Source organism: Fundulus heteroclitus, chromosome 7 (genome assembly GCF_011125445.2).
Source record: "Fundulus heteroclitus isolate FHET01 chromosome 7, MU-UCD_Fhet_4.1, whole genome shotgun sequence".
NCBI lineage: Eukaryota > Metazoa > Chordata > Actinopteri > Cyprinodontiformes > Fundulidae > Fundulus > Fundulus heteroclitus.
Genome location: NC_046367.1, coordinates 12,580,781 through 12,705,895, shown reverse-complemented (window position 1 = coordinate 12,705,895; position 125,115 = coordinate 12,580,781). Strand labels below are relative to the sequence as shown.

At 40.3% G+C, this 125,115-nt stretch overlaps 7 protein-coding genes across 11 annotated transcripts; 2 read left to right on the top strand and 5 right to left on the bottom strand.

Annotated features, from left to right (window-relative positions):
- Positions 1–3,612: 3,612 nt before the first annotated feature.
- hcn5 (hyperpolarization activated cyclic nucleotide-gated potassium channel 5) lies at positions 3,613–14,850 on the bottom strand. The gene is made up of 10 exons (XM_021307321.2): positions 14,505–14,850; positions 12,217–12,403; positions 11,288–11,392; positions 11,060–11,197; positions 8,453–8,614; positions 8,025–8,118; positions 7,783–7,910; positions 7,158–7,304; positions 5,677–5,914; positions 3,613–4,052 (listed from the first exon to the last, which is right to left on the bottom strand). Exons 1-10 carry the CDS (start codon positions 14,687–14,689, stop codon positions 3,880–3,882), a joined length of 1,557 nt encoding a protein of 518 aa, XP_021162996.2. The 5' UTR covers positions 14,690–14,850; the 3' UTR covers positions 3,613–3,879.
- A 6,439-nt stretch (positions 14,851–21,289) lies between these two features.
- On the top strand, positions 21,290–26,322 carry LOC105938342 (cytochrome c oxidase copper chaperone). 2 transcript variants are annotated; one of them, XM_036138940.1, is made up of 5 exons: positions 21,349–21,430; positions 23,243–23,285; positions 23,413–23,538; positions 23,621–23,735; positions 26,121–26,322. In XM_036138940.1, exons 3-4 carry the CDS (start codon positions 23,420–23,422, stop codon positions 23,703–23,705), a joined length of 204 nt encoding a protein of 67 aa, XP_035994833.1. In that variant the 5' UTR covers positions 21,349–21,430; positions 23,243–23,285; positions 23,413–23,419; the 3' UTR covers positions 23,706–23,735; positions 26,121–26,322. The 2 variants fall into 2 exon arrangements, with proteins under 2 accessions (XP_035994832.1, XP_035994833.1); XM_036138939.1 differs by lacking the exon at positions 23,243–23,285 and having other exon boundaries at positions 21,290–21,430.
- A 3,184-nt stretch (positions 26,323–29,506) lies between these two features.
- On the top strand, positions 29,507–40,937 carry popdc2 (popeye domain containing 2). The gene is made up of 4 exons (XM_012880061.3): positions 29,507–30,384; positions 34,454–34,562; positions 34,793–35,369; positions 38,858–40,937. The coding sequence occupies exons 1-3, from the start codon at positions 29,891–29,893 to the stop codon at positions 35,318–35,320; spliced, it is 1,131 nt and encodes a 376-aa protein (XP_012735515.2). The 5' UTR covers positions 29,507–29,890; the 3' UTR covers positions 35,321–35,369; positions 38,858–40,937.
- A 2,444-nt stretch (positions 40,938–43,381) lies between these two features.
- On the bottom strand, positions 43,382–67,337 carry pla1a (phospholipase A1 member A). Its single transcript, XM_036138938.1, has 11 exons — positions 66,979–67,337; positions 61,959–62,175; positions 61,117–61,294; positions 59,344–59,452; positions 51,119–51,220; positions 50,613–50,705; positions 50,271–50,435; positions 48,179–48,268; positions 47,912–48,017; positions 44,317–44,472; positions 43,382–43,739 (listed from the first exon to the last, which is right to left on the bottom strand). The coding sequence occupies exons 1-11, from the start codon at positions 67,043–67,045 to the stop codon at positions 43,649–43,651; spliced, it is 1,374 nt and encodes a 457-aa protein (XP_035994831.1). The 5' UTR covers positions 67,046–67,337; the 3' UTR covers positions 43,382–43,648.
- Positions 67,338–69,421: 2,084 nt separating this feature from the next.
- On the bottom strand, positions 69,422–77,870 carry hsd3b1 (hydroxy-delta-5-steroid dehydrogenase, 3 beta- and steroid delta-isomerase 1). Its single transcript, XM_036138937.1, has 3 exons — positions 77,537–77,870; positions 73,169–73,333; positions 69,422–70,359 (listed from the first exon to the last, which is right to left on the bottom strand). Exons 1-3 carry the CDS (start codon positions 77,685–77,687, stop codon positions 69,551–69,553), a joined length of 1,125 nt encoding a protein of 374 aa, XP_035994830.1. The 5' UTR covers positions 77,688–77,870; the 3' UTR covers positions 69,422–69,550.
- A 5,141-nt stretch (positions 77,871–83,011) lies between these two features.
- On the bottom strand, positions 83,012–99,620 carry si:rp71-68n21.9 (kelch-like protein 9). The gene is made up of 11 exons (XM_036138936.1): positions 99,096–99,620; positions 98,116–98,169; positions 95,588–95,721; positions 95,243–95,424; positions 94,880–95,012; positions 93,451–93,647; positions 93,189–93,264; positions 92,509–93,066; positions 91,137–91,316; positions 90,928–91,041; positions 83,012–83,767 (listed from the first exon to the last, which is right to left on the bottom strand). Exons 1-11 carry the CDS (start codon positions 99,149–99,151, stop codon positions 83,268–83,270), a joined length of 2,184 nt encoding a protein of 727 aa, XP_035994829.1. The 5' UTR covers positions 99,152–99,620; the 3' UTR covers positions 83,012–83,267.
- A 1,952-nt stretch (positions 99,621–101,572) lies between these two features.
- Positions 101,573–117,957, bottom strand: hao2 (hydroxyacid oxidase 2 (long chain)). 4 transcript variants are annotated; one of them, XM_012880085.3, is made up of 8 exons: positions 117,869–117,957; positions 108,297–108,449; positions 106,897–107,048; positions 104,654–104,937; positions 104,003–104,224; positions 102,486–102,644; positions 102,160–102,229; positions 101,573–102,051 (listed from the first exon to the last, which is right to left on the bottom strand). In XM_012880085.3, exons 1-8 carry the CDS (start codon positions 117,919–117,921, stop codon positions 101,996–101,998), a joined length of 1,149 nt encoding a protein of 382 aa, XP_012735539.2. In that variant the 5' UTR covers positions 117,922–117,957; the 3' UTR covers positions 101,573–101,995. The 4 variants fall into 4 exon arrangements, with proteins under 4 accessions (XP_012735539.2, XP_035994828.1, XP_012735536.2 ...); XM_036138935.1 differs by lacking the exon at positions 117,869–117,957 and adding an exon at positions 109,176–109,421 and having other exon boundaries at positions 104,003–104,221; positions 108,297–108,452; XM_012880082.3 differs by lacking the exon at positions 117,869–117,957 and adding an exon at positions 109,176–109,417 and having other exon boundaries at positions 108,297–108,452.
- Between the last annotated feature and the right edge of the window lie 7,158 nt (positions 117,958–125,115).

The window sequence follows — 125,115 nt, the reverse complement described above, 5'->3', positions numbered from 1 at the left end:
TCATTCAGCACTGCAAAAACAGAACTATAATAAGTTAAAATCTTCTTGAAATTAGTGTATTTGTCCTTTATTTGAGCAGGTAAATAAGATAATCTGCCAATGGAATAAGATTTTTGCACTTAAAAAAGGAAGAAGTCATCTCCATCAACTTATTTCAAGTGCATTATATCTAATTATATTATTTTTGGGGTAAAATTACTCTTTCCATTGGCAGATAATCTTATTTACCTGCTCAAATCAAGACGAGGGTGGAGGTTCTTCTTCCAGCAAGACGACCAGCCTAGACGTACAGCCATGAGAACAATGGAAGGGTTTTGATTTCAATGTTTTCATGTGTTACAAAAGCCTAGCCAAAGTCCAGACCCAAATCAAATTTATAATCTGTGGAAAGCCTTTAAAATTGCTGTCCAAGGACACACTCGGTCCAGTTTGAATGAGTTTAAGGCACTGAGAAAGGAGAATGGGCCAACATCTCAGTCTCTACATGTGCAGGGCTGGTAGAGACTGTCCAAAAAGTTAGCCATTGTGACTGCAGTGGAAGATGCAATATATGGATTCGAGGGGACCGAATACAAAAAAAATTAGAAAATAAAATACATCACTGTTTCTGGCAAAATGTGGAAAAGAGCTGGATGAATACTTGTGCAAAGCACTGTGTGGTGGATAAACACGAGAAGACATGGAGGGTTCTGTTTTGACTCTGGCTCTAAATGGAGCACAGGTAAGATTGTTTTATTGCTTTTACTTTGAGTCAGAAAAAAAATCAGCATAAATCCAAGGAGTAATTACAAATTCAAAAAAGAAAAAAAAAAGCACTACAACCATTCTTTTGTACTCCAAACGAACTCGTCAAACATTGCTGATAGGCCTCCAGACTAATATATCATGTGCACTTATGGTAATTAACCTTAGATCTCCGTCGCTGCCACAAATGTGAGGTAAATAGAGATTATATCTTGAGTAAAGAGAGTAGTCAACAGATCTACAACTATAAGAATGAGCCGAAAAAATATACTTAATCAACCCCAGCTCTATTGCAATATTAAAATTTGTCCATATTGTTAAGGCCACTTTAGTAAAAAACAAACAAACAATACAGATTAAATAGTCTATGGCTAAAGAGAGTAAATGGACATAAAAAGTCAGATTAATATATGTGCTCGATGTGGCTTAAATATGATCCACATCTGCTTTCTCACCAGAGATGGTGTCCATTTAATGTTCATGGAAACAATGGATGTGCTGTTTTTGTACTATTCACCTAAAATGTTAAATAAATAACATGCTATGGTGCATACAGAGGGATTCATAAACAAGGAAAACAGTGTTTTGACAGCAGATGAAACCCTACTGCGCCCAATTTGCTCGGCCAAAGCCACGTCAACCATCTCATGATTGATTTTGTTTTTTTTGTTTTTTTTGTTGCTACAAACAGAGCTTCAGGTTCCTTCTGGGATTTAAAAAGTCCTAAAAAAAAGATGGGAAAATGTTATTCCTGTGCATGTGGGTTTTCTCTCACAGTAAAAAAAAAAACAAAAGGAAAAGATGCTTGTCAGGGTGGTTGGGAACAACACATTGACCTTCAATTTGAAGGTCTCCACAGCGGTTTTCTGCAGTGGGGGGTGTGGTGGTGGTGGTGGTGGTGGTGGTGGGGTGGGGGGGGGTATAGGAAGCAGTGATCGTTTGCTCACTTTGCTTCACCTTGAACAGGACAGTTCCAGTCTCATGTGGGAGAACATTGATTTCCCTATATTTTTATTCTCACTTACTGTTTGGTGTCTATAATGAGCTGTGAAATTGACTTTACTGGGTTTAGGTAAAACAACAGCTTGGATGCAAAAACAACAACAACAACGTGGCACCAGACCAAACCCCACAGGGCCCTGAGCAGTCCTCCCACGTCACCACTTTCTGACTTCTGCAAAGCAACAGGGTCAGGCGGTTTTCATACACCCACCATCAGCAGGAGTGCCATGTTAGATTTGGCCATTGAATGATGCTGTTTGCTCAGGAATGATCGTGCAACATATATCGTCAATGGATACCAAAAAACAAGAATTATTGCACAAGTTTGAATTAATGCAGGGTTTCTACTAATCCACACAGATTTGACATTATACACATGCTCCCTTTAATATTCACAGAAATGTGCTTTGGCAAGTTGCTGAGAAAGCACGCTCTTTTTGAATGAGCCAGGGCCGTGGGAAGATTCTGGCTCCATATGACGAAATCATTTGTTTAAATCGTCCGGAGACCTGACTTTTAAACACAATTTCCAGAAGAGTTTAGCTCCGAACTATTTCCCATAAATCTGCTGCTGCCTCTATTATCCACACCAAAAGCAATTCTAATGCGTGTTTGGGATCATTGTCCTGTTAAAAACCCCCATTGGTGCCTAGATTTGAACCATCTACCTGCTGATCTGAAATAAAGTAGAATAATATAGATGTAGTCCTCCACCCCAACTTTTCCAACCCCTATGTCATGCACAAGCACCACCGTTCATCTTCTAATTACGAAACCTGGGCTGCATACTGCAATGATTGTATTGATTATGACTGAAACTCGTTTCAGACTCTTTTCTTTTTCTTTTTTTGGTAACAATCCCAGTATCGATCTTTGTGAGCTATAGCCTCCCAGCAAAATACACACCAAGTGTGGCCACTGAAGGCTGCAAAGGTCTGTCCTGTTGGCCGGTTATTAATTGGAAGACATGCAGAACACAAGAAACTTAAAATACTATCAACTCTGTCAGTTAGTTGGTATTGCCATATTGTCCACGCAGATTCTGGAACCATGACTGCAGTTTGTCGTTTTGTGCAGCTCTAGTTCTTATGTTTGAAAGACTTACCAGAACTCCCCCAAACACCCGTAGCAACTTTTTTATTTAGCGCTTCGTCCTTGGTCGGCACCTTCAACCGCCCATGTCAGGAAGGCCTATATCAGGGTTCAGTGGCTCACCTACGGCTTCAATTTCAAACCTTGTGGTTTTAGTTTTTTTTTAATTTTTCTTTTTTTGGAACGTGCCTAAAAGACAGGCTGATGCCAGACGAACAAGTAGTTAAAATTAGCTGCTCCAATTCTGCCAAAAGGGAACTCACAAGTATCAAGGCAGAATTATGCCGGAGCCTCGCTCATGTCTACAAAAAGCGTGTGTTTTCTCTGCAACTTGATAGAAGACATCCAATTCCGATGTTGGTGAGGGTGTATCTATATATTTAAACCAGCGTGTGAAAATTTTTAATCTTTGTAGATTAGATAAAATCTTCCTAACGTTCAAACTTTCAATTAGAATTCAATGAAGTGTAATGGTGCAAAATGATCCTGAGATTATGAAAGCATCGTTAAAAACCCAACAATGACAGGAAATCCATGCTGATGATTGGTGTTTGCAAACCTCTGACATGCTGTACCGGTCGTTAAGCACCCCACGCCACATCCATGGTTCCTAGAAGCAGGAAATGAAAAGGTTTTTCTTAGCTACCTAAATGGTATACATACATACTACATTTCCCAGAAGCAGTTTCAGCTCCAATCAGTCTTTGATTGGAGTGAAGAAGTTCCTATGAAGTTTTCTTTTGTTTTTCTTTGCATTACGTTTTTATTTTTTTATTTTTTTGCAATAGTTCAGTAAATAACAGGCAGAACAAGCCCTAAAATGTTGAGGTCTTTTTTTTTTTTTTTGCTGCAGATAAATGGGGGATCAGAAGGGCAAGAAATCTCTACATAGTCCATCTCACATTTAAAAGGTGCTCAACTTTTTTATCAAAGTGCAAATCTCTTGACTGGCCATGCCGCAGCCGTCCAAAATGTCCTGGAAGTGCATAGGATTAGATTCAGTCCTTTACAGGAAACAGTTCAAGTACTGCTCTTTTGATCTTACACAACTCCACCATCAGCGTTGACGAGGATCATTTTTTCTAAGTCCTTCTTGATGTCTGGAAAGCCCCGGAGCGCCTGCTGAAAGTCGTCCCAGGACAAAGAGAAGCACTGGCAGTCGGTCAGCGCCTTCACTGTGGCCAGATGCTTGCCTTTGGTCAGCACGCACGTCTCTGCAGACACAGAGGGAAGCGTAAGGCCGCGGTTAATGAGCGAGCAGACCTTAATGACGGGGGATGAGCTCTGACAGTTAATCTGAAATGAAATGAACAGACGTTGCTGCGTCGTTAGCGCCAAAGGTCCCGGTGCCAAACGGACTGGGGCATATTCCAGCTAAAGGCCGCCGAATTAAGCAAATGATTTAAAGCGCAGGGGCAAAAAAATAAATAAATAAATAAATAAAATGACGTGATCAATCTGCCAAATGGAAAAGGAGGATGTTTCACAGCAAAGCGTCGAACTGCCAAAGCGAAACAGAAAAACCAAGAGACTTTACAATTTGTAGCAAAATGCTCAAAATGTGCCCTGTGATGGAGACGCTGATCGGAATCATAGTTAGGGCCAAAAGTGCTAAAAAAAAAGATTTTTGTGTAACTTCTAAATGTTTCCATTAAAGTTAAATTGGAAATGAAAGGATTTTATGTTGCTTCAAAAAGTATTCATACCCTGTGACACAGGGTTGGAGAGAGATTTAAAGCAGAGTTAACTTATAAAATCCACATTGCAATATTTGAACCTTTTTAGCAGCGCACTCTTCAGTCCATCCTCCAAAAACGGAAACGGTGGCTACAAACCCACCAGGACGTGGCCGTCCACCTGAACTCACACTTTAGACTAGGAGCTGCAGAGATCCACAGCTCCACGAGGGAATCTATCCACAGGAAAACTATAAGTCAGGCTCTCTGTGAAGCTGGCATTGATGAAAGAGTGGCAAAAAGAAAGCCATGTTTTAAAGTCAGCCATGAAAAAAACAATTTAAAGAAGTTCCAAAGCTTATGGTTGCATTCTAAAAAAAAAAAAAGGTGAAAAGGTTCAAGGGATTTGAATACTTTTGCAAGGTACTGTATAAATAAATAATTGAATGAATTCATGCCGATAATAAATAAAAGGTTAACAAAAAATGCAAAGTGTATTATTTAACGTTAGGCAAAATGAAACGCTGAGATGATATTGAGTTCTTTTTTATGGGTTAGGGTTAATTAACTTCCAAACAACATTTCACTGGTTGTTTGGAAGTTAATTAGAGTGAATCATACTTAATCAAGAAAAGGGGGAAATCCTGCACTTCTCATCTTTTATGTGTGTATTATCCTTGGTTTACCAGTAAATTTGGAAATTGTGGTTAAAATATTTGTTAACAGTTGGTCAACATCAGCCAAGCCAGCCAACATTCATTAATGTCCTTTTCCAACTATTGTTTCTAGACAGACACTAAAACAGGATGAAAAAGGAGATTGGCAGTATAAAAAAATTAGATTTGGTAAAACTCTGGAGGAATAAAGTTGTGATTGAAATAAATAATAAAAAAACAGTGACAGTGCAGTTGATTCCACTGAATTCGCAAAATTTTACCACTTATCAAATAAAAATAACAACAACAATGAGAAGCTAATCACAGAAACAGAACAGCTTTCTTTGGGAAAAGACTAAACAAATAAATGCTGTGACTGAATGAATAAATAGTAACGACAGTGAAAGAAACCCTCTAATCTTGCTTACAAAGGTAAACATGTCCAATCTGAGGACTTTAACATTTCTCACAATTTAACCTGGGATGTAGAGGAAAATCAAGCCTACCTCCAAAAAAGTCTCCATCGCAGAGCTCCCTGTCGTAGGACTCAGTCTCCATCAGAACCTCTCCGTGGTCAATGAAGAACATGCGATCCCCGGGGACGTTCTGACGAACGATGACGTCACCCTCCTGGAAGACCTCGTAATGCAGCTTTTGGAGGATGTCGTTGATGAAGTTTTCGTCTCTGTTCTGAAACATTGGCACCTTCTTCAGCAGCTGGCTGCACATCACCATCAGGATTTGCTGGAAAATAAAAACACAACCCATGTCAAGGTTCAATTTTAAATGCATCTGTATTACAATTAAAAAAAAAAAAATTAAATAAAAAAAAATTAAAAAATTTATATATACACACACACACACACATATATATATATATATATATATATATATATATATATATATATATATATATATATATATATATATATATATATATATATATATATATGTATGTATGTATGTATATCCTTCCTATGGTGTTAGGGTCCCGACGGACCCGTTTTGAGTTTTAACATGCATAAAAGCACTTCATACATTTGTTTTTTGAGTTGAAACTTTTTGACTTTGTCAGGGACAAAGTAAAATCTTTTTTTTTTTTTTTACTAAATTATAAAGTGCTCTGGTGAAAAAAATGACTTTTGTGGTGTTCGGGTCATTTGTGACCCGGTTAAAATTTTCTATTATAAAACAATAAAAAATGCCCAAAATTAAATCATGAACACACAGTCAACCAACAGCCTCTTCCTCCAACCACTTGAGCTTCATTTAGGGGCTTTTCTCTTTGCCTTTTTGCAAGAACAAACAAAGGGAGACATGTCCAGGCTTGTCAAGCCATTTGAGTGTAGAGGTGGTGACTTGCAGAGTACACATCTCCAATTCACAGGATGCAACAATGAGGAGAAGATATGCTGTTAAAACAAAGGGGGCCACAAAAAAATATTAATACCAATCTTTTCATGGATAAGGGAGCCCAACCAGCTAAACAAGAGTTAAGAAAACATTGGATGATAAAAGATTGTTTTTAGGGTATTTTATGGCTGATTTAATACACGGGTCCAAAATGACCCGCTAACACTACAGATGGCAACAGAAAGCTAACACCAGAGAAAGGTTAAATATATATATATATATATATATATATGCCAACACATGTCAACATTGAATCAAGTTTAACTAATTCTCTTTGTTTAGAGATGCCACAGTTGGGAAATCCGATGATGACCATCAAATAATTCATACCTTCATTTAAAAATGTGTCCTGTGTCTAACCTATTTATTTCTCAGTAGATGTAAACATTTTTACAGCAAAAGACAAACTTATGTAGCTCGAGCATGATTTTGATCTATAACTGAAATATAAAGTAGTGAATTAAAGCAATAATTTCATTTACAACAAGCTAGCAAAAGTGTCGGTACAAAATGTACTTGTTAGACATGTTAGACGTAAGCGGCGCAGAGATAGGTATAGATCTCCGAGGTTTACCTCCTTGAGTGATGAGGATATTGTGTCCATGATGTACTTCTCATCAAACCACTTCCCTCCGTATCGGGCCTGGTAGTAGTTGCTGATGCGAAGCTGCAGCTCAGGTGGCAGCTTCATGAAGGCCATATAGTGCTCCAAGCGGCTCATCTTTGGAAAGTCACAGCATTACAGCATATGTAAATCTATGACATGATGCTTGAAGGGCAACTAGCTTCATATTTTAGAACCAGAACACCTAAACAACTTGAAAGTATAAACTATTTAGAAATCACAATTGCCCTTTCCATTGTTTTCCATTAGTTTTGAAAACGGACTTTGAAACAGAAATCCGTCTCTAATTTATACCCACTGCGACAGCTGTCTCGTTAGTTTTGCCCTAATAAAGGAAGTCAAAGTTAAGTTTGCCATATTGCAAGTACTCAGAGTTTTTTTTTTGCTCTTAGAAATAACGCTGTTGCTTCAAAAAAATCTTGCAGCAATATCGAAAACAGTATTGATTATTTATCTTAGTACCGTGACAACCCTAAGACATGTACAAACTGTCTACTAATCACAAAAAAACCCTGACAGTCATGGCAAGGACAGTATAGGAGAGGATGTACTTGCTAAAGACTAGTATGAGGACCTTGCTCTTGTATTCCTTGGCTGCTGGGTCGAGGTTCGCGATCATCGTTGTAGCGTTGGCGACAAGGATGGTGTACATCATGCAGCCGGACACCATGCTGACCATCACAATCCACATCTCTATGTAATCTACAGGGCAAAAAACAAACAAACAAACAAACAAACAAACAACAAGTGAGACATTTTAGGTACCTATCTGGATTTTTTATAAAAGCGAGAGATGAGGAAAAGGTTAACCCTCACTTGTTGGAGCGTCCATGGATCCATAGGAGAGAGCGATCATCTGGGAAAGAGCTCGGAAAACTCCCCAAGAGTACTTAACGATGACCGTGGCGTTCTGATAGAAAGAAGGTTACGTTGTTTTATCCACACTGACATGAATATTGACTAATTACCAGCCATGAATTACTTTCTCAAGACTTTCATCTAATGATTCGGTTCCACAATTAGTTGTAACTGGAAAATATTTATTATAGCCTATTACTGAAACCACCAAGTCAGCAAGTAGAATATAAAGGTGGGAGAAAAAAAAATAAAAAAGAAGAAAAACAAAAAGATTAAAAAAACCCAGAGGGGTAGGGTTAAGGGTTCTATCAAGATAGGCCTCTTAATTAATAGATCCATCTTCCTTCACAGTGTCTACATTTGGAGAAAGGCTTTGTAATGTTTACCATCAGGTTTTCCTTCCGAACCCAGCAGTCTGTGGGAAACTCCTCCAGCATGGGCACGAAGTACTGGATGCAGCCGTTCCAGTGACACAGCAGAAATATCATCATGAAGAGGGACAGGATGCGGAAGAAGAGCCGAACAACCTCCAGGTTTGCGTTTGACACCTGCCGAGGAGACAGGACACGAAGTGTGCAAACGTCACGGACCTGACAAACCTGGGCTAAAAGGCCACGTTGGACGTGTTCAGGTCATTGTCCTAAATTAGAACAGTGTATGTGGATGACGCAAAAGACTTGAAAAATTGTTGTAAAAACTTGATATCAGTTTTGAAGAATCAAACAAACAACCCTCCTGCTCAAGTGAAAACAGGCAAATTAAAGCTCGCCTAATTTCAAATGTAATTTAAAAGGTTAACCCTTGTGCTGTTTTCCTCATCAATGGCTACCTGGACGAGGAAATTGTTGGCATAGCTACAGAGCTACATTGTCTTATAGAGTCGTAATGGGAAAACCACAGAAGTCAGCAGCCAATCCAATTTCAAAGCAGACTCAGCTTGAATGCCACAACATTACCGCCAGCTCACCAGGGAAGACCTACTGCCTGGATGTCAGACTTGCCCCGGTAGAAGTTCTGCACAAGGAGTTCCAGGCCCTACAGGAATCACATATTCACCTCTCTCCAACCATACCTTTGCAGACTGGAAACATCAGGTACCTGGGCATCAACTCTCCCAACAGGCTATCACAAATAAATTACATCTCATCGCTCAAATTAATAGAAGACGGCTTCTTGAGGTGAATAACTCGCCCTTTCTCACTCATGGTTAGAGTTTCTGCAATTAAAACGATGATCCTCCCTAAAATAAGCTGCATCGTCCCAGTGATATCCTAGTTAAACCGTCTCAGATTTGGATCAAAAGCTTAGATTATATGAAATCCTTCATGGACATCTAAATCTCCACGCATACGTTTAAAAGCTGAACAAGAGGCTAAACATTTTTATGGATCAGAACTTCCAAACTTTTGTAAATAGTTCCTTGCGCATAGATTAAAAATATATATTAAAATGGATTTAGAAAAATCCATTAGGAAGTCGATGGATAAAAACGAGACAAACACCATAACAGGAAGTTTGCTTCTCAGATAGCATCAATATCAGAAGAAATAAACCCCTCAGTCAGATCACTCCCACCTCAATCTTACACCTCAGTATAAAAGCTTCTCGTTCTGTGGCTTCATTGTTTCTTCTAAAACAATAATAGCGTCAATGCAGCGCGGCGTGGAGATGATCAGCCTCTGGCACTGCTGAGGCTTTAAGGAAGAATAGGTTGCTTTATTGAGGGTCTGTTGTCTTAAGCTCGGATGCTGCACTCTGTGAACAGCCATCCTCTTTGCCAATTATCTTTAGTGGCTTAGCCTCCTCAGGGCTGCACTGGGGCTGCCTTGCAGCAAGAAGGTCTTGGGTTCCAATCTTAGTCTGCATGGACTTCATATCCTCCTCGTGCATGTGTGGTTTCTACTTTGACTTCCTCCCACAGTTCAAGGGCAGGACTGTTAGGTTAATTATTCTCTCTAAATTGCCCTCAGGTATCAGTGTGTGAGTGCATGTTTGTTTGTCCTGTATCTTCCTGAGTCACCTTGTGATGGACCTGCCCAGGGTCTACCCTGCCTCTCGCCCAATGACCGCTGCAGATAGGTACCATTGTTTTTTAATTTTTATACGCAGACACATATTTGCCATTCTAACTTCATGTAATCCACAAACAGACAAAGAAATCGCATGCTCTGAAAAATTAAAAAAATTAACAGAAATGCATCAAGCATGCAGGAGATACAGGCGCCCTGAGAGAATTCTTCAATGACAACAAAAGGAATGAGTCCGATGTATAAATGTTACCAAAACAAAAGCCAGAATCTGATGAGATTTAGCTCTAGATGAAAGGAACGGTTCAGTGAAAAACAGTGGCCGTTGTTGATGTTGTCAAATGAGGGCCCATACCCAGGGTGCCATCTCACAAGGGGCAGCATGAGCATTGAGTGGGGGGAAAAAACAAAAATTGACACTTGCTCTTTGAACTAGTTTTTAGTTCCTTATTTGCATGTCGGTTACCAGTAACTAGGCACCCACTCACGAGAGCAGTGTAAACATTGAAAAAAACAAGTGACTAAGTTAGTATCTAAATCTGAGATTGTGACTTTGAAATTTGGACTTAAAGTGTTGCCTGACCATGGTTCAAGAAATCTGCTAGTTCTAGTTCAGAATCTTAAATAGCTGTTCTAGTAAAACCTGAACTGGGTTCTTCGTCAATGAAAACTGCTATTTGAAAGAAAATTTTGAGATTTCGGGAAATTTTTTTACTGTTTGTGAAAGCAACAAAACGTTCTCCCAATGCTTTTTGGGCATGAGGGCCACATTGAGACAAATGGAAACTTCATTGTGAAATTCTGGGTTTTTAAGACACAGTTCAAATCTGTAATTGGTTGTTTCATTTACATAGAGGCTGGTGACATTCATTCAATAACTGCTACTGGGGATGAAATTGTGATAATCATCTCTGGAAAAGGAAACTGAGCTGAGCTGAGTAGTGACAGTGTGGTTCTTGAACTTACCTTCTCCACTTCGTTGAAGAACCTGACCAGTCTGGACACTCGGGCCAGCCGGATCAAGCTGAGGATCCGCACAAACATCAGTATCCTCATCATTTTGTTGGCCTTGGATGGATTGTCATCATTATGGTAATGCAAGTCCTAGCAATACAAACACGGTGAGTGGGACTTTAGTTCTTATGTTGATCTTGCAAAAACTCCAGCAGTATGTGAAATTTTCCTCCTTATTACCGCAAACAGCAGAATGTATCCGATTGGGAACGCTGCTATGACATCGGGTATGAACCATGTCCTCAGGTAACTGACTCTGATTTTTTTAATATCCAGGATAGCTTCCTGAAAGAGAGAATGGAGAGTGGATTGAGCATGCAGACTTCATGCAGCCTTGGCCATGAACAGATTTACAGGCTTTGAAACTCCATCTGATCTGACATTTAGGGAGTACTTTCAAAATAAAGCGTAATGCTGGATCAGACTTGTAGAGAGCAATATCTATCTATCTATCTATCTATCTATCTATCTATCTATCTATCTATCTATCTATCTATCTATCTATCTATCTATCTATCTATCTATCTATCTATCTATCTATCTATCTATCTATCTATCTATCTATCTATCTATCTATCTATCTATCTATCTATCTATCTATCTATCTATCTATCTATCTATCTATGTATGCATGCATGTATGTATATCTATATATGTATATAGATATATATATATATATAGATCTCTATATATCTCTATCTATAGCTATAGATAGAGATATATAAACCAGCCAAACACAGATTTGTAGAGATGAACTAAAAATAAATCTAGCACAACCAGATGTTTGTGTTGAAAACACAACAGACGGCTCGTTTGTGATTAGCAAGAACTCCGTGATTCGGTGAAAACAAATGGGATACTGACTGAAAGATACTTAATTGGAAACGTTATATACTCATTTACGGGGAAAACCGTAATCCCTGTTATAAAACCACACAGCAGGTGCCAATGTTGCCCGTATCTTGGATGGAGCTCAGTGGGAGGTTAATCTAGCCTTTCGTGTATTGAGTGGATTAGAGATAGGACAGGGATGGATTGTATGAGCTTGTCAGTGAGGGGATTATCGTCTTCCAGATTGTGTCTGAAAAATAGAGCGCGGCCACTCTCACCTCGGCGTCCTCCGTTATGATGCCCATCCGAAAGTTCAGCACCACATCCATCAGAAACAACGTGTCGGAGAACACATTGAAGCTCTCCCAGGCCAGTCCGCTGTCACCGTCCAGGAAGGCTATCTCCATGGGAATCCCAATCAGGTTCAGAAAGGTGATGGCCATCATGACCATGATGTAGTAACTCCTACGTGAGGACGAATAAAAAAAAAAAAAAAAAAAAGACTTATTTGAGTTTTTCTTGAAATCTTGTTTTGTAACTCTGAAAACTTTTAGAGGGCTGAAATTAGATGTTCCTGCTGCAGTGGGTGAGACAAGCCACATTATGCACGCTAAACACTCTGATAATGTAGCTACCCATCCCGTCAGCCAGGCTTAAATTGCCCAGCTCCAATTACTCTGCTCCCTGATCCCCATGGTTTTGTTGTTCTCTCTCTGTTTTCGCTCTATTTACAGACTAATAACTTCTATGTCTAAAAAACAAAAAGAAAAAAAAAAAAAACGTTTTCTCATCTTTCTGTGTCAACTCAAGAAAAAAGTATTGGTTTTATTGTCGTGTCTTTCCATTTATGCCAGAAATATAGTCTCTTTTATGTTTCTGTTTCTGCAGGGGTCGTGCTCTGATTTCAGAAATGCAATGCAAAGACACGTAACTGCAAAGCACCATCCAAAAGCGATGGCTCCCAAAAGAGGTGTAAAAAAAAAAAAACACTCAAAATAAACAAATCTGTTATTGCAGTGACTGAAATTTTTACTGCAATTCTCTTACAGTGAACCTGGGAGATCTTTTTGCCTGCCTTGCCAGTTTTTCTCACTCTTTGTGGTTGCAAGATAAACTTCTCCAGCCCCAGTTGCTATAAACCTTTTTTTATTATTGTAAATATGGGCTAGATCAGTCGCTATTTTTCTGTTGCAATGTCCTGACAAGTAATTCAGGTTACTATTTGAATGTCCATCAACAACACATGAATATATACAATATATACATTTATGTATATATATATGTATATATATATATATATATATATATAGATAGATAGATAGATAGATAGATAGATAGATACATACATAGATAGATACATAGATACATAGATAGATAGATACATAGATATAGATATATGTATATATGTTAGATGTCATTATATGAGTAGATTAACTTGGATGAAATGTTTTTTTTTCTAGATATGTAATAAAATATTTCCTATAGTCCTTTTTTAAGTGCTGCCAATTCATTTGCTGGTTGCATTGTTGCAGTAAGGTTTCAACAGCAAAGATTTTGGGCTAAGAAAAAAAGAGAAGAGAGACACTTTCCTCACACTAAATAGAATATTTAACCGGAAGTCTTTTGAAAAATTGTTTTTTCCTGTGATGTACTGTATGCTTTGGACATGCAGACAGTTGTGTGGTGTTCGTCACAATGATCATCGTTGTAAAGGTAGCATCATAGAGTAGAAATATATGGAAAAAAACTAATCTTTTAAATTGTTAATGGGCAAAAGATGACAAACAGATTCCTGATCCGTTTATCAAATGATATGCTGTAGCACCGTCAGCTTCTTTTTGTTTTTTCTTTAAATGAACCATAGTTTCTGTGGCGAAACATAAAAAGCCAATGTTGTATTGTTGTGAAACCAAAGCAACAGAACCCATAATGTTTAGATTTGGTCATGTTTGCTCTCGATACACACCCATATGTGTCTCACCGTAAAATCACCTTTAAAAAAAACTACAATTTTACAGTAGTGCAGTATTGCAGAATGCACCTAATGATGGGTGGCACTGGTTCAGTTTTCGTGCCATGACTGTTTCTGTTTATCGTTACAGCAAACATTTCCAAAAAGCTGTAGTTGTCTCACTTCTAAGTGAGGAAAAAGTGCTGTGGCACTTTTTCAGCCAGCTGTGCTCAGCAACAGGTAGGGGAGGGGCTGCTCTTCTATACATTCTATGGTGACCCTAGCTGTTTCTCCAGCATCTCATTAAAGTAACTTTAAACTGTGGATTTTAGCGCATTTAAAATGAAAACTTTATATAGCCGTCTTACATTCCTGATACTCATAACAGGCCCGATCCTTAATTTGCACATGAAATAACTATTATTTTTCACCTCACTGACCAAATGCTAAAATGCCACAATGAAAAATAGTTTCAATTCAATGCTTAGGCCGTTTTCCCTTTAATAATTCTTCCCTGCTGTTTATTTTTGTAATCAAATTACATCGACTGTTACAGAATTATAAGTACAAAGTGCGACAGGGATGAAAAGTATAGGGGACTGATGTGTGAAATACCTCATGGGGCTGAAGGGGTGAATGACAAAAACTCCGCTCTCCAGCTGACGCTTGCACTCCTTCTCCACAGCCACCTCGCTGCCATACACGTACAGGGACTGTCTGTTCAGCTGCGGCAGAAGAAGGGCTCTCCATCCACAGGTGGCTTTGGTAAATCCTGTGGTGGGACCTTTGAGTTTCTCCATGGACAAGCCTCGGTTCCCTCCGATCAGCTAAAAGCACAGGCCATCCCGCTCCCAGAGCTGCTCCGGCTGCTCCTTCGTCTTCTTCTCAGGATGAGCGCGTCTGACTCCAGCAGCTCCAACCTCCCCTCTTGGTCGCAAGGTATTTTTACATCCAGCCTCCCAACCTCAGGACTAACTGAAGCTGCGTGGAGTGAGGCGAGTGGATCCCCGCCTCCCCTGCTCAGTCCCTCCCTCCCTCTCTCCTTTCCTCCCTCTCTTCATTTTTGCCCTCACCCCACCCCTGTACTTCTATTCCTCCCAGCTCATCAACTATTCAGTATCTGTGCCTCATCCTCCAATGAATCAAGCCGTGTCATGGGGACATGTCCAGCTCACATTAATACTAAGGACAATGGTGGGTGAGAACGTCGCACATACTGTCATGGGAGCCAGACATCTGGCAGCATGCGCAGGGAGAAGTTCAGTCTGGGCCACAGTGCAGGTAATTAAACCCCGCGCTGGGTTACCTGATGCTGTACATACACTACACCTGGCTCCTTGATCCAACTCCTTGGGGTATTATTTGCACACAGATCATCCGTTAGAAAAAGGAAAAACATAGATTGGTATACGATAGAGTAAGACTGTTGTTTGAAAAAAGGTGTCTTTTTTTTCTATTCTAAGAAAAGTGTTTTGAGCCAGCCAAGTTAGATCAAATCAAAAATACGTTACATAAGAGGACAGTAAAATTAATCCAGAGGTCTTGACAGTGGGCATGATGAATAACCAGCATCCTATAGGGCAGCAGTTTTTACCCTTTGTGTTGCTTTTCTTCTTGCATAATTATACAGAAACACCGAAAACTCTTTCATACAGGAAAGAGAACACAAATAGGATGTTATCAACATGCCATTTCGTGAGGCTGTTTCTCATATAAAACCAAACACATCCATCAGCGCGCTTTTTAAAGATCTTAGCTTTGCTGTCAATACTGCAAATCCCTTGAAGTACTGCTGAAACCTATTTTTATGTTGCACTTTCCGTGTTTGTTCATGGGTCAGGGGATATCTCACCAACAGCATTTCAGGACAGTAAAGCTAACATCAGCCCACAGAATCCTGAAAACATGAGTACAGCAGGGTTGTGTGCTAAGCCCAGACACGTTTGACCCCTTCTCCCATCACAATACCTGGAACCACCCCTACTAATACCTAAAGTTCCTGCTGACACTGCTAGAGTGGTAATCACAAGATCTACTACATGCAGAAGGTACAACGTCTGGCCGAATGGTTATTAGACAAATGCCTGGTCCTAAATACCACAGAAACAAGTATGGTTGTGGATGTACCATGCAGTTCCCACGTTGGGGGAGGTCGTGGCATAGTGGTTAGGGCAGCGCGCTTGCACCCAGAAGAGGATGCGAGTACCAGGTTCGATCCCCAGTGCCGGCACTCTGGGTCCCTGAGCAAGACCCTTAACCCCAGAACGCTTCCCGGGCGCCGCACGGGTGATTTTAACCCATCACCCTTGCTCCCCAAGGGTGATGGGTTAAAAGCAGAGAACAAATTTCGTTGTAATGTATGTTTCAATGACAATAAAGATGATATTACTATATTACTATATTACTATTATTACTACTATGCCTTATCAGTGGGGTATAGGTGAAAAGGCTTGCTTCCCCAAATTTGGAGGAACCTAAATAACAGATATCACCAAATATCACCCCCACCTTGGTGATCCCAGCAGAGACGGCTCTTCCTGAGGAAACTGAAACGGGCTGTGCTAACCTTACATCTGTTAAAAACGTCTACAGACGTGAAAGAGAGGACATCCTCTGCCACAGAGCTGTACTGTAGACAGCAAAAGACATCTGTCCTGGGTGGTTAAACCAGCTCAGAACATTGTAGGAACTCCACTGCCTCCCTTTGACACCATACCATGTCCACAGTCTGCAAGGAAGGCAAAAATCAATCAGTTTGGACCACAGTCACCCAGGGCCGTCTTTCCTCAGGGAAAACACGCAGGACCCCCAAATCACAAACTAACCGGATTTGCAGTAGTTTGTTTCTGGTGACTGAGGCCTTCAAGTAAATATTACTTCTATCTACTAGAATCTAGAATAACAACCAAAATAGTTTTTGTTACTTTCTTATTGACAGTCACATTAATTTCCTTAGGATTTGGTAGGATTGCCTTTTCAACTGAACGACTTCGGAGAGACATTTTGACTGAAGCAATTCAGGTCAGTCAGTGAGAAAAAACATGTTGAAAATATGTTTTTTAATGTAATGTATGTAAAAAAAATCTGGTTTTAGATGTAGGTTATCTTCTGCAGCTGCCAAGTTTTCACCAATTGCTCTGTTTATTTTAACTTAATTATTTAGTTATTTACATTTTATACCACATGGATCCCAAAATAAATTTCATTCTGAACAGTAATTTTCAATAAATTACAATATGAGTTCTGAGGCTTGGTTGTCAGATTAAAAGTACTTTTTGAAACCAAAACCATTTAGTGTATCTTTCATTAAGCCCATCAAGCCCACATTTCTGTAGTGAAAATGTTTTTTTAATGCTGTGATGTAGCATTCTAAATCCTAAATGCCATGTTTTCATTTACTGCTGGAAAATCATCACAAATACCACAAATAAAGGATTGAAAACAGCCGCCTGTATGTAATCAATCAATATAATGTGTCTAATTTTGTGAATTTGGGTTATTGAAATAAAATTGATTTAAAAAATATTTGTATTTTATGAATGGATCTGTATATTGCAGCAAGACCAGACCTCCTTCAATCCTTGAATTTTTCCCGGTATAAATCTAATAGATCTTAAGTTTTTAGAAAACACAGTATAAAATGAAAAACCAAATAGAATAGAAAATAGTTTATTTTTTACCTAACCTATCCGAAATAGCCATCTTTCTGGCTGACTGAAGTATTTTCTGACCTTATTTGGTATAGGGAGACAAAAATATCCATTCATAATCAAAGAAAAAGAGTATAACCAGAAAAACTGCAAAACTGGAATGCCAACCACTCCCTTGATAAGGTCCAGAAACGTACATTGTGTGTTAAACCATGTCTCCCAGGCAGCTTAAAAGTATTTCTGGACGGTGAATATTAAAATCTGTCTTGATTTTATCCGTACAAGAGGCTTTGAGACTGAATTCCAATGAGACTCACAAGATCACCCCGATCAACATAAACATTGGTATTGGCTTCACACATAAGGCAGTACTAAATCTTTTTAGCTAATCAGCATCATATGGATATCAAGACATTGAAACGATGCTGATATTACAGTTTTCTCATAATATTACAGTTGTATTCTCACAATGTTCTTTGTTCTTGTACAGCCATTATGACTTTATTCTTGTAACCCCCCCCCCCAAAAAAAACATAAAAACAAGTCAGATGAGGGCCATTGGTTTTATTACGCAGAGAAGCAAAAAAATAAATAATTTCGTGTCATACAAACTTCAAAATGTCAAAGTTTAACCACATTTTCAATACATTTCAGAGTGCATTTTCTTGCAAATTTCTGACTTTACAACGTTAGGAATATACTTGTTTTATGATAGCAAATTACTGATTTTAATCATAGACATTTATAATGTTTTTTCTCAAAAGTATCAAGACTTTTTAACATTAGAGAACATCAAAGTTTTTTTCTTTAAAATATGTGAAATCAGTCTCAAAAATGCAGTTTCTTTTGTGGAAATGTACTCCTCTGTGGCTAATAATCTATTTTCTTTTATCAATGGCCCTAATACTCTGTCATACCTGTGTACTATCCATAGGTGACTAAAACATAACCAAAACGTCCTCAAAGAATGCATTACTAAATAAAATCCAAACACAGTGATAACCACAGCATCAGAAAACAGAACATATAATATTAATTTACATATAACCATTTTGAAAAACATGGAAATAACACTCTAAAAAATCTCAATGTAATTTACGAGGGCACATGTTACAATAAATGTATTAAGACACAACGCTTTAATTTCCATATTAAGCATAATAGTATCTTACCTAACCAAAGCAACGGCAAATATACTCTGTTACACAGAAACAACACGTGAACACTGTTGTGGTGGTAAATTTAAACACCACCACAACATGTAAACTCCCTGCAGAAAGGCCCTGATTTGGATTTGCATCCAGAACTTTATTTCTGCATGGCAACAATTAATTAAGATCCACAGCTATATAGAGAGTCTTTGATATGATTAGAACACAGCTGTTCCCAGATGCTGTCAAAGCAATCTGACCGAGCACGAAACATTTATTCACAGGTATGCAAATATAAACAAAGATATTCAATGCAAAATAAATAAATAAAAATAAAGACAGAACGATTTAAAGAAATCAAGAAAGGAAACGATATCACATCTAATCTCTTAAAATCAGAAGTGGCCAACATGGGCATTAGCTGTTGATCATAGACCGTGGGAAACTAAGGGTGCAAGAAGTTAAAGAATTTTTATTTTTTACAAAGCCAGATGTAATAAATAAATAATTTAAAATATAGTTGATTATTATCAATGCCCCTGACAGTCTTTAATCTTTTGTTATTGGCCATTGCTAGAATGACCCACACTCTGAAAAGTCTCGGTGTAATTGTACCTTGCAGATTAAGCCTATTTCTATGTATCTGTTCTATACAGTAGTTTTTTTTCCCCTCCTTCATCTCAACTAGTGACCTTAGACAAAAAAATGCTTATGCTTCTGTCTTTCCAGAAGATGCTGGAAGCTTTTTGCAGATGGTAAAAGAAGGTGGCAGATGGTCAGGACTTGTAATGTGGACCATTGCTCCTTCCTGAAGGCAGAATTCTGTTAAGAAGACCAAAATAAAAAGGCATGTTTTAATTGGGCTTGAATTAAAATGTACTAAATAGGCTCTCAGATTGACACAGATTTTGAAAAGATTCTGAAAAGATGCACTGAAAAAGAGCAAAGTGTGCAGAGGTACATGTTTTAACTAAAGGTGCACATCTATCACGCAGAAACGAGCAAACGAACAAAGTGCTTACTTGCCTGTTTATCTAGCACACAGCTGGCCCTCAGACTAGAGTAAGCGACGCGGTTCTTCTGCTTACGCACTGCTTTACTGATGCATTATACACGGGGCAGACATGTGAAAACCCATGGAAACCTAACTGAAAGACAGAAAAAATATTTACATTTTTTAAAAGTCCCACAACACCGCCGTATACTCTATGCTGCACTAGCAGCGGCAGCAATACATTTCTTACAGAACAGCCAAGAAGCCAAAGAAGTAATCTAGAAAAAGGCATTTCTGCGGCTGGTGAAGGTCATTTTCAGATCATGCACGTTTGAAATGACCAAAACAAGCTGCATGTGCATGAGCTGCATGAGTAATATCACAGGTGATGCTAATACAAAGTGGCACAAATGAAAGTGTTTTATTTCACAAAAAATACAAAGACGACAAAAACAAGATTTTTTTTTTTTACAGTCATGGTGGATTGTATAAATTATTGTAAATTACAGCTGTTTCTATAATTTATAGTTAGTCTAAAATACAGTCAATGGTAATAATTAATATTCATTACATTTTAATTTAAGCCGTATTTTGTGTTTTTTCTTTTTTTTTATGTAGTCTTTTTGGCTCTACATCTTGACTTAGTGTTAATAAGTTAAAAAGAAGATCTATTCTCGTTCTCATGTAATTCACATATTTGCTGCACCTGATTGATTTGTTCCACAGCAAAGCACTACACCAGCAACAAAGAGATTAGGCTATCTTCAAAATTACATAGTATGAGGAAAAAGGCCAATTTAACTTAAAGAAAAGCATCATTTATGATAGAAATATCCAGAACACCAACGATGACTCTGCAAATTAAAAGTGGCTGTAAGCATGATCAAAAGTAAATAGAAGATAAATCCAAAGAACATGACGCATGAAAAGTTGTTAGGTTTTACTAACTAAAGTATAAAATGTGCTATTTCGTGTTTATCTCATGCATGCAGCGTTGTGCACTGGCTGATCTGCGTGAAGGGGGAGAGACAGTCCTTTACAGTCAGCCGGCGCATGACCCGGGTGGCCGGGAAAATCACGCAAGGCTTAGGGGCCGAGGTGGGGAGCGATCGTAATCGATGACGTCACTATCATTGACAACAGAAACGTATGACACATAAACTAGTGGTGGTGCACAGTACAGACATATATATATATATATATATATATATATATATATATATATATATATATATATATATATATATATATATATATATATATATATATATATATATATATTATATTATATTATATTATATTATATTATATTATATTATATTATGTATATGGTGCGCAGTGCACCCCGGGCCGCCGCCGGAATCAGACGAGCGCAAACCACGGCCACCCTGGGCTTTACCGGCTGAGCAATGGTGCGCATCCGTCCCCATTCAAATCACCGTCGCTTGCAATAAAGACCAGTAATACAGGATTAAATCGACCTTTTTTTGCTGGCTCGTTTGCTTTTAGCAGTAAGGAAACTGCTACGTTAGGCTGCCATGCTCATTTGAAACGTCTTAAATCGTTGTTCCGGCTTAAATTCCAACCCCTTGCTTTACTGTACTGCATTTCCCAGAATCCCCTGTTGCGGCTTTGAGTCACGTGACAGCGGGAAGCCGAACACGTGACCTCTCTCCCCGCATGGTAGTGGCAGTTTGAAGGTGAAGCGAGTGTGTCTGCTAGCGCGAGTGCTACTCTCTGTTACAAGTAAGTTTGCGTTACTCGGTCCGGCTTAGGCTGGTTTCTAAGCAGCGGCTCTCTTAAATACCGAAGACCGACTTATTGGAGTTCCTCCGCGGCGTTTGTTTATCCCGACGCGCCGCCATGCTGATGTTTATCAGCGTGTTAGCTAATGTTAGCTAACTTTATGTAATCGTTTTGTAACCCACCTGAAAAGTTACCCATCGGCGGTGCGTGGAAGCAGCAAAGAAAGGCACGTTTACTAAATTTGTCAAACCTGGCTAAGCACTGTTTTAATGCTCTAAATGTTTGATTCGTTACATAAAATAAATAAATAATAATAATAACTTTAGTACATTATGCTGCTTTTTTGGCTCAGCACATCTGTCACTGTGCGTGAGGGGAACAAGGGGAGGTAACGATTGAAAAGTACTGTACTGTGTTTGAAATAAGCTTTGGCAATTTGGTAAACGGATGATATTTCAAGGTTCATTTTGGTAAGTACGTTAGCAGGAAAATAGCTGAAATAGCATTAAATGAATTCTTAAATCATACACAGCTTAAATTGTTTGCAGCTACCACACTTAAACGTCTGAGTTCATTTATGTCTTCAAATATCCTTTGCAAGCGATCCAAAACCACAAAAGGCTTAATTTTTAAAGTTTTTTTATTTATTTATTTATTTATTTATTTTTAAGATATTGTCAACTTGGAATATTTAATTGTTTTGTTTTTACCCGTCCCGAGTATGTCATATTATCAGTGCGATACTCCGGTATTTATTTTTCCTTTTATTTAGGCCTTTCTGATATAGCTCATTCTTTAGCACTAACTTTAGATTAGCTTGTTTTTATTCATCACTAAATTGGGTGTAACTGTGTCTTTGCTATGCCACACCCGAATTTCTCGGTTGTGGGCCAATGAAGGAATTTCTTATCTTTAGCAAACGATCTTTTAATGTTCCTGTTTAGTGCTCGGTTAACAGGCTTCTTATAGTCATTTTATCCCACCAAGAGATCGCGTTGATCGCTGGACAATATTTTTTAAGCTTTTAAAAACTGAAACGGAAAACTCCCTTGAAACAAATGTGTATTATTTTTTTTCATTCTGTTTCTTATGCAAAGAATATACATACATTATAAAATTTATACCCAAGTTAATTCCCTTTTTTATTTGATTTCCAGTTAATTGTTTTTTTTTTTTTTATTCCAAATGTTTTATGAAAATTCAGCTCTTGCTCAGGCTAAAATTCACTAAACGGATGTACTTAAAATTGTTGATTTAATTGGCTAATGTAGACGGTAAGTGAGCACAATGCGGTCATCATTTTTTTGTTAATAGCCCTATACTAACAATTTTGCTGTACAGGATCTATCTAGGAGGTGCTTTAAACTGTGTTTTTGAAATAGTATTCAATAACGGGTTAGACGCAAAACAAAGTCATTTGTGGCCTGTCTGTGGGTTTAATTAACAGATTTTCCTCTCTAGTGACTGAAAATGGTTCACAGCAGTTATTCTAACATCAGTGTTTCTCCAAATATTACTGATACCTTTGACCATGTGCAATGTTGACTGAGTGTGGGATTGCAATCTTTATAACATAGCCACATAATATTATTATTGTTGTTGTTATTATTATTATTATTATTATTTTGATCAGAGATAAGTTAACCATTCTTCTAAAATCTAAATTGACCTTTTTGGGCTCTAGACCCTCTAAGATCAGGATGTTATATTAGATTTATGATTCGTAAATTGGCCCTGGTTTAGATGCCAAATACTACCCATATTTTTGTCTTTCATTTTAACTTTTCTTTTTTTTTTTTATCCCAACTACAGCATTGCTGTTTCAAGATTGGTAGATAGAATAAACCCCCACTAGGTAAATGTTTGGTCCTCAAATGCCTTGAATGTATTTTTCAAGTTCATTTCCTAAGGTCGGGTCTTTAAATGTTTGGAAATGTTAAAACCCTGGGTAATGAAGCAGTGTCCTTGTATCTGTGTTTTAGCTCCGAGATGTCATCCCTGTCAGCTGCCAGCGTCGAGACCCCTTCTGTGACTGACGGCACGGAGCAGAAGAAGCCTCTGAAACCTTGCTGTGCCTGTCCGGAGACAAAAAAAGTCAGAGATGCTTGGTAAGGACAATTCCAGCAAGACTGAGATGTCCCCCTTGTTGTTCATGGAAAACATTTCTCACGTCACGTTTGTCTCCTGTAGCATCATTGAAAAGGGAGAGGAGAACTGCAGCGACCTGATCGAGGCGCATAAAGAATGCATGAGGTCACTTGGATTCAAGGTTTAACTCCGTATTTTGTGCTTGTGTGTGTGTGTGGTAAGTATTTTTATTCCTGGATCAGTGGTTCTCTGCTGAACAATGTGACTTTTTTTTAGTCCTTTGTTTATTAATAACATTTTTGATCCCTTGATATTGCATGATTGGTTGAGTGATACAGTGTAATTAAGGAGTCCGTTGTACTGTGAAGTTACAAATGTGAGGTTTAAACGATGGAGAAATTCAAAGAAAGTCCCCCAGAAGTATGGGTTGATTACGATTTGGGTTTTCAACGATCATAAAAACACAATGATCAATATTTGTTCCTTAGTTGACTCTCATGCTGTTATGTGTTGTAAATCCAGTGGCACTGCCTGCAGGTCACTAAGCTGTAGACTCCTCCCACTGCCCCAACCGGTTTCATTTCCTTCAGCGTGAGTTATCAACACTTCAGGAGCGAGACGGAAAAGTTGAGCAAGACTTAAAACCAATGATGTTTCAGTAAAACAGTCAAAGGCAGTCCTAAACAAATGGGGTTTTAATCTTGATTTAAAGGAACTCAGGGTTTCAGCACTTTTACAGTTTTCTGGGAGTTTGTTCCAGATAAGTGGAGCATAGGAACTAAATGCTGCTTCTCCTTGTTTAGTTCTGGTTCTAGGTATGCAGAGCAGGCTGGAGCCAGAAGACCTGAGTGGTCTGGAGGGTTAATACACTGATAACAAGTCTGTGATGTATTTAGGTGCTAAACCATTTAGGGATTTATAGACTAACAGGATTATTTTAAAATCTATTCTCTGAGATACAGGGAGCCAGTGTAAGGACTTTAGAACTGGGGTGATGTTCTCTACTTTCTTAGTCTTAGTGAGGACGCGGGCAGCAGCGTTCTGGATCAGCTGCAGCTGTCTGATCCATTTTTTAGGCAGACCTGTGAAAACACCGTTGCAGTAATCAATTCTACTAAAAATAAATCATGCAGATCATGCTGAGACATCAGTCCTTTAATCATGGAAATGTTCTTCATGTGATAGAAAGCCGAACTCTAACTCTCTTTATGTCCCTCTGAAGGTTATGGTCTAAATTCATCAATTTGTTTTTATTCAGTTGAAGGAAATTATGGCGCATCCATGTATTGATTTGTTCTATGCATCTAACCAATGCTCTAATAGGTTTATGGTCACCTGGTGACATGGTAATGTAGAGCTGTGTGTCGTCCGCATAGTTATGGTAGCTGATGTTGTTTTTTTTGTTATAATCTGAGCTAAGGAGAGCTAAAATGGGGGACCTATCTGACTCGCTATTAGCCGTCAGCCGTTCAGAGGACTTCTTCAGTTTTCTGCAGACTTAAGGCTCCCACATACTGCCGCGGACTCGAGGCTGCCTTGAGGCCACGAACGTCCGTGGGCAAGTACGCTCAAAGCTCGATTTTTATGTGCGTGTATGCGGAGTCACACTCCAAACGGCTTGGCGGGAAGAGTTCTTGACATTGAACTGTTTTATATGTGGCAGCGAGCTGATACCCTGAGCTGCTCCCAGCAAGCGGTCACAAGGACACGCGTCATCACAGCCACTCCACTGACAAGTGGAGAAGAAACTGCTAGATTCTCAGCCAGCTTATCAAACTTGCTACTATCCATTCCCCTGCTTCGTCTCACTGGCAAAAAGTGTGGGAAATGTAGGAATTTGGCACAAGACCTGTAGGCAGTTGGCACGCTCGATTATGAAGGGTAAAAGGTGAAAGGTGCGCAGACAGTATGCATGAGTATGTGGGAGCCTTTACAGTGACGTGACAGCTTTCCTCTACCAGTAAAGGAACACTACATATAATTAGTCCATAGAAAATCACTTCAGAAAACGCAAACTTTCCCTTTAACGTGCTCTCCCATTGTTGACGTTATTTTAATGAAGTGTAAGGCCTAGCCTGAAGCTGTCTGTGGTAAGTTGCTGCTGCCAGATGTGTTCTGACAGACTAAATCCCTGCTGAATGGAGTCAGTGTGGTGTGTAAAACGCTACCTGGCCTTTCTGTGACCCAGAAAAACGCCCAGCTCCGATGTAGCTCAGATACTTTCAGTCGTTAGTTATCACTAATGTTGTGCAAAGACAGCAGAATCAGTTCAAAGTGTCTAAAAACAGGGCAAATGCAGTCTGAGGAGGTATCCTGCGTGGTCCTGTATGAAACAAGCCTGAAGCTCTTTGGCTCAGCAGTTTCAGTGACGTGGTTGTCGTCTTAAAAAATTTTCTCAGGATCCAATATTATTGGCAATTACGTTTAATCCTGTGGGATGCTGAGTCGTTAGCTAAATATGTAGGAAAGTCTTTCAACCTCTTTACTCTCCAAGTTAATCTGCTCTTTATTAAATGAATTCACAACAATGCACCGGTCAGTTTGTTTTGCAGTATGATTGAGAAATAAAAAGCTTTTTTTTTTTTTTGTCTTTTCTACAGTGGGATGGTGTGAGCGGAAGATGACCCTGAATATTCAGCTCTTTTTTTTTCACTCTTATTTATGCCTCCACTGGACGGGAAATGTGATATTGGAGCACTTGGACTCACGGATTATGAGTGGATTTTTTTAAAATCTCTGTAAAATCTGTTGTATGGATATCTTACTGGCTGTCTGATAATGAATAAAAGTCCTATGCAATAAGATTCCCTTTATTCCCTTTATCAGTCATGTATTCATCTGAAAGGGTTGATGGTGTCCCCCCCCCCCGCCTGTTGAACAGCGTGGCCGGCCCACAGTTGCTGCTGCTGGTATGCACTTAGCTTAAAAATAACTCCTGACCCCGCAAAGTCAATACTTGGCATATCTGCATTCTTTACAGCGTGTCACTGAAGTGGGCCTGATTGTGGACATGCATCCTCACGCTAGAAAACTGGTAGTAGTGATACACAAGTTTTTCTTCTGTACACTTTCTTTTTCTTTCACACTAGTCAAATCTTTCGGTTTTTGAAAAATCATTACAATATTGGAATTGATCAAAGAGCTCCTGTTTGAGATGGAGGAGTTTAAACATCGCTTCAAGGCGCTAACCAACCGCCCAAAGGGGCAAATTGTGAGCCTACACTGCCGGCGTCATTTTTATACAAAATAAAACGAGCTTAGAACAGAAAGTACATTTTAAAACATATTTACCCTGGGAGCTCCTGGGAAGGGGATAAAGGAATGACTCAGTTGTAACGCAACAGCTGCTTTGGCCGCAATAGCACTCTTTATGGGGCAGTTCAGATTTGGTTTCAGGCTTCAGCTGTTAGGTATGTGGCAAATGGGTTTGGTGCAAACTGCAATAAAGTCATGTAACTTGATTAGTTCAAAAACGTAGGTGATTATAGTAAATCTGACACCATCATTTGTATAGTCTATACCTTTTTTTAAAGTCATCTGCAAAGTGAAAGGTGCATTTGTCAGTGAAACTGGAGTACAATGTTGCACATGCCACATATAGAATTAAGGTTATTTATTTATTTATTTGTTCATAGTTTGGTCAGGGTATAAACAATCCAGTTCTGGTGCCAAATCTTTAAAAATGTATGGTTTCAAAACCACAAAAAAATGTCCATCTTTCCATTCTTATGGTTTAAAGTCTTTTTAATCATGTGCCAGAGGAAGTGACAGGTGTTTTCTCAAGCTGCACGGAAAATGGAGTGAAACTGCACTATGCTTCCCCTTCCTGTGGCTGTGCACTGCTGGTCAGCGGTCTGGAAGAAATTTACTACACTTGTTTTCCTCACAGGAAGGACAATTTGAGCTATTTGGGAGTACGTCTGATTGCGAAGAACCCACCGTCGTGGCTTGTAAATCAAAAGAGCGCCACCCGTTACTCTTAAGGTTTAAAAATACACCGGGCCTCCTGCAAGCAGCTGAGTGCAGGCCGGCTACCTGAGCACATGGCCCCACTCAATAACCCCACTGGTTCTACATGTGTTACTCCATAGAGACCAGACTGGCAGAAAAGATTAAAATTCTGGGCAATAAGCCCCCAAGTTATTTTTAGATCTACTGTGTTATTGACTATCTGTTCAGTTTGTCTAAATAAAACAATGACTAACATAACTCAAATGTTATTTTAGCAGCATTTCTGTAAAGGAAGCCTCATCATTGCACAAAACCGCCTCACTACCTCATTATCCCATATCTGTGACTCATGAAGGACAACTAGTTCATACAAACTTTTAAATGTTCATCTTTTTTAAATTTTTTTAATGTTTTGAACTCTATAATGAGAACAAAACACTGCAACCCTTGTCCACTGCCTGTTTGCACTGCAAAAAGGGAACTAAAAGTAAGTAAAATATTCTTAAAATCTGTATATTTTTCCTTGATTTGAGCAGTTAAATAAGACTATTTGCCAATAGAATGAGAATTCCCACACCTAAAATAAGATAATTACATATCCTGCACTTAAAACAAGATGATAGAGGTGAATTGTTTTTATTTTAAGTACAAAAATCTTATTTCATTGGCAGATAGAATGATTTACCAGCTCGAGTCAGAGAAAAATACACTAATTTCAAAAGGATTTTACCTACTTTTAGTTCCCTTTTTGCAGTGTGGTTGTCTTTATTATGTGTACTCTGAGCCCGAGTGGCCAAAAGGAAATCTCAACACGGTGGCATGCCGTGACAATGAAGAATCTTTGAATATAATAGTTCAATACTTCAAAGAAAAGTAGATATTTTATATTTTTATTTAGAATTATTGTATAAACACCTCGACACTGTGACAAACTTAAAACTATGGCTGGTTTAGGTTTAAAATGGCTTGTTTGTGGATATTTAGACAACCTACATAACCCACATTCATAAATTCAGTGAGCTTAGTTTTGAGTTGGAACAAAAGTTGACCATCACAGAAGCGTAAATAAACACACACACATCTGTAAATATTGGTTCTTGGACATAAAAGCAATGTTAATATCGGACACCGACATCGGCTATGATAACATCATATAGGAGCATCCCTATGCAATGATTGACAAAGTGTTTCATAATTTTAAGGTTTTCTACATAGCAAACTATTCCACACATTGTTTCTCACAACCCGCTTACACACACCCGTGAGATGTCAGAATCAGCTATGTTACATCTAGTCTTGGTGTTAAAGCGTTTAGTTGACGTTCTTCTAACCGAACTTATTCATCATAAAACGTTCATACTGTTCACAATGAAGGAAGGTTTCCACAGACCCAGAACGTCTCGATGACTGGAAAACGCCATTTTCTTTCCGGTGTTGCTTTTTTTGGCTTCAATTATTTCATGAGTCTGTAAACTCGGCCTCCCTCGGTTACTCTTACCAACCCGCTGCAGAGGACGAGTTGCTCAGTGTAATACCGTCTCAAATAATTATTTTCACCCCCTCCCTCTAAATGACTTTAATCCACACTTATCTTGTGAGGAGAATGCGTTATGTGTCGTGACATTGAATGGGATAGTGATGGACATTTCCAGACTGACCGTTCCATATGTGAGGCGGGTGGTGGTGTAGGTGGGTGTTTACGCCTGAAACCTGACCGCCGCTGCTCTTCTGTTTATTTCTGGGCCTCCAAACGCACCCGCCAAGACACCGTCGTGGGTCGAGGAGTGGACTGGACTCAAGAAGTTTGATTGTACCTCTGAACTTTAGGTGTCTGACACTTTTTTTCCCCCCCTCTCGTGTGTGTTTCTTGTCATGTAGCCCATCTCTCACCCCACATTTCCTGTCCCCGTCTCTCTCTGTTATGTTAAGTAGCAGGCCTGCTTTCTGTCCGTCGCTCTTTCCTCCTTGGGTTTCAATTCCAAACATGGTTATCCTTTTAGGGCTCTATCGGTGTCCCCCTCCCTTATCCCCTCTCCCCCAGCTGTTGGCCCTTCAGTGCAGGCCGGCGGCTGAGGGGATCGGGCAGGAGAGCAAAGACGAGGCGAGAAGCCAGCCGATAGATAGAGGAAGGGGCCGATGATGATGAGAGGAGGAGGAGGAGGAGAAGAAGAAGGGCCGACCCGTTCCAGCTGTGTTTCTGGGGCAAACCGAGCCGTGAGAACTTCTTCCCATTGAAGAATTTTCCACCGCACGGCAAGGGAACAAACATTTTTTTACTCAGTATCAGCTGTTTATTTTTAACCAGCGGTAAGGCAAACGCCGCAGCTTGTAACTTGTGACAGACAAGAATCGGCTCCTTTATTTTTAATTTTTTTCCCTGTGCATCAAAAGCCTCGTGGCGTTTTCAAAAAACCCGAAAGCATGAGCGCAGACAACTCCACCCTGTGGGACCACTTGTTTGCTCCACCTGTGTGCGACGGCTGGAGCAACAACACGGAGGGGGCCCTCTACCATCTGGGCAACACCATCCTGTTCCTGGGCTACATGGGAGGCAGCGGGGCCTTCGGGGCCCTCTTCATCTTCGGCTTCCTGTCCCCGGCCTTCCTCTGCCTCGCCCTGTGGGGCTGGCTGACCATGTGCGGCGCGGACGTCTTCTCCTGGAACGTCCTGCTGCTGGCGGCCTCCCTGCTGCAGATCGGCCACCTCCTCTACCGGCTTCACCAGGAGGGCATCCGCGGCGAGGAGCTGACCTCCCTCTACCAGGCCGTCTACCTGCCGCTGGGCGTGCCCGTCCAGGTGTTCAAAGACGTGGCGAAGGGTTTTGAAAACAAGGCGGTGGAGCTGAAGGCCGGAGAGACGTACGCCGTGGAGGGCAAGACGTACATCGACCAGCTCTCCTTTCTGCTGTCTGGGAGGTGGGGAGCGTGTTTTGCGGCGTGTTATCGTATTGAGTCGTCATCGGGAGAAATATAGGCGGATGGCTGCTCATGCATTTTGTGACCAGATCAATGTTAGGCCATGCAGTACAAAATTATGTAAGACTTTGTTTAGGGGCAGTTTTTGTTGTTGTTGTTGTAGCTTGATTATACCATCATGGATGGAGAGACCAGAATGTCATTCACTAATAAGTTTTTACCAATTATATATAAAGACCAACTATTATTTCTCAAACTTAAATTCATAGCTGACAATCCTTTCCGGAGGGGAACATTTCTTCCCTGGTGGTCGGTCAGTCGTATTCCAAGCTCTATGTGAGCTTTTCCTCCGAGGACCTTTTGTGGACAGAGCAAAAGGAGCAAGCATGCTGGGCTTTCACTGTGGCTGCAGTCACTCTTAAGTTCCAGTGATTGAAACCGAACCGCGGTCACGAGAACAATCCTGTTGCTTTTCGGGTGTATATTCGGCAAACTTCAGATGGAGCCACATGTTCTGATTCATTCTTTTATGGCTGAAGGTGCATGCAGCACTGCTACCTTGCAGGAACGACTCAGAGGGACGTTATTTTAAGCCGACAAAAGGAAGAAATTCAGCTAAACTGCAAACCAGTTGCTTCAAAAATACGTCTCTCTATACAATTAGCCACCAAAGCAATTCACTTTACCGCAACTTCAGTCGTACCAGAGGTTGCACACACAACCAGTCCTTCACGAACAGCTTGTTGGTCTAACTACTTCAGGTCTGCGCGTCTTTTAAAAGCTGCAGCATATATTGATGTAAACTAGCACTGTGTGGTGTAGAGAATTATAATTATTGGTAAGATCAGTCCCTCAGAGATGGATTCTGTTTTGCGACAGCCTTTTGTAACTGCTAGCAACATATCAGATGGGGCTATAATGCTTTCCCAAATGGTATATTTTATCAGAATACAACAATGTTGTTTAAGAAGGAAAATTGGCTTTACCATCATTTCCCCTCATTGACTGATGTTTTGTAGCTGCACTTCACCACATCACAATTGTTGTTTTAGATGTCCTTTTTAGAAAACAAATCTATTAGGGTTGTGTAGAATAATTTTGTACTGCTTTGTTCTACACAAATGCTGTGTTGTTCTTAAAAGCTCCCCCTGTATGGCGCAAAGTCTTGCATTACTCCTGGGATGCATTGTGGGTAAAAGTGTTTGCTAATTTGGTAGCTCTGCTCAATGTAAGCAGACCCTATCTCAGTTACCAAGCTTGGACTGGTCTCGGCATGGTTAAAAAAGGGAAGTATAAACAGGGTATTTGCCACAATGCTGCAAACCCCAGAAACCTGACAAGATCACTTTGAAGGCCGCAGACGTCTCAGCTCAAAGTTAGCTTGCTTAGCATAAAGTGGCTAGGCTGTGGTTGTTATGAAGCCTAAAACACGGCTATACTTAACACTTGGTGCTGTTTGGAGGCTGGGATAATAGATAATATTCTATTTGTCATTTGCAACAAACTTTACAATGAAATTTGTCCTCTGCATTAAACTCATTCCTGTAGGGCGCAGTGGGCTGCCACCGTGTGTGGCATGGGGAGCATCGTCGGGTAATGCACCATGTTCTACCTAGACCCCACGCCCCCTATAAATAAGGGTGCTTTGCCTTTGTTGCCTTCTGCAGAGACAGCTCTTTCATGTGTTCAGTGGTTTTATAAGGAAGTAGCGGAGTAACATTTTTTTGTTGGAAATTTTCAATAAAAACATTACTAGCCATTTGAAATTTTACTAAGGCAGCCATTAAAGCTAGTGACCATTCATTACCACCAGCTTCAAGGAGAAATATTTGACTCTGAGCGAACACAAATTCTTCTGATTACTCCCTCCAGTCGAGGTGTAATGTGTTTTGCTGGAAATCATGCCAATGAGGGTCAGGAGAATGACAAAAGGAAAAGATTAGCTGGATTGAAGACAAAATAATGAACTTAGGGAAAGCACTCTATAGCAATTCTAACCGATGAAAACCAAAGACATTCTTTGAGAGCAATCTTTCTAAATTATTTTACAAGCTATTTGAGGCTGTCAAAAATGAATTATGCAAATATATTTTTAACAGTACTTAAAAGGAAATATATTTCTACCCCTTGAACCTTTATACAATTTTCGCACTACAGCAATGAACTTAGATTTCTACAACACAAGGGGATGCCATCTCCCCATTGACTGCGCATTCATAAATGCAGAAGAAGACACGTTTAAGGCACAAATGACGGATAAGGTTTGTTTTCTCTGGTCCTCACACGCCCCCTTTCTTATGCAGCCCGGGCCAACTACCCACTTGGCCCACATCGGAAACGTCTTCCTTAGACGTAACAGATTACGGGCAGTTCTGAAACAGTCATTTCCATGCAACGAAATAGTCATTTTGTGTTCCTCTTGGAAAGGTTATCCAAATAAAATAAACAAAAACGTTTATGAATCAAAACAAAAAGACAATATTTTACTGCGATAGACTGGCGACCTGTCCAGGTTGTACCCCGCCTCTCGCCCATTGACAGCTGGAGATAGACACCAGCACCCCTAGTGACCCCATGAAGGATAGACGTGTTAGAAAATGGATGGACGGATGAATGGACAATATTTTACTGCGCATATGAAGCAAATTTGCCATAGAGGGCTTTCTCCTCACCTTTTTTAAAAACAGGTTTAAGTACCTACGTCTGTTATTAGATACGGTATTATCAGAAACTTTGCTAAAATTAGATGACAAAGTCCTGACTCTTGCAGCCTCTTGGCAGCTTTTGACCCTCACAGGAAATGTGTTCTCTACATCCAAACATCCTCAAAGCAGAGCTGCATTAGATCTCTGCAAGCTACGTCAGAGAAATGTTGTAAACAGAATATTTCTGTCCATGACTCAGCAGTGAGGGTCCCAGCGCAATCTGCCAGTGTTTTAGTGATATCTTTATACCCACAACAGGAGAGTAGAGGCAGACTGCTTCCCTTACCTTGAATTAAATCCCGGCCATGAAGCTGAGAGCTATGAGAGAGAGAGAGAGATAAATCTGAAACAACATAGAAATATCAGAACCGTTCCTGTCTTGGAAGTGGTGAGATGATGCACAAGTTGATTTTGTGTGTTTCCAACTGTGATATAAATAAGCAAGTAAAGGCAGAAAGCACATGTGTTGAAGCATTTTTTTTAAATTTTAAAACAATTAGCAATAATCTTATATTAGAACATTTCTGATTCCTTGTTAAAAATTTTTTTTGACAACACTACAAAAGTGGGCCAGGATCTCTGAAACTCCACTCAGTTTTTCAATTAAATCTGGCGACGCTGTTCGTCACGGTTGGTAGTCGTGTAGAGACAGTTGTCCTCTTTGGGGTCCCCTCTCTAGTCTTGGCAAGTGATGTGTATCTGCTGGTATCTTCAAGCTGTGACCTTTAGTGTTCACTGGAGGCATTTGAAACTGAGTGTAAAGGCCCCAGGAGAAGAGTCGGCTTTGAAATCTGAGGCCAGGGATCTCAACCAGGAAACGGTGGATCTCTCCCTGTGACTGAGGTTGGGTGAGTCTCTGCTACAAGCAGTGGCTTTCTTGGTGTTCCTGCTGTCATGTGGCTGTAAAATGGCAAGCAACTGAAATGATCACTTTTGTTTTGTGGCAACAAGGTGAAGAATCTTGTCATTTGGGTGACTGGAGTGGACCCTCGGCTCCTCCAGCAGAGGAGGTTTAGCACGTTATCCAGATATCTCCTGGAGACCCAGAACTGGCTAAATTGACTATACCACAACATCATGCCAACATATACCTTGGTTTCCCCCCCCCCGTGTCTCAATGAAGAGATATGTCTGGATTTCCTTTCCAAACCAATTACCTCAATGACCATACCAGGGATAAAAATCAATGGAATACTGGATGTATAATGTACCATTTATTCTCTGCCTGTAGCTCCACAGAACACTTGCAAGAGCTGGTGCATCACAGTTTAGGACTGCAAAACCCTCACCTTCCCTCTGTTGTCATTATTATCTTAATCCTTGGCTCTATTTTTCCCCTTTCTGTCTCTCACTGTCACTTACAGGATCAATGTCTCTTTGGAGGGTCAGTTCCTGCATTACATTCACCGCCACCAGTTCCTCGACTCTCCCGAGTGGGAGTCTCTCAGACCAAACGAAGAGGGAAAGTTCCAGGTGTGAGATTAAATGCACAGGTCACTTAACTTAACAGCTAACCGTCACAACATTCATCATTAATCAATTGTTTTTTTTACGTGTCAAGAAAATGAATCAATAGTCAGAATCCATATTCACACTGCTGCTGCCAGGCTTGCAAAGAGAAAGAGATATAATATTGTCAATAACGGACAAACCTTTCAACGTTTTTTAAGCAAACACAGAGTTTGATTTTGACTTTTCTGTAGGTGACACTGACAGCAGAAGAAGACTCCCGCTACGTCTCATGGAGTCGCCGGCGTCTCTACACGATGATGTCAAAGGACCGCTACGTTGCCCGCCTCTTCTCTCTCATGCTCGGCTACGACATTTCTGAAAAGCTGTATAACCTCAACAACAAGCTCTACATAAAGAGCGGCGTGCTGCTGGACATCCGCCTGCCGAGCCTCTACCACGTCCTGGCACCCTCCTCGCAGGGCAGCGAAGGCGGCAGCGGCAGCGACAGCGGCGTTACCAAAGAACAACAGAGCCGAGACCTAGAACCAGCCTATCAGATGTCAAACCCCGGACCGTCTCAGTCCCTGATGCCCGATCAGCAGGGGCCACGGACAACTGGGAGCAATGTGCTCCCCGAGCATGGCCCCTGTCAGCGCCCCTGGGCATCAGACCCGGAGATGCCATCTGGTGAGGATTCCACTAGCCTGGTCCTGGAGGACTTTGCTGACGTGGCGGGCTCCTTAATGGACTATGGCAGTGAGAAAGATTATTTAAGGTAGTGAGGCAGGGTGCTGGAGCTAACACACTGGGTCACCACTTAAGCTACATGTAAGTACCTCACCTGGCTGGATTGAGTTGCATGGGGGAGCGTGTGTGCATGGACGACTTGCAGTGAGTGCACAGTTCTTACTAACCTGGCTTTGTAGTGGTAAAAAACGGCAATACACACACCTGAAATCACAGCCTCATATGAAGAATGCAGAAGGATACTTAAGGATTATTTATAATTTATGGATCAGTATGTTTGGATTAACATAAGTAATTAGTCGCCAAACACCTTATGTTTATATGCAAATAAAACCCTGAATTTTCTTTTTTCACAGTTCGCCACATTACACAGACACATTTCAGTGTATTTTATTGGATATATTATGTGAGTGTCTATTTTTTTCAAGAATTTCCCACAGAATCCGATTGTTTTTCGCTGGACACGTCTGTCCCTTGTGGGGTCACAAGGGGGGCTGGTACCTATCTCTAGCTGTCAATGGACGAGAGGCGGGGTACACCCTGGACAGGTCGCCAGTCTATCGCAGGGCAACACAGAGACAGACAATCTTGCACACACTCACACCTAAGGAGAACCTTAGAGAGGCCAACTCTGCAAGCTCCATGCAGAAAGGCCCAGGGCGAGGGTAGGACTTGAACCCAGGACCTTCTTGCTGCATAGCAACAGTGCTACCCGCTGTTCCACTGTGCAGCCCGTGTTTGCTGTATGTACCGTCATATTCCCACTGCCATGTGGGGATGGTGTCCTGTTCTGGGGGATCTGTGGTGTTAGCTTTCTGCTAGACATTATGCATTCAAGCTAAAGGGTTCAGTTTTGGTCTCATCTGACCCGAACACCTTTTTCCACACGTTAAGATCTCTCTTACGTGTCTGGTGGCAAACTGCAAACAGGACTTTTTAAGGCTTTCTTTCAACAATAGCTTTTTTCTTGCCACTAGAAGCCATATTTCACTACTTCTAGCTGTGAGCTGTAGATATCTGCAGCTCCCCCAGAGTTACCATGGGCCTCTAGACTCCTCTGATTATTAATCAGTTTAAGTTGGACTGCCGTTTCCTGGCGGGTTAGCCAGGAAACGGCAGTCTCAAAAACAAACACTCTCTTTGTTTTTGGATGAGAGGTTAAACAGCGGTATTAATGCTGATATGAAACTACTCACCGGTTAAATCTGGCTGCACTTTCTGGTTGATGTTATTTTGAGGAATCAGAGTAAACTAAATAATCAAAACAAGCATGCCATGAAAAATGTTAAACACCTAATTTTCTTTCTACTGACAAATCATTCACTACTTTGTGTCAGTCAATTATATAAAATCTTAATAAAACACATGTAAGTAAAAGCACTGTGTCAAATTAAAAACTTACAAGGGGCATGCATGAACACACACATCAAAATACACAGCAAGAATAACTACAAGAGTGGTTGTTCTTGTACAACAATTTTTTTGTAATGATAATATTTTTAATTTGAACAAATAGCCTTTCATATAATATTAAAAGAAACTAGCCATACTGTCAATATTTGTTGCTGTTTTTGTGATGTTGCACAAATGAGGCTGTTGTGTTATAATTTGCCCCAAAACAATGTTGGTTGCACCCTGCAAAACAGATATGCTTGTAATTTAAATAACTCTTTACTGTAAAAAAACAAATTGCAAGAATAGTGGAAAAGGCTTGTGAAAAAATATCCAAGATGACCCAGGAAGAGCTCAGAGTAACATCCATACACTGCCTCCTTGTCTCATGAGACATAATACATACATACACAGCATACTGCTTTATTTTTTGCTTGCATAGAGTAGCTTGTATAAGTTCAGTTGCAGTTTGCATTGATTTCTAATTCATGGTAAATTATTTGCAGCTTGGAGATATGAAAAAAATAAATAAAAACATGCTGCTTGCCTTCTCAGCCGTAGGGTCATCTGGATTATTTTCCCACTTTGAAATCACACTTTAAGACCAAAATATCCTCCATATCAGATGGTCAGCATTACTAGCAGCCCTAAACAAGCACACAGAGTAATGTTTGGTGCAATAACTGTAAAATTAGTTGGGATCAGTCAGTCAATACGCTTTACAGTTTTAAGTGTGTTATTATCAGTGTCAAACCTTCTGCGCTCGTACATTACATGACCTGGAGAGGTCTCTACCCAGCGGCAACTGGTTACAGAGCGACTGTGACGTCTGGCTGAAAGCAGCTGTGTTCTTTTTAGGGATTACAGCTTGTAAATTCAGGGGATGTTTTAAAAAAAATAAAAAAATCCAGTGCCACGCTATTAATCCAGTGCACCCACCATTCAGCTTTCAGCATGCTTATCTGTTCCCCCTCCCTCTTCCACCCCGGCAGGCCGCCCCGCCCATCGCAGTGGCAGCGCTGGTCCAATCACAGGTGGAGGATCACGTTTCATGGCGGGGTGGAAGGGGTCAGGGTTGGGCTTGGGTTGCAGGACAGCTGTGAAGCAGCAGGTCGCCAACTAAAAAGCCAACGCTCATGCAAACCAAAATGTGCACATCATGGCATCCCAAATCGTCCCGGTCTCAATACGGAGAACATAATGACATTACCTTGCATCTCTTGGTTAGCGTGGGTACGCTTCATGACTTTATGAGTACCTTCTGATTTTCTTGCAAGAATACCCAGCAGCAACTGGCTGCTAATGCCGTTTAAAAACAAAAACAACACAAAGCCCCCGGGTTAAGTGTGCAGAGTTACATAGCCCCCATAAAATGTGAATAAACCTTTTCACATTTTGCCACGATACCACCACAAACCCTACTGTATTTTATTTGGGTTAAATCAAAGTGATTGACCAACAAAGGGTATTGCATAATTGCAAAAAAAAAAAGAAAAGAAAAAGAAAACCGATGCATGCATATCTGAGGAGTGGTGTATGTATTTTGTTTTGGTCAGGCAAATAAAATCCATAGAAAATTCCTTGATTCATTGGTTGGAACATGACAAAAAGTAGGAAAGGTACTATGCATATGAATAGCATGCTCATTTTATTTGTTGCTTTTTTTTTTTTGGTAAGTAAAGTTCAGATTATATTTAAACATCAAATTTCTTTTGATGCATTATTATTCCAATGCATCAACATTGATTGGCGGATGGCTGTATATGTTGAAGACAACAGCTGTGGTCAGCAGCAGCTTCCTTATAAAGCTTCCTCTTTATGGAGCTCCGGCCTGCAGCGTGGTTAGTTTGTGGCTGATGAATCCCGATTTTGTGTTAGAAAACTGTTTGTGTTGCATTGTTCTTTAAACGACTTCATGAACTAAACCAACTGTTTTGCTTTTTGAACCATAAGGAAAGTGATCTTCTTTGCTCCATTTCACCTTAAATTGTTTGAATTAATTTAACTGATTTAATCTGTAACTGATCTGAAGCTGTACTTGAAGATCCATGTTTCTCTTCTGAACCCTGTAAAGCCGAGAAGAATCTCATTTATTTCTGAGGATGTTTGGGTGAATAAATGTCATTTTTTCCATGCGCTTGCATTACTCTGAAAACTCTAATCTTCCCCTGCTGTAGGAGGTGATGGTGATGGGAATGTACCACCTCGATTCCAGAGACGCAGAGCTCCGCTGGCTCCCACCGACACCCCGAAGCTGTGAAGCTAGCTTCCTCCATGCACACCGCGGTATCTTCAGTACAGCAGAATAACCAGACTGTTGCTCCGCCTTCTCCTCTCTGCTTTGCAGCTCCTAACACATGCTGTCTTTGCTGTTTTGTGTCGCTTGGCTGAATGACACTGCCAGCACTGACACACACAGTACTGTTCTGTCACATTTTAAACAAAACTTTAATCCATTGATGCCCTATTTGGATTTTTTAAAATATAACATGCCAGTGAACTATATTTGTAATGGTAGAGCAGCATTGGTCGATGTGTTTTTAAGTGGATTTAACCGCCACTGGATAAAAAGACATTCTTTCCTCACTAATAAGTCAGGCTAATCTTTTTCTGTTTGATTAGTTTGGATCACAAAATCATTTCAGTTTGCCAATACCAGAACATCCAGAGAGAGAGAGTTCTGGTTGCTTTCTTTAAAGCCAGAAGTTAATATACTTTAAAATATCTGGGAAAGGCCAGTGGATAATGTCATGGCTTTGTGAGCTTCTGATCACAACATTAAGGCCTGTCGATGTGATTCAGTGAACCAATACAAACGATCTATGTCATATAATGGGGACAATTTCCAGATGTCTGAAGCTGCCACATTTATCCATTTTAAATAAAAGAAATGTTAGTATAAACACTACATGAATGTCCAGCTATCATGCCGTTCACGAAGGAGATGGATTTTCTGTTCCAGGGAAGAACGAGGTTAGGTATTAAATGTGGGAATCAGCTCCAGAACAAAAGCAAGACACCCAGTAGAGCCAAAACAGCTGAAAGACCACCCACAGAGGAAGAAAATGTCACTTGCAAAGCAACATAAAAGGACGCTTTATAGTTTCCCAAAACATTCTGAGACAAAAGTATGGAAGAAATATATTCTCATTAGAATCAGTGTTTTTCTGTTTTTAGAAAGTGAACTTGTATGAGTAAGGTTTTATCTGGTGAAATTATAAATGTGATTATTTTATTTACTTTGAACTTGCCAGCAAAAATTCACCTTCAAAAATGTTCCTGCACGTGTGTTGACCTTCTTATGACTCAAGCCAAAACAATCAGCCCTTTATAAATTTTAGCAGCTTTTAGCCAATGAAGTTAAACTCATTTGATCACGCAACACCCCAGTGCATTGTGTGCGTTTGGGAAACCAGTCTATTACCAGTTAGCTACTAACCAGCTGTTTAGAGCCTCACCTTCAGCAGTTGAATTTTTGAAGGTGAAAGTTTTGTTGGAAAATTTAAGTTACCGTATTTTTCGGACTATGAGTCACACTTATTTTTTCTTAGTTTGGCTGGTCCTGCAATTTATAATCCGGTACAATTTAAATATCGAATTTAAATTGTAATCATATTGACCAGCATGAACAAAGGATTAAACATTATCGTCTATAGCCGCAACAGGGCGCTTTAAGCTTGTGAAAACTATATGCTGCTCCTGTCCCACTTAGAAATTAAATATAACATTCATTTATAGACAACAAAGACTGAACACATGTTTGTATGTTGTTTCACTGTTTCAGTCTGCATTCATGCAGCTCAAAGGGCCCAGACCGCGACAGAACCCCGTTATTGGGCTGTCAGTGGCGCTAATAACATCTAGCGCTAGCTAGCAGGGTTGATGTTCGGGCGGTTAACAATTCCCTGATGAATGTGAGCTTTATGTTGCTCTCAAAAATCTGGGCCGTACCGTTAGCTTAGCACGTAGCCCTGTTACGCTCGCGGTCTAATTTCAGCGTAATTTTTACAACTTTCAGCATAATGGTCCATTACACAGAAATGCGCTGGCGAGAAGCTCCCCGGTTGGAGTTGCTGGCTTGTTATGCTAATTTACTCCATTCAACCTCCCAAGTATGTTCCATGTTATTCAGCCTGTTGTGGATGCAATTGTGTAATTGAATACATTGCTTTATCAGATTAAATGGCAGTTTTTGGTTTTGGATTTGATTAAATAAATTTCTAAATAAATGTGACTTGTAGACGGGTGTGACTTATATATGTTTTTTTTCCCTCTTTATGACACATTTTTCGACTGCTGTGACTTATATTGTGGCGCGACTTATAATCCGTAAAATACAGTAATAAAAAAAATCACATACATAATTGGATAAAATATCTGATTCTAATGAGACCACATTTCTTCTATACAAAAGCATTAATTTATGGAAACATGTGCTGTGGTCTGATGAAACTGAGATTAAGATGCTTGGCTATAGTAACAATCAGTAGATTTGGAGGGAAAACGTGAGGAATGCTGCAAGCCTGAGAACACCATCCCAACTATGAAGTCCAGGGTTGGCACTATCATGTTGAGTGGGGAGTTTGCTGCAGGAAGGACTGGTGCACTCTAAAATAAAGATGACATCATGAGGAAACATGTCTATGTGTTTATAATGAACCATCCTCTCAATTCAGCAAAAGAGTTAAACTTTGGGTACAAGCGGGTCTTCTAAATGGACGATGACCAGATCTGGACCGCCAAATTAGATGAACCACAGAATGGACCACAGGACAGCAAAGTCTGGTTTTTTTCTCTTTTTTTTTTTAGAGAGAGAACATCACCAAGTCTGGATTTTAGTCCTATAGAAAATTTGTGAAGTGAGCTGAAAAGGTTTTTGTAAGGCGGCCTACAAACCTGGACTTTGTTAAATCAGTCCTGTCAGCAAAAATGGGCCAAAGTTTCAGAAAACTATTGAGAGGAGCTTGTGCAAGGGTAACCAGAACGTCTGACCCGAGTCACACAGCTTAAAGGTCAGGCTGCAAATGTTTAGTGTGTTTGAAGACAAAAAGATAAACTCATTATTCCTGCATTAAGCAAATAAAATTATTTGTGTAATCTTAACTGACCTAAAACAGGAACAATTTGGTATTATATGTCAAACAATGAGAGAAAAAAGAGGTTTTACCTTTAGTTAGCCTACTTAATCAATGCTAAAAACCTTTGATTCACATTTAGACAGGGATAGACATCTTTATGTCACTCTTTCACCTTTTAACCCCATTTACACGCTGCGTAACGAAAGGCAACCTTCACTTCAACATCTATCACAGAGTTTTGTCTGGGAGGTAGAGAGCGTGTGAATCCACAGAAGGGTGAAACAAAGCATCCACATCTCTGTGCTGTCACAAGCTCTTCTTCCGTTTGAAGACTGGGTATCCCGCTAACAGTACTAATCTTAGTCTGCGAAATAAGACCGCCGTTGTTTCAGAGGGAGTCTTCATCTTGTTTAATTTCTCTCCTTTTCTGCTTCATTTAATCTTATTTTATACGTTTGTTTCAGGAATGAAAGTGTTTAAGAGAATGTATCCTAGTAAGATTTGCAAAGGTCCTTGGGTTCTTATTTACTGCAGTGATAAATCCCCGTATAAACTCAGAGGGGTGAGGAAATGTATTTATCTTTCCATTTCTCTGAATCCTGGTGTCCCTCTTGGGACGTTTTTGGGAATAATAAGTAAGATAAATTCATCCATCCTTTACCCCCCCATATTTAGTTGTTTTGATCGGTTTAATTTATCTAAATGCGTGGTGACTCGGTCTCACGTCACAGACATGTGACATGGGGGTGAAGCAAGCTTATGCTTCTGATTGCAGTGGTACACGGTCAATCCTTTTCTTTTCCTCTCGGGTAACCCAATAGATGACTGTAGATCATACTTTAAGTTTATAATAATAATAATAAAATAATAATAATTAATGGTTATTATTGATAATAAAATTAAATGTTTAAATGTAGTGGTTTCTATTACTAATAACAAAGAACAGATGGGACAAATGGGCTCAATATATATTATGTATATTTAAAAGAAAAATCAATAATGGGGGCCAAGATTTCAACCGTGAAGCTCTTGTATGTGTGTGCACCGAATGCCTTCTATACTTATGTTTTCTTTTCTTTTAATAAGACCATTCAACTCAGCAGTGTCCAGATCATAAGAGACTGTGCTGGTGCTCATCAAATTTAATCAGCTTTTGACTCTCGCCGACTTTAAATCACTGTAAAATATCTTTCAAACAGCATGCTTTGACTTTGTGAACTTATCTACCTTTACCTGAAGAACTGTTTTATGCTGCATTGTTTTCAGACCCGAAATTGTTTCAATATTTGTTAATTTATCTAAATAAAATCAATAAATCACTTGAATCACTCCTATTGGTCCAGTTTTGCCTTTTTATTCCTTTGGAAATTTGGTCACCTTGAAAAACAAGCAACCCCCCCAACCCTAACCCCCGTAAAACAAACACACAGACAACAGATAGAAGAAAAACCCCAAAACAAAGGGATGGTTTGTTTATTGTTGAAGTTATGTTTGAGAGTAAGACTAAAAGTTACAGAGCAACTTTTATCTTGAGACAAAACTCACCAAAAAAGCAACCCTTAAAGACAATTTAAGCCAGATTCTTACAGTGAGAAACGAAGCAATAAAAAAACAAACAAACAAACAAAAAAAACAAAAACAGCTGACATGCTAGAAAATCAGATGGATCAAGTATCCACATTTACACAATTTCATTCTCTAAGGAACGGAGTATGATGGTGAAATCCCCTTTTTGGGGTTTCTACAAGACATTTCTCTCTAATCTTTCAACTTTATAACGAAACAAGTTGACAACGAGGCATAGCGGTCTCCGTAGCAACACGTTTATGTCTAATTTTAACGTAGCTGTGCCAGGATGTTCTTCCACTGCCTTTGAAGTGGATTTGCCCATCACAAAGTCCCACACACCTGCACGAAGTCGTGCGACCAGAGAACCCCTCGTCTGATGTCGATGTTGTTCACGCACAGCGGCTCCTCGTGTCTAAGAGAGAGAGAAAAAAAACACACAAAAATCTTAATGAAACCTTTGGAAAACGCACACCCAAAAACATAATCCCCATCTTCCATACCATGACAGAAATGATTCGGATGTTTTGCTGAGCGGCTTTTCCACTCCCATTGTAAACATTGTTTTACCATGAACAATGTCCTGGAAGAGACAGGTAATATCTCTACTCTAGCCATATAAAACCTGTTAGAAGCACAACTGGTAACTTTTTACCACCCTCTGACTGAATGGCGCCCTGGACAGAGAGCCGAAGTCCAATCTCAAAAACCACAACTGACTGTAAAAACGCCTCTCTTCTCGTTTGTGGTCATTTAAAAACAGCCTAGCTTAGGCTCTGGCATCTTAGCCGGAGCGAGGATCTCAACAGGTCAGACTTTTGAACCCGGTTACTCACAGCTGGGCATTTAACACAGCTATTAAAGTGTTCTCTGCTGTATTCGTACAGCTTGGGATGAGAAATGAATGTCTACAAAGAGCACATATTGCAGAGCCAGTAAAGAAAAGTGGGACATTATGTTGGTCTGCAGGTGCTTGCTGAGCGTGCACACACCTGAGAAGGGGGAGCTCTGAGATGCACACCGACTTGATGTGAAGGTCTCCCTGTCTGTAGAGGCGGGCACCTGTGTTCTTCAGTCTGATGGTGTCGATCTGGCACAGGGCAGCGGGGTGAGCCAGCACCCTCTGGTACACCGTCGTAGCGGTCTGACTGCAGAAAACATAGCGTGTTCAGGTAACGTTGCCACGGGACAGACAAAATACCTTAAATTAGACAATGGTTGCTGCGAGTAGCTAACCTGACGAGCCAAATGGATATCGCTCCGCTTAGCTCCGCCTAGCTTCACTCACATCCATCTGGGACCTCTTCCATAGAGAGTGATTTCTTCAACCAATTTTATTGTCTAGCCAATCAGGACGCAGGGCTGGAGTTTCATAGATGTGACGTAGTGGAGAAGCGACTGTGAGACTGTTTTCATTCAGACAATGGCGGCACTCATCGAGGAAGCAAGCGTTAGCATTGATGCTGCTATTTCTTCCGTGTTGTCCAATCTACCTGATATTGTTTCATTAAAAGAACATCAGAGAACGACTCTGAAGGCTTTTGTTGGTGGAAACCATGTTTTCGCCCTTCTCCCGACCGGATTTGCCAAGTTTTGCTTTTTCCTGCGTCACGAGTTAGCTTCGGTGTGAGTGGTTGAAATAGCACGTCGATAAAGATGACAGACAAGTGGCTTATCCAATCATATGCAAGGATTTTTGATAAGGCCCAGCCTTCTGAAACGCCATTCCTATGGATCAGTTCCAGATGGATGAGTGGAGCTAGGCGGAGCGAAATTCATTTGGCTAGGATCAGGTTAGTAGTTTGCATCTGTGAGGTAAAAAGAGGAGACATTAATTACAAAAAGAAAAGTTTTATTTAAAGGGATAGTTCAGAATTGTGGGGGTATGCTTTGTTAAAAATTAAAACAGTCAATATATTACATGCAGTAAATAACTCTGTGTATGTTTGTTTGCATCAATCCAGATGAATGGGTCCTGAAGGTTGAAGCTAATGGTTAGAGGGACCAAGACCTAGATGAATGCAACCGTCTTAAAACAACTTCAGTCTTGAAAGCATCACAGCAGTATGGTTGCAAACGACATTTCATGAAGATTATCACCATCATGTTTGTATTGAGCGCTTATTTGCAGAGAAGCTGTTAATTGCATGCATGGGAAACGGAGGTAGGAGGCCGATCATCTTTCTGTGTAAAAACGTACAGAGTTTTTTTTTTTTTACACTTTTCATTTAGGTCATTGGTGTGACTGTATTGCTTTATGTCTTTTTTACAGTTTGTGTTTCACTCAAAAAGATCAATGGCGCACATATGTGGGCAATGATCTAGCCCACATATGTGTGCCCTGTCCACATTAAAAGTAAGGAAAGAGTATCAGGGAGTGCTGGTTATCTATTTCCCCCTGAAGCACATACCCAATATTTAGCTGGGACTCTGGAGTTGTACGCACATGGACCATTTTCTTTGGGGCGTGTAAATAATAATCACCGTTTTCGTAAATAACCATCCAGCGAAAACATTACAACGGGATAATGCTTCATAAAATATTGTTCGCAAAAGCAGCCTTGACGCTTTTGGAGCTGGTCGGTAAAAGAGCACGTTCATCCTGGCGCCTCCGGGATCAACTAATGAGGGTTCATACTAAACGTAGACCGCAAAAGAACTAGCCGCTGTTTTTAAGCTCTCCTTTCCAATCCTGACCTGCCAAGTCACTGCAGATATAAATCTTCTGAAAGCTATAAACTGGAAAAAACATCAAATAGTGACATTTATGTTTGAGTTCCACATTACCACTATTCAAATAAAGTCCAGCCACAAGTTGGTTTACTGCTTACAACCTTTTAACAGAACCTAACTTCAAAAATCTGAAGCTACTGCCCCACAACTAAACCCAGTACACATTTTTGAAAGGGGCACTTCCTAAAAACAGACAATGTTTCAGTACCAGGCATTTTTTCATTAATAATTATTCTAATAACAAAACATACAGCATTGCCATAAAACCTTTAACAGAAGCTCAAAATGCAAACTGTTCTTTCATGCATGTTGTCACCTGTCCAGCTCTATGTGTTTTACTTCTAAAACTACGGACTGAATTGCTTTTTCTGTAATTATAATTAATTTAGTGTCTGAAAAAAAAAAATCTAACAAAGCCAAACATTTATAAGTAGGTATCAATGACAACATATATTTATTCTGTGCCTTAGAAGAAACCCCCAAAGCCGAATAAGAAACTCCCAGCGAACTCCGGTGAACTTGCTCAGAGGCCTTTCTGCCTCCTCAGCATTTCTGCCACAGCTTCCTGCACCTGGCCGAAGCCAAAGCACCTCTCCGCTCAGAGCAGCAGCTTACCCTTCAGGGAGGAAATGCATGCAAAGAATCTGCTTACAAGTACACTGGTTAGGCAGCTGCATTACTATCCATCACCCAAGGCTAAATTAAGGGGAAACCAGAAAAAAAATTGGTCACACGCATACTTGCTCCACTTTGCACCAGAGTTGATGTGCTTAAATAGAACTGGAAGCACAGGTTGAATATGGACGAAAACATTAATTCAGAGATTTGTTCATGCACGTGTGTGGATGCTGATGTTTATTCCTGTTTCTATGCATAAAAAAGGCGTGTTAATCATCTCCTGACAGGGTTCTCTCCTCCACCCCCCCTTTATATTTGTCTAAAGTGTTACGCACGGCTTTCAAAAAGGCACACAGGTGAGCCTTTTGCCTGAAGAATGAAATCCTGCAGATTTAGGTCAGGAGCTCCAGGTAATGCCGGCACAGGAATACATGAGTGGGGAATAAAATGTGACGGCAGTGACTTAAATGTTGGTCCCAGAGGTTCTGTCCTCCAAGAACAGCTGGAACCTCGGGGAGAGGGCGCCCGTAGGCAGGACCGTGGTGAGCAGCTAAATTTAACGGATCGGCATCTCGAGGATGACAGGCTTCCGTTGCAAGGCGAGAAGCTGATTGCTGCGATTTTTTCCTGGGTGAGAGAAACCCAAGAAAATTTAGAAAAGCTGAAAAACTAAATAGAATAACTTTGCCTTCTTGTTAACAGTTTAAAATATTGGTGGCTTTATAACAATGGGAGAATAATTGTGCTAGCTGAGCCTCTACACCTGATTACTAACGCAAACATTGTAGAATAATTACAGTGACTTGAGCCAAAGTGATTCCAGAGGAACGCCCGTGGGACTCGTCCTGCCACGTTTGCATTTACTTTGGTCCAATCAGGAGGAAACGAGGGACAGCGTTTAATGTACATGGAGCATGTACCGGGATGAAGGGTAAAGTCTTAGGTCACTAATGCTATCATAACCATCTGGGGATGAAGGTTCAGTGCTCTTTACACACTGATTTTCTTTCTCCTTTTTTGGAGGCCTAAAATATTTTATTGTGACAAAAATAAGAAGAAAGTCATTTAAGCATATTATTTGAGACCATTTACCCCATACTGTAAATGAACAAGAGCTTGAACTAAAGAGACTGGGAAGGTCTACAATAAACATCCACAAATGGTTTTAGTGAATTTTATCTGTGGTCATTTTAACAGCAGGACAACGACAAAGCCCATGAGTTACGTTGGACCTACAGTCTGAACCGGTGCACCGTTTCCTCGTTCCAAGTCAGCAGTGTTACTTCCACCTCTGCACTCTTGTCCAAGGGGGAAACTTCCAGCCTCAGCAGGATATGATGAGCTGGATGAGAAAAGATTTATTTCACTGTACAGAATACTGACTCATCCTCGCTTAATCTCATTCACTGAACGAGCTCCAGAGCGTCGGAGGCGGAAAAACAATCCATCTTGGAAGGCAACAACTGTTTCCAGTATCTTGTTTCACTTCACTCCGTCTCTTACCACAAAACGGTGATGAAGAAGTCGTGAGGAGGAATACTTTCTGCTGTCCTGGAATGGGCGATGTGGCTATTCCGCTGTTTTCTTGTAAACCTGAAACACAGACCATGAGCTTATTTGCTACAGTCTCACACACACACACACACACACACACACACACACACACACACACACACACACACACACACACACACACACACACACACACACACACACACACACACACCAGAGGTGGGTAATAACCATTTTACATTTACTTGAGTAACTTTTTGAACAAAATGTACTTTTAGGAGTAGTTTTACTGCACTCTACTTTTTCCTTTTACTTGAGTCATTATTACTCTACTTTCTACTCTAACTTGAGTAAAATGTCTGGCTACTCTACCTACAGCGAGTAACTTCATGAATAAAGAACAGACTTGCACTATTCTAACATACCATATATACATTAACTGTTGCAAGTATTGGTTTCAAGTTTGACTTTTTAAAAAACTATTTAGAAAAGTGTTTCTTCTGTCTGAAATTGCCATTTTGTATATTTTTTAATTTTTGTCTTTAATATGCCGTGACTCAGCTGGAGATAGGCACCAGTAACCCTCGCGACCCCAACAGGGATAAGCGTGTAGAAAAATGGATGGATGGATGGATGGATGCCGTGACTCTCTTTACCTCCACTCCAGCTACAACCCGGTCCCTCCTTTCCCTTCTCATGTCGCCTCATATGCGCAAATTTGTAAAGGATAAAAATACAGCAAAACAGCATCCTCTTCTGGAGGAACATTTCTACTGAATAACTCATAACTTTATAATGCTGTTAGCAAGAGCACATTTTGATCTGCTGGGGGTGCTCTCCACCATGTTGCTCCAACACTGACTGCACTACTCTTTTTTTTTTTTTTGCTCTGATGGTGGCATTTTAGGGCGGGTAGAGGATGAACCCTGAGTGGCAGCTGTTCACATACACATACATCTACACGCGTGGGCACCCCAGCTACCTAAACAAGAGACTGGAGAACAACACAAAAAAATGCGGTATGACATCAGACCATAGTTCATCTGAAATATTACCATCTTCACATCCGTCTTGTTTTTTTGCCTTTCTATTTAAAATAATGAAATTTCCCTTGTTGCTCCTTCAAGTAACCCTAACCCTGCAGACCTGGTTGGTCTTCAGCCACGCCAAGCTGTCACTTTACTGCGAGGCAGTGCAGGACGATCTATTGGTTCTCACAGTCACTTATTGTCATCTTGCTCTCTGATAGTTCAGTGGTACTGCCAACAGATGCCACAACAATGTTTATGTTTATGTATAGTGATCGTGCCAAGTGCCAAGCTCTTTTCAGGCTCGAAAAGGACTAAGTAAATACTATCAGGACAAATGCTTGGCGTATATTGTTTTATTGGAAGATAAATATATGTGTTTTCTTTTTATGGTCAAAATATGTGACTAGGCCCCCCTTTATGTTTTTTAGGACATGCCATTCTGCTTTTCCAAATTAACATGCTAATTGCCTTCCCCATACAACAGGGTGTCGTTAGACTCGAGTTAATGTTCCTTTCGAAAGTAACAGCCTTCAACCAGTTATTAAACAGAAGAAATGTGTAACTTTTGTACTTCTCTGCACAGGACTCTCCCTATTTTATGATGAGATTTTGCCTGGTATTTACACCATCCTACTAAATGTGTTGACTTTTTCCTCATTTCAACATTACTACAAAGGGCAGCCCTACACACGTTTAACAGTGGCACAAGTTCTCCCTCTGCTCTGATTGCGCGCATGCTGTGTAATTTCTGGGTGCACCCCTGCTTAGACCAACAGCCCTGAACAAAGTTGGAAATTAATTTTCTAATAGTTTTAATCCTATTTATCAACATGGGAGAGAGAGGGGGGGGGGGGGGGGGGGGGGGGGGATTGAGAAAGATAGTAATCCTCCTGACTCATTAACAGAAGAACCTGCAACGCTCTTTCCACAATTACAATTCTAAACTTCTAAGACAGGTTTGTACCACATTAGGCATTTTATTTTAAAAAGGACACCAAGTGTGCATGGAGACCGAGGAGCTCTTTCAAGCTGTCCTGCAGGAGAGTCCTTACCTATGGTTGGACATCTCCTCTTGTAGACCTCACAGTCCACGCAGCTTCCCTGCAGGAAGTCCTCATAAGAGAAGCATGGGATCCCCATCAGAGGACACGTCCCGTTCAGCGCGCTCATGTAGACGTGCACCGCCCTCATGTGGTCACAAATCACATAACCGTACACTGGAAATAATAGAAAAACTGACAACGCAACACGGAGCCGGATTTCTACAGACCCCCCTCAAGATCAAAATGAGAGAGGAAAAAACAAAATCTGCCCAGGTATGAATCTATTAACAAGTATTTTACTGTCATTACAATATTTATTGAAAGGGCTTCTCAAAAGCTTCAAAAACCCACTTGTGGCAAATCTGGAACGAGCACATCCAGTCTGGTCCATCCCACCATTCAGGAAGAAGTCCACATGACCGACGGGAATGGAGATGCCCAAGTCTGGCAATAAAAAGTTGGAGAGAAGAAACACAGGAGATATTTTTCTTTTCTTGGGAGGGAGCGCAGAGACTGAAACAGATAGGTCAGACATTACATTTTCCATATCTTCATTCCAACAAAATCCCTCAACAAAAAAGCAGCCGTCACCATAGCTTCAAATTGAGAGCTGAAGCAAACTGAGTTATGGTAGTCAAAGATAAGGTAAAAGTGAAAGAGAATCGGAAGGTTTTACGTGATTTTGAAAACACATGGTTTAAGTCTTCTTAAAGATGGACACAGGCACAAACGCGCACACCTTCATATTGTTTGCATCTAGTGTCATGGCCGTTTCATGTTCCTCTGGCCTTTATTATAACAGCCAGTTGATGCAACGGTAAAGATATCCGCATGGCAGGAAGTAAAGGTTGACTCACAATCAGAGTCTGTGTGGATGGCCTCCACAAAGAGAGCGTCGGTCGGGTCCAGCCGGTCATAAGTGTCAGCTCCTTTAAACATGGGACCAGCAGGATCAAGACCTGCAAGACAAGACGGAAAAGACGGTCAGAAGAATTCAAAAATCTGTCGGTAGATGGTTGAGGGCCTTGAACTTTTTATTTGTGAGTTTGAACAGCTGTAAATACAATGAAGGTCATCACCATAAGGGAATGAGTACATCAGATCTGGTAAAGTTATATATATATATATATATATATATATATATATATATATATATATATATATATATATAGATAGATAGATAGATAGATAGATAGATAGATAGATAGATAGACTACTTAATTTAGTGAAAGAATAAAGCTCCACAAACTTACCAGGCCCCGTGTAGCAGAGACTTTTCCTGCTAAACCCAACTGGTTGCGTCACCCCAGTTCCTTCCAGGAATCCTAATTACTGCCATCCACTATTGTTACAACCAACAGCTGGTCTTTTACTTTGCTGTGGAAGAAGTTTTGTTCCACTACTTGTTTTACTTCAACCACACTGGAGGACTTCCAAGTATTAATTGTCTATTTGAGGTCATACAACAATGTCTCAGTCAAATTCACGTCCAGACTTTGACCAGGCAACTTCATGACCTTCATACTGAGTTTTGCTTTATTTAGAGGTGGCCTTTCTAGAGTATTTTAAAAAGGTACATATTCACGTTATTTGAGATTTTTTGAAATTTATACACTAGTAACTCACTCTGGTTGCATACAACATTTTTCTGAAAGATTATCATGTCCTGCTGGTGTAGTATTTGTTATATTTTTGTCTTTGAAGCTTTGTTTTTGCTCAATTTGTTAGTAAATATAGCCTTTTGTATGTAAAGGCTCAGGGGAGGAGTCACTGGAACTTGAAATAGAAGTAGGTCGGGTTGGTCTTCTGTCGGTTTTCCACAAGGCATTACAGCATGGTCGGCTCGGCTCGGACTTATTTAGTAGCTACTATATAAGTCCGAAGACCAGTGGTGACCGTCTGGCTTTGTGATAGTTCTGTGGTACTGCTGGTAGGGGGCGCCACATCTGTTAATGTCAGCTTATCATGCCCGTTGCTGGGTATCTTTTTAGGCTCAGAAAGGACTGTAAAAACACTATCTGGATGTACACTGGTACATCCAGATAGTACATAGCCTTATTTGATCTTAATGAACTGCATTTGGGTCTTTTTGGTATAGGCATATAACGTGGCTATACACCTTTAAAATCATTGTCCTGCTGAATATCCCTGGAGGCTTGTTTCTTGACTTGATGGACAGATCAAGTCATGTCGCCTCTCAGCTTCACTCCCATTTAACTCAAAATGAACAAGTCCAGCCTGGTTTCTTTCCTCGCCGCAGCACTGAAAGTGCTCTCATAAAAATCACCAGTGACCTCCTGATGTCATGTTTTGAGGTTGTCGAAAACCAACAGTGCAGCAAAGGTGACGCAGAGCCATCATAAAGGTAAGTAACGTTAATGAGCAGAACACGCACAACACTTCAGGTAAGGTTACAGACCAGCTAAACTAAAAGCTATGGTTAACTAAGGATCCAGCGAAGACTGAACAGAAACCAGGAACTTAAATATACTGGGCAATAATCATCTGGTTAACAAACACTATACACAAACCAAACACTAACTGAAAGATACACAGTCCAAGGAACCTAAAAACTAATAAAAAAAACAAACATTCTGGTTGACTTTCTATTCTCATTCTTCTGGAGTGCGGTCTTTGATACAATTTCTCACTCCATCATTTTCCACATTTTATTGACTGGTTTTACTCTTGTCTTTCTGGTCGCACTCAGTCAATTCAACTAAAGTCCTTCAGTTCCCATCCATCCCCTGTCACAAGCGGTGTGTCCCAAGGCTCTTTGCTGGGACCCCTACCTTTCATTATTTGTCTTCTTCCCCTTGGCAATCTCTTCCAGAAATCTATTTTCACTATTTATCTGGTGAGCAAAATTCTATACTCTCACCCTCCTCCCTCACCTCCTGCACTAACTTTTTAAAACTAAACAGTGACAAAACTGAGATTCTCCTTGCAGGAACCAAATCTGTACTATCCAAAATTGACAGTTTCTTTCTCTCTCTCAGTTGACGGCTCCTCAGGTTAAGAGTCTGGATTTCATCCTTGATAGCACTCTCTCCTTTCCTTCTCACTTCAATAACATCACCCGGTCTGCATATTTTAATTCACTGATGAATCTTAATCGTCTTCATCCCTCCCTTTCCCCCTCTCTGTTCTGGACACCTAGCCTTGTCACCTCCTGCATCGACTACTGTAAAAATAACTCCATAAGCTTAAAGTGGTTCAGAATTCAGCTGCTCTCATTATTTCCCAAACCCCCTCATGTCACCATATTACCTCCAGTCCTACAGCAGCTCCACCTGCTCCCTGTTACATTCAGAATAGAGTTTCAAAATCCTTCTGTTCACATTCAAGCCCATCCACAACCTCGCTCCCCCTTCCTCTCTAAACTCATTCACATCACTACTCCCCCACACCCTTAGATTCTCCTCTTCTATTCACCTTACTGTACCTCCCTCCCGCCTCAGCACCACGGGGAGCAGAGCTTTCTCCCACTGTGCTCCCAAACTCTGACACTTTTTGCCACTTCAAGTCTAAACTCAAAACACATCTGTTCCTACTCAGCCTACTCACTGTAATTGTTGTATTTTTTTAATTGATTCTATCAGGATTGGTTGTTGTTACCCTGTCAGATTTGTACAGTGTCCTGGAGTCTTCTGAAAGGCACTTTTAAATAAAATGCATTATTATTATTATTATTATTATTATTACCTTTCTAAACGGAAAAAAAAAAAAAACACTGTTTGTAGTCACTCTGGTTATTATTGCCTGATCTTAGAATTTGTTTAATGATGATTAAAAATGACCAAATAAGCAACAAGAGGAAGAATATCTGTAAAGGTGGAGACATCTTTTCACTAGGTGTAATGGTATTTTCAGTGTTCACTCTATTTGTGAGTGACGAGGAGCTTTTAGATTAGAAATTAGTAAATCGCTGTTTGGTATAAATATGGCAAAGAAACGAGTCACGGTTCTTCTGCACGCTCTCATGATAGGAAAGACATTGGAATAGCAGTTCGGATCAGGCAGATGTGCATCAACCTTTGCCGTCAGGAAATACCTACTAGGAAACAGCTTGTCTAAAAATGATCATATGAAGAGTCACAGCAATAAATAAAAAGTTTAAAACAACTGTACAAGTTTATCTTTCCAACACATACAGTGAGTATGATGTGAAAGGAGGTTTAATTGTCTTCAAAGCTCACTGTTAGGTTATTAAAATCTATTTATGATAGAATTAAAAAGAATCCTTCATGATCCGACAGTGGGGAAATTCAGGTGTACCAGGAGCAAAGTGCCAGGCAAACAGAAGCATGCATTTACACGCAAAGGTGTAAAATAGAAAATCCAAAATGGGATAACAGACTGTACAGTAAGGGCAAGATTACAGTATATAGTACAGGTATTGTACTGTACACTTATTAACAATAGCATAAAAGTCATGCAGTTGCAATAAAAAAGTTATAAAAAAAATCTAAGGGTTTTTAACAAGACTTTGGTACAGAGGCTCATAAATATGGGGCACTGTGTATTACAGTATTTCTGAGTTGCTAAAACACTAAAATCAATTCGCAAAACCAAAGTTGCAAGTGTACAAACCACTTTATTGATTGAAGCACACAGTTTGTAGAACTTTAAACACTTCTCATGTGGTTAGACACAGCTAGCAAATCGGAATCGCTCTTTGTGCAAAACTGTAAACACATTGTCATTCAAAAAGCACATGTAGCATTTTGGTGCACTTCAACTCAGAATGGCACAACACAGCCCCAAAAGTAAAATACAAGTATCACACTGTTGTCATCGGTAACACACAAGCACTCAAAATTTAACACACCTGTTTCAAATCAGTAATGTGTTGCACCCAATCAGTAATGGGGATATGAAGCCATGTCAAATCCAAATGGCATGTATGATTTTCACAATGGAGGGCAGGAGAGAAGGTGGAAGTAGAAGTGGATGTGGACGAGAAGGAAGAGGAAGAGAAGGAGGAAGGGGAGGAAGAGACAGAGGAGGAGGAGGAGGAGGAGGGGGAGGTGGAGGAGGAGGAGGAGGAGGAGGAGGAGGAAGAAGAACAAGAGCCATCATTTCCAATGAAATTAGAGCAACAATCATACACCATGTTCTGGTTCATGGAATGAGTATGAGGGAAGCAGGACTACGTGTTCAACCAAATATAAGCAGGTTCTCTGTGGCCTCCATTGTCAGGACATTCAGAGAACACAACCGGTAAGTGTACTATCATTTGTGGTCCCTCAAACTTACAGTACAGTATGTACAGTTGTGGAATGTCTTAGTAAATTACTGTAACATCTCTAAAAATTGGCCCTTTTCTAGCAGTATTACAGTAAAACTAATAATAGTATTACATAAAAATATATATTTTATGTATTTTACATATTTGGTTACATTGCATTAGGTCTGTCTGTACAATTCTAACAAGATGTTTTATTTGCTAGAATTGAAAGCCGGTGGAAGGAGAGGTATATTCTCACAACAGCAGGAGACCATTATTGTCAATATGGTCCTTCAAAATAATCTCATTTGTCTGTGAGAAATACAACAGCGAGTTGAGGAAGACAACGAGAACTTTGAAGGAATCAACAGTGTGAGTCTCTCCACAATTGACCGTGTCCTGAAACGCAACCTGATAAGTCTCAAACAAGCCTACAGAGTACCATTTGAGAGAAATTCTGAGAAGGTAAAAGAGCTACGATATCAATATGTACAAGTAAGTAATACGTAATGTCCAGAGATTATACAGCACTATTGAGTTACTGTACATCTTTACTGTGTTGAATGTATTGCAGCACATGTATACAGAGTCATGAAGCCTGGAATGCTATGTCATTTACGTTATATCAAAAATGAACTTGTTTTCATTACAGTTTTTATAGATTGCTTTGACCTGTTTGAAGAAACTGGCAACCTCTCAGTTTTCAGCATCACCATCTCTGCAGAGCAAAAGACACCTCCTGCAAATGAGTTAACCCATTTTCATTGGTTTGACTCATTTTCCCCGCCCTTTTGCAAAACAGTTAACGCAGATGTCATTCATGCAGTCCAAGCTCCATTGCTTTAGCTGTGGTAGCAAAACATAAACCATATGTTCCAAGCTCTTAGAAACTTCTTGATCAGAATGAAATCACTGAAACACCTGATTGACACTTCTTTACACAATTTTTCAATTTGCAGTCAGTTTCCAGGCTTTATGTAAAAGGTGCCATGTTGTGTGTTGTTCTTTGCAAGCATGGATGGTCTAAGGCAGATGAGAGTCAGAGTAAGAGGTAGATGGTTTAGGGGAAGAAGATTATGAGGAAGAGGAATCCATGTATGAGGTGGCAGTGTAGCTAGAAGGGCTGAAGTTACAGATGAAATTTGGGCAACTGTGATTGATCATGTGGTAAATCATGGCCTTTCACTTAGAGGTGCAGGACAAAGAGTCCAAACTTTTCTCAATAGAAACACGGTTGCATCCATTGTAAGAGTTTTTCGATGGGACAGCAGGTATTGCTGCTATACAGTATATACATCTGTATCTATTCCTATAGAGGAATTCTTCAGTGCATGGAGATGGAAGGTATATGATCACCGCCCCTATGAGCAGATTCCCTTGCTCAATGCAATGACTGCTGCTGCACAAGATATAGATGCAGAGCATGTCAAGGATGGATCAGGCATGCAAGAAGATTTTTCCCTAGGTGCATTGCAACGGAAAATATTGAATGTGACGTAGATGAGGCCAAGTGGCCTATTCATCAGGACAGAATGGACTAGAAGGAACAAACAGCCCTAGTATTTTCTGTTGAAATCTTTCATTTTTTGGAATATTTCATTTGTTTATCTGGAAAAAAAGAATGAAGAATCAATAAAATTTGCATCACAACATATTTGCTTCTGGATCCATTTTTTGCAAAAAGGCAAATTTGATTACAAATGACAGTGACATGTAAGCTGCGTACAGTCTTTGGATACAATGAACCAGCAATGTTGCTCTGATTCACATGGAGTGTGGTGTTTTGTATTTTGTTGCCCCTTGTTTAACGAATGATTGGAAGGGCTCAAACATTTGTGTGCAAGTTGTGTTGTTTGAGGGCAAATTTTGCTTTTGGTTCATATTTTAAATGTTTTGGCAGAGTTGGAGCCTTTTGCAAACAAAATCTTTAATTTTGACCATTGGTGCCACTGTTTAGACCTCTGCGTTAACTTTTTCGAAAAATGTGGGTTTTGAGTTGACTGCTGTGTCAAAGCAACCAATAAAAACTGTATTATAGAGAATGTTTCAACTGGATTACATGGAGAAGCCTCATGAGTGCATCTTCTTGGATGAAGCTGGCTTCAATCTCACCAAGAGGAGAAGGAGAGGCCGCAACATTATTGGTCAACGAGCCATTGTAGAGTTGCCAGGGCAGCGTGGTGGCAACGTGACCATATGTGCTGCCATCAGCAGCTACGGGGTTATTCACCACCATGTGACTTTAGGACCTTACAACACTGCCCATCTTATAACGTTTCTGTATGCTCTACAGGAAGCATTACTGAGACGTGAAGAGAGAGGTGATGAGCAGGCAGAGCATCCCATGTACGTGGTAATCTGGGACAATGTGAACTTTCACCGTGGTCCTAGAATACCTGAGTGGTTTGGAAATAACCCACGTTTTATAAATGTGTGCCTCCCATCATACTCTCCCTTCCTTAATCCCATTGAAGAATTTTTTTCTGCATGGAGGTGGAAGGTCTATGACAGAAATCCTTATGCACAGGAAAATCTCCTTCAGTCAATGGATGCAGCATGTGACAACATTGGAGTGGAATCGATTCAAGGTTGGATTCGTCATGCTAAAGGATTCTTTCCCCGTTGTTTAGCAAGGGACAGGATTGCCTGTGACGTTGATGAGGTCCTGTGGCCTGACCATGCCCAGAAGCGTGATCCTAAGGCAGAATGATTCCAAGACATTGCTCTCGATCTGCTGCATATTTTGTTTGTGACTATATTTGTGTGCAGGATTGTGCAAGTACTTCATAATAAATCAAATTTTTCCCCTGCTCTGCTTTGAGTGCAGTGTTTTGCATTTATCTCTGTAGTGTGTAATGACCTCTCTGTAGTGTTTATGCATTAGCTGGATGTGTGTGATATCTGAAAACAGTGTTTGGTTTTGGGTAAAGATAACGTAGTTCTGAAGCAATTGTTTGATATAGCAAGACAAGTCAAAGGTTTTGACAGTGTAGCTTAAGTTTGGTGATTTGTGTTTAAGGTTTTGGGAAAGCGAGAGAAATTTTCAAAAATTGTGTTTTAGCAAATCAGAAATACTGTAACACTAATGAAAGGAGGTAGATAAAGTCCAAATATACATGTCTTTACAACATGTTTTTATTTTGGCATGTAAGATTCACAATCTACTGAAGTGTCCTTATATTAGAAACTTCAACAGTTTCCCATAACAACAACTCAGGTCATGTGTGACTCTAAATAAATGCTGGTCATCATGAAACAGTGGAACAAAAACCTTTAATGTTTCATTTCTCTTTCTAGATTAGCTTCAAATGTGCATTTTGAAGCAGAATACATTGGAACTTTAAATGCTAATTTTATGACAAGGTCACGCACACACACATAAATATATATATATATATATATATATATATATATATATATATATATATATATATATATATATATATATATATATATATATATATATATATATATGCCATCACAATATTTGTGACACTTTTAAATTGAGACATATCCTCCCCACTACTCAGACCGCAAGGGATTGTATTGAGGAGGGAACAGTGGTGCATTGTGTTATGGACTGTAAAGATCATCTCTGAAGAGCTCAGCTAATCTCCTGATGTTGTCCCCAGGCTGTGTGAGAAACTCTGAGACCTTCACTGTCTGAGCGTGAAACCACACACTGGTGCTTGTATTTTGCACTAAATAGAAGCACTCCAAGATAGTTCTACATCCCAGTTTTTTCATAAACTAGACCCTTAAGAGGAGTAGAGTTGTAGCAGGATTGATCTGAGCTTGTCAACATCAATTCTTGAGCTCATTAGGGTTAGAGTTTCCATCGTTCAGAGTCACCTGTGATTCTTCCGATCTTTCCTTCGAACAGAGTTCCCACAAAGCCAGAGACATGCGCGCCGAGACTGACCCCGATGAAGTGGAAGGACTCCAGTTTGCATCCATGCGTCTGTTGAAGAGGATATTATTGACAAGTTAGATTAGCACTGTATGCCTCTGCTGCTTGTTCTACAGAAAAAAATATTCAATAACAGCAATAAAAAGGTAAAACCCATATAAGTCGCAATAGCTGTTCAAGAAAACGTGATAACATTCCCAAATTGAAGTCCCTGCCTCCTTTTTCAGCTGCCTGGTATGTGGATTCAGCTACACACTATCAACAATTGCTGAAGTGTTTTTTAAAAAAAAATAAAGCATGTGCCTTTTTTCTTGATGTGTAAATGGTAAATGAAGAACCTTCGAAATCACCTGTATCCTGTTCAACGCACACCTGCTTCAAGCAAATAATGTTGTAGATTACATTAGCAGTTGTTGGAAGCTTTTTGCCTGAGGGTTTGAACACAGTCGGGGAGAACAGGCACCCAAGGTCATGTTTGGATTAATCTGTGGAGCTGGGGAGGTCAGGGTGACTCCATTCTCCTCAGATAGACTTTCTCAGGCTTCTGCTGCAACTTTGCTCCAGCCACAGTGTTGTCTTGGGTGCTGTGTGGCGTGAAACCATGAGATTCTCTTTGACCATCTACTATCCTGATAAATAATGGCAGCTGCATCATTGCTGTTTCTCTTCTCACTGTCATGCTGTTGTGTGTGAAAATCCTGCTTTGGGAGCAACGCTAGCAATACAGCGCCTTGCAAAACTATTCATACGCGTTGAGCTTCATCACATTTGGTCGCTTTATAATCTCAAATGTCACGGTGTTTTGGGGAAATTTGGAGGAAGGTGCTGTGAGGTGTGTTGCTCTGTTTCTACATCAAAACTCTGTTTGTGGCAGAAAACGTAAAACCCGCCTTCCCCTGCACACCATCCACGTCGAGCTGAATACAGGACAAGAAGTTTTTGAAGAAAACCTGTTACTTCTCTACCTAAATTCTATTCAAAATCTGTTGCAAGAACTACAAATTAAAGATGCGCACTATCTGGTCTAACGAAGGTCGAGCTGTTTTGCAAAGAAGAAACAGCAAACTATGCTGTACTAAAATTTCACGCTAGATGTGGAAAACTTTTAAACATATCCCAAGAGAATATTGCCTTGTGAGTTGGATGCATTGCTACACCGGTGGTTATTGGCACGAATGGGGAAAAGTAGTTCTATGACTTTCATGCAGGGAAGCATATATACACATGTGGCATCTGTGGAGCACAATTCATGCCACAGACCTTTTGTCATAATGTCAAATTTTGTGTTGCAGCCTGCCTCGGCTGGAGATCAGGTACCACACACCATCTGATGGGTGGAAAAGAAGAAATCTGATGCGAGGATGTTATTCGCAAAAGCCAAATATTTTCACTTGCCATTAATGGCAGTTTTTGGATTTGAGCGGCATTGGCTCACTGCAGGGCACAATTATGCAGTCAGTGGCTTATTTAAGATTCCAATTTGGTGTTAATTTAACAAGCTACTTCATTATTTTCAGGGTACCTGGGCTGTATGTGTAAAATACCTTTATTTGGAAATCGTATCTAAAATAATCCCTTGAAAAAATAGTGTCAGATGTCCTAAACATTTGTGCATTTGTGGGGGAAAAAAAGAAGCAAAAAGAGCATTTCGATGCTGTTTTGGCACCGAGATTATTTCAAATTGAGACACGCATGAAAACGGTAGTTTCTCTCACCTGTAGCCGGTTGATGAGAACAGAAATCTGCAGGGCCACCTCCTTGTAATTCTCCACCACAAGGTTGTATGCAAAGGAGGCGCCATAAATCCAGTCCACCACCACAACGTTCACATCCTGAGCTCTGAGCAGCGCCTGGGCCAGATCCGTAACCCAGGATGGCTTTCTTCCCAGGGCCCTTCAGCGCGGGGGTTGATTGGGTTCAGAGCAGCAATAACAAAGATGAAGAAAAAAAAGAGAAATTATTCTTTTTCAGCAAACTGAGCCAAGTGTGTGGCTGAACTATGGTCCATGAAATAAAAAAAAAAGAGTCATTTTTAGATTATTTTAATAAAGGCTTATTTATGAGATGTGTTGAATGTGTTCATAGTCAATGTTCATAGTTCAGCCTTGGTTTGAAAACTCTGATTTTCTGTCATGTTTGACAGTAAAAAAGGGTAAAAATATCCTATCACGTAAGCGCTTAGAGTGAGAAACTGAAAGATGCAGAAATAGTCCTTTTTGCCTGAAAGCTGTAATTGAAGATCAGAGCTTTTATTTTGTTCAACCATTTCAAAAATGAGTCATCCTAGCCTTTGTGAGACTTGTCTGGCAAAAGCTGGATTTAAGCAAAATGTCATATAGCCTCAGAAAATCTCAAAGTCCCTTTCCATCTTTTTTAAATTCCTATTACAGCCATAGAAAGCGAAAGGTTTGGGCCTTTCACTCCATCATGTCATTGTGTGGATCTGAGTAATACTATCTTGATATTCACATCCTTTTTTACTTTTAGACAACCAGTCAAAATACATTGTTCGGTTCTCCAATTCAGAAAATTCGTTTTTTCAAGTCCTTTGACTCACCTGTATCCATGAACGATAACCTTTGTGGGACAGGATGTGTTAAAGTATGAAGTGGGCTTGCTGAGATAGTCCTGATCAAACCGTTGTGCACAGTCCGGGTTTTTCCTGGTCAGCAGCAGATACTGGACCTCCAGTTTGGATCTCTGCTGTCGGTATCCCTGCCATCTAGTGCTGTTGAGCTCAGCGCACTCAACATCCTCCTGCCTCTCACCTGAAGCTTTATGTATGCAAAGAAAAAACGATTTAGTCATGGAGGCACGAGTGTTTTTATTTATTTACTTTCACATTTTCTTAAGGTTACCCATAGAAGGAAAGCCTGAAATTGACAGCCACCGCCAGAGCCGGCCCAAGGCATAAGCAGTATGCCGGCCCCAAGAGTCAAAAATTCACAGAACAGGTTGAAAAATTTCCAAATTTAAAAAAACAACAAAAACGGTGCATTCCTGACAGTAGTTTAATGGTTTATAGAAGAGCATTCCCATCAACTGTTGTCAAAGATTTAAGGGTTACCATTGTTTTAAAATGGAAGAAGTACTCTTTGTTCTTGGCTACGCTCCAATTAGCCGCTTGTGTCCTCCTCCAGGACAATCTGATCTGGTCTTACAAATAAAAGACACTAAAGGTTATCTACAGCAGAGGAGTTAATAACCCCTTATGACCTTTCAACACATTACCAATTTAAAATATTTAAATGACCCATTTAAAGCAATGTCTTGTTAGCTCAGTAGTTAACTTTAAAAACAAGCTTTGGTGAAATCCCAGTGTGAGACCCTGTGTGAACTTGGACCGGCTCTGCTCGCTGCAAATTGTACAAGTTCATGTCACCTGGTTTTATTTGTTGATGTCTAAATACTTTATATCTTTACAATTATGATCTTTTTTATGCTTGTCATATTTTCTGACTTTGAAAAGTCAATTATACTCAAACACATTATCAATTTATTTTGAATATAATACAAATGAAAACAATGAAAGTTGCTCATAAATATGCTAAATAAGACACCGGAAAAGGAGTCAGTAGAAGTAAAACTTATGAGTTCCATACTCTCTTCTAAATACATTAAATCAAATTAGCTTTATTGAAATTAACAACATTTCAGGTCTTATTTATAACCCTATGATTATTGCCACCTTTTGCATACAATGCGACTAACATGTACAAAAGCACTACACATACAGCATGTTGCCCTGATGAATTCTTTTACACAGTACAATCCTGTTTTGTATCTATTTTCAATGGACGTATATTTGTGCTCTGTTTCAACTCATTATTCAGTCCATTCCACAGATCCAGCTCACAGACGTCTTCATCGTTTCAGTACAAAGACACTGTTTTGAAAAGCTCTCTTCTCAGATTGTAACCCCATCTCTGTAAGAATTTTTTTTTTCAATATTGAGTGGAAGTAATTTACTCCATGCTTTTAGATAGGATTTATGTGGTTTTACATGTAACTAGATCCCAAATCCAGCCATTAAGCAATAACTTGCTAAGGGTTTTCCAGCAGATTCTGTGGTTCAGTATCACACAGACATATTTTATTTCATATACTCTATCTCAACATCTTCTATCACAGTTTTTATTTATGGTTCAACTGTTATTTTGTGGTTCTCAAAGATCATATGTTTTGTTTAAGTTCAAATGTTTGAAACAAGAGCATTTTCTTAAATGTATTTATTTCTGTTGTGACTTTCTGAAAAATCTGCTGAAGATTTTCCCACCATGCAGAAGAAATTGTGTTACTATTCATATGTAGATAAACACCTTTGGGCCCAACACTGACCTCTTTGGTTCTCCGCAGGTTATATCTAACAATGCTGACTGATAGTTCTCCATTTGTACATAACGTTGTCTGATTTCCTTACAACTACTGGGACTTAAAGGACAGGGATTATTTTGTGTCAGCAGGTAACTTTACATCAGAGACGACAAAAATCACATGTGAGGTTCCCCAAGAGTCCATCCTGGTTCCCCTCATTTTTAATATCTACATGCTCCCTCTAGCACAGATCATAAAAAAAACAACATCAGCTACCATAACTATGCAGATGACACACAATGCATGGATGTGCCAAAATTCTCTTCAATTGAATAAAAACAAAGCTGAAGTAATTCTTTTTGGACCAATAGGGTAGTGATTAAGAATAAGCACACAGCTTAAGCTGCTTCAGCTAGGAACCACCGATCAGGCCAACATTCTGGGTGAAGGGATGGACTCAAACCTGAACCTTCAAAAGCATCTAAAGACAATTACAAGGTCCGCTTTCTATCACCTGAAGAACATTTCTAGGATTAAAGGACTAATGTCTCAGCAGGATCTGGAAAAACTAATCCATGCGTTCATCTTTAGTCGAATTGATTACTGCAATGGTGTTTTCACAGGTCTGCCTAAAAAGTGGACCATACAGCTGCAGCTGATCCAGAACGCTGCTGCCCGCGTCCTCACTAAGACTAAGAAAGTAGAGCACATAACCCCAGTTCTAAAGTCCTTACACTGGCTCCCTGTATCTCAGAGAATAGACTATAAAATACTTCTGTTAGTCTATAAATCCCTAAATGGTTTAGCACCTAAATACATCACAGACTTGTTATCAGTGTATTAACCCTCCAGACCACTCAGGTCTTCTGGCTCCAGCCTTCTCTGCATACCTAGAACCAGAACCAAACACGGAGAAGCAGCATTTAGTTCCTATGTTCCATTTATTTGGAACAAACTCAGCAAAGACTTTAAAAGTGCAGAAACCCTGAGTTCCTTTAGATCAAGGATAAAAACTTATTTGTTTAGCGTTGCCTTTAAATGTTGATGTTGAAGTTTTGAGTCCAACTTGTCTTATATTGTATCTGACCTGCTGCTACTATTCCAATGCAATGTTTTTCCCTCTGTTTTTGTAATGCTCTGTTTGTTTTTTGCTTTGTTCATGTTCAGCCCTTTGAATCGTCTTGTTACTGAAAAGTGCTTTATAAATATACTTGCCTTACTGAACCGCCTCGGTATGACTTCCCTTTTTTCACGCCCTTCCATTTTTTTCAAGTAATATATTATGATCAATGGTATTTAAAGCTATTTGTTAAATAAAAAAATACTCAAATTGAACATTTGTGGTCGATGCAAATAAATATTTCTTCCGGCACTTGAGCTTATGGCATTGGTGAATATCGCACAAAGGGTAAAATGATTTGCCCTCTCATCGCATTCAGAAGCTGTTAAGTCAAGAAAAGTTATGGTGAATGTAGGTTTACAGGACTGTTTAAAAAACAAAAGCCCACATTAAACAGTGAACTAAATACATTTGTGAACATACTTTGAGAATGTGTAGTCATCTGTCTTTGTTGTTTAAAAATAAACTACTAAAAATACTGTTTTGGTTAAAGTACTTCTTGATTCTGAGATCGACCAACTCGGAAATACATGCATTAGTGACCATATTTTCAAAAAATTTAGCATTAAGATCGATATTGCGCTGTTAAAAGTTTTTTAAGGACTTAAAATAGTCCCTCGGCGACCACTAGGCTGAAAATCCACAATTTGGGTCGATGACGTAGTTTGTGGGCGTTGCCCAGGCTACGCTACAGAGAGTTCAATGAAGTACACTACGAGAAGTTCACAAAGTGATGATTTTAACACGAAAGACAGCGCAAGCGTCTGTTACGACTCGGGTAAGTCTGAGAAAAACATTTTAGGAGAATAAACTGAATGGTTTGCTAATGTATAATTGGAATTGGTGCTCATAATCGCGGTCATGGCTGACCGTTCAGATGTAAACACGGAAACAACTCATTGAAGCTCGATTGCCTGGCATCGTTCACTACCTCTCAGCACAGCAGCGGCGTGCAGAGAGGTAGTGTAGAGAGCATGTCACTTCTCAGCAGGCTGCTGTGATGACGGCGAGATTTCTCCGCTTCACTGCGCGATCAGTGAGGAGGAGAGGAGAGAATATGGACATTTCAGCTGCCTGAAGACAGCAATTATTTATTTTTATTTTACAATTTTGTAAACAACAGCTGCCGATAAACTGAATGTTACAATCTTGACATGATTATATGAGTTGTTTTACAGAGAAACCGATCAGAAGCTCCGTGAAACCCTGCCTCTCTGGCTGCAGCTCGCGACACAGAGGGGAACAGATTTTCACAGGGGAACTGAAATTCGCACACCGGGACTTTTTGGGTTCTGAAATAAGTGTAAAGAGACATTATCCTTGTTGGTATTTGACCAACCATAAGCCACACACTTTTTAGCCATGTTTAATCCGTCTATTTGTCTTTGAGAAAGCGAGTTTGCAACCAGGAAGTATCTTGTTACCATGTCAACAGATCAACGCCTATCCACGAATTACGTCATCGGTCATGCAACATTTTTTTATGAGCCTTGAGCTAAAAAGCCTTAAAAATCCACTTTTTCATAAAATTTTAAATTTTTTTTTTTTACCTCAGGTCATAATAATATGTTAACTTTCTAACATTTAGCAACTTGTATGATCTCAGAATCAAGAAGTACTTTAAGGAAAGGTCTCTGGCACCGCTATGTTTGACTAAGTGTTGAGATCATTTGACTCGTTTTGGACTTTTTATTATTGCGCTGACATTTTAGTTGTTAGTCCTGAATGAAGGGCAGGCAGAGCGTAACAAAGCTTCTACCTACACCTCTGTAGTCATTGTTTTATTCATTTAACTTGTGTATCATGTGCTCCTCATATTCCACCATGTTAATATCACATAAGAGAGTCAAAATTGAATAAAAAACATGAAATACTAAACATGACTAAAACGGCATAGATATCCATGCAACACATACAACCCTATTAACTTACTTTCTGTTACCACAACAGTAGACTTGACAAGTCTATTTACGTAAGAGGCACTCACTGGCTGGTTTCTAAGTAAGTGCAACATGTCTAAGCTCAGAAAGCTCATTCCTGTTCTCCCACTTAAATCCTGCACACATGCAATTTGTACAAATGCAAGAAAATATCCAGAGACGCCTCAGCGAGGACATTTCTCTTTTAAAGAGAGACGACTTACCCAGCACCTGTGATGAGCTGTAGACCAGCAGAATGCTGAAGAGAACGGCTTTGTCCTCCCAAAGCATTTCTGTGAGTGAGTGAGTGGCGAATCAGGCCGGTGGCTGCCAGAGAGCTGCAGTTGGAGCTTAACAAGCCTCAGCTTTGCTCCACAGAGTGGTGGAGGGAGGAAAACCCCAGCTCTAAAGCTGTGCAACAAAAACTCCAGCTTTTAACTGAGCGCTAGCAGGTATGAGGCAAGACCTGAGACCCAAATGGGCTGAGCAATAGCTTGGGTTTGGTTAACTATGTTCTCTCGTAAAGATCCAGTTAAAGCCAGTGTGTATCCACAACAACCCTACTTTCTACTATTCCCGGTCATCACATTTACCGGTGGGTGGTTTGTTTCTTCGCTTTCTTTCCCAGTCTGTGTTTTTTGGAGCGAGCCAACGACCGGTTGGAGGTCTTTGCTTGGTGGTGAATCCATGACCTCATTTGTGTTCAATGGCTGTTTGTTTAAAATGCTGGACTCTGGCCTAGCTGCCCATTGCTTTGTGTGGTTTCTGTGCTGGAAGATTAGAGAAGGAGCGTCAGAGAAAGTCGGCCGAGGTCAAACTCAGAGTGCGAAAGAGAGAGAGAGAGAAAAAAAGGTTGATCAGCTTTTTAGTATTTCTATATATGCTCTGTTATATAATTAATACTCTTAGTTTAAAAATAAATGAAACACATGCAAACCCCCCCCACCCTGTCACACAAACACGCAGGCAGATGTAATCCCCTGCAAAGAGGTCAAGGGTCTGTGCTGCAGCTGCTAGTCCTGTTGTGTTAATGGGGTGTAGAGCTCAATAGTGACCAAGACATTGGTAGGGAAAAGGGAAAAATGCCTTAAAAGCTAACTTTGGCAAACTTCTGTGAAAATACAGGAGGTTGTTTTTCTAAAAGTCTAAAGTTCCTCTGGGCAATATGAAAATGTATTTGAAGAAATTAACATCAGAAATGAGAATTTGGATGATTTTTTTTTTATTGCGATGTATTTTGTTTACTTTGGAAGAAAGAAAAAAAGTACACTAAGCCTTTCTTTGAAACAAGGATCTTTATTCTATTTGGAACTTGCACAAATAAAAAAGAATAATCTAAGTTTTTTTTATGATTTTGTTATTTAAAGATATATCAACAATAATCAACCATTCGTAATTCATAAAACTGCCTAAAAGCTTATTGTTGTAAGGAATACTGTGTGTCATGGATGCCGTCTTCACCTTTTTCATTTTACTTATGATTAAAAAATGGTTATTTTATTTATTAATACAATGACAATTATTATAATAATATCTACATGATCTACACAACCTGTGGTATTATATTCTGGATAATTGTGAGTTATGCTTTCCCTAAATATTTTCCTGATTTCAGTGTGATAAAAGTAACACAGCCAGGTTTAAACATTTTTGTAAAATATGGCAAAAAAAAAAAAAAAAAAAGACAGCTCGATGTGGAAAGATCATTCATACTATTGTGACATAAATGAATAAACACCTGATTTGTGCAGCTAAAAATAAACCTTTAAAACCAGGGGAAGACAACAGAAAATGCACCATGACAATAACATTTCCCCTCATATGTTTATTAGAATTATAGCTGAAATAAAATAACAAAAATGATTTTCAACACTTAATTCATCATACATGCAAACTTAAATGGTGCACTGCCTGCTGACTGACTCCACTAGTAAAGAAGAAACGTTGTGAAATATCTCTGTAGCAGGAAAACAATTGAAAATATTACAAATTTCAACCTTTAATTCAATTTAACTAAAGATAGAATCATGAAACTGAAATAAATACATTAAGAAAAAACAGCTTTTTGACTATCTGGTTGAACAATTATTGGTACCTATAACGATTAGCCGAATATGAACAATGGTTCGATGGATAGGGAGGAATGGAAATGTTGTAATACCTTAGTCTTTCTCTAAATGAAATAGTTTAATCAAGCTAATTAGTAATCCACTGATTTTTGTTTCCATGGGGACTTGTGAGTTTGCTTTAATTCTGTTTTTATTTCCCTGTGTTTTAATCGTGTAAAGCACTTTGCATTGTCTTTGTACTGAAATGTGCTATACAAATAAATTTGCCTTGCCTATTTCAAAGGCCTATTTCTCCCAGCCAGTGTAATGGAAAGAAAGAGAGCGGGATACCTCAGGAGAGCACCTTTCAATAAACTACTCACTCAAAATTGCTTGAATCTACTGTAAAGGGAATAATAAAAAGAACTGGAAAGGTGACCAACACTGCTGGATAAGGAATCACGTAGCCTATATTTGTCCACCGTGTACGTTGAGGAAGATGGTAGGGAAAGAAAAAGAATCTCCAGAGATCTTTGCCGCATCGAGTGGCTCCTTGACAATTTCTTTTAAAGCTTTTGTTTTCGTCTTTGCCAATAATTATGGAGTAAATGTAAATGACTGCTTATTGAAAATAAGCCAGATGTAATTCATTGTTTTTGAACGACTCCTTCACTCGGCGCTTTCAGCCGCTGCATGAAATGCATGTAACTCTGGCGCATTTTATTCCCTGTCTTACGACTGTAAGTGATTAACTGGACAAGATTTTTTCCCTCTCGGCAGGCAGCTGCGAAGCGAGCCACTCAGTGGTGCGCTTGCGTGCTTCCTCCCAGCTGTAGCGGGGGGCGTACCCCAGGTCCTTCTTGGCTTTCTGATAGGAGAAGGTAAAGGTGGTGTTCAACAGGGTGAGCAGCTGCCGGTTTACTGGCGGCACGATGCGAACCAGCGGTCGGAGTATGGCGCAGATTGCCTCCAGGAGGAAACACAAGACGTAGAAGATGGAGAGGGGCAGCAGGAGTTTGTCCTGAATGCTGAAGCCGAGGGGGGACATCAGAACGTAGTTGAAGTCCGAATAGCTCATAGGTGGGGTGTCATCAGAGAGGAAGTAGAATCTCCCTCCGACGAGGTCTCTTTTTTGTGGGTCTTTAAGGCTACGGGCCGCCTGGAGGTGAGCGAAGGCCACGTTGCCCACGTAGACCGGATTCACGTGGGCTTCTGGTAGAGACATCCGAAAGAGGGTGTTCTTGTTTCGTATCCCGTCGCCCATGTGATACAGCAGGAAACGGCAGCCATCGCCGTAGATGTACGTAGGCCTGAGGGCGCACGTGGATAGTCGCCCTCCGTTTTGGAGCGTCTCACCGTTAGCCTGAAGCGTTCTCTGCTCGGCCTCCTTTTTCGTCTTGCTGTAGCTGAACTTGAGAGTGGTGTTATAAACCGTGTCCTCGGTGCCGTTCACTATGGGCTCCCCTCTGGGGTTTGGCCCCATCACTTCCACCGTGCTGGTGTAGATGAAGGATGCCACGTTCTCTTGGATGCACACCTCCAAAAGCAGCTGAGTTCCTGCGGTAAAAAGATTACAAGTTTAGCTGTCAACTGTGACACAAGCTATGGGCCTCATCTCAAAGGACAAGCTCCATATCTTCATCTTTTCGTTATTGATGTTGAGTAAAAGAAAAAACAAATTGAAATAAACATTTTTTTTTTAAACTATAAAACAAATGTTATTAGATGGATAAATTCAGTAAGCTAAGGGACAATAGCTGTAAATGTGCAGTACCTTTCATAAGTGTTTATTGCAGTTTAAACATTTTGCCACATTACCACAACAATCATCTTTTGTGTTTTATTGGGATTTTATGGGATGTAGCAAATGGCCCATAGAGCCCCATAGAGATTTCATAGAGATTACGTTCATTCATTTTCGTTTTTGCTTTTTGTCACAAATGAACTATCAGATAAAGAGAAAATGCAAAAAATATAATTTCCCAGTTTGTTAAATCCAGGGTTATCTGTGATTAATCACATTTATTTAGTCCTGTTTTACTAGCCACACCCACTCTGATTAGTGCCTGAAACTGTAGATTTGAGAAATCAGTAGCTCTGTGTAAATTTTGACCCAAGTATCAGCTTAACTTCAGATATATTAAATTATCTTTTTTCCAGGTCAATATACAACACTACATAGATGCGTATGGATGCTCTGTATGGGCTGCTTCACTCAAAAACTCGCCTATCTAACTTGAGAGGGTTGGATCTGTCACATGACCCATTCTTGACTACGGCAATATGAAATGAGACTGCCATACCAACTAAACAAAACAGATATGACATCTGCTCAGACATAGTTTTGGTTCTCTGTAGGATTTATTCTAGATGGACGAATGTGACCTTGTCTTTACAAGTAACTTCTCTGTCTACTGGTCCAAAGTGGTCTGCTATCAGATTCCAAAACAAGGAGAGAGACTGTTTAATTTTGGAAGAGTGCAGTGTCGCCAGTGGCCTTCAGGGGTACTAAACCTGGAAGTTACAGGTCTAGCGCCCCTAGTGGTTAAGAGTTACATGGTGCTGTTTTAAAGAGAAGCTGTTTGACAACATAGCAAAAGTTCAGAATTAGCAACGCATTGTGCACCGGTCTAAAGAACAGGTGAGAATCAAAGTCAATGACATAAATCAGCCTGCAAAGGGTTACAAAGCCGTTTCTAAAGCTTTGGGACTCCAGTGAACCAGGATCCACAGATGGAGAAATACATGAAACTGTTCTTCCAGGAGCAGCTAGCCTAACAAAATTACTCAAAGACACTCATTCAGGACGTCACAAAAGAACCCAGACGAACACCAAATAGAGTGCAGGTTTCAGTGTTCAGGACTTAACAATAGGACTGAGCAAAATTTTGTATATGTGGAAGGGTTTAAGGGTCAAAACCACTCCCAACCAAAAATCATCCAGCTCACATTTGCCAAAAACATTTTGACAATCGTCAAGACTTTTGAGAAAATATTTGGTAGACTGGGGAGACAAAAGAGGAATATTTTGGAAGGAAAATTTCCAAAACCTTCATACATCAAAAGTCAAAACCTGGTGATGGTAGTATTATGGTGGTGAACTGCTGGACGACTTGCTGTAATGGAAAGAATAAGGAAATCCTGAAGGGGAGCGCCTGACCATCAGTCCGTGACCTTTCGCTCCAGTAAAGCTGGGTTATGCATACCATCAAGTCCACCTTCAAATCTCTCAATAAATCCACAAAAACAGTGGTCTACTCAAAGCTTGGACTTAGATCCAGGTGAGTTGCTGTGGCATGACATAAAACAGGCCATGTATGCAAGAAAACTCTCCTGCACTTGTAGCGCTTTCATAAAGTCCGAGGACTCCAAAGCACTTCCCACTGCAATCACCCATTCACACGCTGGTAAACTACATTGTAGCCACAGCTGCCCTGGGGCAGAATGGCAGAAGCAGGGCTGCGAGACAGCCAACGCCATCACACCCTCTGACCACCGGCTGCAGGCAAAGCTGATCAAGTGTCTTGCCCAGGGACACAACGACCGACGGAGACGGACGGAGCTGGGGTTAAAACTAGCAACATCTATAGGGATGTTTTTGTCTCACATCCCTATAGAGACAAAAACTCTCTATAGGGATGTGAAAATGCCTTTTTGCAGCTACTGCACATTAATTATGACAGTTGTCGTCCCCAGGGGTGGCACATCATTATAACATCTACGGGTAAACTACCTTTTCACACAGGACCAGGTTGCTTTGGAAAGATATTTACCCTTAACAAACTTCCTATTTACTCAGGTTATCTTTGTCTAGAATGAAAAAATTGTGTAATCATTATCATCCATCTATACATATATATACATGTTTTTGTATTTTTTTATATATATATTTATAAATGTTTTATATATATATATATATATACATATATATATATATATACATACATATACATATATATATATATATATATATATATATATATATATATATAAATAACATGCAAAATATTTCAGCACATGACTTTCTCAGTACTTGATAGTTTTAGAACATAAAGTATATAGCATTTGACATTTTAAAAGTTCTAGGACCCCCCTGAACATGAGAAAATCCTCGTTATTTGATGCTGTAGCACACATATTCACTAGTTACTGGAGGAAAATAGGGAGTACCAATATGGTGCTGGTGGCTTCACAGTGACATGTATTATATACGGCTAATGCGCAATCCAGTGAATAAATAGAGATCAGTGATATATATATATTTAAATAAAGATATCTGTTTGGGGTGAAATGCTTTGCCACTGCATCATATACTTTCAAATGTTTTTTCCAACGTATCAAATTGGTTTGGAATAAAAAGCCTCACCTTTGACGTTGACGCCGTACATCTCACTGTACTCCACTGATTCTGTAACGTCGATGAGGGAAGCGATGTGGAAGACAGTGGTGGCGCCACGTAAGGCTTTTCTCAAGAAATCCACATCTCTGATGTCCCCCTCAAACACGCTCAGTATCGTCTCCCCTCTGCAGTCTGAAAATCATTGAAGTTGCAATTATTCACAAATTTAAGATGGGATTTAGAACATTTACAAAAGAAAATATGACTTGAAATGTATTTAAACAAACAAATGTTCTTTATTTTGTTTTATTGTATTGCTTTTTCTTTCCAGCACCAGCATTTTTTTGTGCAGCATTGTTTTGACGCCTAGAAGTGAACTTGCACCAAGCAACTACCAGATGACAAAACATTTCCTATCTACCAGTGTTGTAGTCAAGTCACTATGCCTCGAGTCCGAGTCCAGGTTCGAGTCTCCAGTGTTCAAGTCCGAGTCAAGTCCAAGTCATTAAAAAAAAATCCGAGTCGAGTCCGAGTCAAGTCCACTACTCATCCGAGTCAAGTCCGAGTCGAGTCACTATTGATCCAAGTCGAGTCCAAGTTCCGCACTATAGTAAGCATAGCCTACATGTTTTTAAACTAAAAAACAAAATCCACATAGCTGTGGTGTCGCAGCTCATAGGCACATCCTAATGGCGCCCGCTATGGACTTTTATATATAATTTACCTTGATGATATAAAAAAGAAGTCGAGTCTTTTTCTCAATTTCCGAGTCAGAATGATCTGAATGTAGGAGTCCGAGTCCAAGTTCGAGTCATCAGTGCTCAAGTCCAAGTCAAGTCACGAGTCTCTAAATTTAGCTAATGACTCGGACTCGAGTTCGAGTCTCGGACTCGAGTCCTACAACACTGCTATCTACTATATGAAGAAATACACTGTTTGCCAACGTCTTAAGTATTTGAAACACACTAGTCAACACATTCATGAGGTGAACTGATATTTTCCACGTGCTTTTAAATAAGATGGTTTTATTTTTAACAAAGAATTTGAACTTTGGGGAAATGACATAGCATTTAGTGTAGGAGTTGGAACCCAAAGGCATTTAGGATTTACACATTTGATGGCAGTCTTCTTATAGGGAACTCTAAGCATGAATTGTTGTTTTTGGTTTTATTTAGCGTAAACTGCATTTTCCCAGGCCAGCAGGGAGACATAGTCCCTCAAGCGTGTCCTGGGTCTCCCCCTGGGCCTCCTCCCGGTGGGACGTGCCCGGAACACCTCACCAGGGAGGCGTCCAGGAGGCATCCTGACCAGATGCCCGAGCCACCTCAACTGGCTCCTCTCGACGTGGAGGAGCAGCGGCTCTACTCTGAGTCCTCCCCGGATGACTGAGCTCCTCACCCTATCTCTAAGGGAGAGCCCAGACACACTACGGAGAAAACTCATTTCAGCCGCTTGTATCCGGGATCTCGTTCTTTCGGTCACGACCCAAAGCTCGTGACCATAGATGAGGGTAGGAACGTAGATCGACCGGTAAATCGAAATATTTCAGTTCAGCTCACCTTATTTATGTAAAAACAAATGTCATTTTAAGGCGCTTCACGAGACAAACAGACCCGGTTCAGATCCGATTACAGTGCCATGCAAAAAGACTTGTAGCTCTTGACCTTTTCCACATATTACCACAATGCAACCACAGATACTGTAATGGATAATGCTGGTGAACCCGACACAGCAGAACCAGACTTGACCAGATGCAGGCTGGCAGACGAGCGGATGAGTGGAACAGGTCACCTGGACCGGGGAACCAACAGAACGGGCAGAGCGAGCGAGCGGCTGGAACTCACGGGAAAACAGGCAGATTTGTGCAGCACGTGACAGGCTGATAGGATGGTGACTGATTCAAAAAAAAATTCCAGAAAAGTCCAAAACAAACAAACAAACAAATCAAATCATGACAGACACGTGTGTTTTATTTTTGTGACCAACCCAAAGTAGCGCATGGGTGGGGAGTAGAAAGAAACAGGTTTTTTCTAATCGTTTTACAAATTAAAAAAAAGCATAAAGTGTCACCCTAACTTATTATGATACCTTTTAGTAAAGTTCAGTGCATTCAGCTCTCATGCCCCTAAATAAACTTGGCATGCTTTAGAGGTCACCCAACTGGATATCAGAGTCCACCTGTTTGTAATTTAATCTCAGTATAAATCCTGCTGTTCTGTGAAAGCCTGAGGAATCAATTAGAGAACATTAGTGAACAAAAAGCATCTTTAAGACCAACAAACTAGCCTGAGACATCAGCGATAAAGTTGTGGAGAAGTACGCATAGAGAGATAGATGCTCTGGTCGGATCAGAAAGATATCGAACTATTGCATGTAAATAGTTATGGGTGGCAGGAAACTGCAACTCCATCCTCACTGTAAAACACTGTGGCAGAAGCATTATGCTGTCGGAATGCATTCCTTAACCAAGGAAAAGAAAGCTGGTAAAAGATGCTTAGAAGATTAATGGAGCTAAATACTGTACAAGACAAAGCCTTTAGAGCAGAGGTCACCAACATGGTGCCCACGGGCACCAGGGAGCCCCCGAGGACCACATGTGGGGCCCATGAGTCTGATCTAAAAACAGCACAACCCGCCAGTGAGCTGCATCTAAAACTTAATTTTATTCTGTTACTCTTCCTGTTTATTCACATTTGCATTTATGTAGATTTAAAATGACAATATCTATAACAAAGCATGAAAAGTGGGTTTATTTTACATATAGTTAAGATGAACTCTGGCTCTTGTAGCTCAAAGGTCAGTACTAATAGCCCTTCGTATGACACAACAGTGAAGTAGCTCTCAGTTTCACAAACGTTGGTGACCCCTGCTTTAGAGGCGGCAAAAAACTTGAGACTGGGTTGGAGGCTTCACCTGTATTTGTTTTATTTGACTCCTACAAATTCACGTTACTATTGTGGTTTACAAAAATGTTGAAATCCACGTATAACTTTTCTTCCCACATCACCATTATACTCTAATTAGTGTTGGTCTAACGCAGAAAAGCCTACGTGTCTTTATTAGTTTCCCTTAGGAGAAATTTAATGACAAGGGGTAAAAACTGCTGTTTCTAAACCTATGTGATTTATTTGCATTTTAATCCCATTTTTTACTCTATTCTGTATTAGTTTAACATCACTAACCGAACAATAAAGGAAAAATGTTCAGATTAATGATGGAGGAGGAACCTGCGCCTGTGTAAAATGTTGCTTGCACATACAGTATACGCCTTTTAACATAAACACGGTTTTATTAATGATAATACATCGAGGTTTCTCCACTTGGCGTTTCTTAAATCAAGACTTTCCTGCGGTGGATTCTTTTTTTTAATAAAGCAATGCATGTTTTGAGTTAATCAAATACCAGCACTTTTTAATCCAGAGGAACGCTGAGGTGTGATTTAATTCAGAATTTAATGCAGTAAGGGTACCTAAGATTACTAAAAAGCTAAATAAAACTGCTGGTACCGCCATAAAGGTTGACGTTGCTCGTGGGGTCGCCAAAACATCCCATCACTAGATTTCCAAGTGAGCACTGATGATGACCCCGATGGTACCGTTTCTCTTTGGATCTCAGGCTACGGCAAAAAACATGGGTGCCAAAAAAAGCCCTTTCATCCGTAATTTGTTAAGCTGCTGGACTGTTTTGTGGAACCCGTAAACTGGAGTCTTTTACAGGGGATTAATGAAGTGTTCCTTAAATCCTGGAGGAACATGTCTTAACTTTATCCAAAACTGTCTGAAAGCCTTAAGTTAGCAGGCATTCAATCCTTTGCTTCCTACAGTGCTGCACATGGGAGCTCTCCCCACTTCCTATAAACCCGCTATTGATACCATGCTGTGGGAAATAAAATCCATCAAAATCGGTTTGCTATTGGGATCCTTACATATAAACTTTATATAGGTGCCTGTTAGCGATTTTTATTCCAGCTTGAACGCTTGTTGCCGTGCAGTGTCAGGACGGTTTTTACAGTTCGACTGATTTTCGGACACTCCAGTGTGCATCTTATTTCAATTTTACCCCCATACCTCATTGTTTGGACAAAAGATTTTAATCCCTCATCGCTTTTATTTTTACGATCATACATTATCTATTTCACTCTGAATATCTTTCAGATTCCCTTTCATTTTTTTTTCATGCTCAAATGTGATTCATTTCAATTATTAATTTGTCTAATAATACAAAAATTTTTACTGCAACATTCTGCAGTAAAAACTCAGTTTTCGTGACATTCAATTACAAATACTTGATTATTCAAGAAAAATGGAAACATGATTTTATGCCATTGCTTAGTTGTTGTGCCCATTGTCACTTGGTGCTAATTTGTAAGATGTAATGAGGAAAATAGATTTTTACCCTCCAGACTCTGTAAAACCTGCAGCTGCACGTCTCTGTCCAGCAGACGGATCTCGGCCACTTTCTCTTCCTCCAGCAGCAGCCTGACCAGCCTCCTCCCCAGGAATCCACAGGCTCCCGTCACCACACAAACATCACCTTCCAGGGACATTGCAGAAAATACTGAAGAGCAATAATAATATATATATATAAAAAAAGCAAAGTAATCTTCTCTCTCAGTCTTCTCTTTCCTCCCTGTGTCCTTCTGAGGAGCCTCCTCAGTGTTAATTTTAGGGATTCTTGAATCTTTGGTGTTCTGTCAGTGGGAGAACAGCAGCACCTTCTGCTGTCTCAGCCTCAGTGCTCCACTTTTTGTAACAAAAGTTTCTTGAAAAAAAAAAAAAAAAAAAAGTATCATTTGCTCCAAAGCAGTGTGGGAAAAAAGGGGATGGGCTCAGCTCCTTCAGGGGTGGAATGTTTTCTGGTGCCGGACAAAACAAGGTCTGGAGAAAGCTGTGTAAAAGGTAAATGGCTCAAAAACAGCAAGAAAACGTTAACTTTAATGGAAGTGTGGGTGCAATATGCAAACCTGCTGCTTGGAACATACTGAACTGCAAGACAAGTTTGTTCTCATGCAGCATTAAACGCTCAAACAAACAAAACAAAAAACTGACCAAGAAGTAGTTTTAACAGCTATCCTACAATCTGCTTGATTAAAGTAAATTCAAATGTTACTGTTGAGTATTTCTTTGAAATAGAAGAAGGTAAAAGGTTGAAATAACACAAAGGAAGATCATAAATCGAAATTTTATGGGATACCTCTGATTCTCAACCACAGCTTTTTTGTCTTGGCAACCCCCCCCCCCCCCCCCCAAACAGACAAGACAATGGAATGACTGCATATTCATCAACTTCTTCACTAGTTCAGTGACGAAAACAACCCACTGTAACCAGACAAACTGCTTTTTTACTTCACTTTATAGTTATACATAAATACAGTATATATATATACATGTGTATATATATATATATATATATATATATATATATATATATATATATATATATATATATATATATATATATATATATATATATATATTGACTTATATATGTATATATTTATATTACTTTGTGTGGAATGTTGTAAATATATATATAACATTTTTGTATATCTTGCGCGTGTAACAAAAGTAATTTCCCTCCGGGATTATTAAAGTGTATCTGATTCTGATTTATCAGTTATATGCTTATCTGCTTTGCTTTTTAAGTTTTTTTTTTCTGCTCCTTTTTAAAATCTTAGTCAACACGTCTTACGCCAAAGACAATAAAGGTAGTTCTATGCTACTGTATACATCAAAAATGTCATTATGGTAACACATTATGACAATAAAGAGTCTTGATTTTTGATTCTTGACATTTGCACAGGGATATATAGCATAGAGAGATCCTTTAGTGTCCCACAGTGGGAAAATTCAGGTGTACCAGCAGCAAAGAGCAAATTTACAACATAAATAGCGTACCGTTGTTGGTTGTTAAAAAGAGCATATACTCAACAAATGAAAGAACATTTTTTTATATTTAAAAATGCAAAGCTTTTATAAATATTGATGTGATTAAGATTTATCATGTATTCTCCCACTTTGCATTCAGCAACTAGATAAAAATAAGCCAACATTAGATATATATTTTTAATGCACGTTAGTTTACAGCATTCCTCATACAGGTATAAAACCTTTGCAGAGTACTGTCCATACATGAGTGTCTTCTTTTTCTAGCACTAGTGGGCTTTATTCACAGAAATCAGAAAGGAAATGGGCAGCTAGAAAAGGGGAAGAAATGCAGCCAAGGCCCCAAGGTTTGGGAATTGAACCCCAGACTGCTGCGTGAAGGACTTAAAGCCTCCGTGTACAAGGTACCCGCGCTCCCTCCACCCCCACACGCAGGCCCATGCACTCAAAAAAGAGAAAACTTAAATCAATGGCTTCAATTGGTAACAAGTAATTGAATTATGTTTATCCAATTTATTTTATTTATCAGTTGTAAAGTTAAAGCAATGTTAATAAAGTAAGTTAGGTAAAGTTAATTCAATTACTTGTTACCAATTGAAGCAATTCTTTCAGGTTGTTGGCCTTGATACTCAGGGCATTTCCTTGTTTGCTGCACAAAAGTGAACACATTTATTTGTTTGTGTCTTTGTAAGCATCTTTTTACAGACAAAGTGGTTGCTGTGTCTCGCTCTTTTGGTTTACAGTTAACAATGTTTTTTTCCCCCCTGCTTTACTCATGCATGACGGCTAATTTACTAGCAACCTTGGTGAGGAAACACGAGTGGATGAGATCTTTACTCAACTATACTCTGGGACTAATTCATCTCCTCCCTGTCCTGTGGACGGGTGCAAGGCTGCATCAGCCTCATGAAACAAGGTTAGACATTTCAAGGTAACATCTGTCTGACATATGAGCAGATGTGTTTTTATTATACCAAATGATTAGTTGTAGCTGGCCCCTCGTTGGCTCTGTAAACTGTAGACTGGGGGTCAGATGGCTGAGTGCTGGAAACTGTGAGCAGTGTGTTTTTTTTTTTTTTTTTTTTTTTTTTTACCTCTGCGGCCACCATGATCAGAGACAGATGAGGCACAGATTTTCTTGACGTATCAGGTAATTGTCATAGGTCCAACATGTAGTGTCTGGACACTGGAATTCTTAAAGGCAAATCACGCCAAGATTTCCCGGCTATTAGAACAGAAACTTTTAAAATGTCAGAATGTAAATTTTCTTGTTTTTCTTTAGGTTTCAGGACTTGGTGGCATTGTTGGTAATGTGAACAGCTAAGAGTGCCTTTACTTGTCAAACCTCAGATTTTCAAACCTGCATTATTGCATCAGATGCATCTTAGTAAATTAGAATATCACCTAAAAAGGTACTTGATACGAGTTGCACCCTCGGGATTAAAGCCGGCGTTGGTGCTTTTGGCAGTGTGGGCAGGAAAATGATTACGTGATGAATGACGCTGCTGAACCCGATATTCAGCCGGACACAGAGTTACGTTTTTAAAAAGTTTACTGAAATGATGAGTAGTGGATGATGAGGCGGGCAAGCAGGACCAGTCTTGACCAGATGCAGGTGGAACCAGAGTAGAACAGGCGACGTGGACCGGGGAACCACCAGAAACCTGGAAACAGGAAGAACGGCAGCATGCAGACAAAGGCAACTTTTACCAGACGAGTCTCCAGCTAACTGAGCACACAGAATCTGGTAGAGTCAGGGCACATCACACTGGACCAGATGAGGAGAGACGTTCTGGCCGGGATGAGTTGGCTGAAGCAGGTATGTGTAGGCAGGTGAACAGGTGAGCAGAGTGGACTAATTACTGGTGGAGTTGATGTGGGCTAATTGACTGGGCTGGTTGGATAGTGGCCGGTGGCTGAGGGGGGACAGGCTGATGGGAAAAGTCCCAAAGCAAAACAAACCCTAATCATGACAGATTAATCATCTCCGTTGAGCTTGTCAGCCGAACGAGGCATGAAGTGCTCAAAGATTTCCCGATAGATAAATTTGGACTTGATCAAACACAGCGGAACAACACCAGCAGATGACAGGGCTTCCCTTAAGCCATTACCGACTGTGGATTCTGTCTTTCTACTCTCTCTCTCCAGATTCTGGGACCCTGGTTGACAGAAGAAACGTGAAATGATCTTCCTTCTGAAAGTAGGACTTTGGACGACTGAGCAACATACCTGTCCATTTTGTCCTCTGCTCGGGTAAGATGCTTCTAGTGGTGTCTCTCTTTCAGGAGCAGTCCAACACAAGGAATGTGACAGCTGTGGCCAATTTCCTGGATGCGTTTGTGTGCAACGACTCCAGACATTATTGTGCACTAGTCCTCCAAAAAATAAAATAAAAATAAAAAGATAAAAACTCTTGACTGACCACGTTCTTCCTTCCACTTAACTTTCCATTTCTATCCTTGGATGGAGCGCTTCTTTAGCAATGACCTTTTGTGTATAATCTGACAAACGCACCGCATTGGAACGCATGTTCTAATTTAATGAACATGACTGCATGTAGATATATGCTTGCAATGAATTACTGAAAGGGATTTCCTTTTCACTGATATAACCTTATTGAGACGTACTGGTTTATGTCAATGGTGGCTAAATAAATGAAATGATTCAATAATGAATTGCATGAAATTAACCTGGTGATTTAACAGGAGACCATATTTTTGTTGTTAAATTTATGACCATCTTTAGTTATTAGAATGTGAAGAAGCAACGGGATGTCCTTTTTTTGGTATGGTCCTGTCAATGAAGCATTTGCTATTCTGCTCTGAGTGACAAAAGGTAATTATTTTAATGACAAGTTAGTCTTGTAAATGCTTGGAATAACATACCACAGGCCACAGCATGGGTTTTATTACATATTTCTTCTAAGAAACAGTTTTATTCCAGTATTTTTACATAGTCTGCATAGTCTGTTGTGCCATGTCACCAAAATAAGACAGTAGGCCCACAACTTACACATCAGTTTTTTCTTCATATTTGCACTTTCTAATTTAATCTTTACAGGTTTTTAATTACATGAAAATCTGTAAAGTTTTTCACTGTTATTAGTTCAATCAAATTAGCAGCGGTCAGTCTTTCTGCCATGGAAATGAAGTATTTTTTTCTTTGCATTTTGTGCTCCAAGGTAGAAGCCTGGAATTCAATGTTGCAGCTAAGAAGGCCTTGGCACAGCAGCCATAATCACAGCTGTGTGTTGTCTTATCTGGAGGTGAAGGATGACGTTTCAAGGGTAGTTTAGTCGTCAGGCAGCCAAGAGAGTGTGTGGGTGTTTGTGGGGGTTATGTGTGGCTGTGGATTAAAAAAAACCAAAACTTGAGAGTAAACACGAAACACCTCCCTTGAGCGTGATCTTACAGGGATTATTACATCGAGACTGCAGAAGCGTTCAGTCACTTCTTCTTACGTTCACATCAAACAATAAGTCAGGATCTTCTCACGTTTTTAGCCGGGCATTGTTTGCCAAAAATCGAACAGATCCAAACAGCAGTGTGACAGCAGGGATTTTTGCTCACAGGCCTAATTAACGAAGGGGACAGGAAGTTCCTTTGCCACAACATGAAAACGATGTGTGGTCTCTGTAGCCATGGCAGAGGCTGATGTCTCATGACTGAGCTACAAGAGTCCCACTTGACAAAAACACAAGCAAGCCTCTCTGTGGCTTTTTCAGCACGCACACACACACACACACACACCATCATCTCTATTTTAATTCTGGGAATTCTGTTCCCTCCTCAGAACTGGTTTTAGACAGGAATAAAAGTTATGTTTCACAAAGTCCCCTCTTTGTTAGATTTTTCTATTTTCGAGTTGATCGCATTAGTTGTATTGCTGGATCGCTCTTTTGGTGACGGTAAGGAGATAAGTTCATTTGACGGGAGGCTCACCTGCAAAAACAGAGAGCTTCATTTTTACAGTGAAACAACTCGAGGCTGGTTTGGTCGTTTATTCAGAGTCTTAGGGAGAACGCAAGCAGCGGAGCATGGGGAGCGCTACATGGCTAATAGCCTGTGAAAGGACAGGAATAGACAGGAAAACAGAAGATGTGTGTCAAAGTGTCAAACTGCACAATGCAAACGCTAAGGTAGCCTTATTTGCACATGAAACTTGTCTGTTACAACCCACACTGCTTCCTGTTTTGGGCTCCTATTGCCACAGTGTAAGCTGGAAACCCCCCCTCTGTGCGGCTAGCAGCTCTTAGCTGTGGGTAACAGGCAATCTGGTATCTCAGCCTCATCCACCGACCCCTCCGGCAGATGAACAGTCATCGTGCACGCCCGGATTCCTCCCAGGGGCTCCAGCACATTGAATACCCTGTCCCAAACGTCCTGCTCGGGGTCATACCGCTGGACAATGTCAACCATGCATCTGCTGTTCCAGGAGTAACCCCCCACCACGTAGATCTGCCCGTTGAAAACCGTCACGCCGACGTCGCTCTGCCCGCGAGGCATCGGGGCCACCACCGTCCACTGGTCGGTGTCTGGGCTGTAGTATTCGCACCCCAGGACGTCGTCGTAGTCGCTGCTGCCTCGGAAGTGGTTCCCGCCCATCACGTAGAGTCTGTCCCCCACCGTGCACATGCAGTGCAGGCCGCGCAGCTCCATCATGTCGGCCCTGCGGCTCCACGTGTCGGCGACTGGGTCGTAACACCAAAGCTCTTTCTGGAAGGTGTCGCGTGTGATGCCGCCTGTAAAGCAAGCAAATAACATATTTTACCTGAGCAAAATTAGCCAAACTTTTTAAACACTCAAACTTAAAAAATATTATTATTATTATTTCTTTTTGGTAAGAAATGTTGCAGCGAGGTGAGGTAGTAAGCACTTTCTGGTATTACATTTTCTACATGAGACAGTGGAGTTCAAAAGAACAATTTATGGTCATCTGGCCTCTGGTAATGAATGTATCCTAGAGAACCTGTTGCAGGCAGAACCTAAGCAGAAAAAACCCGAGGCAGGCTCAGGACCTCTCAAACAGATCAGACCACGGAGCTGCCATGAGAACATCCTAAGGGGCAGATGGAAGTCTGGGATATGAACCCACAGGATGTTTTTCTTCCTTGCACAACTAGCTTTCTTACCCACAGCGTTGAGATGTGCCACGGGCAACTCTTTATCACTTTGTGGTGTTTAAATGTCACTAAGACGACCAGAAAATGGCGTCCAATAATAGAATTTGGCATTACAGTACATAAATAAACTATTTTAGACCTGCTGATGAATTCTAACACCCACAATGTAGTTTCACTGTCCAATCCGAACAACGCATGATGACATTTCTATTATTAAGGTATGCCACGGTTTTTAAACGGCTGTTGCTGCTTCAAACACGCTGACATACCACGGTCATACTGTACAGCTCTTCCAATCAGATGCCAGATAAATTCCCAGAATGGGTGGAGCTTTTTTTTTTGCCTGCCTCTCCCCCACCTGTTGCTGTACACTACCTAGTAACTGGTTAAAAAGGCAACTACACTTTTACCTAACTTTAAAGAACATCAAACTTCCCTGGTTGTCACACAGGCAGTCATGATAAAAGTATAGGAGCACCACTGATCACTTTTATTAAGATAACTCTACTTTAAAAACTACAGTTTAAAAGCTACAAGCGGCATGTTTAAGAAGCCAATTGTGATTGGCTACCTACGCTGACTGCTTCACTAAGAACCAGCTCAGTTTGAATATTAGCAGGGTTAGTCCACGAAGAGCAGAACAAGCCAAAGGGCATAATATTCTGTGCAATCAGCATGTTTACTTTAAAAACGAATTAACTAATACTTATTCTTTACTTTTGCTCTGTATCAAAAATAACTATAGGTTAGATCACCTAATTCTACCTGTAATTTGTCAGTGTGTTATTACTCAAGCAACAACTGGAATACGTGTTTTTTATGTCTTCCAGTAAAAGGCATACGATATGTTAGCCATGTAACTTAGATAACTTAGTATTTTTACTCAATGTTATCAAAAATCTTGCCCTGGTCAATGCTTCATCTCAACCAAGAAATGGTGCTAGTGCTCCAGCAACCTGGTGTTGGGATGGTGCCTAAAAATCTCGGCTGTGGTATTTTTGTCAATAAATATGTTTGTCAGGTTTAAAAGTGCTGCGAGTAATGGCAGTCTATGGATGGATCAGACACTGAAAATGTATTTATTGTGTCATTAATAAACGCAATAAACACAAGCAGTTTAGACAGTTAAAACACTGAATCTGCTAGCAAAACAAAATGAATGATAATACTGCATTTGAAAGCGGTCTTTCACATATTTTGGAGTAATAATTCATTGAACAGTAGATGCCTTTGTTACTGTTTTCGATAGTAATGCGTTTGTAATGAGGATAAAAATAATTGCGTGAGATAAAGCTTGAACTATTGGTTCGGTACTTTCCGGTCAACAGATAGCCAGCTGTGAGTCAGCCACAGCTGGCTAACAGTATACAGGCTTACAGTATACGTGCACCTGGTTCACACTAGACATACTAGAGCTGCACAGACCCGGCAGATAAAGTGGCCCTGTCATGTCCAAAAGATAGAACCAAACAAAAGAATGTGGTGGTGAGCAACTAGCTGCAGCCCATATTTCACTCATGGAAGCCCATCTAAAGAGAGCCAAGGGTGCTACTGTACATCTGGGTTGGCTGATCAGATAAACAGACAAACAACTGATCAGATAAAGGCATGCTCTAAGTGCGGTCGATGTGTGTGCGTAATGCATGCACCAGACACAGGAGATGCAGTCTGATCTGCTCATCAGACGTAAAAAGGAAGAGGGCAAAAAGGGTTTGTGCTCAATAACCACAGAACTGTGACTGCACAAAACCTACAATCCTTTGATGGAAGCATAGTTGGTCCACTCGCACCATGGTTGTGGGATGGAGCTAGGTATGCTGCCAGAGAAGGCTCCGTGGGTGGTGGGTTGTCCAGCATGGCTTTGTCTGCACCACCCACATCTGGATATTGACCAAAGCTGGGCACAGTGACGAGGATAGAAAGGTGGGTTTCCCCATGACGAAGTTAGCCGTGACAGGATGTCTAGAAACGGTGTCAAGAGATTATCCTGCAAAGTGTGATGGCTTTTGGGCAGATGGCGGGGAAGACCAAACCAAGGTCAGTTTATCAGCTGCATGACAGAATAGTGAGATAAATAATGAGTCTTGTGATGCCACCAACGCAGCACCAGTGGTTGCGTCCAACAAACCATGAACATTGAGGCCACTGTCCAGCACAATGTCATCATAATCCCTCTGCTGAGACTCCAGCTGAACCTGTTGGTAAACGCCATCTTCTACTACTACTACTACTACTACTAGTAATAACTGAACTTTATTGATCTCACAATGGAGAAATTCACTTCTGCATCATAACCCATCCCCTTGGGGAGCAGCGGGCCGCCACTGTGCGGCGCCTGGGTAGCAATCGGGGGTTAAGGGTCTTGCTCAGGGACCCCGAGTGCAGGCTGTGGGGATCGAACCAGGTTCTTGCAACCTTATCAGAATGCAAGCACACTGCTCTAACCACTAGGCCAACACCTCCCCTACGTGTTCCTGTTCAGTCTCAGTTAACCCCGCCACGTAGTCCACGTGGTCGGTCCAGTAATAAGTAGAGACAGCAGTCCGTCCCTTACCTTCGTCAATGAACTTGACCCGTCTTTCCAGGGTAAAGCTTAAAAGTAGGTCGACAATGCACACATGCCTTCGGGCTCAGTCAGTGCTCTTCTGGTGTGGACAGCACCAAGCCACATGTGACAACCTAAGTGCCGGCCTTTGTTGTGTAAGGACCAAAGCGAGCTGAAGACTTCTACCTAACTGTATTACTCATACAGAGACAAAACATTTTGTTCAAACTTGAAATTGGCCCTCCTTGGGCCACATGGCAGCAGTGGCTAACGCTAAAGGCAAATAAGCTAATGGGCATCAAGATTTCTCAAATAAACGGCTTACTAACAGCACCCAGGTAGCCTGGGTAAACAGTGAGGGGTTCCTAGCGAGGTGAACAGCCTAAGAACTGGAAGATGAAGTGATGGCAGGAGTATTTAAGTGCAGGCAGCACCTAACTTGCTTTTATCACGTGTCATTTACCTAATGGCCAGTCATGACCCGCCAGTCAGTACCTGAGTACTGACAAGCTTTATACCAGAGACTAGCAACAGTCTCTGGTATAAAGGTTGTTACGTTTTTGCTATTTTCAGTATAAGTACAGTTTCAGGAAGTCTTAATGTGAGAAGCTATTTTTCATGGAAGCCTGTTTGTTGTTTTACAGCAATTGTTCAGTTTCGAACTTGCAATGCGAGACTACTTCTGCTCTTCTGTAATCAATGATAGATTATGCCAGGGAAGCTCAACATACATTTATCGCTGTTTATTTGCAGACCTTGAAGATAAGTCACAATCGGCTAAACTCAGTATTGTGATGCCAAAGCTATACAAAAACTGGAGCCTAGAAAACGGCCGCAATAAAATATGCGATCTTTATTTTTAGATAGAAAATTATCATATGTACAATATTTACCACATGGAACACATTCTACAAAACTGAAAATACACTCACATCCCAGTAGGCAACTGTAAAATTAAGATTACGTTGTAAAGCTAGTACCTCTGCAGTGAGTAAAAACGCCGGCTTCCTGTGAAACTGCAGAGTGTGACTCCAGGTTCAAAGGTGTGAAACAAATCCATGTCCTTTCTTTCCTTATCAGCAAAAATATTACCAAGCGTATATTTTTTATAACAGATTACCATTGCATATTACCGCGAATACACCGTCTCCACTCTGACTCACTGCAGTTGAAGTCTTTTACTGTGAGAATGCTTTTCCTGTGCAGGGATACGGAAGCTGGTCAGAATTTATGTGAAGATGGAAAGCGCTAAATACACGGCAGTCCTGAAAGTAAACATACTCCTTCCAATTTGAAGTCCAGACCTCAATCAAAATGTCCTTTTTCCTTACGCTTCACAAATATGCATTACTTTTTGTAGCTTGATCACATTTAATCCCGATAAAATGCACTGCTCCTTGTGACTGTGCAGTGTTTAAATGTGATAAAAGTGAAATAAACGTCAGAACCTTTGTGAAGCTCTTCAGACTCTTGTGCAGAATGGCCAGGAAGTGAATCATACCTCTATCCAGTCTTAACTGATCATTTCTGTTTACAAATATGAGCAAGTGAAAGATAGGTTTTAATTTTGTTCTCACCCCCCCCCCCCCCCCCCCCCCCCCCCCCTTCAACCACAGGCCTTTAGGCTTCCTGGTTCTCAGCCCAACATATGAAAAACATGGGTGTCTCTCTGCTCTTAGAGCAAGAAGTGGTTTTCCTGTCCAAGGTTGCTAAGAGACCGAGATCAGGTTGAGAGAGGCTTATGAAAGCCTGCGGCTGAACAGGAAAAGGTTTCAAGTAGGTCAGCTCAAAGTGTGCCGTCTACGAGCTGTCTCTTGCAAGCACAACAAGATAAAACCTTTCACTAAACAAATTCTTATGAACAATACTAAGACAGTAGGAAATGAGTGTGCGTACTCCTTGCAGCTTTGCTCAATGCACTGAGTTCACTCACACTAATGTTAGATTCTCCAGTAATTTTGAAATGATCAGGCCATGCTCAGACTTTCTTCTGGAGGACTATGACATTTCACAGAGTTCTGATTTCGTACAGTGGGTTATACATTTGACAGCAGCAAGAGACGTTTAAAGAGTGACGATCTGATTGCAGCGCTAAAAGACTATTACTAATTTGTGAACAAACCAAAAACAAAGGCGCTTTGCTTTCTCGCTTCAGTCGACTGTGTGAACAGTGGTTATTAGTATAGCGAGAAGATGCCGTGTGGTTTAGCGGCTGTAAAGGGACTCTGTAAAGGAAGTGTGGCTAGATGGTTGCACAGAGTAATTTGCTCTTCAGCTTTGTGTCAAACATGCATAATCCTGCTTATATAGCTTTAATGTTGGCCTGTTTTGGCCATGACGGCTAGTAACAAATAACTCCAATGATCACACGGGCAGTTCTTGTTATACTATATCAGCTCATACTTTTAGCCGCTATATTTTTCAGTACTGGGAATGAATGTAAGGAACTTCAGTACATCTTGCTGAGAAAATGTAGACCTTTTTGGAAATGTTGTTAAAACCAAAGCGCTGTGGCTTTCACTCAGGATGAGTCATTTTTTACAGAAATCATTTATAGAAGGAAGTGTTGTTCTGTGGGTTAGGTGAAATGAGTTCATTTGGCTTTCAGTCACTTTCCTAATAGGCAGACCTAAACCTGTGCCGGTGGGCTCCCCGTAACTCCGTTTAACGTTAAAACCTAACATTTTATTATCAGACCTTTTTGAATCCATCAAAGGTTATGCTTATATTATATGACTGAGCATCTAATCAAGTCGCAATTAAATGTGTTTCATCACAAAGCTCGAGATAAAATGATGAACAAATCAGAGGAAAAATACCAATTGCCTCTATGTTCCACTTTTAGCTATCATGTTACACAATAACAAAGTTACACGGGTGTTCACAAATTGGTTGGAGCCATGTTCTGTACGTAGAAGGAACATAATTTCACCATAAACAGACACCGGTGGGATTTTTGATAGAGGAGACAAAGGAAAAATTAAAGTAGTTTTCTTTCTTAAGCAGGTAGTCTAAGAAATACTCAAAAATAGCAGTTAAAGTTCCCATAAAACAAGAAGTATGGCAGGCCAGGACAAGGCAAGGCAAGTAACCACATGGGCCTCTATGCACACGTACTGTACAAGACTCCACTGCTGAAGGAAAAACCTAAAATTTTCCAGCTTCATCAGAGTTTGCTGCAGAAGAACTGCACAAACCACCGATCATTACCGAGAGGATAACCTCAGACGAGGCCATAGCGAAACCTTTTGGACGTCATTGCACGGCCATGTTTGGAAGAAGGATACTGTAGTTCTGCGAATTATAATAATAATAATATAATAATGTAATTACTCACAAAAAATAAAATAAAAAAACATTTAGAGATGGGACCTTCATATCGAGGGCTGCCTTGCATCAAATAGTACTAACAGACCGTTTATAACTATAGAAAGGATAAATGTACAAATTTACTGGGATGTTCTTTAGAATGACCTGAAGATTAAACAGTCCTTGATTTCGAGCAATACAACAGTTCCTCCGATTTTACCTGCTGTATAAGTTCATATTACTCACAACTTACTTAAAGATGCATGAGCACATATAGCATATATACCTGTAAAATAAGTGACTACTTCAATTTTGTTAATGTCTCTAGATCCAGCCGGATGCACAAGCAAGAGGAAGGACCTACTGGAAACTAGTAACAGGCTGGTGGAGGGGCACTGGTGACAAAGGAGTCACAAAAGGTTTCTTTTACTTGTGAGATAAACACAGCTTTGTTTTATTATTATATTGTAATATGTGTGAAATGACAAATTAAAATAACTTCCAGCGGAGTCAGCTGATCAGCAATGACATATTTTGGCAATTCGTGGCTCCTAGCAACACAAATGCTGATTAAAAGCAAAACTATAAACTACTGTTGATACCGTTGACTGCTATCAGTACTACTACTGTAAACTGCCTCATGCATATCTAAAAAGGCGTGAAGGTACTCAGTTTATCATTCATTTTGATTGCCAAGACAAGTTTCAGTTGGTTTTTTCCAGACGGACAAAAAATAAAGCATCCAAAAGTAACAAAATTCCTCTTTTAATTCCTCTACCTCTGACTCCCGAGCCTACAAACTCTGACTGCTGTTCACTGCAGGCAGGTTTCTAGCCATACAAGTAAATCTGTTATAAATTGACCAACTTCTAACGCAGCCACCAGATCTGTACACATAAAACTGTCTTCTATATGGTTGTCTCACCTGAGATGTACATGAGGCCTCCATGAACTGTTCCAGCGTGCCCATAATGTGGCTCCACCATGTTGGTCACAAAGGTCCACTCGTTTTTCTTCAGGTTGTAGCACTCCACAGTGTCTGAGCAAAATTAGACAGAGAAGACGGGGGACCGTTTACAGCGGGGCGCTCCTTCTAAGCTACAGGCTTGAACGTGGGACGTTCGAGCAGCTTACCAATTTCCCCCGAGGTGTTCCTTCCTCCCACTGCAAACAGTTTCCCCTTCAGAGCGCTGAGGTGGAAAAAGGTCCTTTTCTCATTGAGGGAGGCAATCTGAAGCCATTTGTCAAAGCGGGGATCGTAACGGTAGGCGCTGTCTATGGCTGTCTTCCCCTTTGTGTCGTACGTGCTCTGACCTGAGAATTCAATGAGAAGCAGCGTTAACCTTCAAAACGTGAAGTTTCACCTGATTTGCTTGAACCTGCAGATCCTATCAAGTTCTTTTCGCCTCAACAATTTGCAGAGTCTCAGTGCCCTTAATTTGATCAGTTACACTTTATTTGAAGGGGTGTACATAAGACTGACATTACACTGTCATAAACATGACATAACACCAGTTATGAACATAAATGACTCTTTATGAATGTTTAGGACTATTGTCATTAATTGTCATTCGATAAATTATGACAGTATTAAAGCAAAGTTGACATTGTTTAAAATGTGTTTTTTATGACAACTTGACATTAACAGAGACAAGGTTACGTTTAGGGCTTGATTTGGGATTAGGTTAAATTTAGGGCTTGGTTTAGGATTAGGTTCAATTTAGGGTTTGGTTTGGGATTAGGTTAAATTAAGGTCTTGATTTGGGATTAGGTTAAATTTAGGGCTAGGTTTGGGATTAGGTTAAATTTAGGGCTTGGTTTGGGATTAGGTTAAATTAAGGGCTTGATTTGGGATTAGGTTAAATTTAGGGCTTGGTTTGGGATTAGGTTCAATTTAGGGTTTGGTTTGGGATTAGGTTAAATTTAGGGCTTGGTTTGGGATTAGGTTAAATTAAGGTCTTGATTTGGGATTAGGTTAAATTAAGGTCTTGATTTGGGATTAGGTTAAATTTAGGGCTTGGTTTGGGATTAGGTTAAATTAAGGGCTTGATTTGGGATTAGGTTAAATTTAGGGCTTGATTTGGGATTAGGTTAAATTTAGGGCTTGATTTGGGATTAGGTTAAATTTAGGGCTTGATTTGGGATTAGGTTAAATTTAGGGCTTGATTTGGGATTTGGTTAAGTTAAGTGTTTGACTTAGGGTTTTGTTAAGTTAAGGGCTTGTCATAACAAAGACATTTTAAACAATGTCAACTTTGCTTTAATAGTGCCATAATTTACCAAATGACAATTAATGACAACAGTCCTAAACATTCAGAAAGAGTCATTTATGTTCATAACAGATGTTATGTCTATTAACACCTATTACAGGTGTTATGACAGTGTAATGTCAGTCTTATGTACACCCCTTCAAATAAAGTGTTACCATTTAATCTAACATAGGTTAAGTTTAAGGAACATTAACGCTTTAATTGATTGCTAGCAATGTGTCTGAAGGCGCGCTCACCTCCAACAATAAACAGGAAGCCTCCCAGAAGAGCCACTCCATGTTGGTAACGGGGCACCTCCATGGGCTTCAGAGCCCTCCAATGGCCCGTGTTCTCGTCATAGAGCCTCAGCTCCCGGCTCACCACCAGCTGCTGTCGCATCACGCCGCCGAGCGCCAGGATGTGCGTGGCGTCCGATCGGATCTGCGTCCTCTCGGTTTGCAGGGCCGGCTGCATGTAAGGCATCATCTGGTAGTTGCTGGCTTCCAGCAGGAGGTTCACGCAGGCGGTGTCAGAGCGCATCATGGATTCTCTTTCCTCCTCCTCGTCCTGAGAGATCTGGATCAGCTCGCCGGGGCTCATCAGGGGGAAACGAATGTGGCGCATCAGGGCATAAACAGAGGAGTGGCGAGAGGGAGGGTCGTGCTCCAGCCATCCCTTGGCGATGTGGTAGAGCTCCAGTTCTGAGAAACCGTTCAGCGAATTGCTGGCCAGAGCGTCGGCGATGCTGGACTCAGAGAGCTGCAGGTACCGGCCGGAGTCCACCAGCGCTGTGAGGTTCTGGCCTACAAATTTACCTAGGTGCCATGATATGGAGAATTAGCAATCATGAATTTGTGACAAAATGTATCGTGCACTTCCTTTTTTGGGGATTGCACAAATAAGTGCTACAACGCTTGTGTTTTTTTTCTTAACTCACCTATATTCACCAGAACGTCCTCAAGAAGAAGATCTGTGGCAATTCGCTCCACTTCCACGCAGTTATCAATTGTAATCTAAAGCAAAGATAAATAACAAAAAAAGACCAAATTCATTAAGTGTTACCTTCCATCTGCTGCTGCTGTCTTGTACCTTTAAGTAATGGTTTCAGAAGACCTACGAACCCTTTGAGGAAGGAGCCGGCATAATAAACCAGCACTCTTCATGCATAATTCAAAACAAAACAAAAACAAGAAGCTTACCTCGCTGCTCAGCAGCTCGTTGCAGAAACTCAGAACAGGCATGACTTGCAAGAAGTTTGCAGCTTCCAGCGTGTCCTGGAGGTTGCCCATGTCCAGGATGACTTTGGATGTGTAAATGAACTCTATGATGTTCTTTAAGCCGGCTTTAGTGACCCCATGCAGCTTGATCTCTCTCATCTCCTGCTCCCTCATGCCTCCTGAGCAAGGCAGATAAAGCACAAAGGGGACAGCAATAAGGTGAATGCATGAATTTGCATCGCTTGAGAAGATTTGTCTGATGCGGTGTAACGTCAGGGAGCTGAAAAGGCACAGCGGACGCCGAGAAGGCTTGCTACTCTGACAAGCGCGTTGCAGCAAACCCTTAGAAGCTGCATATGAAAGAAGGGCAAATGAAGAAGGTCAGCACAGCTTCTTCTTCCGCATTAATCAAAAGCGAAAGGATAAGTCGCGTTAGATAATCTAGCAAGCAATGACATTGATGAAATGTGGTAGTTAATTTAGGCTGTGAGTTAAAAAAAAAGTTTCCAGCAAATTTGTACTGAGAACTTTGATCCTTTCCAATGGCTGCCTCTTTTTAAACATTCTGTTTGTGATGTTCGTGGACAGGGTCTCACTGTGATGTTTGGATACCTCAGGGCCTAAATAGATCTTTTAAGAGATGACTTGTCTTGAGCGCAGTTTTTGTGACCCGCACTGGAGAGGATTGACCACAAATGTGAAGCGTCTGTGATTAGCGTTAGCGCCCCTTTAGGTTCGAGGCCTCGTTTCCGCACCAGAAAACGGGTGGAGAACAAAGAACAGAGAACAAACGCGGACGCTGCTCGGTGTCAGGGTAAAGAAGCAGCTGAGTCAAGAAGCAAAAACCATGACTTCCTAGTGCACCTATGTTGAAACCTCTAAACTATGGCCAAGATCCCTGCTAGAAGAGGCTGAAATAGGCTTCCGCTGTAGGGTGGCTGGACTCTGCAGTAAAGCCTGGGCGAGGAGCTTCCTCATCTCCAGAAGCCTAAAAAAAGAACTGGTCCTCCTTAACATTGAAAGGAGTCAATTCTGATTAGGATAACTTCTGGGTGCTTCGCTTTGGAGGATATCCAGACACTTTCAGTGGCCAGGCCCAGAATATGCTAGGGGGAGGGATGTCTGGGTCTTCCTGCATGACCTGTTGCCCCAAACACCAGACACATGGAAGACAATGGATGGATAGCTTGATGTAAGACAACTCAAGACTACATTATGATTGTTCTTTTTTATTCGCTGCCAAAAAAAAGCATAGGCAGTTGGCCTATGTTTATTATATTAGCTATTTATTTTGAAGTCATTATCTTCAAGTCAAATGAACACAGTGGAGCGAGGCGATTTAAATCCAACGTCTTTCTTTCATGATCTTTTAAACTGTCTGCCACCACGTACAAGAGAAAGTAGAACAAACCTGTGAACATTGCCTTAAAATAATCACTGCACGAAGCCATGATGACTCTGTGAACTGGGAAAGCGTCTGTGCTGTCTCCGGGAATCAGGACGACATCACAGAGAGTCTCATCTCCTCGGAAAGTATCAAGGCCCTTTGGAGAAAACAATGCAAACTTTTTAAAAAAAACAACGTTATTTAAAAAAAGCGATTTTAGCCGTAAACAGCCAACATTATTTGCGATGGGAATTGCAACGTCGACAATTCTGTGTTCCGCCTCTTTGTTGTACATTATTGTTTATGGCTTAAACCTTGACGAGTTGCATTAGCACCAAGCATGAGGTGCCGCTTAAGAGTCTGATCAGGTCTCATGAGCGAGTTTACCTGCAACACAGCCGATCCATGTTCATCACTGAAGAACACCTTGGAGAGCGGTCGGGGAGGGAGTTTGGGCTTCGTGGATTTGTCGGGCCGTGCGGGTGGCTGATCTACGGGAAGTGGGAAAGGAGCTGGTGGAGGATGGGAAACTGAAGGCAAAACCAGGGCTGGAGGTGGAAGCCTCTCATCTGTAAACCCAAATACAAACTCAGAGCTAGGGATGAGGAAGGCCACAGTAGCGTTGCTCAGTGATGAACAACCAGTCAAAAAATATTCACGAGACAGCATCCTGTTTTTTTTCTTCTTTGTTTGATTAATTATGGAAGTCTGACTATTGCTGTGAGCACACACCTTGCTGAACAGGGGGAGCAGGAGGCCTTTCTGCATGAACCGGAGGTCTTGGAGGATCCCTGGACTGATGTCTGCCTGACAGACGAGACAGTCTGCCTCTGAGTCTTCCCGTCCCGCTGTCATCTCCACTCGCTCTGGAGGGGAAAAGATAAACCGTTTTAATCTGCAAAAACCTCAAACCCTATTGGAGTATTGGGGATAAGAGCAACAAAAGCAGCTGCGCGTATTTTGGAAATTGTTTTAAGTACTTGACCTTTATCTCACAGTTCATCCCCCAATGCAACTTCTTTAATTGTCACTCCGTCCATGGCTAAAAGCCACAACCTAACTTTGGCTTTTCTATTCTTAAACGTTGTTTAATGGATTTTACTTCTCAGCACAACTTGTAAAACTCTTCCCTCTTGTTTGTTTTCCATACATGGTGTGATCTAAAAATGAGGAACTAGGGAACTAAAGTCAAGAACTAGACTTCTTCTTTTTAATGGCAAGATCTCGACACTCAAAGAGTCAGGCACCAAGAAAAGAAAATAATATATACATCTAAAGTAAAACCAGGTAATGGCTGACATCCATTTGGAACTTGTTAAGGTGAGCAACAGCTCCTTTTAGTTAGCCCTAAAAGTACAAAATAGAAATCTTAATCAGTGCTCATATTGTTTTTTCAAAGATGAGTAATTTACAAAACCATTTTTTTTCATCTAACAGATCTTTTTGCAGCCCTTTCTCACCAAAACAAAATCATCATTATCACCTATAAAACATGTAGTGTATATTAGAGAGTGCAAGAAACAATGAATGGTATTCTTGCTGAAAACGATGTCTGTAATGGGAATTAGTTCAGAGCCAAAGCAGCGACAGATTGTACATTAGGAATTTACTTTTTTTTTTACCCAGTCATCATTTGTTTAGCATTAGCTCACAGATTATTTGAAAATTATTTAAATCAAATAATATGTTGAGAGAAAATAAACCGTAGATGGACTAAAAGAGTTTCAGCGGTAACATTTTGACATTTTGACCTTGAAATTACTAAAGTATTGTTCAAATCTCATAAATGGAGGGGAGATTATCAGGATAAAATTGACTTTCAGCTGCTTCCCTTCACTAATGCCATGTTTTGTAGAATCCCTGCACAGTTTGTTAATCTAAAGCAAGGGTGTCAAACTCATTTCTATATGGGGCCACTTTGGCGTCATGAAGTCATTAAAAGGGCCGGGTGCATGTGTAGAGACGATACTTTTCATTTCATAATTTCATTCCATTTCACATAGTAGTATAAAAAAATGCACAGTAACATGAAAGTAGCACCCTTAGGCACCATTTATATAGTTTATCTGCAAAAAAAAGTTGATATTGGGTGAGTTAGACTTACAGGAGGCACAGTTTTAGCCACTTTATACACTTTAATAGGATATATATCTCTACTTTATGACATGATATGCCTTTTTTTTTTGGCTCTTGAGGGCCGGATAATTTTTTTTGACGGGCCGGATTCGGCCCGCGGGCCTCGAGTTTGACACCTGTGATCTAAAGTAATATAGTGACAATATTTTTTAACTGTGTCAACATCAGCGCTCTTTAACTCCGTGCTTAGCTGCCTAGAGCTTGGCTTCTTTCTTTCTTTAACACTTTTCAAAAATATATTTATCATCTCTGGACGTGGAAATGAATACTAACCCTCGAAAGCTGAAAGTCCAAACAACTTAAAAGGAAAGGTGTTAAAACTAATGTACTCTCCTTAAAAACATGCATTTATATTATGAAATGGCCTATAAGCTACATAACATCACTTGGCTTATTGGAACTCTGGGTGCAATTTGTTACGCCTCTTTAAATTAAACGAATTGGGAAAAAACAATGTAATCATGGTTTCTTGAAAGGATGCCACAATTTGTAGTGCAACGTTTGACCAATTATGCATTTTGTCGTAAAAAGAAGGCAAATTGGCACTACTTAAACATGTAGGGTTAGTGGTAACCCTTTAATGTTACCACTAACCCTACATTCAGAATCAGTGTGGTTGTCCCTTAAAAAACAAACACTAAAAGCAAAAAGGCATTTTGTCATGAAAAACTGAGACTGAATTCACAACAGATGGAGTTTTGTGGACAAGGATCTGGCAAACAGAAACCGAGAGTCACAGAACCGAGAGTTCACAGGAACAGAGAAGGTTTCAGGACATCTAACAGGAAGGTAAGAAACCTCTTCTGTGCACGACCCCTGGTTCATCCACTTCCTATCTAACCTTTGAAGCATCAATGTATTTTTGTTGTTTATAATATTAGTAATGATCCAAATATGTACAATTTGTTGTTCTGACGTAGTATTTTAAGCATGTATTGTAAGTCATGTCCACAGTAATTAACATTACACATCAAAGCCATTCGTTCAAGATGTGTTTCTGAGTCTTTCGGCAACAACTTGGCTTCTATCTGTGATGAAATGCGCTAAAGGCAGAGCAATATCCTGAAGAGAGGTGATGAAATGGACAGTGAAAAGATGACACTTAAGGCCAGAAGTTTCCATACCCCTGCTCATTGTCCCCTGGAGGCTGAGGGCTGTTGTTGCGCTGGTGAGACTTCCTGCACGGAGAAGAAACAGAGAACATCAGCCGACTATAATCTTTGTTTTTTTTAAGCTTTTTGGTAGACAGAGTATATTGGTAGAGATGCATCAGATGTGTACTTTTGAGACAGCTTACAAACGGGGCCCATTGTCTGCAAGTTGGTGAAATTGATTCCAACCCGCATTCATTCCTTATTTGAAGGAATGCACTAAAGTCTGTCATTTTTTAATGTAACATTGCTACTCTGCTTGTCTGATTCTCTTCACACTTGATTCAGCGTCGGACCCACCGGACACCATCTGCAAACACATCCCTTTGACGCACCGTGATCTTGAGTGTGTTTCGTCGCATTTGCGATTTAGTTTATTCAACAACTGCTTTGCTTTGCTTTGGAGGGCTTTAGTTTCTTGCGCCACGTTGATCTGTCCCCTGCTTTAAACACCAAGATGTCCATAGTTAGCAGCACACGTATACGCGTATAAAACAGACAGATGTGGGCAAAAAAAACGAGCAGAGTGTTCTGGTGAAACGTCTTGCCTCCCACACAATAATAATTACTAAAGTGGTTCTGCGTGTACTGTTGTTTGAACAATGTGTACCAGAGTACATTTTTGGAAGAACGGATTTCTGTAAACAATTTTAATCATTTTAAACTGCCTCACTAACAGTTCTGCCTTTACCTCTATGTGGGAAAGAGATTTTAAATATTCTTTTTTGTCAAAAAGGAACATTTGTACACATGGCCACCGTTTTTAGTACAACATTAATGGCCTCTGGCAGAAAAAAACACACACAGCTAAACTGACTTATATAGTTTATATTATATAGTTTAGAGTTAATAATGGAGAGAGAACCCGTAGTTTAAGTGTGCAAATATTCAAATAAGCTGACTTAAGCGTGGTTCAGCTTCTACTGCATGTATTATTGAGATCAAACGCTTACCTGGAGGAAAGCTTCCTCAGCAGACTTGATCCTAGGCCCCCCTCCAGATTGTCCATCTAATGTAGCAGAACTCAGAGAAGAAGACGGAGCAGAAAATGTCTGCTGCACCTCACCAGCTGGCTGAAGAGTCGGCGCATCTGAGCGAGCATCACCGTCTCTTAACCAAGACCTCAGTCACTTCCTGTGCTACTTCTCTTTCTCAGTCGTCGTCTTTTCCGCACATTGCACTTCTCCACCCAGTCAAGTCACTTTTGAGATACTGTCTGCGTTTTTGTGCATGGGATAACTTTTAACCTGTGTAAGATCTCCAAAACGGTGGATGGTATAATCTGTATTTAGCTTTCGTTCTTGGAATTTCCCTTAAATGCATTTAATGCCATATTTTACATTATAGTGCAAAAAACAATGTAACCTTTTGACAGGGGATTTTATCTCGCATTGATACCTGGACATGTGTGGGTGTCTAACTTGAGCTTGAACCACATAACAGGTTGATTGAGCTGCTGTCAGATTTGATGGTACTGTTTAGTTGTTGTTGTTTTTTTGTAAAGATTTATAATTCAACTTCCTTGAACACTTCTTCAGGCGACTGACTGATCTGCAAAACGCAGACCTGGGATTTTCCTTCAACAACAGTTGCAATGAGAAGTTAAGGCATCTATTCATCACAAGCATTGAAGCCGAATAACTTTAACAAATGATTTTTAGGGTGTAATGGTAATGCAACGAAGAAATCTAAAATATTAAAATGTCAAATTAAAAAAAAAATGGAGCACAATTGTAACTTTACTATGGAGTTTCACTGACCACCACCTGGCCAGAATTATAAATACAGTATTTGGTTATATGCAGCCTAGTAAGTTACAGCTCAATCACAAACCTTTTTCCAGCCAACAACTTTCTGGCATATTTTGGAATAGATAATGAGTTTTTACTAGTGTTGCGCCGATGCCATTTTTTGACCCCGATACCGATACCCGATACCTGGCTGTGCAGTATCGGCCGATACCGATACCATTACTTTGAAATTTATGTTTGTGTGTATATATGAAGAACAGCATACTACTTGGATGTAAAATAATTACTATCATGGCTTTGTCAAGCTGCTACCTTATTAAAACAGGAAAAAAGACTAATACAAAGTGAATCCAGTAGAACTAGTGAGTGTCGGGAGAGAGAAGGCTGCGTTCAAGTGACATACAAACATCAAAATGGTATCTGTGACCTATTTGTTGATACTCGCCGATACCGATACCACCATTTTAGTGCGGTATCGGCGCCCCGGCCGATACTGGTATCGGTATCGGTGTAACACTAGTTTTTACACACGATCGAGTAATTTCTGACAGAACTGGCACATTTCAGAATATGAATATTGGCCTGCTTTGTTGAATCCAAAGCCAGTTTAGATGTTTTTAAGATTTCTTTTCCTGTCGGAGCATCCACTTTTCAACCACTTGACCCAAACTGAGGTAAAAGGTAATTGGTCAAGATTTTCAGGAACAACTGAGGAGCCATCAAGCCTGCCATGAACTGGAAACAGCTGGAACACCACTGCCACCTTCCAATGAGTAGATAAATAGAGCAGCTTTACCTTACCATGCTCTGAGAAAGTCCAACATCGATCCTTCAGACTTGACTAAATTTTGCAGCTACACACATGGGCAGTCCAAATGTCTCCTGGAGAAAGATAATATGGTCAGAAGACCAAACTATTGAGCTGTTTGGCCACAATGAGAAGAAGTGTGTTTGGAGGAGTCAAGGTGAGCGTGAACACAGTACCTAGTGTTTAGCTTGGTAGCAGCATGTCGTGGGACCGATTCTGTGCCAGAGGTACTGGGGTGTTGCACAAGATGGAGTGAATAATAAAGACTATCTCCATATGTGTCTCACTTCATCTCAGCAGCTGGCCATGTGAAACTCCAACCGGACAATGATCATAAACACACATAAAAATTATTTTGGAAAGAATGAAACTAGTACTGAGCTTCTGGGGCGGCCTTCAGCAAGCCACGAGCTCAACACTGATACAAATGGGAAACTTTGCTAAAAGGCTAGAGTAACGCCAATAAACCAACCAATTTTACAACGCGTTACAGACTTCGCCAAGCTCAAACACCTGGCCATGGTTATGGCAGAAACTAGTTGATGGCTAAAAATTACCGACATTTGACCTACATCTTGGGCTGCACGGTGGTGCAGTTGGGTAGCAGCAGCAGGGAGATTATTGGTTCAAATCCCAGCCTGGGGTCTTTCTGCATGGAGTTTGCACGTTCTATCTCTGCATTACTCCTACAGTCCTGTTAGGTTAATTGATCGGCCCTAAAGAGCTGGTTTAGATGATCAATGGATGAATTTATAATTTGGAGGCATGTATATGTTTTAACTGTTGTTTAAAGTAAATTATATATATGCACATATGGAGCTATAAATTCCATATATGTAAAACAAAAACAAAAAAAAAACAGAAAAAAATGCATGGTACACTATTATATATTTATTCAACCACAGGCAACTGCAGCGTTTCAAACAACATTGCACAATTTAACCAAAAAACAATGTGTTTGTTTTTATATGTGCCCACATCCTCTCTGCTGCCATAGCAAAACGCTTTCATCAGTCGATCGCTGAATCTTCCACCAACACTCTACTTTCTCACAACATTCTGTCACTCTTACAATGAGGGATAGTTACAAGTCGGATGTCAAGCAGAAGCTACGTTCGAAATATGCAAGTAGCTTCTTGGGCTGTGGTTTCCTGGCACAAATAGTTTCTGAGGTAAAGCTGTACTGATGTTTTCATCATAACCTCGCCTTACATCGCCATCATCATCATCATCATCATCATCATCATCATCATCACTGTCGTCGTCACCTTGCAGACCGCCCTTCGCTGGCAGGTCAGAGTTTGGAAAACTGAACAAGGTTCCTGTTGATTTCAGCTACGTTTCTGCAACCTGTATCAGGGTCAGTTATAATGGAAAAACAGTGACACCATAAATAAAACTGTGAGCGTATCTTATCACGTTTTGTTTTGGTCAGTAAACTCGGGATGTCAGACTGACCCGATAAAGCCATGGAAAGACGGAACTCATCATGCAGGATCTGGAGAACTTCCCTCACTCCTTCCTCCCCCTGATGAATCAAACAAGGTATAATTAGTGCCTCGCTATCACTGTAATGTAGCAAATCAACAACAGTCGACACTCACAGAGTGATAAAACTTGACCTTACAGTTCAATCAGTTATTAGTTCAAATAGATAACCTTGGGCTTTTGGTTATGATGATAAAAAGTTACTATTGCTGTATAGGAAATTGCCACAAAAAAAAGACTCAAGAAGCACTCTAGCGCACATTCTTAAATGACCAGTTACAGACTTAGTATCACACCTTGTACGCAAGACCCCACACCGCTGGACGGCCGATGAACACACACTTGGCTCCCAAGGCCAGCGCTTTGAGGACATCACTTCCTGTCCTGATTCCTCCATCCACATAAACCTCGATCCTGCCTGCCACCGTGTCCACGATCTCTGCCAGGGCGTCAATCTGTTTGCGACAGAGGGAAAGACATATTGACATTTATTTGACCTCAAACTCAAAGCACTAGTCTGCAATGTTTCTTGGACAACTTGTTGCCGTCTGAGGCGTTTCTTCTCCCTGTCAGCTCCAGCGTCCTTTAATGAGCAAGCGGGGCGGAGGGGGAGCCAGTGTCTTTATTTACAGGCTGTCAAATGTAGGAGCGTTGTGTTTAATGTTAAAAAAATGTATGCTAAAAATTGAAAACACATCCAATATAGGCAGAATAAACTGTAGTAATGTAATCATTTATGCCCACTGGGTCTGCATGCCAAATAAAAAGCTGGTTAACAGGAAACATTTAATTTGGCTTCGGACTCACACATGAAAAAAAGTGAAATTCTTCTAATTTTACTCGAATTTTACTATTTAAATGACTGGCATCTGAGCAGCAGAAGATTTTTTGTGATTTTTTTTTTATCCAAACATGCATTTGGAGGGGCTGCTTTAAAAGAAAATCATTATGTCTATCTGCACTGCTTTCCAAAACAATATTATAGTAATATCACATTGCTTCCCGATCTTAAAAAACAGTGTTTTTTTCTTTCACAATGAAATTCACTGTAGGCGTGAGATTGCAGAAGCTCCTTTTCTGTCAATGTTGTGTGCGCTGTGCTCCCCAGACAGCTGTCTGCCCAGAGTGCAGCGGAAACAATAAGATTTCGTTTGCACATTATTAACTGGAATGCACTGGATGTTACATGCTTAATTATCAACAAGTCATATCAAAACAAACTGCGGACAACTGTGTTAAATCAAATATATCTATATATTTAAAATAATATTTTTTTTCCAACATATTATGCTGGAAAATAAATGTTAAACCTACGTGTTTTAGGGGACGCACTATCAATACATTATACGTTTTATGATCTTCTACAGATACTTCAATTTGGGCAAAATATCCATTACTGAAAAAAAAAATACCATTATGAATTGAACATCATTGGTGAACGAAAAAAAAAAGTAGTAAAGAACCACAATACTAATGTAGACTTGGTTATACAGATAAAGAGTAATGGTTCATTTTACTGCACTAGAAAACAATCGAGTTTCCAAGCATCTAAATGGCAATGATTTAACGAACTTTAATGTAGTATCAGACTAGGACTTTAAAAGCCTAATGGTACTCAACAAAGTGACGTTAGAAGGCCAGTTTTTGATGCGTAATCTACATAAGAATGTAAACTTTTATTTTGGTAATTTGGTTCTATAAATGTATCAGTGCAGCAACAACTAAGTTTAATTATTATTATTATTTGATCACTCTGTTTAGGACACATTTGTTTTAGAAACAGTGAGTAAGCAGATATGTGTTTAGTGTCTACCGAAGCCGGGCCGCCGTCCAGCTGCCTCCCCCCGTGGTTGGACACAATTATACCCTGGACGCCATGCTCCACGGCCAGCTCGGCATCCTCCTTGGTCAGGATGCCCTTGATGATGATGGGGAGGCGGGTGAGAGACTGCAGCCAGTAGACGTCCTTCCAGCTGATAGAGGGGTCCAAGGTGTTGGCCGGTATCCCATACTCCTCTGGGACACTCGCCTCCTGCTGGTAGTGTGAGGGCAACAAGTACAGTTGCTGTAAATGTTCACTTGTAAAAAATCCACCCATACCAGTTTCAGCATGGGACACTTTTACATTTGTCTTATCTCTGAACCGGGATTGGAGTTGTGTGAACTTAAACTCTGGCACCCGAGGGTTTCAGCAGTCAGACTGATCAGACAGACGTAAAAATACTGTAGCTATTTCACAAAATAGGTTTTTACTTAAGTCATGACCAAGGGACAGCAGTGAGAATTTTTAAAAAATATTAAAAAAATGATAAAATTTATAGAGTTTGGCAGCTAATCTGACATCAGAAAAACTAAAAATGGAAGCCCTGGATAGGTGATCTGAGACTCAGCTGCTGTTACATGGTTTCTAACTTGTTACGCCCACTTCCTGTTGTCCTGCTCCATGCTGTAAATCTACTCTTACCTGGAACACGCCTTCGAAGTTCTTGACCTTCAGGTGGGGTGGTAGCCTGAACTGGTTACGGATGTCGTTCCGGCGCTTTCCGGTGTAGGGGACGTCGACGGTGAGGACCAGGGCCTTGTAGCCGAGTGCTTCCACCCTTTGCACGAGCTGCTCGGACAGCTTCCGGTCTCGGTACACGTAGAGCTGGAACCAGCGGTAGCCGTTTGGCGCCGCTGCGACAATCTCCTCCGCTGAGCAGGTGGAGTACGTGCTGGTGATGTAGCAGGTGTCGAGAGCCTCGGTGGCTGCGTGGTGAAATCGTTACCGTGATCAGTGATGGTGGGACTTCCATCAAAGGTGGAAAAGGTTTAATATTCACATTTAGAGTGCTTTGCTGTCAGTTGAATGGAAATAGATGCATGGTTGTCAGATTTTCTTTTGACGAGTATAGCAAGCGTTTGTATATACCCTCTTTACTCCCAAACCCCAAAATAAAATTACCTACTGAAGTCACCTTAGCAGTAGATGGAGTCCGACTGTACATATTTTAATCCCAGAACAAATCCAACTTGTCTGTTTCTGGCCTCAGAGGTTTGTTAGAGAACATTAGTGAACAAAGAAGGCCAATGAACATGGCAGACTAATCAGAGGGAAAGTGGCTGAGAAGAAGTTCACAGCAGGATTAGATTATATCTCGAGATCCCTGAGCTCTGTTCAATCTATTATCTGGAAACAGAAATATTATCAAAACTGTAACCGAGTAATTTTCAGCACAATTTTGTCTTTTTTCCTTTTTAATCTTAAAAAGTGGCATGTATAACAGTGCTTCAATATAATAAACATTAAAAAAACAAAATGATGCAGTCAAGGTCCAGAACTAAGCACAACTGAGAACTGTGGCTCGACTTTAAAATTGATGGTGACAGACTCCCTACATCCAATCAGATCGAGCTTGTGCTGTTTTCCACAAACTTTCCTCAAACGTCAACATATACCGCAGCAAAAATGCTGCTTTGCATAGCGTTGACTCAGGGGGGCTGACAACAAATGCACACCACACTCTTCTGGCTTTTATTTGCAAAAACAGTTGAAAACCATGGACCAGTTTCCATCCATATTTCAGGTATACATTAAATTTTGTGGTTGGAAACCTGACAGAGGACAACATTTCAAGGGGCATGAAAACTCTTGCAAGATATTGTAGATTAAAAATTGCAATTTGGATCAATAATTTGCACACTGGTTCTTAATTCTGCCTCCACCACATTGAATTATTCTTATGGCCATCATGACCACAGAATATGTGTTTAAGGTGAAACATGCATTATCCATGTAAGTTTAAACAGAAACAGTGGTTCCACTCATCAAAGCTATGGTTAATGATTTTAGCTTGTGAAGCTGCTAGTTCTGAGTCAGGCTTCGTGAAAGGAAAACCAAACCAATCACCAGGAATTCTTCTCACGACACACAAATCAGTCTAAGCTTACAATGCTTCCCTCTAGTGTTTGCTATGTGTGCAGTTTGTACATGTTAGGCTATAATTAAAGCTCGAGTCATGGTTTGCACACAACAACAATAAAAACCACAACCAAGAGATATTCAAGTGGGCATAACAGTGCAGGGTTTCCTTTGAGTGTAATTTGCAACAAATGAACGGTGAAAAGCAGCATTTTAATAAAACAACATGCCCCACTTGTCCTGAGAATTAAACGGGTTAGGAGAGGGGATAAATGTATGAAAGTCCAAACAGCCTGAACACTGAAACATACTTCAATATAAAAGGCAGGGTGTGTTCCCAAAGAGCTTTCCCAGCTCTCTTAATGGCATGCCAAAGCTTTTCACCAAATGGTCTCTTTTTCATTATCTATTAAAACAATTGAATCCAGCACGAAACAATGTGGACGTCTGGCATCTGGATATGGCGAGCCGGAGCTTTTATGCTTTCTATCCAGATGCGTGTTTTCTGCATTAGGAGCGTGATTTAGGATCATTGTCATTCTGGATAATGAACCCTTTTACTGTTTTACTCCCAGCAGGCGGCGTTTTATGGAGGAAATAAATCTTATTGTGCCTAACGGAGTTCATGTTTCCATCACTTTTCACGAGATCATCAAAATCCGCGGCCGAAAAAGCAACTTCAAATCACAACAGGCTTTCCAGCTTACAAACATTTGAAAGACGTAGGTCTTAGGAAGCATAGGTTGAGGAAATGAAAGGGGGTCAAAGTTGTGCTCGTTACCCACATACACACAAACATGCCTCACCGCGAGCTGTGGCCATCTCTCCTTCATGCCAGGCCAGGCAGTGGAAGGCTGTCGGGGCGATCCCCACAGGGAAGCTGATTTCTGTCCCCTGCACTGTGGTGCGCGTGTCACTTACTGACACGTCCCTCAGGATACGAGGCCTCAGACGGATCCTGGAGGACAGACAGCAAATTAAATGAGATGGGTCCCCTCTGAAGGCTAACTATTCGACGCAGTTTAGAAGGCCCCGCGTAAATGTTAAAGCGGTAGATGACAAGGTATGACCAGACGTGTGCAGGTATTTTATTTTATTTTTTTTAGAAAAATGGGCGAAGAGATCCACAAAATGTTGTCAATAAGTCTCTTTTTTTACTAAAGGTTTTACATTTAATGGTAAATAGACTGAACTAATACACTAGAGCCACATTCGCCCAATCTCCCTCACTAACGCATGCGCAGTCATATTTCGATACGCTGATCTGTAGGGAACTCGGGGTTAAGTGCCTTGCCCAGGGGCACATCAAAGTGTGACGGGGGAAGCTGGAATCAAACCCTCAACCTAACAGTTAACATGGAAAAGCCTCTCCCAAGTGACACTCTCCATGTCTTTCTGAGGACTTTGAGGCAAAACTTCATCAGGAGGAACTACAGTCTCTGCAGCAAGTTGTGGCTCTGAGCCGTGGCCTCCTCTCTGTGGACCCAAAAACCTCCAAAGGGAGGCGACCAGAGGGTATCCTGATGCCCGACCACCATGGCCTACGAAGCAATCTCCTTAGCCAGTGTTGATCACATTATTGTACTTTCATTTATGATCCAAATGCCACAACCACTGGTTTAGTGTGGGCCTGAATGTGGACAAAGGCGCTGCTTCTGGAAGCAACCTCCAGAAACAGTCCCTTTGTCCTAACAGGGTGAATGTCTAAAATGTGGCAATAGGTTAATAATTACACAACTTCACACTAACACAGACGGCTCTGCGAAGGCAAAGATTAGTTAAAACAGAGGAAAGTCCACACAAATATGTGTCCCAGTGGTCCACCAGTCAGTGTTAAGCCCAGAAAAAATTTTAAACACTGCGGCAATGTATAATTAAACTCGGAGGAGTTTAGTCACCAAAATACCATCATTTGTAATTATAACTTCATTTCAATATTCCATTTTTGTTGGATATTACTTGAATACTGTATTGATTTTTGCTCCGCAGCTTTTTGTCTGCAGTTTAGTTGCACACACTGTGTTACTGACATCTCTCAGTTCTCATCAACTTTTCTGTTTGCACTTGGTGTTTGTTTTTTTTTCAAATCAAGGCTAGTCGAGTCGTGCTTTTACCAACTGTTTAAATATGGTAAAACTAAATCAAAAGGCTTCAGCTGTGCATACACAATGTGTTTTTACCCCCCCCCCCCCCCCCCCCAGCCTACCTTTTGTAAGCCAGAAGATTGTCATCTCTGGTGCAGCACTCGTCCGCTCCGGCTGCGTAATAATCCCAGGTGGCCTTTGAAAGATGCTCCTTTGCGTACTCCTCAAAGTCCGTGAGGCACACCATAGCCATCTCTGCACAATCAACTCCTTCTCTGCTTAGGGAGAGAAACTCACCTTGTTTCAAGTGTTGGCGGAGGCACGTTTGATAAAACAAGGGACAGATAAGGCCGTAGCTAGAGAACACACCAGTGAGACACAGCATTATGATCAGTATGGCCACCCTGACTGGTCTGCTGCTATGTAGCTGCATGAACAGTAAACTGTGATGCACTGTGTATTTCATACATCTTTATGTCAGAACTAGCAGTTCTGACATAAAAGAGCCGAAGTTTGCAGCCTGACCGAGTCATGTAGCCATCCAAGTTTGACCCTTTGTTTAACTCGCTCCTTTTCTGCCAACGCATGGCAAATCTGACGACAAAAACGTTCCCTACCAGCCTAATAAATCCCATCCATAAACTGGTGCAACAACGAGAAGATCATTAATCCTCTTGACCTTTCAGTGGTCGCAATGTTATGCCTGATCAGTGTTTACTGAGCCACTCAAGACATGACTCAGCACAATGCATTGGGTAAATAAACCCAAAACCTTCTGCTGCTAGTTTTGCCTGAAAAATAAACTTTATTAAGACAATGCTTTTAACTGGCAACTATTTCTTACTAGTAGCCAACATGATCTTTTGTTTTACAGCCAACTCTTATCTGAAAACAGGTTCATCTGGGGACCTATTTTGAGTATGTGTGTTAGTTTAGGATAAAACCAAGATGCGCTAAAAACAAACATACAAACAAAACAAACACGCTATGGTAAAACTTACCATAAATGAGTAATATGTCGTAAACCAAAAGTCTCTCTCTCTCTCTCGACAGACACAGCGATCACGAGGGAATGGGGTTGCAACATCAAAACCCCAACTCCCCTTCAACAGGCGAGTGCATATCAGTCAATCAATAACCCTCCAGCCGGCCTTTAACTCCGTCACATGTGAGCAACCCAGCCAACTGCTTTAATTTCAGCCTCCCTGCTTTTGTTTGCCAGTCCGCACCGCCGCAGCGTTGCTTTTGGCTCCATCAGAATGAACTTTTATAGACAAGCTACGTAAAATCACTGAGAGCGTCTGACCTGAGAGCGGCCCCTGCTTTTATTGTGTTTACACAAGCTAGAAATGTGCTGATGGGGACTTCAGCCACAGTGAGGACAAGAGGTGCCCAAAACAACGTGTGTGCACAGGTCGCTGTCATGTCAGACAGGACAATATCACTTATTGCTGCTACGCTTTATTGTCTTTTTTATTAGCTTTCCAGCTTTTACCTGCTTGTCAACAAATTTACCACAAACACAGCGGCCAAGAGTTCTATTGATAGGTGGAGATGATAGCATATCGTCAGTGGCGGTGAGTTATCGAGGAGAAAAGAAATGCAATATGCCTGTAAAGCTAAAATTGTAGCACACCAAGCTGTGCCAGGAAGTTAGAAAAGCAGTGGCTTAAAACTTCCATGTGGTATTGCTTTAAAAACACTTGAAATGTACACGTTTTGTCCGAATGTAGTAATATTTGAGCTCTGTCAACTTTTGTATGGAGTGGCTGCTAACCTTGGTAAGAATGTTATTCTATACACACCATGTTGCCCAAAGTATCATTCCTACCAAATCCTTTAATTCAGGTTTTCCAGCCACACCGGGAGCATAACATCCGGTCCCCAGGCATTCAGACAGGAATGGGTCGGTCTCAGGGGAGCTGACTGAATTCCAGCTGTGTAACCATGAAAAGATGCCACCGCTGCAAAAGGTCCAGTCAGAAAATATCCTTACAAATAAATATTCCACAGTCACCTGTTGGTGGTATTATAACTAGGTGAAAGCCATTAGGGACCAGTCTGGGAGAATGTAAGCATGAGAGGAAAAGGCAGAGGAAGAGTTAATTTACCTCTGGCCCTGGAAAAGTTGTGTTTCTGCACACCTCTTTCAACTGCATTTGTTTCCATCTTAATAATTTAATTAAGTTATTATTCTTTTATTTAAATATTCCCCTCTGCCCTTGATCTTTATTTAATCAAACTGATTTAAAACAAGGCTAAAATGTTTAAAGTAGCAGATGCTGAACTTTACTTGTCAAAGATAAAAAAAAAAAACAGTTTCTCTCACATGAGACCAGTTTGACCTTTATAAGAAACATTTCAGGTACAGATAAAATGTGCTTTTCCAAGTTGGTTAACTCTAGCGTGTTGTTTGCTTATTTAAAAGCTTTAAAGGAATTTAGATTTCCAGCCAAATGAAGATCTAAGAAACTGCAGTTTTTTAGATGCTCTAGTTGATTTTGAATTTCTAATTCTTGTTGCCGTCTATTCATTCCAAAGGTAAAGTGGATAGTATATGCATTAGATTGCCTCCCTTGTGCCATGTTAAGTAACAAAACCAAGATCACAATTTACTCCACCCTTAATATGAGCCACATACTGCATACAAGGAAAAATATAAGGGAGAAAAAAAGCTGCAGAAACGTGGCTGCAGAAGACACCCTCAACCTAACACTTTCAATTTATTTTCAGCATTGATTAGTTGTTGGGTACACAGCTAACATCAGTTATAGTTAATCTGATTAAGTTTAACTTCCTTAATAGGATTTTCTTCTTTTTTTGGACATTTGCTCAATTGCATCATTTTGCAAAGGGCATAATTTAAAGAACGGTTACAATGGATCAAAAAGATCTAATTTATGCAAATGTATCAGTCAGGATAAGATAATCAAAAGCAACTAGTCAGTTCATTTAAATGTTAAACAATTGATAATTCAAATAGAAATGAAATCCTTGCTTTAGAAATGATAGGAGTAATTTCAAAATTCAAATTCAAATGTTTATTCCTTTTAAATTTGACTCCAAAAATGAAGTTTTGAGATCTGTATTCCGTTTTGAAGATTGAGCTCTCCCTGCAGATATGAGGTCTGGGCAGCGGATTAGTTTGCTCATGTGCCTGTATCCCAGACCGGCCCAGCTCTGATCCTGTTACTTAGGGAAACGTTGTAAACTATAGAAAATTAGGAATGTGTAATATTACCAGATGAGCCATCTGAAAAAAATCCACTTTACAAGAATTTTACGAATTTATCCCATTTCGGCCAAATATGTAGCGCTACTTTCTGGCCTGCACTAGACCGCGATGAAGTTGGCTTGACATTGGACATTCAAGCTCCGCGGAGTCAGCGGAGCACTCTTGAGAAACAAAAATCAAATCAGATTTGTTGAAGGTCCCACCGCGTATGGGAGGTGGGAGCAGCTGAGAGACGCTGGCCGAAATCAGAGTCCTTCAACCGGATAAACCGTGAGCTAGATCCCGCTGACTCCGCGGAGCTTGAATGTCCAATGTCAAAACAACTTCCCCGCGGTCTGCACTACAGCCACCAATTACGCACCTAGAAGGCATTTTATTGTGGACTTAGTTCGGCGATTTTTTTTTTATATACGTACATGTACAATGTATGCAAACCCTCTGGCATGAGTCTGTGAAAAGGATTAATAGGACAAAAACACCGAAATAATCCTTAGTGAACAATGTTTGTTTTAACCTACCGGGCGGGTCGTCCTCTCTGCGACTCCGCTTTCTGATGTTACACAAACATGTCTGAACGTCCATCCATCCATTTTCTGACTTGCTTAATCCCTCATGGGGTCGCGGGGGTTGCTGGTGTCTATGTCCCGATATAAAATAATTGTAGCCGTCCAGTGGTTCTAGGGGCTTTCGTGCTCTCTTGCATGCACTGCCTGGCGTGTTTATATGGCAGCTGTATATGTCGCGGTACGGAACCCTTGGCCAGCATTTCACAGACTCGCTCCGTCCCTTCAGGCTTTTGCTGTATAAATCTGGCAATCTGATACCATCAACCATCAACTTACTCTTGAAACAATCTTGTGATATGTTATCCAAAGAAGAAAAATACGTCGAGAACTCGTCGTTTCCTCTGTTTGTGCCCGCTATGTGTTCGCCTTATGCCTTCCAGTCCGGCGCGCAAATGCGCGAAAAACCCAGATGAAAACAATAGCAGTGAACTGGTCTATAAGCGACACTACAGTCACCTAGAAGCATTTTATTGTGGACTTAGTTCGGCGATTTTTTTTAAAAGCGCTTGCTCAAAGTAGACGTGGATCAGCAGATTTGGTGTGTGACAGAAGATACTGGAAAACATCCATATATCCTTGTTCGCCGTACCGGTTGTACAACGTAAACGCCTGTGTGTTTCTATGCAAGTTCGCTTTGCGCATTCTCGGTGTACTTGAACTGACGTCACACGTCGGAAATGGCCGATCGTAAACGGAGGCAGCACTCAAACTCGGAATACCATAATCGGTGTAAATAATGCAAAAATATATTTCATTTTTTAACTTAATTTGAACACTTTTGATACATGAATATTCAAAGTTTACCTTGTTAACCTTGGAAGTTATTCAACGGTTTTCAGGATTTTTTTTCAGTCCAAGAGTTAGACTTTAAGATAAGATGTAACAATGTAAGATGTAAGAAATTCCTCTATTGTCCCACAATGGGGACTGCACATCCATACCTAAAAGCTTCTGCTACTTATAAAGAGTTTCATTCTTATCCTTCATTTATCAAACCTTAAACAAAATAATGGTAACAGAAAATCCTGTGTGTAAATATTCATCCATTCTTCCAAAGAAAATAGCTACTTAATCAAACAGGGTTAAAGGGAGGTTGGTGCTTATCTCCACTTCATTGGGCTATAGGCCTGGACAGGTTGCCAGCTCACAGGGCAACACAAAGAACAAACAACACACACATACAAACATACACACGCATTAGTGTTGTTATCCTTGTGAGGACTTTGCATTGACTTTCATTTATTATCCATTCCTTTCTATGGCCTGACCCTGACCCTAACCATTCCTAGTACCGAACAGACCTAACCCTAACCTAAACTCAATTCAGACCTTAGACCTAACCCTAACCCCAAACAAGTTTTTGTCCTCTTTGTGTTGTCCACACAATGGTTGTTGTTTGTCAAGAGTAGGGTCCATACAACTGCAGCTATACACATACACAGACAACACACACCCAAAAGCACAATTTAGAGAGTCTCTTTTTGGTGTGTGAAAGGAGGCCGTAGTACCCTGAAGGAATCCACAAATGCATGGGGGGAACATGTAAACCACATGCAGAACGACTCTAGGATTTGAACTCATAGCTTTTTAGCTGCAAGGCAACAAAAGGTTTATTCTTTCCAACATAGACCTTGTTGGACTAAGTGTTAAACAGTCCTCACTTTCAACCCAGGCCTAAATCCAGGACTATCCAGGACAGAGCGCAGCTATGCTGCAGGAAAAACAAGAGTAACGATAATGTATACATCACATTGATAGTGCTGCTTCTTTACCATGGAAGGTACAATAACTCTACTAGCAAAGATACATAAACATTTCATCCCACAGCTGTTTCGCTCATCCCAGTTTATCAACTGAACATGTTTTTACTGAAATCCCTACTTAACATTCATTTCAAAGTGCATTGCGCAAGTTCTCCCCCTCTGGCAACAAGTTGAAACGACACCAGTGTCGAGCATGCGCATGGGAGACGAGAGTAACAGCTAGCCATTACGACTTCACAGGTCTTTCTTTCAGTCTTCTGCACTTTGAATATATATATATATATATATATATATATATATATATATATATATATATATATATATATATATTTGCCTTGCCTTCTGAGGTAATAAAGCTAGAAATGTTGTTTTGTTAAATAATATTATATTGAAATAATATTTATTTTTGAATGGAAATAGTGTTTCCTATTCAGTCAATTTTTTTGAGGGGAATAACATAGCTATCCTTTTAGTTGGTCAATAACGGCAGGGGCAGACTGGCCATCGGGAGCACTGGCAGTTATCCCGGTGGCTTGGCCCGCTGGCTAGGTCTGCTCACCAATCGCAAAGGTTTGGGTGGCTCTAGACATTTTTATTTGTTCATCTTGTGTGGAGTCTGTGATGGGGTCTGAGATGCGCTTGTTTCTGGTCTTTTGTGGTTCCATCTTCTAAAACAGTTGCAGTGTTCTCTTGCTAATGCCTCAATGGCTGCACAGACTCTCAACAAGGTAACGGTTGAACAACAGTTCGAACAGTTTGAACGACAGCGCCCATACCCAGAGGATTCGGCCCGAATCACTCTTTCATAAACTGACTGGAGCTTACAGAGGCAGCAGCGGTAAATATGGGATAACACATTTTATTTTACACGCCGGGTAAGTGTAACGGCGTGTTTGGGAAAGAAAATAAATGTTATTTAACGTAAAACATACGCAATGCACCTTTAAATAGATTAAAAGTCAAACAATGCTCTCAGAAAACTGTTTCAGAAACACTCGATCCCTCAAGGGTCATGATCTCTCTCATTTAACTCAATCATCTCAAGTTAAATGTAAAATGTTTTTGCAAAAGTTTTCAACAAGATGCTTCACCCTTGCTTCACCATTAGGGAAATTTAAGAGAAACAATGGGTGAAAAGCATAAAATAGCACATTTTAAGCACCCTAACTTCACCTTAATTTAGTCTCTAATGTCATAGAGCTGGTGCATTAGATGAACAAAGTCAGTTATGATGATTTGTACAACTTTCTTAATTAAGTTAGCAACTTTATAAGCAAAATGTCCACCTTCAACTATTCATAAAAACACAACTGAACTGTTAATAATGGTAATGTTATTAGTCTACTAATACTAATAGACTGTGAGCAATTTATTTATGTCTGGTGAAACCTATTCAAGAATTATATGTGGTAATTTCTTTTTTAAAACTGTCTAAATAACAAGATAACACATCCCATATTACTTAAATGGGTTACAGAAAAGGATGTTTCATCTATAACTTAACACCAGAGTTTGGCTGCAAAACTATCATTTGTAGAAATACATTTTTCCTTAAAAACAAACATTATTTTCGTAACTTAACCCATGTGTGTTAGTTAGTGTGAGACTAGAAGTACTACTCCGTTACCTTCATGTAAATATGTTTCACGGGTGAAGCACAGTTTCAGTTGCTAATTCTAACAACAGATTTAGAAAGAAATATATGGTTAAAATTTTAAAACGCTATTCAACCTGTGTATTTAAATAAAACTTAAGATTTAAGGTTAGTATTTTTAGGTTAACTGAGAAATTGTCTGGTGACCAATTTAGGCCAACTTTAATCTTAAACAGCACCTGATCAGTGCCTGGAGGGTCAGAAACTAAAGGCTCAACCTTATTCTGAGGAGTAAACATGTACCAACACATGCTGCGTTTTTACCAGAGCATTTCAAACTAAGTGCCAACAGTGTCCAACTTAACAATTTAAGTTAATTTAAAACTTAACACAGTAAGTTATCACTCTGATATTCGAAAATGAATGTAGAGGGAACAACAAAAGCTGTTAGGAGCTTCTGGAAAGGTAATAATTTTCTCTGGAGAAATGTCTGATGTTGACGGAGCTGGACTTCAGCAAACAACAGGGAGCTGAGTGTAGAACGGCAACGTTGACTTGTTTAATCTGCCATGGGACATGCTGGACTAGGAGAGGTTGGCTGTCTTTTGGATGGTTTACAGTTAGTTCAGGGACTACTGTCTCTGCACACAGACTGCTATCAGTAATGCTAACAGGGCTAATTGCTAAAGATGCCAAAGATCATTTAAAAATGTTAAATCTGTAATAATTTTGTCTAGTTTTAAATCAATGGTGAAATCCTGTTGAACTCCAGAACGTTGTAACACTGACTGCTCTCTTTATTGCAGTCTCAGTGCGATGGCATCTCTGCTCCAAATCTAAATAACCACTGACTGTTAATAACAGAGGTTCAAACTGAGGCTCCTTTATGGTTACAATAGGTTTATGAATGTGTTAAAAATCCAACACATCTAACGCTAAATCAGAGCTGTTTCCTCACTATTATTAAGTTGGAGACTGTTGGAAAATAAAAACCTTTTGTTACATTTTCTGGAGTGCATAGAAAAACAACAACCAAATGTTAGGAAGCAATAATCTGTCTCGTAAAAGAGCAAAGGAAATTGTGATGCAGTTCTCTTTAGTTGGGTTTTACTTGTGGATTCCTTTGTCCCAACAGCCAAATCAAACTATACTGGATTTGTACATTTTCAGGGATCCAGAGCTCTAGAGGCCCTGAACTGTTTTCTAGAAGTCGTTGTTTGTATTCTACTGCAAGAAAGCTCCATTTTTAATTAATGCGGAAAGTTAGAAAAAAAAAACATTTAGTTGTTCCTTTTAGTTCTTTAGGAGAAACTGTCAACTTAAATTAGTATCTGCTGATCAAAACCCTAAAAAAACGGTGATCCAAAATCTACAACTCAAGTTTTATACTGGTTGTCGTATTACAGAAACTTGTCCAGCAGTCCTCATAGGCCTGATGTCCTCTGTAGGTATAAGAAGCTTTGCTGCTCCCCGGCACACCTGATACAGGTGATTAAACCACAGCTCATCATCAGGTTCTGCAGAAGACTTTTTGTGGCCTTTAAACTAAAAGTGTTTGCGCGTGGAAACGTCTGAGACACGCAGGAGAGTGAGGGTCGTGCGGGCCAGGGCCGCGGACCCTTTCCTCTGGCACACACAATTCTTCAGGTCCATAGATTTCTCTATTTTTGCCCATGGAACAATGTCATGTTGAAGAGACACTTAATCTGCTTAAAAACACCATGTTGGAGCATCTGAAACCTGAGTGAGCTGGACAACATCAGCAACATTTGCCACTTGATGGCAGTACAACACAGGCGAAAAGTCAAAATGCCATTCAGCTGCTGCTTGACGTGATTTTCTCCACAGTTCACACACTTTGGTCTGCTCTGAAAATGCACAGTAACAACTGAATATGCTGCTAAACACAATGTTTAGCAGCATATTCTTAGGTTCTGATGAGGCATATTTTTTGTTGTTGTTATTTTTGTGTTCTGGTTAAAACTGTTTAAGTTTTAAGTGAGCGTAGTTGATAATGCTTTTAATTATAAAAAAAATATCACATTTATTCCACTGCAGTTCAGACGTCTGCCATCTTCTCTAGCTCTGTACCTGTTCTACGTACCTGTAGGTTTGTGGCCTGCTGTTTTGTGTGTGCTGAATGTCAGCCTCTGCCAGGCCTGTGAATTCCCTGTGAAAGGCGCCTGTCCTCATAGAGCCAGTGAATGGCAGCTGACAGGACATTGTTCAGGTGAACTTCTGGAAAGCGTGCCGTTTGACATTCACTCTACAAAACTACAACTATCAACGTCAAGATTTACTCTGTTTTTCTTTTTTTCTTTTTCTTTTAAGTCTGCTTTTCACCGGTGACCTAATGGCTCTCAGGCCCTGGCATCTACCTGGTAGCTTTATGATGGCATTTATTTTATTTTAATAAAAGGGAAAACCCCTGACTGTCTTGGTAGACTTTGCGTGAAAAGGAGACGGCTGTAAGGCAGAAGTCTAATAACGAGCATCATCAGCATGCTAAATGAAGTGGATGAAATCAGCCTCTTACCTGGTGCCGTGATGTTTAAACGGGCCTACGGTACGTGTCGGCTCACCTCTCATGTGACAGGGTCATGTCACAGGGCCATCCCCCCCACCCACCCACCCCCACTCTCTGAGATGCTCCACCCACTACAGCTCCACATCAGCTTAGCTGCTTGTCAGCACTCTCAAAAACAAAAACGGGTCCGGCTAAACAACTGACCCTTCCGGTGTTTCTTTCCAATCATGCAATCGTGCTTCTTCTTCTTCATCGCTTCTACGCTCCTTGCTTCTTCAGTTGTTTGTGCCTCTCTTCTCTTTGTCTGGCATTCTTTCCTTGTTTTCTTTATACAGGGTTTCTCCAACGATTTTGTCATGTCTAAATCCCATACTTCCCCTGACTCTATGCTGTTTTTGGACGCATGTAAAAGCCAAATACAAAACCTCACGATTATTCGTAGGGAGACATTTCTACAGTCCCCCGGAAGGAAGGAAACGAAGGAGGGAGGAACAGGAGGAAGGGAGGGAGCGAGGAAATATAGATAGGAGGAGGGAAGCAAGACGAGATTAAAGGAGGAAGGAAGACAGGAAGTAAAAAAAGGAGGAAGGAAAATACGTTGGATGGATTGATAACTGCAAGTAAAAGAAAGGAGGAAGGACGCAGTTTGATAGCAGCAAGGAAACATCAAAAGAAGGAGGTAAGCATCATTGGATAGGTAGGAGGAAAGGAGAAATTACGGGGGAAAAGGATTGAAGGATTGATGCATATGAAGACAGGAATGAAACAAAAGAAGTAAGAAGGAAGGAGATAAATGATGGATAAGAAAAAACAGATAAAAAGGAGGATAAATGAAAGGATAGTGGGAAGGAAATACAAACAGATATGAACAGAACAGAGGTTTGGAAAACACAAAATTCAGTACCTCTCCAGACTTCTTGGGAAACTTCTTTTTCTTTTTTTGTTCCATTGATTTCTATTTTTAAAGCATTCCGTGCCTTTGGTGTTTGTGTGGCTTGGAATAATAATTTCACCTCAATTATCAATGTACCTGGCACAAGTTACCTAAACCCAGAGTTTCAACGTGAACAACTTTTTAATAAACTCCAATCACAAGTCTGGAATTGGCAACTTTTCCTCAAATACAAAACAATACGTTGTTTTAAAAAAAAAAGTCAGAAAATCTTGTCAGCCGGAGCATAGATTGACTGACATTCTGAGTCCCCGTCCATATAAAACCCAGATGTCCCGAGCTTTGATACTGTGAGCCTGTTTTGATAGGGTCCGCGCCAATGCGTGATTGGTCGATAGCAGGGCCTGAGAAAGAAGACGAATGCCACGGTGTCTCAGCTCTCAGAGGACGAAACAAAACGCCCCGAGAAGTTGTTCAAGCGTTTTAAAACAGCCGTGAGGGTAAATTAGATTATCCCTTTCTTATTGCATTACGGTGCATGAATCGAATTTTACTCTTTGCAAATGCAACAGTGTTGGCACCAGAACCAGCCTTCCTGAGCGATGGCACCGTGGGCCGCGGTGTCGGTGAAACGTGGACCTCCACACAGGAGGCGTGGGCGTTACCTGCACGCAGAGGAGGTGCAAATTGTGTTAATCCGCAGCTGGCCGCGACGCTTGACACCGCAGAGCGAGTGAGAGCAAGCTCCGGGGTGATCCTGGTGGAGGCACTGGACGTTCAGCTGAGTGGAAAACCTCTTCCACATGGCGGGCGGCTGAGGCTCAGCCCCGAGGCGGCGAGCCCAGCACACACCGCCGCACATGTGGCTTGAATTGTCAAGGTGTTATCATGCCCTGCTGAGGTTTCCAGCTCCTCCACTGATGTCTCTCCCGGGTTTATTAGGAGACTAAATACAGCGGAATACAAGGACCCGGGCGGCGAGTGTTTGTTTTCACTCTGAAGCTGGGTCCTACTTGCGCTGTTTGTTTTAACATAGACCAAGGCTGCCAAGATTTGATTCTAGATGATATGTTACAAGGTTCGAACCGAAATATATGATTTCTGGCCTCGACGTGATGGGAGGCAATTTTCAGCTCGTTTAAAGGCAAAGCAAGGCTGAACCGGGAAGCTGTTTAAGGGATTCAACAGAAAAAAAAAGAAAAGAAAGGAAGCCATGATAAATCCTTTCTAGTTCTAAGTCAACATCCAACCTTCTTTGGTAAGACTCCGTCAGCATCCCACATTCTGACTTAGTGATGTTTATCCACTGTACCTTGTAAAAGTTATCCAAATCTAGCAGATTGTGAGGACGTCTCTTGTCCACAGCCCACTAAAAGAGACCCCACAGCTTTTCTGTCAGGTCTAGTTCTGGACTTTGTCTAGGCCATACAGAGACGTTAGTTTTCCTCTCCTTTACTCATCCTTTGCTTGATATGGATGAAGGCTTTGCTCACTGTGATCTCTCTTCACGTCTCTCATCAGACACGTTTTACCGAGTATAATACACTCGTATCCAACGCCAAGTCTCAGACTGAGTTTTTGCAATTTTATATCATTGTAGGCCTACGGCAGAGCAGAGAACATTTCAGAGAATGTTAATTAATGCAAGAGCAAAAATGATGATTAGCGGTGCAAGACTTAAGTTCATATGATTAGTAAGTTATATTTTATCAAGTTTTTTTTTCCTTTCTGCTGACATACTTTAATCTTTGCTTCAAGTTTTGAATAAACTTTCCAGGAGCTACAGACAGTTGTGTCATGCCAGTATATCTGTTTATTTATTGGCCCCCTGGACGCATAGATTTGCACTATGAGATACATTTGATCATTTTAAACTCCCTGCAAACTATGGATTCAGTTGAAGCGTTCACAAACACAAAAATCAAGAAATTCATACCATAATAAGCTAAACATTGTTTCTGGCACATCAGAGGCAGGTGTTAACTCTGAATGAAAAAAACTTTTATTTATAGGTTGTGCACACATATTCTGCTTGTAGCTTGTTTTATTTTTTACGGTTTTTCTCTCCGACAGATTTCAATGTTTTTGGTGGATTACAGGATAGATATTCCATACATTTTTTGTAAAAGTTGTGAAATCTCTTCTAAACAGTTGCCAAATTTGTATTTAGCGACTTCATGAGAAAGCACCAGTCACCGTGCAGCTGCCTCGTCCTGAAAGGCCTGCATGCAGTCAGAGCAAAGAGAGCAGAGAGAAGACCTCCAATCCGTTTTCACACTGCAAATGTGTGACGCCTGCGTAAAGCTACTGGTGATTCAGCCCTGGATTACAAAACCGAAGATAAATATGATGTAAATACAGTTTTTAATTTAGTCTCTTTTCTTCTCTGGAACTGCACTAAAATAATTCCTAGAATTTTTTAACATGTTCTGTCAGGCAGTGTAGCATTAAGAATTGTTGTATTGGGTTTATAGCCACACTATATGCTTAAAAAGACCAAAAACCATATGATTGTAAAGAAAGTAAATAAGGTTATATACACCAGGCATCCATCTTGATAGTGTTTTTATGGTCCTTTTTGAGGCTAAATATTGCCCCATTATTATTATTATTATTATTATTATTATTATTATTATTATTATTATTATTATTATTATAATAACAATAATAATAATAATAATAATAATAATAATAATAATAATAATAATAATAATAATAATAACAACAACAATAATAATAATAATAATAATTAATAATAGTAGTAATAATACACTTTGAAATATTTCTTTTGTATTAGTATTTTATTTTGAGGTTAGATTTATCAATGTCATAATGTTTTTGCTTTAGAAAATTCATTTTGGTTTTTCCTAAAGGTCTCATTTAACCACTCCTGATGCTTGAAAAACAGTAACCCCCCCCCCCCCCCCCCCTAAAAAATGCAATAATTGTAACACATTTGTATTTTATTAACACGTTACGTCTGCAGTGTCTCTGTGTAAAAGGACTGTGTTTAAATCACAAAGCGAATGCAGAAACATATCAATGCTAGGAATGTCTTGTAGTGGATGAACAATGGACATAACATGTCCATTGTTTGTAACATACGATGTCTGGAGAAAAATCAGTCTTCAAACTTTTCTGATTCAACACACACACACACACACACACACACACACACACACACACACACACACACACACACACACGTGGAGGAAGCGTGTCTTCTCATATCTACCTAAAAGTGCTGTGGTGTGAGTAAAATGTTCAGATTCATATCCAGGATTAATTTCTTTCTGATGGGTAATTGGTGTTTGGAGAATCTAAATGAGATGCTTATGGACTCCTGAGCAGGCGAGCCTAAACACAGACTTTCACTTTGGTTCAGCTGAGACACATTTCCTCCTCCTGTTTTTTATTAGGTTTTTTTTAAGTTTTATGTGAAATAGTTTTCTTTTTTGTGTTTTTTTTTTTTTTTATCTCTGGTGAAGTATTTTGGACTTCCGTCTGATTCGGCTATGTAAAGGGAACCCTCGTTTCTTCACACTGCTTCATGCACAAGCCAGAGTTACAAGTCCGTGTTTTCTAGAAAACGATTAGTTGGACATGACATGAAATAGGAGGTGAAGTAGATGTTGAAAACCAGTTGGAAGGAAAGTACTATGATGGAAGGAGACATTCAACTTACCTCAGCTTTTACCTATTTGTCCTGTTTTTTAATTACTTCTCAGCTGAACTTCTTTGTCTACACGCCATCATTCCTGCCCTAAGATTAGGGTTGTTGCATGTATGTGACTTTTAAGGTTAATAAAAAAAAATATCCAGTCTAAAAAAGAAAAAGAGAAAAAAGAAACAAAAGAAAAACAGATGCCTTTAGAGTATTTTTTGTGAAGCTTTTTTTGTGTTTGTCTAAATTTCTCAGAGTGAGAGCACTTCCAAATCCTTTTAGTAAGGGAAGATTGTGAGAAATCATCCATTGTGAGGTTTTCAGATATATCTCATACTGGCATATAATAATTAATACACCATACTCGTTCGTCATTATTTTACTGTGTTGGGTTTTCAGGGAGAAATGAGACTGTGAGTTGGAAACAACATGAACACAAACTTTATTTCCATAAGAGTTTTGTAGATCGATGTTTGTGTTTTCCTGTCTGCTCATTACGACAAAATAGAGCTTAAAAGTCTCTTGAAGGCGCACTGAACACCCTCTAGCATTAGCGATATTAGCTTCTTTAATAACTTACTGCTAATACCCGTGTAAAATGTAACTATGGTTTGCTTTAAACATAATGCTTGTTCTCGTTTTGCTCTCCTATCAGTCGGTAGTGCTATTACAGCATTAATAAGGAACACTAATGTCGATTTAATGGTGTTTTGTGTAACTTAAGGTTAATTCACCAAGCTAATGTAAACAATGGCTGATGGTTTGTTACAGCGCCCATCCAGATGTTCATTTTATTTCTGTTAATAAATTCTTGAACATGAAGAGAAATTGTCACTCATTTATTCCATATGTGTGCAGAGTTCGCTGTTAGAAGAATACTAGTGTTTGAATCATTCCTTTCAACCATTTTCCTGATATCAGCTGTTTGGGCTGATATTCTCGGACAATACCTAACAGACTGATGGTTATTTAATAAACAGTAAATAAGGTAATGCATCCATAATGTCACAACAACTGGTAAGTGTACATTTGTATGAGATATAAATTCTTTCACTTTGTTTAATGAGTCACTGAAATAAACTTTTCAAAAGTATTCTAATTTACTGAATAGGTCTTTAAATTCCTTTAGTTATGAGTTATGTGGAAAATTAATTTGATGATGTAAAAAAAAGCAGATCCAACATTAATTAATCTCTTGTGTCAGCAGAAATTAATAAAAAAAAAGACAGATAATTATTCAGTATATATATATATTTGTATAAATATATACAGTATATACAGTATATATAAATATATATATATATATATATATATACAGTATATATATATATTTTTATATATATATATATATATATATATATATATATATATATATATATATACATATATATGTATATATATAAATATATATAAATATATATATATATATATATATATATATATATATATATATATATATATATATATATATATATATATATTCCATTCACCTGCTCTCTTGTCTCTCTTGTCTATATACTAAAGCTTTTCAGACAGTCGGCACCAGATTATTTGAAAGCCACAGCGTGATTAGATTTCCAGCGTTCTTTGTCTGCCTTGTCTGTTTCTGACCTCGTTCTTGTTCTTTGGATTTCCCTTGTAACATTGAGCACCTTTAAAGGCAATATGACCAAAACACAAAGGGGTTCTTTTTTGGGTTGTGTTATTTGTGAGCAACTATTAGGCCTTTAAGAGGATGAAAGGAAGAAGGAAAAAAATGACATGTCAGCCTACTGACGCCTGCACGACCCCGGGCATATTTAAAACAAACAAACAAACAAGCAGTCAAAATGTTACAGATGCAAACATCTACCTAATAGGGCATCACATTAATGCAACACATTTTTAGCTCAGGTTGACACAACGTGAACTCAGCAAGGCATATCAAATCACAAATGAAAAACATGGAGGGTTGTGTATTTTGAGTTTGTGTGCTGGTAAATTAGTAAAATGCCTCCTTTCTAACTTTTATCCTTTACACCCTGTGTCATTGCTCCAGAAAACCAAATATTCAAAAGTTGTTTAATTCCAAATGTGCATCACGGCTTTTTTTTTTTTTTTTCAAATGTCTGTTTTTTATTACATTAAGTCGTCCCGGCTTTTAAATTGCCTCTTGTGTAAAATAAAACTGAAGCTGTGCTGCTCCAAAGTGTTTTTGTCTCACACTGACGAGATCATATTAAATCTGATAATGCGATTTCCATCTTTTCTTGTCGTATTTTGTGATATTTTCCTGACCCACGTGTAGAATTAATACTCAGGACACAGGATGTGGATTGCCAGGATTTTTATTAACAATATTTACATTCACGGTGAATTTGACTGAGAGGACTTTCTGGATCCGAGGTTCTGTGGTGTCTGCAAGGAGAGGAGCACTTGGATGAGGGAATAATGACAAGGGGAATGTTTAGATGGATGAATTGAAGCAAGGAGGCTTGCTGGTTTGGCGTGAATGAGAAGAGCCGAGTGGCTTAACCTGGAAACACTGACAGCACTGGGACAAGCAGAGCCGAGGAAAGCCTTCATGAATAGAAGATTCAGGACCAACCAGCAGACATAGGAGTTAATAATAATAAGGTAAGGTAAACCATTGAAATCCAACACTCATACGCAGTCACAACACCAGATCATGACATTTCTATCTTGTGGAAAAACATCCAG

Coding starts and splice junctions, on each gene's coding strand:
- hcn5 (XM_021307321.2), bottom strand. CDS start 14,689: ATGGAGAAACTCAAAGGTCCCACCACAGGATTTACCAAAGCCACCTGT. Junction 5,915..7,157: donor TATCCTCATCACTCAAGGAG/GTAAACCTCGGA, acceptor TTTATTTTCCAG/CAAATCCTGATGGTGATGTG. Junction 4,053..5,676: donor CGATGGAGACTTTTTTGGAG/GTAGGCTTGATT, acceptor CTGTGTCTGCAG/AGACGTGCGTGCTGACCAAA.
- LOC105938342 (XM_036138939.1), top strand. CDS start 23,420: ATGTCATCCCTGTCAGCTGCCAGCGTCGAGACCCCTTCTGTGACTGAC. Junction 23,539..23,620: donor AAAAAAGTCAGAGATGCTTG/GTAAGGACAATT, acceptor TGTCTCCTGTAG/CATCATTGAAAAGGGAGAGG.
- popdc2 (XM_012880061.3), top strand. CDS start 29,891: ATGAGCGCAGACAACTCCACCCTGTGGGACCACTTGTTTGCTCCACCT. Junction 30,385..34,453: donor TCCTTTCTGCTGTCTGGGAG/GTGGGGAGCGTG, acceptor TGTCACTTACAG/GATCAATGTCTCTTTGGAGG. Junction 34,563..34,792: donor ACGAAGAGGGAAAGTTCCAG/GTGTGAGATTAA, acceptor ACTTTTCTGTAG/GTGACACTGACAGCAGAAGA.
- pla1a (XM_036138938.1), bottom strand. CDS start 67,045: ATGCTTTGGGAGGACAAAGCCGTTCTCTTCAGCATTCTGCTGGTCTAC. Junction 50,706..51,118: donor CATCCACACAGACTCTGATT/GTGAGTCAACCT, acceptor TTTTATTGCCAG/ACTTGGGCATCTCCATTCCC. Junction 50,436..50,612: donor TCGTTCCAGATTTGCCACAA/GTGGGTTTTTGA, acceptor TATTATTTCCAG/TGTACGGTTATGTGATTTGT.
- hsd3b1 (XM_036138937.1), bottom strand. CDS start 77,687: ATGTCCCTGGAAGGTGATGTTTGTGTGGTGACGGGAGCCTGTGGATTC. Junction 73,334..77,536: donor GGTTTTACAGAGTCTGGAGG/GTAAAAATCTAT, acceptor AATGATTTTCAG/ACTGCAGAGGGGAGACGATA. Junction 70,360..73,168: donor GTACGGCGTCAACGTCAAAG/GTGAGGCTTTTT, acceptor TTTTTACCGCAG/GAACTCAGCTGCTTTTGGAG.
- si:rp71-68n21.9 (XM_036138936.1), bottom strand. CDS start 99,151: ATGGACAATCTGGAGGGGGGCCTAGGATCAAGTCTGCTGAGGAAGCTT. Junction 91,042..91,136: donor GAACACCTCGGGGGAAATTG/GTAAGCTGCTCG, acceptor AATTTTGCTCAG/ACACTGTGGAGTGCTACAAC. Junction 83,768..90,927: donor AGGCCTCATGTACATCTCAG/GTGAGACAACCA, acceptor CTTGCTTTACAG/GCGGCATCACACGCGACACC.
- hao2 (XM_012880082.3), bottom strand. CDS start 109,261: ATGTTGCAACCCCATTCCCTCGTGATCGCTGTGTCTGTCGAGAGAGAG. Junction 102,645..104,002: donor TGGACGGCGGCCCGGCTTCG/GTAGACACTAAA, acceptor TGTCGCAAACAG/ATTGACGCCCTGGCAGAGAT. Junction 102,052..102,159: donor TCTTTCCATGGCTTTATCGG/GTCAGTCTGACA, acceptor ACCCTGATACAG/GTTGCAGAAACGTAGCTGAA.